At 45.6% G+C, this 144,179-nt stretch overlaps 3 protein-coding genes and 1 pseudogene across 3 annotated transcripts in view; 2 read left to right on the plus strand and 2 right to left on the minus strand.

The window, feature by feature from the left end:
* Positions 1-7,299, minus strand: part of LOC141047144 (uncharacterized) — a 20,154-nt gene extending 12,855 nt beyond the window's left edge. The window contains exon 1 of the mRNA XM_073542103.1: positions 6,711-7,299. Coding sequence (XP_073398204.1) covers positions 6,711-7,299 — 589 coding nt within the window. The remainder of the gene's footprint in view (positions 1-6,710) is intronic.
* A 2,920-nt stretch (positions 7,300-10,219) lies between these two features.
* Positions 10,220-31,833, plus strand: LOC141047145 (uncharacterized). The gene is made up of 4 exons (XM_073542104.1): positions 10,220-10,439; positions 25,297-25,394; positions 25,593-25,683; positions 30,591-31,833. Exons 1-4 carry the CDS (start codon positions 10,220-10,222, stop codon positions 31,778-31,780), a joined length of 1,599 nt encoding a protein of 532 aa, XP_073398205.1. The 3' UTR covers positions 31,781-31,833.
* Positions 31,834-43,888: 12,055 nt separating this feature from the next.
* Positions 43,889-116,298, minus strand: LOC141047146 (uncharacterized; annotated as a pseudogene).
* A 13,506-nt stretch (positions 116,299-129,804) lies between these two features.
* LOC141047362 (oocyte zinc finger protein XlCOF29-like) lies at positions 129,805-131,435 on the plus strand. The gene is made up of 3 exons (XM_073542408.1): positions 129,805-130,753; positions 130,883-131,268; positions 131,352-131,435. Exons 1-2 carry the CDS (start codon positions 130,676-130,678, stop codon positions 131,105-131,107), a joined length of 303 nt encoding a protein of 100 aa, XP_073398509.1. The 5' UTR covers positions 129,805-130,675; the 3' UTR covers positions 131,108-131,268; positions 131,352-131,435.
* Positions 131,436-144,179: the final 12,744 nt, after the last annotated feature.

A 144,179-nucleotide genomic window follows, 5' to 3' on the forward strand; every position in this document is an offset into this window, starting at 1 on the left:
ATCGGCCGATCTTAAAAAAAAGTATCGGTATCGCCGATTCCGATACCGGAAGTCCCATTCAAGTCTATGGGACTTCCGGTATCGGAATAAGAAAAACCCTGTTTTTGCCTTGTACAGCCTCTCTGGGGTCTGTACGGGCCTTTCGGGGGGCTGTGCCGGCCTGCCAGGGGGTCTGTGCAGGCTCCGGTGGTCTGTGCCGGCCTGCCGGGGGGGCTGTGCAGGCTCCGGGGGGCTGTGCCGGCCTGCCGGTGGTCTGTGCAGGCTCCGGTGGGCTGTGCCGGCCTGCCGGGGGGCTGTGCCGGCCTGCCGGTGGTCTGTGCAGGCTCCGGTGGGCTGTGCCGGCCTGCCGGGGGGCTGTGCCGGCCTGCCGGTGGTCTGTGCAGGCTTCGGGGGTCTGTGCAGGCATCGTCCGATGGGACTACAAGTCCCATCGGGCGATGCCTGCTACCATGACAGTGATTGACACATTAGCCAATGATGGGACAGTAGTAGTCCCATCATCCGGCTAATGTGTTGAATGTAAAAAAAAAAAATTACATGCTACATACATGCTACATTCATACTACATACTACATACATGCTACATTCATACTACATATATACTACATGCAACATACATACTACATATATACTACATGCATGCAACATGCATACTACATATATACTACATGCAACATACATACTACATATATACTACATGCATGCAACATACATACTACATATATACTACATGCTACATACATACTACATATATGCTACATATATACTACATGCATGCTACATACATACTGCATGCTACATACATACTACATGCTACATACATACTACATATATACTACATGCATGCTACATACATACTGCATGCTACATACATACTACATGCTACATACATACCACATATATACTACATACATACTACATGCATGCTACATGCTACATACATACCACATACATACATACTACATACATACTACATGCATGCTACATACATACTACATGCTACATACATACTACATATATACTACATGCATGCTACATACATACTACATGCTACATACATACTACATATATACTACATGCATGCTACATACATACTACATACATACTACATGCATGCTACATACATACTACATGCTATATACATACCACATATATACTACATACATACTACATGCATGCTACATGCTACATACATACCACATACATACTACATACATACTACATACATACTACATGCATGCTACATGCTACATACATACTACATATATACTACATGCATGCTACATGCATACTACATGCTACATACATACTACATATATACTACATGCATGCTACATACATACTACATACATACTACATGCATGCTACATACATACTACATGCTACATACATACCACATACATACTACATATATACTACATGCATGCTACATACATACTGCATGCTACATGCATGCTACATACATACTACATACATTCTACATACTACATACATACTACATACATACTACATGCTACATACATACCACATATATACTACATACATACTACATACAATACATTAATACAATACATACATAGACATACAGTACATATAACATAGAGTAACATACTTACCAATACTTGTCACATTGTTCCCCGAAGCCATTGTCTTTTATGGAATAAATATTAACATAACAAACCACAAAAATACTCACCCATGATCCGAAGCAGTCCACGAGTGTGTCCCACGACGATCTTGGGTAGAGAACGGCAGCATCAGCTGATGCTGCCGTTCTCTACGGGCTGCAGGAATCCAATGACGGAAGGTAGGTATCCTTCCGCACTGTATTCCTCCGCCACTTAAAAAAAAAAAGTCCCTAGTCTCACTTTATGCCATTGCTGTGTGGGAATTTCCCACGCAGCAATGGCATAAAGTGAGACTAGGGACTTTTTTTTTTTAAGTGGCGGAGGAATACAGTGCGGAAGGATACCTACCTTCAGTCATTGGATTCCTGCAGCCCGTAGAGAACGGCAGCATCAGCTGATGCTGCCGTTCTCTACCCAAGATCGTCGTGGGACACACTCGTGGACTGCTTCGGATCGTGGGTGAGTATTTTTGTGGTTTGTTATGTTAATATTTATTCCGTAAAAGACAATGGCTTCGGGGAACAATGTGACAAGTATTGGTAAGTATGTTACTCTATGTTATATGTACTGTATGTCTATGTATGTATTGTATGAATGTATTGCATGTAGTATGTATGTAGTATATATGTGGTATGTATGTAGCATGTAGTATGTATGTAGTATGTATGTAGTATGTAGAATGTATGTAGTATGTATGTAGCATGCATGTAGCATGCAGTATGTATGTAGCATGCATGTAGTATATATGTAGTATGTATGTGGTATGTATGTAGCATGTAGTGTGTATGTAGCATGCATGTAGTATGTATGTAGTATGTATGTAGCATGCATGTAGTATATATGTAGTATGTATGTAGCATGTAGTATGTATGTAGCATGCATGTAGTATATATGTAGTATGTATGTAGCATGTAGTATGTATGTAGCATGCATGTAGTATGTATGTAGTATGTATGTGGTATGTATGTAGCATGTAGCATGCATGTAGTATGTATGTAGTATATATGTGGTATGTATGTAGCATGTAGTATGTATGTAGCATGCATGTAGTATGTATGTAGTATGTATGTAGCATGCATGTAGTATATATGTAGTATGTATGTAGCATGTAGTATGTATGTAGCATGCATGTAGTATATATGTAGTATGTATGTAGCATGCATGTAGTATATATGTAGTATGTATGTAGCATGTAGTATGTATGTAGCATGCATGTAGTATGTATGTAGCATGTATGTAGTATGTATGTAGTATATATGTAGTATGTATGTAGCATGTAGTATGTATGTAGCATGCATGTAGTATATATGTAGTATGTATGTAGCATGTAGTATGTATGTAGCATGCATGTAGTATGTATGTAGTATGTATGTGGTATGTATGTAGCATGTAGCATGCATGTAGTATGTATGTAGTATATATGTGGTATGTATGTAGCATGTAGTATGTATGTAGCATGCATGTAGTATGTATGTAGTATGTATGTAGCATGCATGTAGTATATATGTAGTATGTATGTAGCATGTAGTATGTATGTAGCATGCATGTAGTATATATGTAGTATGTATGTAGCATGCATGTAGTATATATGTAGTATGTATGTAGCATGTAGTATGTATGTAGCATGCATGTAGTATGTATGTAGTATGTATGTAGTATTTTTTTTTTTTTTTTTTAACATTTAACACATTAGCCGGATGATGGGACTACAACTGTCCCAGCATTGGCTAATGTGTCAATCACTGTCATGGTAGCAGGCATCGCCAGATGGGACTTATAGTCCCATCGGACGATGCTTGCACAGACCCCCGGACATCAGCACAGCCCCCCGGCAGGCCGGCACAGCCCCCCGGAAGGCCGGTACAGACCCCCACAGGGTGCACAGACCACCGGCAGGCCGGCACAGCCCCCCGGCAGGCCGGTACAGACCCCGGGCAGTCCACACAGCCCCCCGGCAGGCCGGCAGAGACCCCCGGAAGGCCCGAAATGACGGCGCATCATGATGCGCACACACCGCGCATCATGATGACGTCAGGCTGTCAATCAACTTTGAACTTCCGTTTCCGATGCCGACTTCCGATATTGAAAAAATATTGGAAGTCGGTATCGGAATTCCGATACAGCAAGTATCGGCCGATACCCGATACTTGCGGTATCGGAATGCTCAACACTAATCAGGACGTGTAGTTGGACGCGTTTCGGACAAAAAACCAGTCCTTATTCTAAGACAACACATAATACATCTGAACACATGCTTTTAAAGGGAAACAAAGGAAGTCAAGGAACAATCAAGACTAAACATAGCCAGCTGATTAATAGGAGGTAGTAAGTCACAATCACACTTACAAAACACTCAAAATCTCACGCCTAATATTCATACCCGTTGGAACTCTGCTTTGTAACAATAACATCCATTTTGCCTCTTGGCGTAATAATAAATCACTTAAATTTCCACCTACCCTCTTTGTCTGCACCTTCTCTATGGCATTAACCCTAAAGTTGCTGAGATCTCCTTTATGTATATGCAAAAAATGTCGAGAAGCAGCAGACAAACTGCGTGTGGTAGTGTGACCTACGTCATAAACGTGCTCGGAAATACGACGTCTCAAGGTGCGTGAAGTATTTCCCACATACTGAATATTACAATCCACGCATGTTATGACATAGATCACACCAGTAGAACCACAGTTCAAAAAAGATTTTATTTTAAATTCCTTTCCATTAACAGAAGATACTATTTTTTCTGTGTTGCACATAAACCTACATAGCGCACAGTTTTTCTGAGCACACTTAAAAGATCCACAAGTGGGTAACCAATTAGTTATACTTGCTGAACTGTCTGAAAAATATTTGTTAGCATGTCTATTGACACTAGTATGATCACTTGGAGATACCTTATTAGCAATAGTTTTATTCCTCCTTGAAACAAATCTGATCCCATCCTTCAGTATATTCTTCAATGTATCATCAACATACAAAATAGGGAGGAATTTTTTAATAATATGAACAATCCTGTAGTAGTCAGTACTAAAATTAGTTGAAAAAACAATAGGTGACCGACCCTCCACAGAATTTGGTGTTTTTCTGCTTTCCTTCTGCAAATAATCCTCTCTACTTTTTTCATCCGTTCTATGCTTAGCTTTCTGAATGTCTACCTTAGTATAACCCCTCTTTATAAAACGTTTACCAATGATCTGACATTGTTTATCGTATAGATTAGGCGTGGTACATGTTCTTTTTGCTCTTACAACCTCCCCTGTAGGTATATTGGCTATAACATGCCGTGGATGGCAGCTAGATGCGTGTAACAGTGAATTACCTGCCGTAGGTTTTCTAAAAATATCACAATCAATCTTTCTTTCCTCCAAATTAGCCGACAAAAAAATATCCAAAAACGAAATAATCCTGGCATCAAATTGATATGTGAAACGTATATTGCATGGATTATTATTAATATAGAACATGAAATTCTCAATATTAAATACATCACCATCCCACACAATTATAACATCATCAATGAATCTCAGAAAAAGAAAAATATCAGAAGAAAAAGGATTTTTTTCAGAAAAAATGTACTCCTCCTCCCACCAGGCCATAAAGATGTCAGCAAGAGACGGTGAAAACTTGGAACCCATGGAACAGCCTTGCACCTGTAAATAAAGATCATCCAAAAAAGAAAAAAAATTGTTTTTTAACAAAAAATAAGTCACTTCAATCAAATACATCTGTAAATCTTCCGAAAAATTACTGTATTTCTGTAAATAAGTAGTAAGAGCCAAAATGGCCAAATCGTGTGGGATGGAAGTGTACAAACTTTGTACATCACAAGTGAGCCAACAAAAGGAACTTCGCCATTCCACCTGAGAAAAAATACTGAGAACATGCTTGGAATCCCGCACATAGCTAGGTGAAATAGTGGCTAGAGGTTTTAATCTTGCATCCAACCATTCCGACAAGTTTTCATTAAGAGATCCGATGCCCGATATGATAGGACGGAACAAAGGTGGAAAAACCTCCTTATGAACTTTTGGAGGTGCATGTAACAAAGGAACTCTGGGATATAAAGGACAGAAAAATTCACATTGTTTTTGATTAATAATTCCCAAACTAAAACCCCTATGTAACAATTCCTGTAATTCCATTCTGATGTTATCTGTAGGGTTATAATTAATTCCCTTGTATACCTCACTATTAAAAAGCATAGTCCTCACCTCTCTTTCATACAGCCCAGTATCTAATATGGTCACAGATCCCCCCTTGTCAGAATTTCTTATCACGATATTGACATTGGCAGATAACAAATCAAGTGCCTGTTTCTCAGTACGAGAAATGTTAGAACGACCCTTCTGATTAGCATTATAGATTTTCATAAGTTCATCCTCAACAAGAAATTGAAAATCATCCATAACTTGTAATTTTGACTGCTCAGGATAATATCTAGGATTAGGGACTCTAGAGGAAAAATTAACATCAGTTAAATACATTAACTTAGAACCAGATTCAGACAAGTCCCTCAAATTCTTTAGAGTAACTTGCTCCTGGAAAGAAGTAGGCATAAATTCCTCAGGAACTTTATCAACATATTCATCATTAATATTGGAAATTTGTTCATGTTCCAAATCTTCTGCAAAAAAATGTCTCCTAAGAGTCAATCTTCTCATGAAATGATTACCATCAAGCATAGTGTTGAATAAGTCCATTTTCGCTGTAGGCACAAAATTAAGACCCCTTTCAAGGATATTAATTTGATCATTCGATAAAATCGATGCAGAAAGGTTCAGGACTGTAAAATCGTCAGTTGTATCTAAGCATGCTTGTTCCGCGCTGATCTCCTGAATTCTCTTATGATGTGAGTGTTTCCTCCCTGATCTCCTCTGACGTTTCTTTTTCCTGAACCGTTTTTTGGAAAACTACTGCTTTGTGAAATCCGCTGCCCCACATCCCGTGCATACGTGGAACTATTAGATGGTAAATTCTCAGTATCAGAAGTGTCAGTATTAACATCCGTATTATCCATATCCGTTGAGAAAAAGCTTACCCTATTATCTCTGCGTTTGAGAATAGAAGGGTGAATGTTATTACGTTTTCTTCTATAATCATGCCAGTCATAAATATGATTATTCTGGTTATCAGTTTTATCTCTTCTGAGTTTCTTTTCCTTTATCACTGTAATAGAGTCCTGCATTTTACTCAGATTGTCATTAATTTTATCTCTAGTCATTATAAAAGAAGAAGAATCTTTATATTTCACCAAATCACTTTCAATCATTTTAATAGATTCCTCCAAAGTTGACATCTTGGCTTCCTCTCTCTTCACAACCAAATTCATCAGCTTAGTAGAACAGTCACTAAGAATATTGTCCCATTCTTTTACAAATTCAGGGTCATATTCCGTAGTAGGGCGCTTCTTGATGCGCAAACCTCTTGGAATCATATTGCTGCTTATATAAGCCTGTAAGGTTTTGTGGTCCCACCACACCCTGAGTCGTGATGACATAAGTTTTTCAAGTTCCCACATAAGTGGTTTCAAATCCTTTCCATCCTCAGGTGTAAAGGCATGTATAGTAGAAAAAATGTTGGCAGCCTTGTCTAGTCGTTGCCGACTGTTCACATTGAAAAAATCATCACTAATAATACCATCAGAAATATTGGTAGCTATCTCCAAATTCATATTTATGAATAATAATGGATATGTCACAATCAAATTAAGGGGAGCACGAAAAATAGGGAATCCAAACAGTAAGGTAAAAAAAGAAAATTTTTTCAGCTCACCCCAAAGAAGACAGCTATAAGTCCGATCGGTGCACGGAATGTGGAAACAGGATCCCTCTGCAGCAAAGCGTAATATGGAAAAAAATTCCAGCATCCAGATCAGCAATTAGATTAAAAATTTTTTTATTCCTTTATTCCAAAATTTAAAAAAATCATAAGATTCTCCATCATGATAAGAGACGCATCAGGACGTGTAGTTGGACGCGTTTCGGACAAAAAACCAGTCCTTATTCTAAGACAACACATAATACATCTGAACACATGCTTATAAAGGGAAACAAAGGAAGTCAAGGAACAATCAAGACTAAACATAGCCAGCTGATTAATAGGAGGTAGTAAGTCACCATCACACTTACAAAACACTCAAAATCTCACGCCTAATATTCATACCCGTTGGAACTCTGCTTTGTAACAATAACATCCATTTTGCCTCTCGGCGTAATAATAAATCATTTAAATTTCCACCTACCCTTTTTGTCTGCACCTTCTCTATGGCATTAACCCTAAAGTTGCTGAGATCTCCTTTATGTATATGCAAAAAATGTCGAGAAGCAGCAGACAAACTGCGTGTGGTAGTGTGACCTACGTCATAAACGTGCTCGGAAATACGACGTCTCAAGGTGCGTGAAGTATTTCCCACATACTGAATATTACAATCCACGCATGTTATGACATAGATCACACCAGTAGAACCACAGTTCAAAAAAGATTTAATTTTAAATTCCTTTCCATTAACAGAAGATACTACTTTTTCTGTGTTCCACATAAACCTACATAGCCCACAGTTTTTCTGAGCACACTTAAAAGATCCACAAGTGGGTAACCAATTAGTTATACTTGCTGAACTGTCTGAAAAATATTTGTTAGCATGTCTATTGACACTAGTATGATCACTTGGAGATACCTTATTAGCAATAGTTTTATTCCTCCTTGAAACAAATCTGATCCCATCCTTCAGTATATTCTTCAATGTATCATCAACATACAAAATAGGGAGGAATTTTGTAATAATATGAACAATCCTGTAGTAGTCAGTACTAAAATTAGTTGAAAAACAATAGGTGACCGACCCTCCACAGGATTTGGTGTTTTTCTGCTTTCCTTCTGCAAATAATCCTCTCTACTTTTTTCATCCGTTCTATGCTTAGCTTTCTGAATGTCTACCTTAGTATAACCCCTCTTTATAAAACGTTTACCAATGATCTCACATTGTTTATCGTATAGATTAGGCGTGGTACATGTTCTTTTTGCTCTTACAACCTCCCCTGTAGGTATATTGGCTATAACATGCCATGGATGGCAGCTAGATGCGTGTAACAGTGAATTACCTGCCGTAGGTTTTCTAAAAATATCACAATCAATCTTTCTTTCATCCAAATTTGCCGACAAAAGAATATCCAAAAACGAAATTGTCTTGGCATCAAATTGATGTGTGAAACGTATATTGCATGGATTATTATTAATATAGAACATGAAATTCTCAATATTAAATACATCACCATCCCACACAATTATAACATCATCAATGAATCTCAGAAAAAGAAAAATATCAGAAGAAAAAGGATTTTTTTCAGAAAAAATATACTCCTCCTCCCACCAGGCCATAAAAATATTAGCAAGAGACGGTGAAAACTTGGAACCCATGGAACAACCTTGCACCTGTAAATAAAGATCATCCAAAAAAGAAAAAAAATTGTTTTTTAACAAAAAATAGGTCACTTCAATCAAATACATCTGTAAATCTTCTGAAAAATCACTGTATTTCTGTAAATAAGTAGTAAGAGCCAAAATGGCCAAATCGTGTGGGATGGAAGTGTACAAACTTTGTACATCACAAGTGAGCCAACAAAAGGAACTTCGCCATTCCACCTGAGAAAAAATACTGAGAACATGTTTGGAATCCTGCACATAGCTAGGTGAAATAGTGGCTAGAGGTTTTAATCTTGCGTCCAACCATTCCGACAAGTTTTCATTAAGAGATCCGATGCCCGATATGATAGGACGGAACAAAGGTGGAAAAACCTCCTTATGAACTTTTGGAAGTGCATGTAACAAAGGAACTCTGGGATATAAAGGACAGAAAAATTCACATTGTTTTTGATTAATAATTCCCAAACTAAAACCCCTATGTAACAATTCCTGTAATTCCATTCTGATGTTATCTGTAGGGTTATAATTAATTCCCTTGTATACTTCACTATTAAAAAGCATAGTCCTCACCTCTCTTTCATACAGCCCAGTATCTAATATGGTCACAGATCCCCCCTTGTCAGAATTTCTTACCACGATATTGACATTGGCAGATAACAAATCAAGTGCCTGTTTCTCAGTACGAGAAATGTTAGAACGACCCTTCTGATTAGCATTATAGATTTTCATAAGTTCATCCTCAACAAGAAATTGAAAATCATCCATAACTCGTAATTTTGACTGCTCAGGATAATATCTAGGATCAGGGACTCTAGAGGAAAAATTAACATCAGTTAAATACATTAACTTAGAACCAGATTCAGACAAGTCCCTCAAATTCTTTAGGGTAACTTGCTCCTGGAAAGAAGTAGGCATAAATTCCTCAGGAACTTTATCAACATATTCATCATTGATATTGGAAATTTTTTCATGTTCCACATCTTCTGCAAAAAAATGTCTCCTAAGAGTCAATCTTCTCATAAAGTGATTAACATCAAGCATAGTGTTGAATAAGTCCATTTTCACTGTAGGCACAAAATTAAGACCCCTTTCAAGGATATTAATTTGATCATTCGATAAAATCGATGCAGAAAGGTTCAGGACTGTAAAATCGTCAGTTGTATCTAAGCATGCTTGTTCCGCACAAAACCTTACAAGCTTATATGAACAGCAATATGATTCCAAGAGGTTTGCGCATCAAGAAGCGCCCTACTACGGAATATGACCCTGAATTTGTAAAAGAATGGGACAATATTCTTAGTGACTGTTCTATTAAGCTGATGAATTTGATTGTGAAGAGAGAGGAAGCCAAGATGTTAACTTTGGAGGAATCTATTAAAATGATTGAAAGTGATTTGGTGAAATATAAAGATTCTTCTTCTTTTATAATGACTAGAGATAAAATTAATGACAATCTGAGTAAAATGGAGGACTCTATTACAGTGATAAAGGAAAAGATAAAACTGATTACCAGAATAATCATACAGTCATATGTTAAAGTTTGGGCACCCCTATTAATGTTAACCTTTTTTCTTTATAACAATTTTGGTTTTTGCAACAGCTATTTCAGTTTCATATATCGAATAACTGATGGACTCAGTAATATTTCTGGATTCAAATGAGGTTTATTGTACTAACAGAAAATGTGCAATCTGCATTTATACAAAATTTGACCGGTGCAAAAGTATTGGCACCCTTATCATTTTCTTGATTTGAACACTCCTACCTACTTTTTACTGACTTCCTGATGTACTAAATTGGTTTTGTAACCTCATTGAGCTTTGAACTTCATAGCCAGGTGTATCAAATCATGAGAAAAGGTATTTAAGGTGGCCACTTGCAAGTAGTTCTCCTATTTGATTCTCCTATGAAGAGTGGCATCATGGGCTCCTCAAAACAACTCTCAAATGATCTGAAAACAAAGATTATTCAACATAGCTTTTCAGGGGAAGGATACAAAAAGTTGTCTCAGAGATTTAACCTGTCAGTTTCCACTGTGAGGAACATAGTAAGGAAATGGAAGAACACAGGTACAGTTCTTGTTAAGCCCAGAAGTGGCAGGCCAAAAATATCAGAAAGGCAGAGAAGAAGAATGGTGAGAACAGTCAAGGACAATCCACAGACCACCTCCAAAGACCTGCAGCCTCATCTTGCTGCAGATGGTGTCACTGTGCATCGGTCAACAATACAGCGCACTTTGCACAAGGAGAAGCTGTATGGGAGAGTGTTGCGAAAGAAGCCGTTTCTGCAAGCACGCCACAAGCAGAGTCGCCTGAGGTATGCAAATGCACATTTGGACAAGCCAGTTACATTTTGGAAGAAGGTCCTGTGGACTGATAAAACAAAGATTGAGTTGTTTGGTCATACAAAAAGGCGTTATGCATGGAGGCTAAAAAACACAGCATTCCAAGAAAAACACTTGCTGCCCACAGTAAAATTTGGTGGAGGTTCCATCATGCTTTGGGGCTGTGTGGCCAATGCAGGCACCGGGAATCTTGTTAAAGTTGAGGGTCGCATGGATTCAACTCAGTATCAGCAGATTCTTGACAATAATGTGCAAGAATCAGTGACGAAGTTGAAGTTACGCAGGGGATGGATATTTCAGCAAGACAATGATCCAAAACACCGCTCCAAATCTACTCAGGCATTCATGCAGAGGAACAATTACAATGTTCTCGAATGGCCATCCCAGTCCCCAGACCTGAATATCATTGAACATCTGTGGGATGATTTGAAGCGGGCTGTCCATGCTCGGTGACCATCAAACTTAACTGAACTGGAATTGTTTTGTAAACAGGAATGGCCACAAATACCTTCATCCAGGATCCAGGAACTCATTAATAGCTACAGGAAGCGACTAGAGGCTGTTATTTTTGCAAAAGGAGGATCTACGAAATATTAATGTCACTTTTATGTTGAGGTGCCCATACTTTTGCACCGGTCAAATTTTGTTTAAATGCAGATTGCACATTTTCTGTTAGTACAATAAACCTCATTTGAATCCAGAAATATAACTGAGTCCATCAGTTATTAGATATACGAAACTGAAATAGCTGTTGCAAAAACCAAAATTGTTATAAAGAAAAAAGGTTAACATTAATAGGGGTGCCCAAACTTTAACATATGACTGTATTTATGACTGGCATGATTATAGAAGAAAACGTAATAACATTCACCCTTCTATTCTCAAACGCAGAGATAATAGGGTAAGCTTTTCCTCAACGGATATGGATAATACGGATGTTAATACTGACACTTCTGATACTGAGAATTTACCATCTAATAGTTCCACGTATGCACGGGATGTGGGGCAGCGGATTCCACAAAGCAGTAGTTTTCCAAAAAACGGTTCAGGAAAAAGAAAAAACGTCAAAGGAGATCAGGGAGGAAACACTCCCATCATAAGAGAATTCAGGAGATCAGCGCGGAACAAGCATGCTTAGATACAACTGATAATTTTACAGTCCTGAACCTTTCTGCATCGATTTTATCGAATGATCAAATTAATATCCTTGAAAGGGGTCTTAATTTTGTGCCTACAGCGAAAATGGACTTATTCAACACTATGCTTGATGTTAATCACTTTATGAGAAGATTGACTCTTAGGAGACATTTTTTTGCGGAGGATGTGGAACATGAAAAAATTTCTAATATTAATGATGAATATGTTGATAAAGTTCCTGAGGAATTTATGCCTACTTCTTTCCAGGAGCAAGTTACCCTAAAGAATTTGAGGGACTTGTCTGAATCTGGTTCGAAGTTAATGTATTTAACTGATGTTAATTTTTCCTCTAGAGTCCCTAATCCTAGATATTATCCTGAGCAGTCAAAATTACAAGTTATGGATGATTTTCAATTTCTTGTTGAGGATGAACTTATGAAAATCTATAATGCTAATCAGAATGGTCGTTCTAACATTTCTCGTACTGAGAAACAGGCACTTGATTTGTTATCTGCCAATGTCAATATCGTGGTAAGAAATTCTGACAAGGGGGGATCTGTGACCATATTAGATACTGGGCTGTATGAAAGAGAGGTGAGGACTATGCTTTTTAATAGTGAAGTATACAAGGCAATTAATTATAACCCTACAGATAACATCAGAATGGAATTACAGGAATTGTTACATAGGGGTTTTAGTTTGGGAATTATTAATCAAAAACAATGTGAATTTTTCTGTCCTTTATATCCCAGAGTTCCTTTGTTACATGCACTTCCAAAAGTTCATAAGGAGGTTTTTCCACCTTTGTTCCGTCCTATCATATCGGGCATCGGATCTCTTAATGAAAACTTGTCGGAATGGTTGGACGCAAGATTAAAACCTCTAGCCACTATTTCACCTAGCTATGTGCGGGATTCCAAGCATGTTCTTAGTATTTTTTCTCAGGTGGAATGGTGAAGTTCCTTTTGTTGGCTCACTTGTGATGTACAAAGTTTGTACACTTCCATCCCACACGATTTGGCCATTTTGGCTCTTACTACTTATTTACAGAAATACAGTAATTTTTCGGAAGATTTACAGATGTATTTGATTGAAGTGACTTATTTTTTGTTAAAAAACAATTTTTTTTCTTTTTTGGATGATCTTTATTTACAGGTGCAAGGCTGTTCCATGCGTTCCAAGTTTTCACCGTCTCTTGCTAATATTTTTATGGCCTGGTGGGAGGAGGAGTACATTTTTTCTGAAAAAAATCCTTTTTCTTCTGATACTTTTCTTTTTCTGAGATTCATTGATGATGTTATAATTGTGTGGGATGGTGATGTATTTAATATTGAGAATTTCATGTTCTATATTAATAATAATCCATGCAATATACGTTTCACACATCAATTTGATGCCAAGACAATTTCGTTTTTGGATATTCTTTTGTCGGCAAATTTGGAAGAAAGAAAGATTGATTGTGATATTTTTAGAAAACCTACGGCAGGTAATTCACTGTTACACGCATCTAGCTGCCATCCACATCATGCTATAGCCAATATACCTACAGGGGAGGTTGTAAGAGCAAAAAGAACATGTACCACGCCTAATCTATACGATAAACAATGTGAGATCATTGGTAAACGTTTTATAAAGAGGGGTTATACTAAGGTAGACATTCAGAAAGCTAAGCATAGAACGGATGAAAAAAGTAGAGAGGATTATTTGCAGAAGGAAAGCAGAAAAACACCAAATCCTGTGGAGGGTCGGTCACCTATTGTTTTTTCAACTAATTTTAGTACTGACTACTACAGGATTGTTCATATTATTAAAAAATTCCTCCCTATTTTGTATGTTGATGATACATTGAAGAATATACTGAAGGATGGGATCAGATTTGTTTCAAGGAGGAATAAAACTACTGCTAATAAGGTATCTCCAAGTGATCATACTAGTGTCAATAGACATGCTAACAAATATTATTCAGACAGTTCAGCAAGTATAACTAATTGGTTACCCACTTGTGGATCTTTTAAATGTGCTCAGAAAAACTGTGGGCTATGTAGGTTTATGTGGAACACAGAAAAAATAGTATCTTCTGTTAATGGAAAGGAATTTAAAATAAAATCTTTTTTGAACTGTGGTTCTACTGGTGTGATCTATGTCATAACATGCGTGGATTGTAATATTCAGTATGTGGGAAATACTTCACGCACCTTGAGACGTCGTATTTCCGAGCACGTTTATGACGTAGGTCACACTACCACGCGCAGTTTGTCTGCTGCTTCTCGACATTTTTTGCATATACATAAAGGAGATCTCAGCAACTTTAGGGTTAATGCCATAGAGAAGGTGCAGACAAAAAGGGTAGGTGGAAATTTAAGTGATTTATTATTACGCCAAGAGGCAAAATGGATGTTATTGTTACAAAGCAGAGTTCCAACGGGTATGAATATTAGGAGTGAGATTTTGAGTGTTTTGTAAGTGTGATTGTGACTTACTACCTCCTATTAATCAGCTGGCTATGTTTAGTCTTGATTGTTCCTTGACTTCCTTTGTTTCCCTTTAAAAGCATGTGTTCAGATGTATTATGTGTTGTCTTAGAATAAGGACTGGTTTTTTGTCCGAAACGCGTCCAACTACACGTCCTGATTAGTGTTGAGCATTCCGATACCGCAAGTATCGGGTATCGGCCAATACTTGCTGTATCGGAATTCCGATACCGAGTTCCGATATTTTTTCAATATCGGAAGTCGGCATCGGAAACGGAAGTTCAAAGTTGATTGACAGCCTGACGTCATAATGATGCGCGGTGTGTGCGCATCATGATGCGCCGTCATTTCGGGCCTTCCGGGGGTCTCTGCCGGCCTGCCGGGGGGCTGTGTGGACTGCCCGGGGTCTGTACCGGCCTGCCGGGGGCTGTGCCGGCCTGCCGGTGGTCTGTGCACCCTGTGGGGGTCTGTACCGGCCTGCCGGGGGGCTGTGCCGGCCTGCCGGGGGGCTGTGCTGATGTCCGGGGGTCTGTGCAAGCATCGTCCGATGGGACTATAAGTCCCATCTGGCGATGCCTGCTACCATGACAGTGATTGACACATTAGCCAATGCTGGGACAGTTGTAGTCCCATCATCCGGCTAATGTGTTAAATGTTAAAAAAAAAAAAAAAAAATACTACATACATACTACATACATACTACATGCATGCTACATACATACTACATGCTACATACATACTACATATATACTACATGCATGCTACATACATACTACATATATACTACATGCATGCTACATACATACTACATGCTACATACATACTACATATATACTACATGCATGCTACATACATACTACATACATACTACATGCATGCTACATACATACTACATGCTACATACATACCACATATATACTACATACATACTACATGCATGCTACATGCTACATACATACCACATACATACTACATACATACTACATGCATGCTACATACATACTACATGCTACATACATACTACATATATACTACATGCATGCTACATACATACTACATGCTACATACATACTACATATATACTACATACATACTACATACATGCTACATACATACTACATGCATGCTACATACATACTACATGCTACATACATACTACATATATACTACATGCATGCTACATACATACTACATATATACTACATGCATGCTACATACATACTACATGCTACATACATACTACATATATACTACATGCATGCTACATACATACTACATACATACTACATGCATGCTACATACATACTACATGCTACATACATACCACATATATACTACATACATACTACATGCATGCTACATGCTACATACATACCACATACATACTACATACATACTACATGCATGCTACATACATACTACATGCTACATACATACTACATATATACTACATGCATGCTACATACATACTACATGCTACATACATACTACATATATACTACATGCATGCTACATACATACTACATACATACTACATGCATGCTACATACACACTACATGCTACATACATACCACATACATACTACATATATACTACATGCATGCTACATACATACTGCATGCTACATGCATGCTACATACATACTACATACATTCTACATACTACATACATACTACATACATACTACATGCTACATACATACCACATATATACTACATACATACTACATACAATACATTCATACAATACATACATAGACATACAGTACATATAACATAGAGTAACATACTTACCAATACTTGTCACATTGTTCCCCGAAGCCATTGTCTTTTACGGAATAAATATTAACATAACAAACCACAAAAATACTCACCCACGATCCGAAGCAGTCCACGAGTGTGTCCCACGACGATCTTGGGTAGAGAACGGCAGCATCAGCTGATGCTGCCGTTCTCTACGGGCTGCAGGAATCCAATGACTGAAGGTAGGTATCCTTCCGCACTGTATTCCTCCGCCACTTAAAAAAAAAAAGTCCCTAGTCTCACTTTATGCCATTGCTGCGTGGGAAATTCCCACACAGCAATGGCATAAAGTGAGACTAGGGACTTTTTTTTTTTAAGTGGCGGAGGAATACAGTGCGGAAGGATACCTACCTTCCGTCATTGGATTCCTGCAGCCCGTAGAGAACGGCAGCATCAGCTGATGCTGCCGTTCTCTACCCAAGATCGTCGTGGGACACACTCGTGGACTGCTTCGGATCGTGGGTGAGTATTTTTGTGGTTTGTTATGTTAATATTTATTCCGTAAAAGACAATGGCTTCGGGGAACAATGTGACAAGTATTGGTAAGTATGTTACTCTATGTTATATGTACTGTATGTCTATGTATGTATTGTATGAATGTATTGTATGTAGTATGTATGTAGTATATATGTGGTATGTATGTAGCATGTAGTATGTATGTAGTATGTATGTAGTATGTAGAATGTATGTAGTATGTATGTAGCATGCATGTAGCATGCAGTATGTATGTAGCATGCATGTAGTATATATGTAGTATGTATGTGGTATGTATGTAGCATGTAGTATGTATGTAGCATGCATGTAGTATGTATGTAGTATGTATGTAGCATGCATGTAGTATATATGTAGTATGTATGTAGCATGTAGTATGTATGTAGCATGCATGTAGTATATATGTAGTATGTATGTAGCATGTAGCATGCATGTAGTATGTATGTAGTATGTATGTAGTATGTATGTGGTATGTATGTAGCATGTAGCATGCATGTAGTATGTATGTAGTATATATGTGGTATGTATATAGCATGTAGTATGTATGTAGCATGCATGTAGTATGTATGTAGTATGTATGTAGCATGCATGTAGTATATATGTAGTATGTATGTAGCATGTAGTATGTATGTAGCATGCATGTAGTATATATGTAGTATGTATGTAGCATGTAGTATGTATGTAGCATGCATGTAGTATGTATGTAGTATGTATGTATGTGGTATGTATGTAGCATGTAGCATGCATGTAGTATGTATGTAGTATATATGTGGTATGTATGTAGCATGTAGTATGTATGTAGCATGCAGTATGTATGTAGCATGCATGTAGTATATATGTAGTATGTATGTAGCATATATGTAGTATGTATGTAGCATGTAGTATGTATGTAGCATGCAGTATGTATGTAGCATGCATGTAGTATATATGTAGCATATATGTAGTATGTATGTAGCATGTAGTATATATGTAGTATGTATGTTGCATGCATGTAGTATATATGTAGTATGTATGTTGCATGTAGTATATATGTAGTATGCATGTTGCATGCATGTAGTATATATGTAGTATGTATGTTGCATGTAGTATATATGTAGTATGAATGTAGCATGTATGTAGTATGTAGTATGAATGTAGCATGTATGTAGCATGTAATTTTTTTTTTTTACATTCAACACATTAGCCGGATGATGGGACTACTACTGTCCCATCATTGGCTAATGTGTCAATCACTGTCATGGTAGCAGGCATCGCCCGATGGGACTTGTAGTCCCATCGGACGATGCCTGCACAGACCCCCGAAGCCTGCACAGACCACCGGCAGGCCGGCACAGCCCCCCGGCAGGCCGGCACAGCCCACCGGAGCCTGCACAGACCACCGGCAGGCCGGCACAGCCCCCTGGCAGGCCGGCACAGCCCACCGGAGCCTGCACAGACCACCGGCAGGCCGGCACAGCCCCCCGGAGCCTGCACAGCCCCCCCGGCAGGCCGGCACAGACCACCGGAGCCTGCACAGACCCCCTGGCAGGCCGGCACAGCCCCCCGAAAGGCCCGTACAGACCCCAGAGAGGCTGTACAAGGCAAAAACAGGGTTTTTCTTATTCCGATACCGGAAGTCCCATAGACTTGAATGGGACTTCCGGTATCGGAATCGGCGATACCGATACTTTTTTTTAAGATCGGCCGATCCATTCCGATCCGATACTTTGAAGTATCGGACGGTATCGCTCAACTCTAGTCCTGATGCGTCTCTTATCATGATGGAGAATCTTATGATTTTTTTTAAATTTTGGAATAAAGGAATAAAAATTTTTTTAATCTAATTACTGATCTGGATAGTGCACACAGAGGGGTCTGTGACTGAAGCTGGGGGTATTTGGGTGTATACAGTGTACACAGGGGTCTGCGACTGAAGCTGGGGGTATATGGGTGCATACAGCATACACTGAGGGGTCTGCGACCGAAGCTGGGGGTATATGGGTGTGTACAGTTTACAGAGAGGGGTCTGGTTTCTGAAGCTGGGGGTATGCGGGTGTATACAGCATACACAAAGGGGGGTCTCTGACTGAAGCTGTGGGTATACGGGTGTAAATGTGGCGCCCCCAAGAGTATGGCCGCCACAGTGGCTTTGCCTTCCTCCAGGGAGGGTAATGCCAGGCTTGGAAGCAGTGAAGGGTCTCTCTCACAGTTAACCTATACATGCAACACAGTTCCACTCCAGGCCAGCAGGGGGGACTCTGAACTGGAATTGAAGGGAGGATTGCTCTCTGAGGGCCAAGAGGAAGGAGTGGTCAGTTAGTGTGAGGAGGGTGAATATCAAGCAGAGAGGAAAGGCTCATCTCCAGTGAGAGCGCATGAACTGGAGCCAGGTCTCCAGGGTTGTACGGATACTAATGGTCCTGCAACAGACACCAGAGGAGTAGGAGGCTGTAAATGCCCTACCCCCATCTAAGACTCGGAGGCACAACAGCACGGAGTGAGCCAAGAGAGGAATAGCGGCTACAGCTGTCTGCCATATGAGGAGTACTAGCAGAAGAGAATTAGGAGGAACTTCAGTGTAACTCAGTACTAGGAGTACTTCACTCAAATAAGCGCTAGGAAGGAGACTGCACAGCCCATCTGCTGAGAGAGAATCCCTGATTTGCTTCCAGGCTAGCCTGCTCCTGCACCATCTGTAATCAGGACCCTGGACTGCATTTATCAAGTAAAGGTACAGAAATTGCACCCTGCTGTGTCTTTGTCTGCTTCCTACCCTTCCGGCACTGCTACATCCCCGTGCCAACGATATCTACACTGCCCTGGGACTACAGCTTCACCTGTGGGGAGCTTTTACATCTTTGCTGCACCATACCATCAGTCCCAGTGGATCTGCATGCAGCGTCAGCTTAACATCTCACTTGCCGAACACCACAGGTGGCATCACGAACTATTCATTTAAACAACTACATTCCACCATTCAATCTCCCCCATTACTTGGGCACCCAGGGCCACGGACCGGGTCACCGCTGCTGTGACATATCCCGCTGACACCGGCCCGGTACCGAGTACCCCACAGCCCTGGGAGGGCGGCCCATATACAGCATACACAGAGGGGTCTGTAATTGAAGATGAGGTATACAGAGTACACAGATGGGTTCGCACAAATTCGGTTCTGCTCCATACACTCTGTACACATGGCTACGCTCTGTAACCTTGGACGCACGTGGATCTGCTCCGTACATCTCGTACACACATGGCTCCGCTCCGTACACCTACGGCTCTGCTCTGCACAGTTCATAAACACGGCTCCGCTCTGTACACCTCGTAGACACACGACTCTGTTCTGCACACCTCGTACACACTCGGCTCTGCTCCTTACACACACGGCTCCATTCCGTTCACCTCGTACACACACGGCTGCGCTCCGTTCACCTCGCACACACACGGCTCCGCTCCATACACCTCGTACACATACGGCTCCGCTCAGTACACCTCGTACACACACGGCTCTGCCGTGTACACCTCGTACACACACGGCTGCGCTCCGTACACCTCGTACACACACGGCTCCGCTCCATACACCTCGTACACACATGGCTCCGCTCCGTACACCTCGTACACATGCGGCTCCGCTCCGTACACCTCGTACACACACGGCTCTGCTCCGTACACCTCGTACACCTATGGCTCCGCTCCGTACACCTCGTACACATGCGGCTTCGCTCCGTACACCTCGTACACACATGGCTCCGCTCCGTACACGTCGTACACCCATGGCTCTGCTCTGTACACCTCGTACACACACAGCTCCGCTCCGTACACCTCGTACACACACAGCTCCGCTCCGTACACCTCGTACACACATGGCTCCGCTCCGTACACCTCGTACACATGCGGCTCCGCTCCGCACACCTCGTACACACGGCTCCGCTCCGTACACCTCGTACACACACAGCTGCGCTCCGTACACCTCGTACACACACGGCTCCACTCCGTACACCTCATACACACACGGCTCGGCTCCGTACACCTCGTACACATGCGGCTCCGCTCAGTACACCTCGTACACACACGGCTCTGCTCTGTACACCTCGTACACACATGGCTCCGCTCCGTACACCTTGTACACACACAGCTGCGCTCCATACACCTCGTACACACACGGCTCCGCTCCGTACACCTCATACACACATGGCTTGGCTCCGTACACGCGTACACATGCGGCTCCGCTCAGTACACCTCGTACACACACGGGTCTGCTCTGTACACCTCGTACACACACGGCTGCGCTCCGTACACCTCGTACACACACGGCTCCGCTCCATACACCTCATACACACATGGCTCCACTCCGTAAACCTCGTACACATGCGGCTCCGCTCCGTACACCTCGTACACACACAGCTGCGCTCCGTACACCTCGTACACACACGGCTGCGCTCCGTACACCTCGTACACACACGGCTCCGCTCCGTACACCTCGTACACACATGGCTCCACTTCGTACACCTCGTACACACATGGCTCCACTCCGTACACCTCGTACACACGCGCTCCGCTCCGTACACCTCGTACACACATGGCTCCACTCCGTACACCTCATACACACATCTCCGCTCCTACACCTCGTACACACAGGGCTCCGCTCCGTACACCTCGTACACACGCGGCTCTGCTCCGTACACCTCGTACACACGCGACTCTGCTCCGTACACCTCGTACACACATGGCTCCGCTCCGTACACCTCGTACACACACGGCTCCGCTCCGTACACCTCGTACACACACGGCTCCGGTCCTTACACCTCGTACACACACGGCTCCGCTCCGTACACCTCGTACACACACGGCTCCGCTCCATACACCTCGTACACACACGGCTCCGCTCCGTACACCTCGTACACACACGGCTCCGCTCCTTACACCTCGTACACACGCGGCTCTGCTCCGTACACCTCGTACACACACGGCTCCGCTCCGTACACCTTGTACACACGCGACTCTGCTCCGTACACCTCGTACACACATGGCTCCGCTCCGTACACCTCGTACACACACGGCTCCGCTCCGTACACCTCGTACACACACGGCTCCGGTCCTTACACCTCGTACACACACGGCTCCGCTCCGTACACCTCGTACACACACGGCTCCGCTCCATACACCTCGTACACACACGGCTCCGCTCCGTACACCTCGTACACACACGGCTCCGCTCCTTACACCTCGTACACACGCGGCTCTGCTCCGTACACCTCGTACACACACGGCTCCGCTCCGTACACCTTGTACACACACGGCTCCGCTCCGTACACCTCGTACACACGCGGCTCCGCTCCGTACACCTCGTACACACGCGGCTCCGCTCCGTACACCTCGTACACACACGGCTCCGCTCCGTACACCTCGTACACACACGGCTCCGCTCCTTACACCTCGTACACACGCGGCTCCGCTCCGTACACCTCGTACACACACGGCTCCGCTCCGTACACCTTGTACACACACGGCTCTGCTACATCCACCCTGTAAACCCCTCCTGACCCCACACATAAACTTCCCCTCATCCAGCACCATGACAACCAGCATAGCAGAGTCCTGCACACACTGAGGCCCCTGATCATGTGACCCCTGACTCCTCCCCTCCTGTGACCTCATCACAGGTCCTGTGCACAGAGCAGCCATATATGTGGCGGACACTCCTGGACCTTCTGCTTTCTGGGCCGGTTCCTCCTGTGAGTCCTATTAACCCTTTCGCTCCCTGTCTTCTCCGTTCTGACAGGACAATCTCTGAATTCGGACAGTGTGACGGGAATTTCAGCAATGTGGAAGGAAGAAATGACAATTTTACTGTTTTCCTCACAGAAATGTGACTTTCCCCCAATGTATCATTGTCCTACAGGTGACAGGAGCGCTGAGGCCGCACAGTGCGCCGTGTCTCCTGAGTGCCGATACCCCACAGGCTCGGGAGGGAAGGGGCGCCATTGTGGCTGGGATAGACGGCGGACGCCGTGTGAAGTGTGAAGAGCTCTGACACCAGAACAGCAGAGACCCCACAAGTGGCCCCATGTTACCCCCTCCACCTCTGGGGGCTCCTCTAGGGGGCAGGGAGGATTATTAACCCTCAGGGGGTCACAGAATTGTGTAACATTGAGCGGAGGAATGAAATGTTCCCACTAAAATGTCGCTCCGTCCCCAAGTCTGTAATTATCACACGGGAGAAGAGGAGAAAACAGAAACCACTTGTTCCACAATTTCCCCTGAGCGCCGATACCCCATAAGGGGCCGGACACAGGAGGGAAGGAGCGCCGTCTGACAGGGCAGAGTCTGCTCTTATGGTGTTAGGGGGTCACATTATCAGAGCCCCCAATAAGAGGCGCCATGTTACACCCCCCACCTCTCAATTACTCATCTTTCTCCCAGAATTTTGCACCATTGGGCGATGAGGAAAAAATAATTACATTTTACCACAAAAAAATAGTTTTTCTTCCCAGAGCAGCCATAGAAGCTGTCAGTGCTGAGAGACTGGATTGTTGCAGCTGCCTGAAGAAGGAGCCGCTGTGCTCTGCAAGCTGCAAACATACTATTATCTGGTTATAAAGGCGTCACTCCTAGAATAGTTATATCATCATTGGGCAGAAAAGTCTTCACATCCATCTTGTAATATAGGAAAGTCTAAGGCCAGAAATAATCCCCATAAATCACTGTACATGGAGACTTTGGGGTCAGATCATTTCTGTCCGTTGTGTTTGTGGAAACAAAAAATCTTTTCTAAAAGCCTCAAACTTCTGTGTGTGACTCAGAGCTGAGATCTAACGGGAGAGAAGATTCCAGTGCAGGGAAGACGGGAAACCTTCATATAGACGGCCGGTGGGGATGGAGGCAGTGACCGACTCTGGCCAAATCTGTCTCTAGAGCCGCAGTAGAAGATGAAGATGTCGTCCTCATCATGAAGGAGTTATTTCTCATGTCGCGTGTAATGAATATCTCCTGCAGTATTGCTAATGCCGATTCCAGTGCCGGTAATGAGACGAGAATTAGCGTTATGGAAGATGAGTCTATGAGGAACGTGTTCAGCTGCCGACTCCGAGGAGGAAACTGCTTGTTGTCTGTGGCCTAAATATATAGGTTTTATTAGTAGATGTCAGGGAAGAAAACTAAACCCTGTAAGATAATAAATCTCCTCATATGTTTCCCTTATTATCTCCAGTAATTGTATTATTACACAGGATTCTTATGGTGTTACATCGGATCATCTTCTTCTCATTCAGGTCTCTACAATATCGGATCCTCTCAGTGAAGATCTTCTATAGAAGAGAATTTTCCTGATTTACCCATCAAGGATGGATATGGACAGAGACAAGATGGCGGAGAGGATATTACACCTCACCCTAGAGATCCTCTTCCGTCTCACTGGAGAGGTGAGAGATTCTGATGATGTCACATCACATCATTCTTATCTATGGGAATAACAGATGGACAGAACTGGAGAGGTGAGGACTCTGGAAATGTCTGTAGTGAGATTTATTAATGTGTCTCTCCACAACCAGGATTACACAGTGGTGAAGAAGACCTCTAGTGATCGCTGTCAGGACCCTGTGTCTGAGGGATGGGGAAGACCCCTGAGACCAATCACGGGGCCTCCACCTCACCCCCTGATCCATGAGGACATCAATGACCAGAAGATCCTAGAACTCATCTACAAGATGATTGAGCTGCTGACTGGAGAGGTGACACTGCTGGGAATGCTGGGACATTATACAGTAACACTATGAAGGGATCGGGGGGATGACGGTATCTTTGTATGTGTCAGGTTCCTATAAGGTGTCAGGATGTCGCTGTCTATTTCTCCATGGAGGAGTGGGAGTATTTAGAAGGACACAGAGATCTGTACAAGAACGTCATAATGGAGGTTCCCCAGCCCCTCACATCACCAGGTAATAGACAAGACTAAATGCACACGGCCTATAATTATCTGTATGTAGAGAATGAATTCAGTCCCTGTATGTGTTTCCTCCAGATCTATCCAGTAAGAGGACAACACCAGAGAGATGTCCCCGTCCTCTTCTTCCACAGGACTGTAACCAAGAAGATCCCAGTGCTCCTCAGGATCATCAGGTAGATGGAGAGAAGGTGTCAGGAGATCTCCCCTATGATGTGTAGACGGCTGTGAAGGTCTTGTGCTCAGTCTTGTTTTATCCACCAGTATTATATGTTTTATACTTGTGTAATGAGAACGGTGGAGATGGCAGGATTAGAGCTGATCATAGATGGGACTTCTCCATCTGTCGGTGACTTTTACAATATTTGTTTCAGGGTGAAGATCTGACCCATATTAATACTACAGAGACATATGTGAGGTGTGATGAGTGGTGTAAAGAGGAGATTCCCACATATGACTACCCAGGTGAGTAGTGACCACTGAATGCAGAGAAGTCACAGATTCCTCTCAGTCACCGGCTGTGGCTGCTTTGTCGGTGGTGTAGTCCGGCCGTATTACCATGATCACCATTTTGCCTCTAGACCACAACATTCTCCTCCACCCAAAACTGTTCAAATGACTTTGGGCATTGAAAGCCCTTTTCTATAGAACTTACAATTACATTGTTTTTGATCCTAAGAAATTCAGATTACTGCACAATCTCTCCTGAAATGGGGAGCAATATTATTTTCTCTAATCTTCTGCTCAGGATCCATAGTAGCTCCAATGGTCCACCATAAATGAGGGCAACTCTGGTTTACTGTTGTGTAATCTGTATTTGTAGTTTTCAGTTAATGAAATTCTCGTGCTCTGGGGTGGGGCTGTGGGTGGGGCTGTGGGCGGGGCTTTATGTGGTGCTATGATTACATTTTCATCTGTATTGGCTTATGACAGGTCGCTGACCCCTCACTGACCTGCCCCCATTATTACATAATGCATATAATAGCATTGATATTATTGGTGATAATGCCTATAATATTGTGGCTATTGTGAGGCTTAGAAAAAAATTACATCCAGTAAAATGTCACCGGCGATGGCGGCGCCTGCGCAGTAGCCTCTATATCAAATATATCAAATTTTTTTGTTAGGAAGTTATAAGGGTTAAAAGTTGACCAGCGATTTCTCATTTTTACAACAAAATTTACAAAACCATTTTTTAGGGACCACCTCACATTTTAAGTGAGGTTGGGGGTCAATATGACAGAAAATACACAAACGTGACACCATTCTAAAAACTGCACCCCTCAAGGTGCTCAAAACCACATTCAATAAGTTTATTAACCCTTCAGGTGCTTCACAGGAATGAATGGAATGTGGAAGGAAAAGTAAACATTTACTTTTCAAATAACAAAAATTTTCCTTTACACCTAATTTTTTTTGTTACTTTCGCCAGGGTAACAGGAGAAAATGGACTATACATTTTGTTTTGCAATTTCTGATGAGCGTGCCGATACCATATATGGGGGAAATCTACTGTTTGGGTGCACGGCAGGGCTTAGAAGGGAAGGAGCGCCATTTGACTTTTTGAGTGTAAAATATGCTGGAATAATTAGTGGTTGCCATGTCGCGTTTCAAGAGCCCCTGATGTGCCTAAACAGTGACAACCCCCAACAAGGGACCCCATTTCGAAAACTATACCCCCCAAGGAAATGTGTGGTGGGCACTTTGAACCCCCAAGTGCTTCGTAGAAGTTAATTACCTAGAGCCATGAAAATAAATAAATCATATTTTTTCAACAAAAAATGATCTTTTCGCCCTCCATTTTTTTTCAAAGGGTAACAGGAGAAATTGGACCCCAAAGTTGTAGTGCAATTTGTCGTGAGTGTGCTGACACCGCATTTGTGGGGGTAAACCACTGTTTGGACACATGGCAGAGCTCCGAAGAGAAAGAGCGCCGTATTGGAGAGCAGATTTTGCTGGAAATGTTTGTGGGTGACATGTCACATTGTCAGAGCCCCTGAGGTGCCAGAACAGCATAAGCCCCCAAAAGTGACTGCATTTTACCAAATACTTCCCTGAATGAATTTTTCTCGTGGTGCAGTGAGCATACTGACACCACAGCTATTATTATTATTATTATTATTATTTATTTATATAGCACCATTGATTCCATGGTGCTGTACATGAGAAGGAGTTACATACAAATTACAGATATCACTTACAGTAAACAAACTAACAATGACAGACTGATACAGAGTGGAGAGAGGACCCTGCCCTTTCGGGCTTACATGCTACAGGATTGTGGGGAAGGAGACAGTAGGTTCGCGGGTTGCAGCAGTTCCGGTGTTGGTTGAGGTGATATCACCGGTAGTGGTGAGAGAGAAGGAGGTAGCGGGGTCATTGCAGGCTGTAGGCTTTCTTGAAGAGGTGGGTTTTCAGGTTCCGTCTGAAGGATCCAAATGTGGTTGATAGTCGGACTTGTTGGGGGTGAAGAATTCCAGAGAATAGGGGCTATTTGGGAGAAGTCTTGGAGGCAGTTGGGTGAGGAGCGAATAAGTGTGGAGGAGAGAAGGAGGTCTTGGGAGGACCGGAGATTACGTGAGGGAAGGTATCGGGAGATTAGTTCAGAGACATATGGAGGAGACAGGTTATAGATGGCCTTGTAGGTCAGAATTAGTATTTTGAACTGGATACGCAGAGGGAATGGGAGCCAGTGAAGAGATTTGCAGAGGGGAGAAGCGGAGGAGTAGCGAGGAGAGAGATGAATTAGTCGGGCTGCAGAGTTAAGGATGGACTGGAGAGGTGCGAGGGTGTTAGCAGGGAGACCACAGAAAAGGATGTTGCAGGAGTCGAGGCGGGAGATGATGAGGGCATGCACAAGCATTTTAGTAGATTGAGGGTTGAGGAAAGGACGGATTCTGGAGATATTTTTTAGCTGGAGGCGACAGGAGGTAGAAAGAGCTTGGATGTGCGGTTTGAAGGACAGGGCAGAGTCAAAGGTTACTCCAAGGCAGCGGACTTCTGGTACTGGGGAAAGTGTGATGTCATTAATTGTTATAGCTAGGTCGGGTAAAGAAGATCTGTGAGATGGAGGAAAGATGATGAGTTCAGATTTGTCTACATTGAGTTTGAGGAAGCGAGAGGAGAAGAAGGAGGATATGGCTGATAGACACTCTGGGATTCTGGACAGCAGAGAGGTGACGTCTGGGCAAGAGAGGTAGATCTGAGTGTCATCAGCATAAAGGTGGTAGTGGAATCCGTGGGACTTTATGAGTTGCCCCAGACCAAGTGTATAGATTGAGAAGAGTAGGGGTCCTAAAACAGAGCCTTGGGGGACTCCAACAGAGAGAGGGTGGGATGAGGAGGTGGTGTGGGAGTGGGAGACGCTGAATGTGCGGTTGGAAAGGTATGAGGAGATCCAGGATAGGGCAAGGCCTTTGATGCCGAAGGAGGAGAGGATCTGTAGTAGGAGGCAGTGGTCAACTGTGTCAAATGCAGTGGACAGGTCTAGAAGCAGGAGAATAGAGTATTGTCCATTTGATTTGGCTGTAAGTAGGTCGTTAGTAATTTTGGTCAGGGCTGTCTCAGTGGAGTGATGGGGGCAGAAACCAGATTGCAGATTGTCAAAGAGCAAGTTAGATGAGAGGTGGGAGGAAAGTTCAGCGTGGACATGCTGTTCCAGGAGTTTGGAAGCGAATGGGAGCAACGATATTGGGCGATAGCTGGACATAGCGGTTGGGTCGAGGGTTGGCTTTTTAAGGATAGGCGTGATTGTGGCATGCTTGAAAGCAGAAGGGAAGGTACCGGACGTTAGTGATAGGTTGAAGAGGTGGGTTAGGGATGGGATAAGTGTGGTGATGAGGTTGGGGAGGAGGTGGGATGGGATGGGGTCAAGTGCACAGGTTGTGATGTGCGATTTGGAGAAGAGGTGATTAAGTTCCCCTTCAGTGATGTTGGAGAGTGAGGTTATGGGGTTTGGGCATTGGTCTGGTATACAAAGGGGGTTGTGGTGGTTGAGTGATGAATACTTGCCTTGTTTGGTCAATCTTGTTTTTGAAGTGTGTGGCAAAGTCCTCAGCAGAGATGAGGGAGGTTGGAGGGGACAGTGGTGGGCGGAGTTAAAAGTTTTGAATAACTGTTTTGGGTTGTAAGATAGGGAAGATACGAGGGTTGTGAAGTAGGCCTGTTTAGCAGAGGTGAGGGCAGATTTGAAATCGAGTGTTGCCTGTTTGAATGTGGTGAAGTCATCTTGCGAATGACCGAATGCTCATTTTTTTAACAAGCCCCATGGCGAATGTAAGTCCTTAAAATGTTTTAATTTCTAAGACATTAGTTGGTTCCATAAATTTGACCTAGCATAATAGGATCGTGGATTCTGGCTGATGAATTGGGACGCATATAAATTTGTAGGACAATATGCTCTAGCAAGCTATCTGTCAGAAACAAATTAAAAAAATAATTGTTCCAAAATGTTCCACCTCCACATTTATACCAGGAATGGCTTTAAAGTTAGGGATGAATGGAGTAGCCGAATCCAAAGCCTCCCATCTGGGAAATGCTACATCAAGAGGCAAAGCCCCTTGGACATTGGTGTGCGCCAATTCACGAGCACTAGGGACAGCGCTAGTACTGGGCATTGTTCCCTGAGTTGGAGACATTTCTCCAGAAGCGCTATTTGTCCTTCTTGTTGTACTGGTCCTTGTGTGTGAGGATGGACCAGAATCACTGCTCATTTCTGAGCTATCACTGTCGCTGGTACTAAAGCCCTCGAAATCCACATCGCCATCTGACACTGCACTTTCTTAGCTGTCAGAACATAAAAAGTGCATAAGCCTCCTCTGCACTATAGTACTGACGGGCCATTTTATTTGTTTTTATTTTTTTTTTCTGGAAATAGAAAACTCTGACATGACTGATGTGACCAAATTATTTGGGAGACAATTGAGAAAAGCCTAATTCTTTACCCTACCCCTAACTTTAGAATAAACCCTAACTTTAGCCTAACAGTAACCCTTACTTTAGCCCCAACACTAACCCTAACTATAGCATTAACTGCAACCTGCTTTATCTGTTTTTCCATTGACAGATGATGGACCTGAGTGGGGACTTGTTTTATGTGAGATGAGAATGGGTATTATTTTCGCCTACATAACATTGATTGGTTTCTTTTTATTCGATATTTGGGAGGCAGAATGAACAAACAGTTGAACACTGCACACTACTGGCTCATCCAACAAGGTTTTCTATTAGACTGTGAACTGTCATTGTCTTGGTAAATAATTAAAGCTTTTTACATAGCTTGCCATTTTTATGGACAGTTTAAGTAGAAATGTTCAAAAATATAAAACTCAAAGATATTTTATTAAAAAAATTGTTTTTTTTTATCTTAGCAGATGACTATAACAGGAGATCAGAGGGACAGCTGACATCTTCAATTTTTAAATCTGATAATCTTGAGATCCTACAAGATACAACTGAAGTGATTGCTGTTACTCCAGATATATCATCATCCATTCACAGCAAAGATCTGTCATCTGGTCCTATGAAACAGGTCCCATCTTCTGATTCATTACTGACTACTAAGGGAAATCAAAGTCACAAAAGAGGCATTAAAAAACAAACTGCTCCTAAAGCAAAGAAGTCATTTTCATGTTTAGAATGTGGGAAATGTTTTAACAAGAAATCTCTTTTTGTTACTCACCAGAGAATTCACACAGGGGAGAAGCCTTTTTACTGTTCAGAATGTGGGAAATGTTTTAACAGTAAATCAGAATGTGTTAAGCACCAGAGAATCCACATAGGAGAGAAGCCTTTTTCATGTTCTGAATGTGGGAAATATTTTAATGAGAAATCACATTTTGTTACTCACTATAGAACTCACACAGGGGAGAAGCCTTTTTCCTGTTCAGAATGTGGGAAATGTTTTAGCCGGAAAGCAATTCTTGTTAGACATCAGAGCATTCACACAGGGGAGAAGCCTTTTTCCTGTTCAGAATGTGGAAAATGTTTTAACCGGAAATCAGATTTGTTTAATCACCATAGAACTCACACGGGGGAGAAGCCTTTTTCCTGTTCAGAATGTGGGAAATGTTTTAAGAAGAAAGAGCATCTTATTACTCACCAGAGAACTCACACAGGTGAGAAGCCTTTTTCCTGTTCAGAATGCGGGAACTGTTTTAATAATAAATCAGATTGTGTTAAGCACCAGAGACTCCACACAGGAGATAAGCCTTTTTCCTGTTCAGAATGTGAGAAATGTTTTAACCGGAAATCACAATTGGTTAATCACCTGAGAACTCACACAGGGGAGAAGTATTTTTCCTGTTCAGAATGTGGGAAATGTTTTAACTGGAAATCACAATTGGTTAATCACCAAAGAACTCACACAGGAGAGAAACCTTTTTTATGTTCAGAATGTGGGAAAACTTTTAACCAGAAATGTCATCTTGTTACTCACCATAGAACTCACACAGGGGAGAAACCGTATTCATGTTCAGAATGTGGGAAATGTTTTAACCAGAAAGTGCTTCTTGTAAGACATCAGAGCAGTCACACAGAGGAGAAGCCTTTTTCATTTTCTTAATGTAGGAAATATTTTATTTGGAAATCAACTGTTAATAAACATCAGAGACGTCACATAGGGGAGAAGCCTTTTTTATGTTCATAATGTTGAATCTTCTTAAATGGGTTGTCTCTTGTCATTCCTCATGTTTGCTGACAAAAGGATAAAACTAAACTTTATTAATTCCAAATGTAAAACTATACCCATAATTCGCCCCCTGAAGATTAGTTAATAGGTGACTAATAGAAAAAACATGTACCCCACAGTTCAGTATATCGGGTGAGGTGATGTATACACTCACTCTCCAAGCCTCTCATTTCTATGGGTTTCATTGTCCTCACCAAAGGCGACTCATCAGGAGACTATTTAATATTGACCTATATTCAAGTGAGACTAGACAAAAAACTAAAATCATGTATCAGGTTATCTGAAACAGTCAGAAAACTAGCCCCATATTGGCAGATCCCAGACCTCAAACTATATACTGTGTAAGTTTATAAGCCACTCCAGTGTCAGGAATAGATAGTATGTGATAATACAGTATAATTTTTGTGTTTTTCTCCTATAGGGACTGCCCTAGTTTGGTAATGTAACTGCTGTTAATTAGTATTGCAGACAAATTGTCCTAGACTAAACCCAGTTTTCAGACGGCCCAATATGTACCACTCAGGGAACACTTACCTGCTCCAAAGATCATTAGCAGCTTCTAACTAATGGCCATGCTGCGGTCTGTCAGGGAATGAGTGCAATATCGGTATAAAGACTAGGGATATGTGCAATCATAATGTCTGGGAGATCTGTGCCGTTATTTAGTATGAATATGGAAATTATCTCTGAAAGGTAAGTGTTCCCTGAGCGGTATATACGGTATTTTCACATACTATCTATTCCTGACACTGGAGTGGCTTATAAACTTACAAAGTATATAGTTTGAGGTCTGGGGTCTGCCAATATGTGGCTAGTTTTCTGACTGCTTCGGATAACATGATACATGATTTTAGGATTTTCTTCGTCTTGTCTCTCTTGGATATAGTTTAATATTAAATAATCTCCTGATGAATGAATCCAATGAATATTCATTTCTCATAAGTAGCGGCACACATGACCGCCGGCAGCAGCAGGAGGCCGGTGGCTGACTCTGCGTGCTACTGAAGAGCAATGAATACTCACTGCGATCTCCGATGAACAGTCCCGGCGAGTACTCCGGCAGCTGTGCTCTGCTTGTGAGCAGCGTATGACGTCCCTGCCATGTGTTGCTTACAAGCATAAAGCAGTTGCTGACACTGGAGCAGGACGCTGTGAGGGAGCGCCGGGTAGGTAAGTGTAATTTTTTTTAATGTTTTCTGATGGTGCCATGCATACCAGGATGGGGGTGGAGGCCCTGCATACCAGGATAAGATGGGGGCCCTGCATACCAGGATGGGGGTCGAGGCCCTGCATACCAGGACAAGATGGGGGCCCTGCATACCAGGATGAGATGGGGGCCCTGCATACCAGGATAGTGATGAGGGGGGGTTGTGTATCGGATGGGGGCGAAGGGACCATATATACCAGGATAGGGGATATTAAGTACAGAATTGACCACATTTTTTGCTTTAATTTGTTTTTCTAATTTCCTGCTCTAAAACCTAGATGTGTCTTATAGTCCAAAAAATACGGTATATAAATATCTTTTTTTTCTCAGTGAACTCATTCCTCATGTTTGGCCTCTTTAAAATAAAAACACTCATACTCCGCTGGCGTGCCGGCTCCACTTCAGCAGTGTTGAGACTCACTGTCCCGGGGCTTATGTGAGATTCTCACATCACACGAGCCCTGCACCCAATCAGCGGCAGCTTCACTGTTCCTTCCTTCGGACATATTGAACATCAACATGAAGCCAGGGCTGCGGCTGCTCTCTGACGGCCTCATGATGCTTGATTTGTCCGAAGGTGGGGACAGTGACGTCAGCGCTGATTGGGCACAGGGCTCACATGACGTAAAAACCTCAAAAGAGCCAAGAACGCAAGTGCCAACACCACTGAAACGGAGCCAGCATGGGAGGTTTGTGTAAGTGTTTTTATTGTAACAGGACCAAACATGAGAAATGAGAAGGGGTTGTCCAACTAGTTGTCAACCTTTTTATCAAAAATCCCACACAGGGAAAAGTCATTATATAGGTATTATTATAGCTAGAGTGAATTTAGACTTTTCAGACCATTTTACATCTTTCATATAATCTATTACTGATGATGGATCTTTTATAACCTGGGCTTCTGGGAATGAATGGCTGTAGATAAAAATCTACCCATCGGCTTAAATTCTCATTCAAGGAAGACATGCTTGATATAATGGGACGCAGAGGTGTAGGAAATTCTAATTTATGGGTTTTTGGAAGCCCATGAAATATTGGTGTTTTTCCTCTATGGTTAGATTATTTCTTTTGAGTGATACATTCTGTTTATTTTTTTGAGAAAGTTCTATCAAATCTCTTTCAATTAAAGACTGAAAAGTTGAAATACATTCTACCTTGGAATCTTTTGGGTAAAAAAAGAAAAAAAAAGCAATCACCAGCTTATCCCAAAGAGAAGACCTGGTGATTAAGAAATCCCATAAAGCCGGCTGCATTGTCCTTATGGATAAGAAGCTTTATGGAAAATGGGTTTATGATTTCCTGGATTCAATTTGATCCTACAGAATCGTGCAGAAAAACCCTGGGTAAACTGGTTGAAGATGGAGAGAAAATGAGGGTGTTCTCTAACCAAATAAGTTGCAGTATTATACCTGATAATCCGATAACACCAATATTCCATGGGCTTCCATAAATTAGATTTCCTACACCCTGCGTCCCATTATATCGAACATTTCTTCCTTGAATGAGAATTTAAGCCGATGGGTAGATTTCTATCTACAGCCATTCATTCCCAGAAGCCCAGGTTATAAAAGATCCGTCATCAGTAATCGATTATATGAAAGATGTAAAATGGTCTGAAAAGTCTAAATGGCCGCCGTGTGATGTGGTGAACCTGTTCTCATCTATTCCACAGAATTTAGCACTGCTGTGTTCCATCACCTACAAAAATACAGCGGATACACGGATGAAACAAAGGAAGTTATTCTCCGCAGCACTGAATATCTGTTACAGCATAACTTTATGTTCAATGAGGAATATTACTTCCAAATCAAAGGTTGCCCAATGGGCTCGTGCTTCGCTCCATCTTTAACGGTACTTTTTGTATCGTGGTGGGAAGAAAACATTATTTTTACAGACAAAAATCCATTCAAAAATGACCTTGAACTATATGTGAGATATCTGGATGATGTTCTATTAATATGGGTCGGGCAAGTGGAGAAAATCCCACATTTTGTATCCTATATCCATGCCAATGATGTAAATGTAAAATTTACATATACCGAACCACAGGGTAAAATCAGTCTCTTGGATTTGTTTCTTATGGGAGATGTAAAACAACAAAAAGTCAGATATCGGCACTACAGAAAATCAGTGGGAACACCACCCTTAGAGCGGACAGCTGCCACCCTGCACACACTGCGAATTCATCCCTTATGGGGACTAAATAGAATCTATAGAAACCGCTCTGACATCACACTATGCCATGAGCAAGCAGAGACAGCGACATCGAGACTGATGGGGACACAGGAAGAAACAAACTGATACAGCAATAAAAAAAGGTCTTGTAAGAAACACTCGAGATGACGGAATAAATAGTAATAACAAAGTAATAACAAAATGAAAAATAAAACCATTTTTAGTTCTCCATATAGTGGCCAATTTCAGGAAATAATAACATTGTACATAGATATGTCCCTATATTATTCCAAGGTCAGGACTTATATAAAATCCTGGAAAATGGATTAGTATGTGTGCCGAGAGAAGGGCGATCAGTAGGTGCTACTCTTTCCCCAAGTCTATACAGGCCTCCAAAAAGTGATAAAGAACCTTGGCTAAGCTGCAGAGGTTTATTAAATGTGCATGTCCCAAATGCGCCGTGTGTCAGTATACCCTGCAAACGCCAAAGATTGATGCCGCCAATGAGATCAGAAGATTCATCAATTGTAGCACAAACCATGCCGTGTATTGTATATTCTGCAAAGAACGTAAAATGAAATCCATGGGCCGCACAATACGTAAATTACAGAAAAGGACACAGAACATGCTACTAACATCAGAGATAAGAAGGCCTCCTACTCAGGAGCAGGAAACACTGTGCAGAGAGACAGAAGGGGGAACAACCAATGTTTCACTCTATGGGATAGAAAGAGTGGAGAATCCTATCAGAGGCGGTGAGTGGAAGAAAAACTCCGAAGAGAACGATTTTGGATCATCAAACGTGACACAAAATGCCCCAATGGTAAGAATGATAGAAATGACACTATATTAAATTCCGGTGGTTTGATTATGGAGTGTGTTTTTTTTCCTTGGGATCTAGCTTGCTGATTATGCAAATTATTCTCAAAATGTGATTGATTGCTAACATGTGTGTTCATTGATCAGCGGTTGGTTACTATTTGTTTTTAGACCATGTATCATAAGGAATCTGTATCTCAGTGAATAAGGGCTTTTGCCAGAAACGCATTGAGATGTATCCCCAACCTGTATGAGCTTTTAAAATATGTGAAATAAATTTGAGGATTTTATCTATTTTTAGGACTTGCCAAAATTTCTTTCCTATGATAAGCCGCATAGTTCTGTACCTCACCATTGAGAACCCCTCAAAGAATGACCAAGGGTTATAGGTATCAGGCGCAAGTACTAAACTTGGGAGGGAAAATGGTGACAAAAAAGGTAAATTTTGGCTAAGAAGCATAGATACCAGTGGGGGCACACAGGGGGCACCTGATAAATTCAAAATCGAGAACAAGACAGCAGTTGTGTTTAAACCCACCATCCCCGTAAATAAGAATGCAAAGTGGATAATAGAATCAACAGTGGTTTATAAAATACACTGGGGATGCCATAAAGGCAATAATTGACCCATTAAGTTTGCAATAGCTATTTTTTTATGCGCTTTGATCATATTTGCCTTAATTCTATGCTGAACTGGTCATTTCCTCCTCGCTAGTTTCACTTTCCATAGATCAGTGTTCAGCATGTGTCTGGGGGAGGAGCAGCTGGGTGGTCCTGCTCTCTGCACTGAGGCTGCTAGAGGGGGAGGATTTGTTACTGTGTGAGGAGGGATAGGCTTGTTCATGTGGTCGGGGAGGGCCTGTTGCTATGGAGGGCATGTTTTTAGTAGTAGGAGGAAACAACCAGTTCTCATTTCAATGCCAGAACACACACCCCCGGACGTTTTTCATAGAAGCAAGAGATCATATCTTGGAAACGCTGCAAACTAGCCACAGAAGGTAAATTACTTATTGTCAGCATTCTGCAGCCCAGATATGCACTGAGATTATGTGAAAAGCCCGGACAACCCCTTTAAGGAAATGATGATGACGACCATGGAAACCACAGTAATAACCATCCATGCCGACTTTGAAGATCGCCTATATGAAAGATACTCCTATGAACCCATGAGAAGAATGTTGTATCCACATCCCCCAGAAAATGTCTGTCTGAAAGTATATTTGTGAGGGAGAGTCCAGGATCTGACTTCCTCCTGTGCAAAGTCCGTTAGGAGGGGGTCCATCTACTAGAGATGGGTCGTCTTGTGTACACGGTGAAGATTAGTTAGGTTCCAGCATTTTTGAGACAGGTAGGCTGGGAGGACAGATCGATAGGCTCGACGGGATTAGGGTTTTGATTTCGCATAACTCCAAAGGGGGGGGACTGTTAAGGGGAGAATATATGGCATATGAATATATACAAGAATCAAAATTATACCACTATATGGACGTTTTGCTGAATACTGAAATCATGTAGCTTTAAGATATTTCTGATTCTCTAAGACTCATTTCTGTATTGTATAATCCACCTAGTTTCATCAAAACTAGGTAAGGCTAGAAGCAATAATCAGTTGCGTAATGATTATATAGTAAATAGAACATGTGAGGTCAACAGTAATTTGTGATAATCATTAGTTTGAGAAAACCCATAAAGTAATGCACTGAAACTGCCCAATTTTTGCTATAAAATATTGTACACTTCTGGAAATAAATCAGAAATCATTTGAGAGACAATTGCTTGCAATTTTCCTGATTTCTCTGGCCGCAAATCCTCACATTCAATTTGGAAGCAGACAATTAAGATGAGAACACCCGCATTCTGTGTGCCATAACAGAGAAAGCAAAAAGACAGTCCAAGAACTCATGTTTGACAGCTTACAATAAAAAAAGTAGAGCCTTCCCTATTAACGAACAGCAGCAAGGACTCATTAAAAGGGAATGGGAAAAACCAGAAAAGAAGTCCCAGATAGTCAATTCCCTGAAAAGGAGGTACCCCCTTTGATGTAGAGGCATCCTCATCCTGGGATAGGGCTCCAAAGATTGACATAGCGATCTCAAAAGTCACCAGGAAGTCCTCCCTGCCCTTTGAGGATTTAGGTTCCCTAAAAGAACCTTTGGGCAGAAAGACAGATTGTTGTCTTAAAACAGCCCAGGAGGCCTCGGCTGGGGCACTAAAGCTGGCCATCATGACCACTTGTGTGGCTAGATCCCTAAAAATATGGATTGATAACCTGGAGGATCAGCTAGAGCAAAGAGTCCCCAGGGAGACTATCCTAGAGGCAATACTGGCCATAAGAGCAGCGGCAGTATTTCTAGCTGAGGCTTCAGCGGATTCAGCAAGGCTAGCAGCAAAATCAGATTTGGCTAATGTGGGACACCGTGCAGTTTGGCTTAAATGCTGGCTAGGGCAGCGGTGTATCTAGGGGGGGGCAGCCGGGGCATTTGCCCCGGGCGAAGCCAGCAGGGGGGCGCAGTCGGGCCGCCTAATGCAGCGGTCCAGTGTCCTCCCTGGCGGCTGCGTTCTGCCACCCCCCGGCCTGGGAGTCGGCGGTTCTGTGTCAGCTTTCAAGCTGACAGCCGGCGCAGAGGAGTGCATTCCGGCTCCCAGGGAACAATTGTACTGGCGTCTATACAGACGCCAGTACAATTGAAGCTCTGACCGCTGTGTCAGAGCGACGTCAGCAGCGTGATCAGATCATGTGATCACGCTGCTGATGGCACTCCCCGAAGCCCAGAGAGAACCCTGGTGGTAAGTGTGCTCCACTGTGGAGCTGAAGAACCACCGAAGATGGGAGATGAGGGGGAGTTAATGAGTGGAGATGGGGGGGATTTGTAGAGGGGATGGGGGTTAATGTGTGGGGATTTGTAGAGGGCATGGGGTTTAATGTGTGGGGATGGGGGTTAATGTGTGGGGGCGTTAATGAGTGAATAAGGGTTAATGTGTGGGGGGTTAATGAATGGGGATGAGGTTAATGTGTGGGGGCGTTAATGAGTGGGGATAGGGGTTAATTAGTGAGGGTGTTAATGAGTGGGGATGGGGGTTAATGAGTGGGGATAAGGGTTAATGTGTGGGGGGTTTAATGAATGGAGATGGGGGTTAATGTGTGTGGGGGTTAATGAGTGGTGATGGGGGTTAATGAGTGGGGATGGGGTTAATGTGTGGGGGTATTTGGAGTGGGGATGGTGGTTATTTAATGTGTGGGGGAATTTGGAGTGGTGATGGGGTTAATGAGTGGGGATTGGGTTAATGTGTTAATGTGTGGGGGGATTTGGAGTGTGGATGGGGGATTTAATGTGTGTGGGGGGATTTGCAGTGTGGATGGGGGGTTATTTAATGTGTGTGGGGGGATTTGGAGTGGGGATGGGGGGTACTTAATGTGTGTGGGGGATTGGGGATGGGGGGATTTGGAGTGGGGATGGGGGTATTTAATGTGTGGGGAGATTTGAGGACACAAAATGAAGAGTATGTATGAGGAAACAGTATGGGGGATTGGTGCTGACACAGTATGTTGGGTGCAGACAGTATGGGGAGCTAACGGGTTAATGTAAGTGGACACAGTATGGGGAGTGAGGGTGATGGGATGTGTGTAGACACAGTATGGGGAGTCGGGGGTATGTGTGAGCAGACAGTATAGAGAGTGAGAGGGTAAATATATGAGGAGACAGTATGGTGAACAGAGGGGATGTTAGAGGAGATAGTATGAGGAAGGAGGGGAATAGTGTGAGGTGACAGTATATTGCAGACATTTGTATTTAGGGGCATTATAATGATACTTCTATCTTTAAGGGGATCGTGTGGAGATTTGCTGCAGAAGACCGGAGAAGATGGAAGTCTGCAGAGACGAGATGTGGATGAGAAAACTTATCATGGGGTCTGGACAAGAAGAAAAGGAGAACGACTTCAGAGACGACGTCATCTATAAGGTACCTGGATGTAAATATTATTTGTGATACTGACTAATTCTCATGTTTTTATTTGTTAGGAACATTAAAGAGGTTGTCCAGGTTTGTGCTGAGTCTGCAGTCATTCTATGTGACTGCAGACTTCTGAATTCTCACAGTGCTCACTGCAGGCTGTTAGGATTCTCTTGTGCCGGAAATTTAGATACATACGGTCACATGCTGACTAGACATGTGTGGCCTCACTCAATGAAAATGAACAGAGCGAGGCCGGGCACGTCTAGTCGGAGTGTGGCCAGAAGTATACAAATCACGTACTTGTGCTGACATGAGTGTACATCGACAAGGGAGAATCCTAAAAGTGTGCAGTGAATTCTTTGTGAGAATTCAGAAGCTGCAATGTCAGGACTCAGCTCTGCAGGTTCCAGTACTCATCACATGGACACTTCACTCGTGTGCAATTTTCATACTTATGGTCCTGTGACAACAAGCTTCTCTTCCTGCTTCTCTCAGTTTTTTACTGAACGTTGAGAGGATTAGGGAGAGCAGCTCGTGGGTACATGGCTAAGTGTGCAAGCCGCATATGTACTTGGGCGGGGGGGCGCCGAACCGAATTCTTGCCCCGGGTGCCAGAAAGCCTAGATACGCCGTTGGGCCGGGGGACACACAGGCAAAGGTGTAACTGCTCTCTGCCGTGTGAGGGAAATTTCTTGTGTGGATCGGCATTGGATGACGTATTAGAAAAAGCCGACAACAAAAGAAAAAATTTCCCAAAACAGCCATTTCAGGCCTTTTCGGTGCTCCTTTCAGAAGGACCGGAAGTCCAGAAGACAGCAATATAAGGATTGAGACAAACAACGCTGACAAGCGATCCAGAGGTGAGAGATGCTTCTACTTCGGCAAGCCCTCCAAAGACACCAAAAATCCCTCCCAGTGATGGGCTTTCTCAGGTGCACTTCCTCCCAGCCTGGGAGAGGATCTCATCCAGCACCTAAATCCGGCAAATTGTGGGATCAGGTCTGCAGTTAAGGTTCCACCACTGGCTGCCACGAGGATATATGCAGCCCTCTCAAGAAAAACAGTCTGGAAGGGGAAGTAATCTCACTCCTAGACAAACATGTCCTGGAAGAGATTTCGGTAGAGGAAAGAAAGGAAGGATTTTACTCCCCCTATTTCTAAAATAAAAAAACAAAAAACAGACAATTACTGGAGGACAATTGTAAATCTGAAAGATCTCAACATCTAGACACGCCTAGACACATTATGGCTCCAGGATCCCTGGGCCCAGGAGGAAATCTGTCCTCAAACGATTAGGAACTTCTAACAATCAAAAGGCACTAAAGGTGTTGTTACCACACTTAAAGAAGATGCTATGTGAGAGTCCTATCGGACAACCAAACAGTGGTTGCATATGTAAACCACCAGGGAAAAACTCGTTCTCAGTCCTTGATGCAAATAACAAAGAGGATCATGACCCTGGCAGAACACCAGTTCCTCTTATTATCAGCCCTACATATCCGAGGTGTAGACAACCTGAATGCAGGCTTTCTGAGCAGGAATCACTTGAGACAGGGAGAATGGTCCCTAAAAGAGTCCGTTTTTCACCAGATAGTTCACATGTGGGGAAAACCCAGTGTATATTTCTTCGCCTCAAAAGCCAACAGGAAGGTTCAGAAATTCTGTTCCGAGTCCAGCAGACAGGCCGATGGCAGTAAACGCCGTCAGGATAGAGTGGACATCAGGTCTTTTGTATGCCTTCCCTCCAATCCTCAAATATGCCTTATACCAGCGGTTCTGAGGAAGATCAGGGAGGACATAGCAAGAGTGATTGGGATAGCCCCCTTTTGACCGAAAAGACCATGGTTCTACTGGCTGAGAGTGATGTCAGTGATGGACCCACGGGTCCTCCCAGAGGACCAGGACCTTCTAACACAGGGTCCCTTTAATCACCCTCAGAAGTCCGGGCTGCATTTGACAGCCTGGAATTTGAAAGGTCACTACTAGAGAAAAATGGGATTCTCATCAGGATTAATATCCACCTTACTCAGTAGCAGAAAACCAGTGACTACAAAAATTTATGAGGATATGGAAATAATTCTTATCTGTCTCAGGTCCAATATGGGAAGGGGAAGTCCTGATAGTGGCAATACTGGATTTTCTGCAGAAAGGTTTAGAGTTGAGGTTAGCTGTCAGTACCCTCAAAGTACACGTCTCAGCCCTGGCAGCCTTATTCAACTGTGACCTGGCAAATAGGTGGGTGGCCAGGTTTATCCGGGCCTGTACTAGAGCTGACTCTGTCCCTTCCCCTACTCCTTCTCCTTGGGATCTAAAATTAGTCCGATCATCTCTGACAGAGAGTCCGTTTGAACCACTAAACACAACATCAGATAAAATTTTAACATTAAAGACAGCCTTATTAGTGGCGCTCACATCGGCCCGTAGGATTAGGGATTTACACGCATTGTCAGCAGACCCTCCCTACACTCAGTTCATGGATGATAGAGTTGTGTTAAGAATACACCCAGCATACCTTCCCAAGGTGGTATCAAAATACCATAGGGCTCAGGAGACAGTCTTACCATCCTTTTGTCCTAACCCTAACAACCAGAAGGAGGAGAGGCTTCATTGCCTAGATGTGAGGAGATGTCTCCTGCAGTATTTAGAGCTAGCAAGTCCTTGGAGAAAGCAGAGGACCTTATTTGTCTCATTCCAGGGGTCAAGAAAAGGCCTTAAAGCCTCTAGACAGACTATAGTTAGATGGGTGAAAGAAACCGTTATGCTAGCATATAGTAGTACAGGCAGGGCTGTTCCAGAAGGTCTAAAAGCCCACTCCACGAGGGCCAAGCGACGTCCTGGGTGGAGAGAGCAGACGCTTCCATCGACCAAATTTGTAAGGCGGCCACTTGGTCCTCTCCGTCTACCTTTTGAAAACATTATAAGTTAGACCTATCTGCTACCTCTAATCTCCCATTCGGGAGAAGAGTGTTATAAGCAGTGATCCCTCCCTAAGAGAATACAAATCTCTGTAACTCTCCCGTGGTGCCGTCATGTATGATGGAAAAACACGGTTATTACATACCTGGTAATGTGTTTTTTCAAGAGACGTGATGGCACCCTTATATTCCCTCCCTAATGATCACATCATTAGCTGGGTGCAGTATTAGCATTATACACTCCCTTGGGTGTTGGAAATTTAGTAGTGTAAAGGATGTATTATTTATATGTACACTAACCTGCGGAGTTCCTCTCGTGCTCTGTAAAACAACTGAGGCGGAGAGAGGAGCCGCCCCTTTTATCTTGAAGGTTTCCTGTCCTTGAAGGACGGATCCCCTCTCTCGTGGTGCCGTCATGTCTCATGAAAAACCACATTACCAGGTATGTAATACCCATATTTTCACATACTATCTATTCCTGACACTGGAGTGGCTTATAAACTTACACAGTATATAGTTTGAGGTCTGGGATCTGCCAATATGTGGCTAGTTTTCTGACTGTTTCAGATAACATAATACATGATTTTAGTTTTTTTTGTCTAGTCTCGCTTGAATATAGGTCAATATTAAAGTCTCCTGATGACGCCTTTGGTGAGGACGATGAAACTAATAGAAATGAGAGGCTTGGAGAGTGAGTGTGTATACGTCACCTCACCCTATATACTGAATTGTGGAGTACATGTTTTTTCGATTAGTCACCTATTGACTAACCTTCAGGGAGTGAATTATTGGTATAGTTTTACATTTGGAATTAATAAAGTTTAGTTTTATCCTTTTGTCAGCAAACATGAGGAAGGACAAGAGACAACCCATTTAAGAGGATTCAATTTTGGTTAAAACTATTCCAACACTATGAACATAAAAAAGTCTTCTCCCCTATGTGACATCTCTGATGTTTATTAACAGTTGATTTCCAAGTTAAATATTTTCCACATTAAGAAAATGAAAAAGGCTTCTCCTCTGTGTGACTGCTCTGATGTCTAACAAGAAGCACTTTCTGGTTAAAACATTCCCCACATTCTGAACATGAAAAAGGCTTCTCCCCTGTGTGAGTTCTTTGGTGAGTAACAAGATTCCATTTATTGTTAAAACATTTCCCACATTCTGAACAGGAAAAAGGTTTCTCCCCTGTGTGAGTTCTATGGTGAGTAAAAAGATGCCATTTATGGTTAAAACATTTTCCACATTCTGAACATGAAAAAGGTTTCTCCCCTGTGTGAGTTCTATGGTGAGTAACAAGATGCCATTTATGGTTAAAACATCTCCCACATTCTGAACATGAAAAAGGTTTCTCCCCTGTGTGAGTTCTTTGGTGCCTAACCAATTCTGATTTATTGATAAAACATTTCCCACATTCTGAACATGAAAAAGGTTTCTCCCTTGTGTGAGTTCTTTGGTGCCTAACCAATTCTGATTTCCAGTTAAAACATTTCCCACATTCTGAGCATGAAAAAGGCTTCGCCCCTGTGTGAGTTCTATGGTGATTAACCAATTCTGATTTCCAGTTAAAACATTTCCCATATTCAGAACATGAAAAAGGCTTCTCCCCTGTGTGCGTTCTCTGGTGTGCAACAAAATGAGATTTCTTGTTAAAACATTTGCCACATTCTGAACAAGAAAAAGGCTTCTCCCCTGTGTGAGTTTTTTGGTGCCTAACCAATTCTGATTTCCAGTTAAAACATTTCCCACATTCTGAGCATGAAAGAGGCTTCACCCCTGTGTGAGTTCTATGGTGATTAAACAATTCTGATTTCCAGTTAAAACATTTCCCACATTCAGAACATGAAAAAGGCTTCTCCCCTGTGTGCGTCCTCTGGTGTGCAACAAAATGAGATTTCTTGTTAAAACATTTCCCACATTCTGAACATGAAAATGACTTTTTTGCCTTAGGAGGAGTTTGTTTTTTATTGCCTTTCTTGTGACTTTGATTTTCCTTAGTAGTAAGTGGTGAATCAGAAGATGGGACCTGTTTCATAGGATCAGATGACAGATCTTTGCTGTAAATGGATGATGATATATCTGGAGTAATAGCAATCACTTCAGTTGTATCTTGTAGGATCTCAAGACTATCAGATTTAAAAATTGTAGATGTCAGCTGTCCCTCTGATCTCCTGGTACAGTCATCTGCTAAGATAAAAAAAAAATGTTTAATGAAACATCCTTGAGTTTTATATTTTTGAACATTTCTACTTAGCTTGCCATTTTTATGGACAGTTTATGTAAAAAACTTTAATTATTTACCAAGACAATGACAGTTCACAGTCTAATAGAAAACCTTGTTGGATGAGCCAGTAGTGTGCGGTGTTCAACTGTTGGTTCATTCTGCCTCCCAAATATCCAATAAAACGAAACCAATCAATGTTATGTAGGCGAAAATAATACCAATTCTCATCTCACAAAAAACAAGTCCCCACTCAGGTCCATCATTTGTCAATAGAAAAACAGATAAGGCAGGTTACAGTTAATGCTATAGTTAGGGTTAGTGTTGGGGCTAAAGATAGGGTTACTGTTAGACTAAAGTTAGGGTTAATTCTAAAGTTAGGGTTATGCTAAAGAATTAGGCTTTTCTCAATTGTCTCCCCAATAATTTGGTCACGTCAGTCAGTTTTCTATTTCCGGAAAAAAAAAATGAATAAAATGCCCCGTCAGTATTATAGTGCAGAGGAGGCTTATGCACTTTTATGTTCTGACAGTGAAAAAAGTGCAGTGTCAGACGGCGATGTGGATTTCGAGGGCTTTAGTAGCAGCGACAGTCATAGCTTAGAAATGAGCAGTGATTCTGGTCCATCCTCACACACAAGGACCAGTACAACAAGAAGGACAAATAGCGCTTCTGGAGAAATGTCTCCAACTCAGGGAACAATGCCCAGTACTAGCGCTGTCCCTAGTGCTCGTGAATTGGCGCACACCAATGTCCAAGGGGCTTTGCTTCTTGATGTAGCATTTCCCAGATGGGAGGCTTCAGATTCGGCTACTCCATTCATCCCTAATTTTAATGCCATTCCTGGTATAAATGTGAAGGTGGAAAATTTTGGACCAATTATTTTTTTTTAATTTGCTTATGACAGATAGCTTGCTAGAGCATATTATCCTATAAATTTATAGGTGTCCCAATTCATCAGCCAGAATCCACGATTCTATTATGCTAGGTCAAATTTATGGACACCAACTAATGTCCAAGAAATGAAAACATTTTTAGGGCTTACATTCGCTATGGGGCATGTTAAAAAAATGAACATTCAGTCCTATTTGTCCAACCACCGTGTTTAAGCCACCCCTATGTTTTCTGCCATTCTTCCTAGGACCCATTATGAAATGCTCATGAGATTTTGGCATTTTAACGACAATAGTCAATGCCTGCCCAGAAATGTCCCAGAACATGACAGACTATTCAAAATCAGACCCATCATCGAAGACTTGACAGAAAAGGAAAAGGAAGACTGCATCTCAAGCAATTTACTCCTTCTAAAATGGCAAGGTTCGGAATAAAGCTCTATAAAATGGCTTCCTATTGCCCAGAGGCTCCAATTCAAAACCCTAACCATGACATATAAAGCCATTCACAACATGTCTCCTCCATACATCTGTGACATGGTCTCTAGGTACCTACCTGCACGCAACCTTCGATCATCTCAAGACCTCCTTCTCTACTCCCCCTTATCTCTTCTTCCCACACCCGCATACAAGACTTCTCCCGTGCTTCCCCCATACTCTGGAACTCTCTGCTGCAACACATCAGACTCTCACCATCAACGGAAACCTTCAAGAAGAACCTGAAGACCCACCTGTTCTGACAAGCCTACAGCCTGCAATGATCCTCGGTCTACTGAACCACCGCACGACCTGCTCTACCCTCTCCTACTGTATCCTCACCCATCCCTGTAGACTGTGAGCCCTCGTGGGCAGGGTCCCCTCTCCTTATGTACTTGTGTGTCCCTTGTCTTACACATGTTTATTCTACTTGCCTATATTTCCCCTTTTCACATGTAAAGCGCCATGGAATAAATGGCGCTATATAAATGCATAATAATAATAATAATATAAAATGTGCGAGAGTTCAACCGGATACACATCAGCTTTTCACATTTATGAGGGGAAAGATAGCCAACTAAACCTGCCAGGATGCCCTACTTATCAGGGGACATCTGGAAAAAATCATTTGGGAGCTGATAACTCCATTTTTACAAAAATGCTACAATCTGTATGCTGACAACTACTACACCAGCATACCTCTATTTAAAAGTCTGGTTGAACATAACATAGGGGCTTGTGGGATCATTTTCAAAAACCGTCAGGGGTTTCCACAATCATTGGTCAGCAAAAAGTTCTGAAAGGGGCAGTCAGGGGCTTTACACAATGGAGAGCTGCTTGCCATTAAGTATAAGGATAAAAAAAAAGATTTTTATCCTGAGCTCGATCCACACAGATGCCACAAGGGCCACTGCAGACCAACAGGGATCCACTACTCCAAAACCTGTGTCTGTCATTGACTACAACAAATATATGAGGGTGTGGACCTTGCAGATCAGGTTCTACAGCCATACCAGGTATCAAGAAAATCATATATCTGGTATAAAAAGTTAGTCATGTATTGGTTTCAGGTGGCCACATATAATTCTTTTGTGTTATACAAAAAAGCCAGAAATGCAGATACTTTCCTTGATTATCAGGAAAAGGTCACTGAAAATCTTGTTTTTGAAAATTTTGTCCCCGCCAATCCTTTAGAATTTGAAGATGTCAGAAGACTCACTGAGCGACATTTTATTGCACTCATCCCAGTAACTGAAACAAAGAACTGTGGTGCCCCTGAGGCTCAGTCGCCACAGAGGTACTGCACCTTCTAAGGTGTAGTGCCCCACCATCCAGGTAAGGTGGGAACTCCCTGCCACACTCCAACACCTGCATCCCACACACAGGATAGTTCAGCAGGGACACATTGCAGCTTTAGGCTCGGGATGTAGCAGAGCACCTTTCGTGGAACCCTGCTTCGTAACACGAGATGTGCTGGGAGGTGGGTGGAGTTAGTATTAATAGAAGGGGAAAGATAGAATTACAGTTAGTTCAGTCTGGGGGGAGTCCCAGAGGAGAGGAGAGGAAGGAAGCCACTCAGTGAGGAGTGGGGGGTCCCTGGAAGAAGGGATGGAGGAAGGAGTGCTGCAGCTGCCTCAGTGACCTGAGCCAGCTGGCACGGGAAAGGAAGGAGAAGGAAAGAGACGTAGAACTGTAACCTGCATTTCCATAAGAGAGAAAGACAAGCACGTAACAAAGAGGAGAGAGAACAGAGAGGAGGAGTGGGTTGGATAGGAACCCTGCCTATAGGTTCTCAGCGCAAGGCCGGGGCCCGGTCCCCGAGGTTGTATGGACACTTATAGTTCTGCAGCAGACACCGGTGGAGTAGTTGGCTGTAAATTCACTACTCTCATCCAAAACTTGGGACACAACAGCAAACTGATAGAGAGCCGGAATTCAGGAGAAGGGAGTCCCCGAAGCAGACTACAGCTGTCTGTCAAACAAGTAAAGACTAGGAACACCTAGAGAGAGGCATTCCAGGGTAACTAAGTACTGGAGTGCTTCGCACCACAAGGCACATTGGCGGAGTCGTTCAGAGAGACACATGTTGGCGGGGTGCTGGCGAGGAGAGTCCTATTTTGCCAGGAGGTTGGCTGGGCCTCTGCCCCGGAGGACACGGTACTGAAGCAGGCACCAGTGTGCACTACGAACTGTGAGTAAAGCTTTGAAACTGCAAGCTCTGGTGTCCTTCATTCATTTCCGCATCAGCATCGCTACATCTGGGTATCAACATCTACACCACTCTGTGCCTCTACTCATCCATTGCACCTACACTGCCCTGGGACTACAGCTCCACCTGTGGGGAGCTACACCATCTTTGCTGTACCACACCATCAGTCCCAGTGGATCTGCAAGCAGCGTTGGCTTACCATCTTACTTGCCAAACACCACGGGTGGCATCACGAACTTCCTATATAAACTACAACATCTCAGCCATTGATATTGGGTGCCCAGGGCCACGGACCGGGTCACCGCTACCGCAGCACGTCCCCCTGATACGGGCCCGGCACCGAGTACCCCATGGCCCTGGGTGAAGCGAGGGTGACCCAATTTTGGGGTCACGAACAGGATGACGAGACCCGACACCATCGGGTTCTGTGTGCCTGAAATTTATTGGACTTTGACTTTTTGAAAATGTGTAGAAGACCTGATTTAATGGACTGTAAAATGGACATTAGAAATGGCTGCCGGCGCGGAGAAGGGCGTGAAGAGATAGGAGGTCCTACGAAGAGTATTGGGTCTGCCCAGCCTGAATTACTATGTGACAGATACATGGCCTACCCCCCGAGGGGTTCGTATACTGGCTTGGTATGGAGGCGCTGGAAGAAGACGCCGCCCCCGGAAGGAGGGGCAGAAGAAGCCAGTGGCGGGAAAGGGGCCGAGGCAGGAAGATAAACGCCAGAACGACATCTTGGAGAGCAAGCAAAGGAGGCCTGCAGAACGCGGGGAAGTGCATATCCCCGGCACCATGGTTGACGGCTCCAACCCTGACTCTGGAACGGAATGCCAACAATTAGAGGCGGAGATAGCCAAACTGACCTCCCGTCTGCAGCTGAGACAGAAGGCCCTGGAGGAGCTGAGACGGCAGAGCGCCCCGGCCGGGCCTACACCAGCGGTACCCGTCTCCACGGTACCTGCTACCGCTGCACTGGACTGTCCTCCAGCGTTAGTATTCACCTCCACGCTGTCTGTGCAGCTGAGTGCCGCTGGCCCAAAGAGATTATCGGAGGACCCGGGAGTTGAGACCGTGCTCCCGCCCGGACCTGTCGCGGCCGCGCAGGTCCCCACTGCAACCCCCGCGGACCCGGCGCCGCCATCTACTCCACCACCGCCAGTACCCGGTCCCACTATTCCGGAAGATATCCCCGCAACACCCCACCGCTTCGGGCCTGTAACGGAACTGGAGCACCGCCAGGAGGTCACAGGTATGACTGCATATGGGAAGGCCCTGGGGTGCGCGCCAGTAGCGGCGGCGGAACAGGTTGTGTTGGACCTGGTCTGGGACCGGGATGCTAGTCCCAAGGGGGAAACACCTGAACCCCTTATGGTGGTACCGCGGGCCCCAGTGGGTGAGAGCAGGTCTCGGAGGGAGGAAGAGGATACTGAGACCTGTTGTCGGGCTACCTTCCGGCAATTGGCAGCTGAGTACCGGGAGAGGGAGCAGAGGAAGATGGCTGTGCTGGGCCCTGATAGAGATCGGAAGGAGAGAGCCCGTGCTGGTCACTTCGACCCCCGGGATGCAGCCGGATGGGGGCAGGTCCTGAACGTGAACCAGGAGAAGGTTCGGATTTATTGCAGACCCCAAAAGGATCAGCGACTTGTTCTTTAGCCGGCGGGACGTGGAGCCCCATCTGAGGAGGGGGCACCCTGATAGGAACCTGCAACCCGGAGAGTATGTGACATTCACCCGGCATGAAGGACTCAGGGGGTGGTATGCCCTGAACGTACGGCATATCCCAGCAGTTTATTGAGAGGTACCTGCCAAAACGACCTGTCACTGCCCCTCCACCCACGGCTACCATCCAGACGGTTCCTGTACCGATCCCTGAGAAACCAGTTTCCCCAGTTCCCACATCTACCCGGCAGCCTAAGTTAAAATTTACTAACTTGACACCTTGGGAGGAAGACTACCTAAGAGTTGCCAATGAGTACTTCGAATCCGAAGGCAGTTCCAGAACCCCAGGAGGGGACCACCATTAGAAGATTTTTCATTATTTTCCAAATCTCGTTGCCCAGGAGGGTTTGTTGCACCAGTTGTGCCTTTTGCTAGTTTTCATTATGTTGCCTAGTTTTGATTGGCAGCGCAATTTTTGAAATGGAACTAAGGAGATCATAGACGCTGATTGATCCGAAACGTTATTGTAAATAGTTTGCACCTTTTTAGGTGCCCTTTCTTGGTTTTACATACAGAGACACTTTGCGAAGATGATGTTTTGGCATGGACACTTTTCGAAGAATGAAGTCTACCTCAAAGGACACTGCAAGAGATCCTGGCTGGGAGCGGTGTCCAGCACTTACACGAATATTTACAACTAGCTGAAGAGCCCGGCGCTGCCCTGGCATAGTAACTAACTGTGGTTAGTTATAACAAATTATAATTATTCTCCATCCCATAGTCCCGTGCTCATATACCCATCATACATCCTCCATCCCATAGTCCCATGCCCATATACCCATCACACATCCTCCATCCCATAGTCCCATGCCCATATACCCATCATACATATTCGCCATCCCATAGTCGAGTGCCCATATACCCATCATACATATCATCCATCCCATAGTCCCGTGCCCATTTACCCGTCATACATATCCTCCATCCCATAGTCCAGTGCCCATATGCCCATCACACATCCTCCATCCCATAGTCCCGTGCCGATATACCCATCATACATATCCGCCATCCCATAGTCCCGTGCCCATATACCCATCATACATATCCTCCATCCCATAGTCCAGTGCCCATATACCCATCATACATATCCTCCATCCCATAGTCCAGTGCCCATATACCCATCACACATCCTCCATCCCATAGTCAACCATTATGACATCATAATGAGCGGCGGGGCTTGCAACCTATGATGACATCAGCGTCGCCATGGCAACCATTGTGACATCATAATGAGGGGCGGGGCTTGATACGCACACACTGTTTCCCCAGTATGTAGATAGGGGCATTATGACATCATAATGAGGGGCGGGGCTTGACGCGCACACACTTTTTCCCCAGTATGTAGATAGGGGCAAACCATATACCCATCATACATATTCTCCATCCCATAGTCCCATGCCCATATACCCATCATACATATTCTCCATCCCATAGTCCCATGCCCATATACCCATCACACATCCTCCATCCCATAGTCCCATGCCCATATACCCATCACACATCCTCCATCCCATAGTCCCGTGCCCATATACCCATCATACATATTTGCCATCCCATAGTCGAGTGCCCATATACCCATCATACATATCCTCCATCCCATAGTCCCATGCCCATATACCCATCATACATATTTGCCATCCCATAGTCCCGTGCCCATATACCCATCATACATATTCGCCATCCCATAGTCCCGTGCCCATATACCCATTATACATATTTGCCATCCCATAGTCGAGTGCCCATATACCCATCACACATCCTTCATCTCATAGTCCCATGCCCATGCCATGAAGCGAGTGCGACCCAGAACCCCCAGAGAAGATGTCATGTATGTTCCTAGAGAGGAATGAGGCATGATCCCTGCTATTATTACCCACAATGCCCATCACTGCCAGCCTTATGCCTCCATGACTGCTTTACAATCTTCCACACAGAACCACGTTTTTGAACTGTTTTGATATTCAAGCATTTGGTTTATTTAGTGACAGACACATTTGAGTAGAGCTGACTTAACAATTTCCGGGGGTAGGTGGGGGGAGGTCTACAGAGACACAAGCTGGGCACAATATATTGGGCACTACAATGACATTTTTTATAATTTTTGCTCCAAAACTTCCACTACAAGTTTCTGGAAATCATCCATATAGTGAAAATGGTCACTATATCCCTAGATGAATTCCCAGAGGGGTGTCATTTCCAAAATGGGGTCACTTCAGGGGGGATTCTGTTGTTCTGGCACTTAGCGGCTCTCCAAAGTGTCATAACAGCAGAATCCCCCCTGAAGTGACCACATTTTGGAAATGACACCCCTCTGGTTTAGTGGTAAAAATGTAATTATTTTTTCTTCACTGCCAATGTTATAATTTTCTATGGAACAGCTGTGGTGTCAGTATGCTCACTGCACTAGAAGAATTCATTCAGGGAAGTATTTGGTAATATGCGGTCACTTTTGGGGCTTATGCTGTTCTGGCTCCTCAGGGGCTCTGACAATGTGACACGTCACCCACAAACAATTCCAGCAGAATCTGCTCTCCAATATGACGCTCCTTCCCTTCCGAGCTCTGTCATGCCCCCAAACAGTGGTTTATCCCCACATATGGGGTGTCAGCATACTCAGGACAAATTGCACAGCAACTTTTGGGGTCCAATTTCTCCTGTTGCCCCTTGGGAAAAAATTGAGGGTGAAAAGATAATTTTTTGTGGAAAAAATATGATTTTTTATTTTCACGGCTCTAAGTAATTAACTTCAGTGAAGCACCTGGGGGTTCAAAGTGCTCACCACACACCAAGATAAGTTCATTCTGGGGTCTAGTTTCCAAAATGGTGTCACTTGTTATGGGTCTCCACTGTTTAGACACCTCAGGGGCTCTGACAATGTGACATGTCACCCACAAACAAGGCCAGCAAAATCTGCTCTCCAATATGGCGCTCCTTCCCTTAGAAGCTCTGCCATGCACCCAGGCAGTGGTATTCTCCCACATATGGGGTATCGGCGTGCTCAGGAGAAATTGCACAACAAATTGTATGGAGAAATTTCTCCTGTTACCCTTATGAAAATGCAAAATTTGGAGCTAAAAAGATTTGTGAAAAATGTTTTTTTTTATTTAATTTCCACGGCTCTACGTTATAAACTTCTGTGAAGCACCTGTGGGTTCAAGGTGCTCAATACACATCTGGATAAGTTCCCTAAGGGGTCTAGTTTCCAAAATGGTGTCACTTGTTGGGAGTTTCCACTCTCTTTAGGCATGGCAGAGCTTGGAAGGGAAGGAGTGCCATTTGAGTTTTTCAATGCAGAATTGGCTGGAATTAAGATCGGATGCCATGTCGCATTTTGAGAGCCCCTGATGTGCCTAAACAATGGAAACCCCCCACAATTGACCCCATTTTGGAGACTAGACCCCTTAAGGAACTTATCTACATGTGTGGTGAGCACCTTGAACCCCCAAGTGCTTCACAGAAGTTTATAACATAGAGCCGCGAAAATAAGAAATCATATATTTTTCACAAAAATGATCTTTTCACCCCCAAATTTTTATTTTCACAAGGGTAACAGGACAAATTAGACCCCCAAAGTTGTTTTACAATTTGTCCTGAGTAGGCTGATGCCCCATATGTGGGGGTAAACCACTGTTTGGGCGCACGACAGAGCTTGGAAGGGAAGGAGCGCCGTTTCACTTTTTCAATCCAGAATTGGCTGGAACTGCGATCGGAAGCCATGTCGTGTTTGGAGAGCCCCTTATGTGCCTAAACAGTGGAAACTCCCCACAAGTGACACCATTATGGAAACTAGACCCCCCAAGGAACTTATCTAGATGTGTGGTGAGCACTTTGAACCCCCAAGTGCTTCACAGAAGTTTATAATGCAGAGCCGTGAAAATAAAAAATAATTTTTTTCCACAAAAATAAATTAGCCCTATTTTCCCAAGGGTAACAGGAGAAATTAGACCCCCAAAGTTGTTGTCCAATTTGACCAGAAAAAGATGGCGGCGCCCACCGGAGGACCAGGAGGGCCCGAGGACCACCGGGAGGTACGGGGTGATCGGGGACCCTAATTCTCTCTCATCGGATGTGTGATCACATCAGAGGAGAGAGAAATTAAATGGCACATCAGATTTTTTTTTTTGTGGTCGCCTTTATACTGTTAATAACGGTGATCGCAACCCCAGGGTTGGTAATAACTTACCCGAGTCATGTTCTCTGGGGTCTCGGCTACCCCCGGTAATGCAGCTCTGGGGGGCGCTATACACTTTTTGTCCACAGCGCTGTGGTTTAAGTACCCTTAACTGCCACCATTAAAAGGCGTATTGGCGGTCGCTAAGGGGTTATTCTGTATTTGTAGTTTTCAGTTAATGAGATTCTCGTGCTCTGGGGCGGGGCTGTGGGTGGGGCTGTGGGTGGGGCTGTGGGTGGGGCTTTATGTGGTGCTCTGATTCCATATTCCTCTGTATTGGCTTATGACAGGTCGCTGATCCCTCACTGACCTGCCCCCATTATTACATAATACATATAATAGCATTGATATTATTGTTGATAATGCCTATAATATTGTGGCTATTGTGAGGCTTAGAAAAAAAATTACATCCAGCAAAATGTCACCGGCGATGACGACGCCTGCACAGTAGTATCTATAAGTAAGAGATAGAGGCTACTGGACAGGGGCCGCTGGTGACATTGTGCTGGATGTAATTTTTTTCTAAGCTTCACAATAGCCACAATATTATAGGCATTATCACCAATAATATCAATGCTATTATATGCATTATGTAATAATGGGGGCAGGTCAGTGAGGGGTCAGCGACCTGTCATAAGCCAATATAGATGAACATGTAATCAGCGCACCACATAAAGCCCCGCCCACAGGCCGCCACAGCACCGCCCCAGAGCACGGCATTAAGGACACTGCTCTCTCCTGGTTCTCTTCCTATCTCTCTGACCGCTCCTTCAGTGTTTTGTTCTCTGCCTCCACATCATCTCCTCTTCCTCTTGCTGTCGGGGTACCTCAGGGCTCAGTCCTTGCCCCCCTTCTCTTCTCTCTCTATACGGCCCTAATTGGACAGACCATCAGCAGATTTGGCTTTCAGTACCATCTTTATGCTGATGACGCACAACTTTATACGTCTTCCCCCGACCTTACCCCCACTGTACTACAGAACGCCAATGACTGTCTGTCCGCAGTCTCCAATATCATGTCCGCTCTCTATCTGAAACTCAACCTCTCCAAAACTGAACTTCTTCTGCTCCCGCCGTCTACTAACCTCCCTAAATCTGACATTTCCCTCTCTGTGGGTGGTACCACAATAACTCCCCAGCAGCAGGCACGCTGTCTGGGTGTTATGTTTGACACCAATCTCTCCTTCACATCCCATATACAATCTCTTGTCCGCTCTTGCCGCTTACACCTAAAGAACATCTCTAGAATCCGCCCTTTTCTCACCATGGAAACAAAAACCCTCACTGTAGCACTGATCCACTCCCGCCTGGATTACTGCAACTCTCTATTAATTGGCCTCCCCGTCACTCGACTATCCACTCTCCAGTCCATACTTAATGCAGCAGCCAGGGTCGTCCATCTGGCTAATCGGTACTCGGACGTGTCCGCTCTTAACCAGTCCTTACATTGGCTGCCCATTCATTATAGGATCCAATTCAAAGTACTTGTTCTCACCCACAAAGCTCTCCATGGGGCGGCACCCCCCTACATCTCCTCCCTCATTTCTGTCTATCGGCCTAGCCGATCGCTGCGCTCTGCAAACGACTTTCTACTAACCTCTGCACTAATCCGTACCTCCCATTCCCGACTCCAAGACTTCTCCCGTGCTGCTCCTACCCTCTGGAATGCTCTACCCCAAGAAATCAGGACTAACCACAATTTGCATAGTTTTAGGCGCTCCCTCAAAATACATTTGTTCAGAGCGGCTTATCACATTCACTAATCAAAGTCATTCTCTGTGTAAGTGTGCGTGTGTAGCCCATTCACTATCTCCATCCATCCTTCACTCCCGCAAGATGGCTGGACTATCATTGTAAATACACCATTGTAAATACACACCTGTACTCTGTATCTCCCCCACCTCATTGTAGATTGTAAGCTCTCACCAGCAGGGGCGGATTATTTTGCTTTAATTATTGTATTGTTAACATTACTTATGACTTGTGTTTTGAAACTGTTAAACTGTAAAGCGCTGCGGAAAATGTTGACGCTATATAAATAAAGATTATTATTATTATTAGACTGACACTGGCTACTCAGAAGATTGTGTGACACCCATTTCCCATCTCTTTGTCTTGAGAATAAACTTCAGTTGTGTGCAAGCCTTTGCTGAGAAAGGAGTAGACATCTAACTCTGTGTTCAGTGTGACTCATTATGCAACCAACAAGAGAAAGAAGTGTGTATTAGGCCTGTTTCACACTTCCGTTTTTGTGTCCGCCAAACGGATCCGTTTCCGTTTTTTTGACGGAAACTGATGCAAACGGATCCGTTTTTTTAAAAACGGATCCGTTTTTTTGACGGATCCGCGGTAACCGTAATGGAAGTCTATGGGACAAAAAAACGGATCCTGCAAAAAATGGCGGATCCGTTTTTTTACGGAAAACAACGGATTTTGACGGATTTGAAAAAACGGAAGTGTGAAACAGGCCTAATGGACGCGATCAACCCCAGAGTCAGAACCACAATATAACACAAAAATATATAAACAAATGAATACATTTTATTAACACAAAAAATTCCACACAAAGAGTGACACTGATAAGAATAAAAACAATTAAAAATTTGCTGATTTTGCACATAATGCCTTGTCATGATACATATTATATTTGACATCTTTTTCTATTGAATTATTGTCTTGTGCATTATTTTTGCATCTTTGCTGCATAGAGTACTGTATATTTATTCCTATACAAACCCTTTGCCTTAGCATCGTGGAGGAGTGGAGCATTAGGTTCTTATTTTAGAACCTTTTTGGGAGTGTTACACACGGCCAGTTTGTCCTGGCCATTTTTAATTGTTTTTATTTTTATCAATGTCACTCTGTGTGGAATTTTTTGTGTTAATAAAATTTATTCATTTGTTTATATATTTTTGTGTTATATTGTGGTTCTGACCCTGGGGTTGATCGCGTCCATTATACACACTTCTTTCTCTTGTTGGTTGCAATTCTAATTATGTGTGTGGTCAGCAGTCCCCCTTAATTATTGGCAGTGCCCTCAGGTTTTTTGCTTTTTCTTTCTTGTTTGATTTTTCCGGTGTGACTAGTTAAGCACGCACTCGGTCTATATTGGGTGAGGTACATGCAATCATATAGATCTCGCTTTAAGGGATCACCCTAACACTAATACCAGGAGGTAGGTGGACCCTCCAGGTTGCAAGTTCTATAGAAAAGGGCTTTCAATGCCCAAAGTTGTTGAACAATTTTGGGTTGAGGAGAATGTTGTGGTCTAGAAGCAAAATGGTGATCATGGTAATACAGCCGGACTACACCACCGATAAAGCAGCCACAGCCGGTGACTGAGAGGAATCTGTGACTTCTCACTACTCAGTGGTTACTACTCACCTGGGTAGTCATATGTGGGAATCTCCTCTTTACACCACTCATCACCCCTCACATAAGTCTTCGTAGTATTAATATGGGTCAGATCTTCACCCTGAAACAAATATTGTAAAAGTCACAGACAGGTGGAGAAGTCCCATCTATGATCAGCTCTAATCCTGCCATCTCCACCGTTCTCATTACACAAGTATAAAATATATAATACTGGTGGATAAAATAAGACTGAGCACAAGACCTTTACAGCCGTCTACACATCATAGGGGAGATCTCCTGACACCTTCTCTCCATGTACCTGATGATCCTGAGGAACATTGGGATCTTCTTGGTTATAGTCCTGTGGAAGAAGAGGATGGGGACATCTCTCTGGTGTTGTCCTCTTACTGGATAGATCTGGAGGAAACACATACAGGGACTGAATTCATTCTCTACATACAGATAATTATAGGCCGTGTGTATTTAGTCCTGTCTATTACCTGGTGATGTGAGGGGCTTGGGAACCTCCATTATGACATCCTTGTATAGATCTCTGTGTCCTTCTAAATACTCCCACTCCTCCATGGAGAAATAGACAGCGACATCCTGACACCTTATAGGTACCTGACACATACAATGATACCGTCATCCCCTGATCTCTTCATAGTGTTACTGTATAATGTCCCAGCATTCCCAGCAGTGTCCTTGTACAGATCTCTGTGTCCTTCTAAATACTCCCACTCCTCCATGGAGAAATAGACAGCAACATCCTGACACCTTATAGGAACCTGACACATACAATACCGTCATCCCCCTATCCCTTCATAGTGTTACTGTACAGTCATGGCCAAAAGTTTTGAGAATGACACAAATATTAATTTTTACAAAGTCTACTGCTTCATTTTTTCTAATGGCAATTTGCATATACTCCAGAATGTTATAAAGAGTGATCAGCTTAACAGCAATTACTTGCAAAGTCAATATTTGCCTAGAAAATGAACTTTATCCCCCAAAACACATTTCAACATCATTGCAGCCCTGCCTTAAAAGGACCAGCTAACATCGTTTCAGTGATTGCTCCATTAACACAGGTGTGGGTGTTGATGAGGACAGGGCTGGAGATCAATCTGTCATGATTAAGTAAGAATGACACCACTGGACACTTTAAAAGGAGGCTGGTGCTTGGCATCATTGTTTCTCTTCTGTTAACCATGGTTATCTCTAAAGAAACACGTGCAGTCATCATTGCACTGCACAAAAATGGCCTAACAGGGAAGAGTATCGCAGCTAGAAAGATTGCACCTCAGTCAACAATCTATCTGTCACGCTCGCGCCTTGGCTGAATGGCGCGAGCTGGGGGTTGTGGCCCCACTGTGCCACAGACCAGACTACCCTGGAAGGAGCGTGACTGCGACAGCTACCCTGGTCTTCACTGGAGCCTCTGATGGTGAGGTCAGGCTTGTGCGGCAGATAGCTGTCGGGTGCCACTCCAGGGTGGTGTCTGGCTGTGGCTGCTGATCCCACTTGGAGACAAGTCACTTGGACAGATGTGACTGACAGGCAGACTGAGACACAGGGCAAGAAGGTACGACAGATACAGGGCAAGCAGGCGTGGCTTGGAGACACTGGGCAAACAGGCATGGCTTGAGACACAGGACAGGCGGGCACGGCTTGAGACACAGGACAGGCGGGCACGGCTTGAGACACAAGACAGGCGGGCACGGCTTGAGACACAAGACAGGCGGGCACGGCTTGAGAAGGAACAGGTAGGGACCTGTTCACACAGCAGGTATGGATGCAGGCAGGCAGGAGTGGAATATGAAGGAACGGGTTTGGACCTGTTCACACAGGAGGTGCAGGTATGGATGCAGGCAGGCGTGGAATATGAAGGAACAGGTTTGGACCTGTTCACACAGGAGGTGCAGGTATGGATGCAGGCAGGCAAGAGTGAAATAAGAAGGAACAGGTTTGGACCTGTTCACACAGGAGGTGCAGGTGAAGGCAGGAGTGGAGAGAGAAGCTGCAGAAAGAGGTTCTGCAGCGGCAGCAGGAGTAGAGCAAAGCTGAACCACAAGGTCTGTGGAGAGAAGCTGCATCAAGAGGTTCCGCAGCAGGAATGGAGCAAAGCAGAACCACAAGGTCTGTGGAGAGAAGCTGCAGCAAGAGGTTCTGCAGCGGCAGCAGGACTGGAGCAAAGCAGAACCACAAGGTCTGTGGAGAGAAGCTGCAGCAAGGGGTTCTGCAGCAGCAGGACTGGAGCAAAGCAGAACCACAAGGTCTGTGGAGAGAAGCTGCAGCAAGGGGTTCTGCAGCAGCAGGAATGGAGCAAAGCTGAACCACAAGGTCTGTGGAGAGAAGCTGCAGCAAGAGGTTCTGCAGTGGCAGCAGGAATGGAGCAAAGCTGAACCACAAGGTCTGTGGAGAGAAGCTGCAGCAAGAGGTTCTGCAGTGGCAGCAGGAGCCGTGCAGACAGAGCGGCTAGAGTGCAGATGCACAGATAAAGCTGCCAGAGTGCAGATGCACAGACTGGGAGGACACAAGGAAAAACACAGCAAGGAAGGGAGCCACGGACAAGGAGAAAGGGAGACTGATAGACAAAGGTAAGACTGAGTTCAGACAGAGACACAAAGACACAAGGACCAAGACTCAAGGGCCAGGATATTCTGCCTCCTGGCAGGCGGACAGAGAAATGCTAGGCAAGGTACAAAGACACAAGAGTACGCAGTAAGAGCCTTCAGAGAAGGCAAGACAGGGCCTGGCTGGCTCAGCAGCAAGGCGCTAACTGAGTTTAGACATTGCACAGGCAATGTTTCAGTGGGAGTGGTGAAACTAAATAGTCAAGGGCTCCAGGTGATTGGTCAGGGACAGATTACCCAGGTGCACCCTGACTGCATAAGAACCAGAGAGTTCAGGCGCCGCCCCCCTATACACACAGTCAGTAAACATGGAGAGCAAGTAGGAAAACACGAGGCATAGCACATGGAGCACAGGGCTGGCAACAGACAGTATTCACAGCATGGCTTGAAGCAGAAAGTAAGTTGGTGTGCGGGGGATGGGAGGCCATGTAGTGATGCCAGCAGGGTTGTTACACTATCGCATCATCAAGAACTTCAAGGAGAGAGGTTCCTTTGTTGCCAAAAAGGCTCCAGGGCGCCCAAGAAAGACCAGCAAGCGCCAGGACCGTCTCTTAAAAGTGTTTCAGCTGCGGGATCGGGCTACCAGCAGTGCAGAGCTTGCTCAGGAATGGCAGCAGGCAGGTGTGAGTGCATCTGCACGCACTGTGAGGCGGAGACTCTTGGAGCAAGGCCTGGTCTCAAGGAGGGCAGCAAAGAAGCCACTTCCCTCCAGAAAAAAACATCATGGACAGACTGATATTCTGCAAGAGGTACAGGGAGTGGACTGCTGAGGACTGGGGTAAAGTCATTTTCTCTGATGAATCCCCTTTTCGATTGTTTGGGACATCTGGAAAACGGCTTATTCGGAGAAGACCAGGTGAGCGCTACCACCAGTCTTGTCTCATGCCAACTGTCAAGCATCCTGAAACCATTCATGTGTGGGGTTGCTTCTCAGCCAAGGGAATGGGCTCTCTCTCAGTCTTGCCTAAAAACACAGCCATGAATAAAGAATGGTACCAGAATGTCCTCCGAGAGCAACTTCTCCCAACCGTCCAAGAGCAGTTTGGCGATGAACAATGCCTTTTTCAACATGATGGAGCACCTTGCCATAAAGCAAAGGTGATAACTAAATGGTTCAGGGAACAAAACATAGAGATTTTGGGACCATGGCCTGGAAACTCCCCAGATCTTAATCCCATTGAGAACTTGTGGTCAATCATCAAGAGACGGGTGGACAAACAAAAACCTTCAAATTCAGACAAAATAAAAGCATTGATTTTGCAAGAATGGACTGCTATCAGGCAGGATTTGATCCAGAAGTTGATTGAGAGCATGCCAGGGAGAATTGCTGAGGTCCTGAAGAAGGGTCAACACTGCAAATATTGACTTGCTGCATTAACTCATTCTAACTGTCAATATAACCTTTTGTTACTCATAATATGATTGCAATTATATTTCTGTATGTGATAAAAACATCTGACAAACACACATAAAAACCAGAGGGCAGTAGATTATGTGAAAAAATAATATTTGTGTCATTCTCAAAACTTTTGGCCATGACTGTATAATGTCCGAGCATTCCCAGCAGTGTCACCTCTCCAGTCAGCAGCTCAATCATCTTGTAGATAAGTTCTAGGATCTTCTGGTCATTGATGTCCTCATGGATCAGGGGGTGAGGTGGAGGCCCCGTGATTGGGCTCAGGGGTCTTCCCCATCCCTCAGACACAGGGTCCTGACAGCGATCACTAGAGGTCTTCTTCACCACTGTGTAATCCTGGTTATGGAGAGACACATTAATAAATCTCACTCCAGACATTTCCAGAGTCCTCACCTCTCCAGTTCTGTCCATCTGTTATTCCCACAGATAAGAATGATGTAATGTGACGTCATCAGAATCTCTCACCTCTCCAGTGAGACGGAAGAGGATCTCTAGGGTGAGGTGTAACATCCTCTCCGCCATCTTGTCTCTGTCCATATCCATCCTTGATGGGTAAATCAGGAAAATTCTCTTCTGTAGAAGATCTTCACTGAGAGGATCCGATATTGTAGAGACCTGAATGAGAAGAAGATGATCCGATGTAACATCATAAGAATCCTGTGTAATAATACAATTACTGGAGATAATAAGGGAAACATATGAGGAGATTTATTATCTTACAGGGTTTAGTTTTCTTCCCTGACATCTACTAATAAAACCTATATATTTAGGCCACAGACAACAAGCAGTTTCCTCCTCGGAGTCGGCAGCTGAACACGTTCCTCATAGACTCATCTTCCATAACGCTAATTCTCGTCTCATTACCGACACTGGAATCGGCATTAGCAATACTGCAGGAGATATTCTTAACACGCGACATGAGAAATAACTCCTTCATGATGAGGACGACATCTTCATCTTCTACTGCGGCTCTAGAGACAGATTTGGCCAGAGTCGGTCACTGCCTCCATCCCCACCGGCCGTCTATATGAAGGTTTCCCGTCTTCCCCGCACTGGAATCTTCTCTCACGTTAGATCTCAGCTCTGAGTCACACACAGAAGTTTGAGGCTTTTAGAAAAGATTTTTTGTTTCCACAAACACAACGGACAGAAATGATCTGATCCCAAAGTCTCCATGTACAGTGATTTATGGGGTTTATTTCTGGCCTTAGGCTTTCCTATATTACAAGAAAAACTCCAGAAAAAGCCGATATTAAAATGTTTCTAAAGAAAAATTGGCTCCAACAATTCTTGTAAGAAGAAAAAAATAACAAAAAATCAGAAGACACAATTTATAATTTTTAACATGTTAAACATTTATTAAAAAGAAATGAATCTTTTTGGGCCCCAGAACATAGATGTACACCGCAGGGACGACACAGATGAGGCATCAACAAAAACCCTGACAGTTTAACCCCTTGCTGCTGTGAAAAGCAAACATGGCATCTAAGAAGGTGTGACAGAGTTTGGCTGAATGCCCCCCGCCCCCAAGTACTCGATAGTATGGGGCGGCCTAGTTACTCCGATACTTACATGCCTAATAATGGGGTCTGGGCTGCAATGTATGAAGGTCTATTAGGCCGGGCCAGAGGCAGCGTCCAATAAGTTACCTTATAACCCCCCCATACACAGTAGACTAATTTTCCATGAAAGCACTGATTTCGGGGGGTTTGGCCGACCATATAATGTATTTGGGGGCCTCCCGACAGATGATGTCAGAGCAGAGAAGGATCTGGCATCCTGAATTTCAGAGGATAATCCGTCTGTTCTTCCTGTAGATAATCCTCCTCTAGAGGAGTCTGGAGGCGACTCTCTCATACAGACCACAGGAAAGCTGGAATATTTGTGTGTATGGGGGAGTCGGGACAGACATGTGACAGAGTCTGGAGACGCCGTGGAGAGCGATCTGCTGCCTGCAACATCCTTCAGCATGACCGGTTTGGCAGTGGTCAGTAATGGTGTGGGGTGGCATTTCTTTGGAGGCCACACGATGTTGGGCTGTGAGCACAACCCCCATGGAGACACAATTGTGCCTTTACCTGGAGATAAATTCCCAGTGGGGGCAATTTCCAAAATGCAATAACTTAAGTGGGGAATTCAGCTCTTTTCACACTTAAGGGATCTGTATATGGAGTCTACAAACTACAGTGGGGAAAATAAGGATTTGTTACGCTGACAATTTTGGGGTAAAGTCACATTTTTGTGAGGAAAAAAAGTAAAACTGTCATTTTTTCCTTCCACATTGCTTAAATTCCTGTCACACTATCCGAATTCAGATATTGTCCTGTCAGAAAGGAGAATACAGGGAGCGAAAGGGTTAAAAGGACTCACAGGAGGAACCGGCCCAGAAAGCAGAAGGTACAGGAGTGTCCGCCACATATATGGCTGCTCAGTGCACAGGACCTGTGATGAGGTCACAGGAGGGGAGGAGTCAGGGGTCACATGATCAGGGGCCTCAGTGTGTGCAGGACTCAGTGTGCTGGAGCGCTCCCGATAATCAGCTGCGTGTGTCGCGCTGTGTGATAGTCACAGCACCTGCATGGAGGGCGACACATGCAGCTGATTATCGGGAGCGCTCCAGGGATCCGGGGTCCCGATGCAGCTATTCGGTAAGCGATATTAGCCAATAACAACTTCTCCGACGATATTCGCTCATCTCTAGTAATAACAGCTCAAAGAAATTCACCAAACTTTTCATTAAGTTTGATAGTAAGACCCTATTAAATATTGAGCACCAGCGGGACGAAGCATTGACAGCGGCATGTAAAAGTGTGGGCGCCCCGGGTCAAAATGACTGTTATTGTGATCAGTAGTAAGATGAAGATGAAATGATCTCTAAAAGGCCGAACCTCTAAGATGACACATGGCCTTTGTATTTTAGGCAAAAATAATAATAATAATATAGATATATATATATATAGACTGGTTTACAATTTCATAATTTCAAAAAGGAAAAAGGGGCGATGCAAAACTTTGAGCACCTTTAGAGATTTGTGTACTGAGATAATTTTGACCAAGATTTCACACCTTAATTAGCTTGTTAGGGTTATGGTGAGATCACATGGTGACCAGGAGCTACAGTCTGAGGAAAGGGCTAAAAAGCCTTCTCTAGACCCCTGTACAGCTGTATAATGAGGCCCAGGCTTTAGAGTGAAGGGACAGGAGTGAGGGCCTGTTCCCAGGAGGGACAGTCTGAGGAAAAGGCTAAAAAGCCTTCACTAGACCCCTGTACAGCTGTATAATGAGGCCCAGACTTTATAGTGAAGTGACAGGAGTGAGGGACTGTTCCCAGGATCTACAGTCTGAGGAAAGGGCTAAAAAGCCTTCACTACACCCCTGTACAGCTGTATAATGAGGCCCAGGCTTTATAGTGAAGGGACAGGAGTGAGGGCCTGTTCCCAGGAGCTACAGTCTGAGGAAAGGGCTAAAAAGCCTTCACTAGACCCCTGTACAGCTGTATAATGAGGCCCAGGCTTTATAGTGAAGGGACAGGAGTGAGGGCCTGTGCTCAGGAGCTACAGTCTGAGGAAAGGGCTAAAAAGCCTTCTCTAGACCCCTGTACAGCTGTATAATGAGGCCCAGGCTTTATAGTGAAGGGACAGGAGTGAGGGCCTGTGCCCAGGAGCTACAGACTGAGGAAAGGGTTAAAAAGCCTTCACTAGACCCCTGTACAGCTGTATAATGAGGCCAAGGCTTTATAGTGAAAGGACAGGAGTGAGGGCCTGTGCCCAGGAGCTACAGTCTGAGGAAAGGGCTAAAAAGCCTTCACTAGACCACTGTACAGCTGTATAATGTGGCCCAGGCTTTATAGTGAAGGGACAGGAGTGAGGGCCTGTTCCCAGGAGCTACAGTCTGAGGCAAGGGCTAAAAAGCCTTCACTAGACCACTGTACAGCTGTATAATGAGGCCCAGGCTTTATAGTGAAGGGACAGGAGTGATGGCCTGTTCCCAGGAGCTACAGTCTGAGGAAAGCGCTAAAAAGCCTTCACTAGACCCCTGTACAGCTGTATAATGAGGCCTAGGCTTTATAGTGAAGGGACAGGAGTGAGGGCCTGTTCCCAGGAGCTACAGTCTGAGGAAAGGGCTAAAAAGCCTTCACTAGACCCCTGTACAGCTGTATAGTGAGGTCCAGGCTTTATCGTGAAGGGACAGGAGTGAGGGTCTGATCCCAGGAGCTACAGTCTGAGGAAAGGGATAAAAGCCTTCACTAGACCCCTGTACAGCTGTATAATGAGGCCCAGGCTTTATAGTGAAGGGACAGGAGTGAGGGCCTGATCCCAGGAGCTACAGTCTGAGGAAAGGGCTAAAAAGCCTTCACTACACCCCTGTACAGCTGTATAATGAGGCCCAGGCTTTATAGTGAAGGGACAGGAGTGAGGGTCTGTGCCCAGGAGCTACAGTCTGAGGAAAGGGCTAAAAAGCCTTCACTAGACCCCTGTACAGCTGTATAATGAGGCCCAGGCTTTATAGTGAAGGGACAGGTGTGAGGGCCTGATCCCAGGAGCTACAGTCTGAGGAAAAAGCTAAAAAGCCTTCACTAGACCCCTGTACAGCTGTATAATGAGGCCCAGGCTTTATAGTGAAGGGACAGGAGTGAGGGCCTGTTACTAGGAGCTACAGTCTGAGGAAAGGGTTAAAAAGCCTTCACTAGACCCCTGTACAGCTGTATAATGAGGCCCAGGCTTTATAGTGAAGGGACAGGAGTGAGGGCCTGTGATCAGGAGCTACAGTCTGAGGAAAGGGATAAAAGCCTTCACTAGACCCCTGTACAGCTGTATAATGAGGCCCAGGCTTTATAGTGAAGGGACAGGAGTGAGGGCCTGTGCCCAGGAGCTACAGTCTGAGGAAAGGGCTAAAAAGCCTTCACTACACCCCTGTACGGCTGTATAATGAGGCCCAGGCTTTATAGTGAAGGGACAGGAGTGAGGGCCTGTGCCCAGGAGCTACAGTCTGAGGAAAGGGCTAAAAAGCCTTCACTAGACCCCTGTACAGCTGTATAATGAGGCCCAGGCTTTATAGTGAAGGGACAGGAGTGAGGGCCTGATCCCAGGAGCTACAGTCTGAGGAAAGGGCTAAAAAGCCTTCACTAGACCCCTGTACAGCTGTATAATGAGGCCCAGGCTTTATAGTGAAGGGACAGGAGTGAGGGCCTGTGCCCAGGAGCTACAGTCTGAGGAAAGGGCTAAAAAGCCTTCACTAGACCATTGTTCAGCTGTATAATGAGGCCCAGGCTTTATAGTGAAGGGACAGGAGTGAGGGCCTGTTCCCAGGAGCTACAGTCTGAGGAAAGGGCTAAAAGCCTTCACTAGACCCCTGTACAGCTGTATAATGAGGCCCAGGCTTTATAGTGAAGGGACAGGAGTGAGGGCCTGTGCTCAGGCGCTACAGTCTGAGGAAAGGGTCAAAAAGCCTTCTCTAGATCCCTGTACAGCTGTATAATGAGGCCCAGGCTTTATAGTGAGGGACAGGAGTGAGGGCCTGTGCCCAGGAGCTACAGACTGAGGAAAGGGTTAAAAAGCCTTCACTAGACCCCTGTACAGCTGTATAATGAGGCCCAGGCTTTATAGTGAAGGGACAGGAGTGAGGGCCTGTTCCCAGGAGCTACAGACTGAGGAAAGGGCTAAAAAGCCTTCACTAGACCCCTGTACAGCTGTATAATGAGGCCTAGGCTTTATAGTGAAGGGACAGGAGTGAGGGCCTGTTCCCAGGAGCTACAGTCTGAGGAAAGGGCTAAAAAGTCTTCACTAGACCCCTGCACAGCTGTATAATGAGGCTCAGGCTTTATAGTGAAGGGACAGGAGTGAGGACCTGTTCCCAGGAGCTACAGTCTGAGCAAAGGGATAAAAAGCCTTCACTAGACCCCTGTACAGCTGTATAATGAGGCCCAGGCTTTATAGTGAAGGGACAGGAGTGAGGGCCTGTGCACAGGAGATACAGTCTGAGGAAAGGGCTAAAAAGCCTTCACTAGACCCCTGTACAGCTGTATAATGAGGCCCAGGCTTTATAGTGAAGGGACAGGAGTGAGGGCCTGTTCCCAGGAGCTACAGTCTGAGGAAAGTGCTAAAAATCCTTCACTAGACCCCTGTACAGCTATATAATGAGGACCAGGCTTTATAGTGAAGGGACAGGAGTGAGGGCCTGTTCCCAGGAGCTGCAGTCTGAGGAAAGTGCTAAAAAGCCTTCACTAGACCCCTGTACAGCTGTATAATGAAGCCCAGGCTTTATAGTGAAGGGACAGGAGTGAGGGCCTGTGCCCAAGAGCTACAGACTGAGGAAAGGGTTAAAAAGCCTTCACTAGACCCCTGTACAGCTGTATAATGAGGCCCAGGCTTTATAGTGAAGGGACAGGAGTGAGGGCCTGTTCCTAGGAGCTACAGTCTGAGGAAAGGGTTAAAAAGCCTTCACTAGACCCCTGTACAGCTGTATAATGAGGCCCAGGCTTTATAGTGAAGGGACAGGAGTGAGGGCCTGTGCCTAGGAGATACAGTCTGAGGAAAGGGCTAAAAAGCCTTCACTAGACCCCTGTACAGCTGTATAATGAGGCCCAGGCTTTATAGTGAAGGGACAGGAGTGAGGGCCTGTTCCCAGGAGCTACAGTCTGAGGAAAGTGCTAAAAAGCCTTCACTAGACCCCTGTACAGCTATATAATGAGGCCCAGGCTTTACAGTGAAGGGACAGGAGTGAGGGCCTGTTCCCAGGAGCTACAGTCTGAGGAAAGTGCTAAAAAGCCTTCACTAGACCCCTGTACAGCTGCATAAAGAGGCCCAGGCTTTATAGTGAAGGGACAGGAGTGAGGGCCTGTGCTCAGGAGCTACAGTCTGAGGAAAGGGCTAAAAAGCCTTCTCTAGACCCCTGTACAGCTGTATAATGAGGCCCAGGCATTATAGTGAAGGGACAGGAGTGAAGGCCTTTGCCCAGGAGCTACAGACTGAGGAAAGGGTTAAAAAGCCTTCACTAGACCCCTGTACAGCTGGATAATGAGGCCCAGGATTTATAGTGAAGGGACGGGAGTGAGGGCCTGTTCCCAGGAGCTAGTCTGAGGAAACGGTTAAAAAGCCTTCACTAGACCCCTGTACAGCTGTATAATGAGGCCCAGGCTTTGTAGTGAAGGGACAGGAGTGGGGGCCTGTTCCCAGGAGCTACAGTCTGAGGAAAGGGTTAAAAAGCCTTCACTAGACCCCTGTACAGCTGTATAATGAGGCCCAGGCTTTATAGTGGAGGGACAGGAGTGAGGGCCTGTACCCAGGAGCGACAGTCTGAGGAAAGGGCTAAAAAGCCTTCACTAGACCCCTGTACAGCTGTATAATGAGGCCCAGGCTTTATAGTGAAGGGACAGGAATGAGGGCCTGTTCCTAGGAGCTACAGTCTGAGGAAAGGGTTAAAAAGCCTTCACTAGACCCCTGTACAGCTGTATAATGAGGCCCAGGCTTTATAGTGAAGGGACAAGAGTGAGGGCCTGTGCCCAGGAGCTACAGTCTGAGGAAAGGGCTAAAAAGCCTTCACTAGACCCCTGTACAGCTGTATAATGAGGCCCAGGCTTTATAGTGAAGGGACAGGAGTGAGGGCCTGTTCCCAGGAGCTACAGTCTGAGGAAAGGGCTAAAAGCCTTCACTAGACCCCTGTACAGCTGTATAATGAGGCCCAGGCTTTAAAGTGAAGGGACAGGAGTGAGGGCCTGTGCTCAGGAGCTACAGTCTGAGGAAAGGGTCAAAAAGCCTTCTCTAGACCCCTGTACAGCTGTATAATGAGGCCCAGGCTTTATAGTGAAGGGACAGGAGTGAGGGTCTGTTCCCAGGTTCTACAGTCTGAGGAAAGGGCTAAAAAGCCTTCACTAGACCCCTGTACAGCTGTATAATGAGGACCAGGCTTTATAGTGAAGGGACAGGAGTGAGGGCCTGTTCCCAGGAGCTACAGTCTGAGGAAAGGGCTAAAAAGCCTTCACTAGACCCCTGTACAGCTGTATAATGAGGCCCAGGCTTTATAGTGAAGGGACAGGTGTGAGCGCCTGATCCTAGGAGCTACAGTCTGAGGAAAGGGCTAAAAAGCCTTCACTAGACCCCTGTACAGCTGTATAATGAGGCCCAGGCTTTATAGTGAAGGGACAGGAGTGAGGGCCTGTTCCTAGGAGCTACAGTCTGAGGAAAGGGTTAAAAAGCCTTCACTAGACCCCTGTACAGCTGTATAATGAGGCCCAGGCTTTATAGTGAAGGGACAGGAGTGAGGGCCTGTGACCAGGAGCTACAGTCTGAGGAAAGGGATAAAAGCCTTCACTAGACCCCTGTACAGCTGTATAATGAGGCCCAGGCTTTATAGTGAAGGGACAGGAGTGAGGGCCTGTGCCCAGGAGCTACAGTCTGAGGAAAGGGCTAAAAAGCCTTCACTACACCCCTGTACAGCTGTATAATGAGGCCCAGGCTTTATAGTGAAGGGACAGGAGGGCCTGTGCCCAGGAGCTACAGTCTGAGGAAAGGGCTAAAAAGCCTTCACTAAACCCCTGTACAGCTGTATAAAGAGGCCCAGGCTTTATAGTGAAGGGACAGGAGTGAGGGCCTGTGCTCAGGAGCTACAGTCTGAGGAAAGGGCTAAAAAGCCTTCTCTAGACCCCTGTTGTTAAATATTAATAATCCGTTAATTTCTTATAAGACCCAGTTCTGTAGAATGCTTTAGCTTACATGACATAGGCTATTTTTAAGCTTGGCTCATGGTAGAAAGACAGCTCCATATATGTAGAGACCACGTGCTTTAGGAGACGTATATAATTCATGGCTAACTGTAGAGGTCGCTCTCTTCTTCCCTCACCATCATGAGAGACAGACGCAAGATGACATGACATAACAGCTGGTATATTACTTGACGGCGATGTGAGAAGCCGAACTGAGACACAGCAGCCATTTGCTATTCAGGATCTCGGAGAGAAGAAGAATACATGTTGCTTTTGCCATGTGGGATCTCAGAACATGATCTAATGGACAATTTCTCTTTCACTTATTTTTATTCACCTGTTTTTCTGTAATAACCTTTCTTTGATGGAAGTAAGCAAATAAACCACTATATTTTTATCTGGTAACTAGTCCTGAGTATTTTACAGGATATGCATTATTTTACATTGGAGAGCCAGCCAGATCTGAATTTTTGTACTTTTTTGCGGATTTCCCTCAACTTGCACACACGGGGGATTGGACTTTGCTAACGTCAAATCATATGTGCAAGTTATCGGGAATTCCACTACTTACAAGAATCACATAGAACCTAGAAGTAAGAAGTACCAGATAGATTGAGAAGTACTACAAGTGCCAAAAGTACCAGACGTAAGCCAGACGTGTAAAGACAGGAACCCAGCGTTGTCCATCAAAGGGAACAAGCTGAGACATTTCAAGGTAAGATAAAATGGATGTCATTAATTGTCTTGCTAAGCAGAGTAAATTGAAATTTAAGTCTGTAGACAATTCTAATTCAGAAGTTTTATGGTTAAGTTTATATGCCGAGTGTGAACTCGAGAATCAGAGGTTAGATTCTAAGTTTTTCAATAGAGAAAGAGAGAGATTAAAAAATATTCTACAGATGGTAGATATATTTCATAGATCTGTGTCAGAGAAATCCAAAAATGATTGTTGTGATGTTCTCGAGATTGGCTGTAAAGTTAGGGAGATTGACTGTAATCAAGTGTCTGTAGCAGCCATTGAAGGTGACCTTGCAGACGTGGAACAAGATGGAGAAGTAGGAGGAGACTTCAGAACTGACGTAAAGGACGTACAAGGGAAAGACGTACCACTAAAAATAGAAGACTCACAGGCCCAAATCCGAAGTAGCGTGAGGAAGAATTTGATAAAAATATGCCAAATAATTCCTGCTTATGACAACAAAATAGATGTTTATAGAAACTCTGAGATCTTTGAAAGTTGTACTGATAACTTTGATTTATCTAATGAGGAGAAGAATCAGTTGTTCAAAATGTGGATCCCTGTAAATTTTGCTAGGAGATTGTCTTTAAAGTTATCTGGTGAGACACATGAGAATTTAACTGATAAGGACAGATTAAAAATTCTCATTTTTTGTTCATCAAATGAAAATCATCCAGATATTGATATTCTTCAAAAATTAAGGATTGGTCGGAAGGAATGTATTTTTACGTTCATGTCCATATATGAACGTTTGTACAAAATGCTGAGTGAGAATGTCAAAACACCGTCCCTCATAAGGAGTTTTGTAAGCAAATTTTGGTTTCTAAATCCTGCATCTCGTGTTATTGCGTCACAAAAAGATTCTTTGTTTGAATGTGCGCAATTTCTTGATTTTGCCAGGAAACACGAGAATCGTGAAAGGAAAGTAAATTGTGCTAATTTTGGAAAGACAGGCAGAGTAAAATCTTATCAGAAGCCTGTATTAGCAAAACCTTCTAAAATGAGATTTCCCCAAAATCAAATCTACGAAGAAAGAAAAAGAAAATCACATGTTTGTTATAAACCATATGGAATGATGCAAAAGAACACCGAAAAGACACAAATTGAATTAAGAAAAATGATGAGTTCTGATTTTCTTTCTGTAACAAAGATGGCCGAATTTAACAGACAGAAACAGGTGGTGAGTGACATCATGGCCTGTAAACTGAATACTCTGCTCCAAGAATCTATCAGCTTTAAAATGGCAAGAACCTTTCAGGATATTTTTTGCAGAGAAATAAGTATGGGTGTAGGAATTGGTTAGAAAAAGTAATATATATTGTGTAACAGTGTTATACAATTAGTGAGTTATATGTAATTATTTTATAGAGTATAATCCTGTAGTTTTATGGTTTGTGGATATATACATAGTCATACAGTATATATATAGAGTGTTTGTAGAAGTAGAAATAGTAGAACTGTATTTTTTTAATGAAAATTAAAATCTACATCAGTAATAATATTTAGAATTATATGATATTAACCTTATTTTTTATGTTTCCTTAGAATTTTCATTTCAAAGCAGGACTTAATCAAGGAAAATTCTCTTCCAAGGATTTATGCCTTTATTTACACAGGATGTTGCAATATTGCATGATTTTATATATCTAACCCTTAAAAGGAAATAACCAATTGCTTTTTAAAATGTTCTGGGTGTGTGCTTTTTTACTGCATGGTTTGAATGACAACCACAGCAGGGGAATTTGAACCTTGTTCTAATAATACAAGTATACCAGTATACTATGTCCCTGTTCCTTAGGAAAAGAATTTTAAAGGGGGTCTCAACTTTTGCAAAGCAATGGAATTTTTTTTCCAGGCCTAAATGTCAAGTATAGCTATACATATATATTTATGTCATGTGTATTTGGGGAATATTCAAAGAAATATTAAGAGACTAAATTGAAATAGTTTACAATGCATTGATAATTAGGATAATTTGGGTTAAAATACGTGTATTCATCACACCTTCGTATGTGAGGTATTTGGTTTAAACTTAATATGTGACACTGTCTGAGTGACAGTGACTGAGTGTATGAGCAGCTGCTGAGCGAGTAATGTGATACGTTTGTGAGACCTCAGGATCCTGAATGCATGAGAGAAAAAAAAAAAAAAAAAACCCCAAAGCTTTTATCTTTAGGAAATTATTAGAATATTAAGATACATAATGAAATATTATCTATACAAACATATATTTCTATATTTCTATAGTAATTATTATTTCTTGATTTAGTTAATTGTGGATAAGTGCAATCGCACAACAAAATAGAAAATAGTTTAGGAAGAAAATCTATTCTTTCCTTATCAGCTTTAGCTCTTTTAAACAGGCACCAGCACAGAGCCTGGTATTCACCAGCTGCATCTGGGAATAGTGGACCTTCCTTCTCTGTCCAAGTGTGTTAATCTTAAACTACATTTAAATTAATTTTTCCAAAGGATAATTTTATGATATTCAAATTAATTTTGATGGTTACACATCTTCAGACAAATAATGGTATAAGCAAGTATAAATTCACATAATTTATACATTAATTATTTTTAATTTTGGTTTTGATAAATGAATTATTTCATGAAACAATATTTTTTGGTATTAAGGGGGAAATATGTTTTTTATCCTGACTACATAATCACATTTGATTAATACCTCTTCTTCACACATTTTAATAGGAAAAAAAAAATATTAATAAGGTACAATGGTATAAGTATTGGGTATAATAACAAGTATTATAAAGAGTCATTTCTTTACACTAAGAGGAATTACATGCAAAGTTGCATGATTTGAATATTTTGATAACACAAGTTTATGACCATTATGAAATAATCCAGATCATGGAAATATTAAGGGTATATGTTACTGAAGACATAACTACTCTGCATCAACATAAAGGCCTTATTCTTATTCTTATTTTTCATTCTTATTTTTCATTATTTTTAATTCTTTCACCAATATTTAGTAAAGTAATATCTACTGAGAATATTGCTTCATTAAATATAGCAATTATATGGTTCTATTACTAAGGAAAATGTTTCACTTCTGAGTTATATGCAACAATTCTTTTATTCATTCATTCGCTCACTCATATATTCTTATTTTGGTTCATGGCTATACATTCCTACATATTATTAGTATAATAAATATATTCCTTATTAATAAAGATGAAAACACTGGTTACATAAAACACAGTGACACCTATGGGTTGAAAAAGGTAATTACACCTATGACATAAAAATGTTATATCACATGAAAAAAAAATGGATAATAATGTATTATCACTTATTATTGGTTTATTATTTCAAATATTGAAATCCATATACAGTACAAATTCTGATAATAATTATATGGATATTACTGATTGCTATGGTACGCTGTGATATTATGGGATAGGGAAATTACCAGATTTGGTATAGAATAGGGAATGAAGACTTCAAGCAAGATACTGAAATTATGTTAATAAAGACTTTTCACATTTCTAAACTTCATTGATTTTTATCAGTTGCAAGAAGAAGAATGCCGCGATCCAGAAGTCCCAGAAGGTAACAAAGCTATGACTTCTCAGTAAGACTGTGTTAATTACAAATGCAGTATCCACCACTGACAGTCACAAGTGCAGTATCCACCACCGACAGTCACAATTAAAGTGTCTAACCTGACAACCAGAGGACGATGATCCTATGATGTTGAGATGAACGGTGTTATCACGTTCTTATCAAGTTCCAGAGGTTTTCAATCACCTGAAAAGCTTCGATGAAAGCTGGTGAACAATGAAGGTAATTATCAGGAAGCTACAACCCTGACATATGTCCTGTGCATTAGGACAAGGACTGGTTATGGTGCTATGTTTAGCAAGGAAGAGTCATTTTAACCCTTGCTTTGCTGACCAAAGACGTCACACCTGTTCAAAGACCAGTACCGATGGAGGATTCCAGAATATCCAAGGCGAGCCAATGTAAGCCCAGGTTTTTAAAGATAACACTGCACAGATATTAAAGCTGCATAGACTTTGTTTTCGTATTAACATTTGAAATTATGGACTTTGATTTGATACACAACACATCTATATGCTATAAGAAAACTGTATTTTTAAAAGAACCAAGAAGAAGACAGAAGACATCAAAATGAAGACCAGATGACACCAGATGATGATGACTGGACCTGAGATGCTTCAATTTAGACTTAGGGAAGTATAATTATACATATTTTATATGAATATTGTTCACGGCTTACCATAACATGAATTCACATCAATTATGTCATTGAGTACTTATAACGGTAATCTAATATTATTATTATTATTATTGATATTAAATTATTTTGTCAAAGAAGAAGAAAAGAAGAAAAAAGATCGTTATATTTGAGGGTTCCAATTAATGTCTGTCTCCCTCAAAAGGGGGAATTGTTAAATATTAATAATCCGTTAATTTCTCATAAGACCCAGTTCTGTAGAATGCTTTAGCTTACATGACATAGGCTATTTTTAAGCTTGGCTCATGGTAGAAAGACAGCTCCATATATGTAGAGACCACGTGCTTTAGGAGACGTATATAATTCATGGCTAACTGTAGAGGTCGCTCTCTTCTTCCCTCACCATCATGAGAGACAGACGCAAGATGACATGACATAACAGCTGGTATATTACTTGACGGCGATGTGAGAAGCCGAACTGAGACACAGCAGCCATTTGCTATTCAGGATCTCGGAGAGAAGAAGAATACATGTTGCTTTTGCCATGTGGGATCTCAGAACATGATCTAATGGACAATTTCTCTTTCACCTATTTTTATTCACCTGTTTTTCTGTAATAACCTTTCTTTGATGGAAGTAAGCAAATAAACCACTATATTTTTATCTGGTAACTAGTCCTGAGTATTTTACAGGATATGCGTTATTTTACACCTGTACAGCTGTATAATGAGGCCCAGGCATTATAGTGAAGGGACAGGAGTGAAGGCCTGTTCCCAGGAGCTACAGTCTGAGGAAAGGGTTAAAAAGCCTTCACTAGACCCCTGTACAGCTGTATAATGAGGCCCAGGCTTTATAGTGGAGGGACAGGAGTGAGGGCCTGTACCCAGGAGCGACAGTCTGAGGAAAGGGCTAAAAAGCCTTCACTAGACCCCTGTACAGCTGTATAATGAGGCCCAGGCTTTATAGTGAAGGGACAGGAATGAGGGCCTGTTCCTAGGAGCTACAGTCTGAGGAAAGGGTTAAAAAGCCTTCACTAGACCCCTGTACAGCTGTATAATGAGGCCCAGGCTTTATAGTGAAGGGACAAGAGTGAGGGCCTGTGCCCAGGAGCTACAGTCTGAGGAAAGGGCTAAAAAGCCTTCACTAGACCCCTGTACAGCTGTAAAATGAGGCCCAGGCTTTATAGTGAAGGGACAGGAGTGAGGGCCTGTTCCCAGGAGCTACAGTCTGAGGAAAGGGCTAAAAGCCTTCACTAGACCCCTGTACAGCTGTATAATGAGGCCCAGGCTTTAAAGTGAAGGGACAGGAGTGAGGGCCTGTGCTCAGGAGCTACAGTCTGAGGAAAGGGTCAAAAAGCCTTCTCTAGACCCCTGTACAGCTGTATAATGAGGCCCAGGCTTTATAGTGAAGGGACAGGAGTGAGGGTCTGTTCCCAGGAGCTACAGTCTGAGGAAAGGGCTAAAAAGCCTTCACTAGACCCCTGTACAGCTGTATAATGAGGACCAGGCTTTATAGTGAAGGGACAGGAGTGAGGGCCTGTTCCCAGGAGCTACAGTCTGAGGAAAGGGCTAAAAAGCCTTCACTAGACCCCTGTACAGCTGTATAATGAGGCCCAGGCTTTATAGTGAGGGGACAGGAGTGAGGGCCTGTTCCCAGGAGCTACAGTCTGAGGAAAGGGCTAAAAAGCCTTCACTAGACCCCTGTACAGCTGTATAATGAGTCTCAGGCTTTATAGTGAAGGGACAGGAGTGAGGGTCTATTCCCAGGAGCTACAGACTGAGGAAAGGGCCTTCACTAGACCCCTGTACAGCTGTATAATGAGGCCCAGGCTTTATAGTGAAGGGACAGGAGTGAGGGCCTGTTCCCAGGAGCTACAGTCTGAGGAAAAGGTTAAAAAGCCTTCACTAGACCCCTGTACAGCTGTATAATGAGGCCCAGACTTTATAGTGAAGGGACAGGAGTGAGGGCCTGTTCCCAGGAGCTATAGTCTGAGGAAAGGGCTAAAAAGCCTTCACTACACCCCTGTACAGCTGTATAGTGAGGCCCAGGCTTTATAGTGAAGGGACAGGAGTGAGGGCCTGTTCCAGGAGCTACAGTCTGAGGAAAGGGCTAAAAAGCCTTCACTAGACCCCTGTACAGCTGTATAATGAGGCCCAGGCTTTATAGTGAAGGGACAGGAGTGAGGGCATGTGCCCAGGAGCCACAGTCTGAGGAAAGGGCTAAAAAGCCTTCACTACACCCCTGTACAGCTGTATAATGAGGCCCAGGTTTATAGTGAGGGGACAGGAGTGAGGGCCTGTTCCCAGGAGCTACAGACTGAGGAAATGGATAAAAAGCCTTCACTAGACCCCTGTACAGCTGAATAATGAGGCCCAGGCTTTATAGTGAAGGGACAGGAGTGAGGGCCTGTTCCCAGGAGCTAAAGTCTGAGGAAAGGGCTAAAAAGCCGTCTCTAGACCCCTGTACAGCTGTATAATGAGGCCCAGGCTTTATAGTGAAGGGACAGGAGTGAGGGCCTGTGCCCAGGAGCTACAGACTGAGGAAAGGGTTAAAAAGCCTTCACTAGACCCCTGTACAGCTGTATAATGAGGCCCAGGCTTTATAGTAAAGGGACAGGAGTGAGGGCCTGTTCCGAGGAGCTATAGTCTGAGGAAAGGGCTAAAAAGCCTTCACTAGACCCCTGTACAGCTGTATAATGAGGCCCAGGCTTTATAGTGTAGGAACAGGAGTGAGGGCCTGTGCCCAGGAGCTACAGACTGAGGAAAGGGCTAAAAAGCCTTCACTAGACCACTGTACAGATGTATAATGTGGCCCAGGCTTTATAGTGAAGGGACAGGAGTGAGGGCCTGTTCCCAGGAGCTACATTCTGAGGAAAGGGCTAAAAAGCCTTCACTAGACCCCTGTACAGCTGTGTAATGAGGCCCAGGCTTTATAGTGAAGGGACAGGAGTGAGGGCCTGTTCCCAGGAGCTACAGTCTGAGGAAAGCACTAAAAAGCCTTCACTAGACCCCTGTACAGCTGTATAATGAGGCCTAGGCTTTATAGTGAAGGGACAGGAGTGAGGGCCTGTTCCCAGGAGCTACAGTCTGAGGAAAGGGCTAAAAAGCCTTCACTAGACCCCTGTACAGCTGTAAAGTGAGGTCCAGGCTTTATTGTGAAGGGACAGGAGTGAGGGTCTGATCCCAGGAGCTACAGTCTGAGGAAAGGGATAAAAGCCTTCACTAGACCCCTGTACAGCTGTATAATGAGGCCCAGGCTTTATAGTGAAGGGACGGGAGTGAGGGCCTGTGCCCAGGAGCTACAGTCTGAGGAAACGGCTAAAAAGCCTTCACTACACCCCTGTACAGCTGTATAATGAGGCCCAGGCTTTATAGTGAAGGGACAGGAGTGAGGGCCTGTGCCCAGGAGCTACAGTCTGAGGAAAGGGCTAAAAAGTCTTCACTAGACCCCTGTACAGCTGTATAATGAGGCCCAGGTTTATAGTGAAGGGACAGGAGTGAGGGCCTGATCCCAGGAGCTACAGTCTGAGGAAAGGGCTAAAAAGCCTTCACTATACACCTGTACAGCTGTATAGTGAGGCCCAGGCTTTATAGTGAAGCGACAGGAGTGAGGGCTTGTGCCCAGGAGCTACAGTCTGAGGAAAGTGCTAAAAAGCCTTCACTAGACCCCTGTACAGCTGTATAATGAGGCCCAGGCTTTATACTGAAGGGACAGGAGTGAGGGCCTGATCCCAGGAGCTACAGTCTGAGGAAAGGGCTAAAAAGCCTTCACTAGACCCCTGTACAGCTGTATAATGAGGCCCAGGCTTTATAGTGAAGGGACAGGAGAGAGGGCCTGTTCCTAGGAGCTACAGTCTGAGGAAAGGGTTAAAAAGCCTTCACTAGACCCCTGTACAGCTGTATAATGAGGCCCAGGCTTTATAGTGAAGGGACAGGAGTGAGGGCCTGTGCCCAGGAGCTACAGTCTGAGGAAAGGGATAAAAGCCTTCTCTAGACCCCTGTACAGCTGTATAATGAGGCCCAGGCTTTATAGTGAAGGGACAGGAGTGAGGGCCTGTGCCCAGGAGCTACAGTCTGAGGAAAGGGCTAAAAAGCCTTCACTAAACCCCTGTACAGCTGTATAATGAGGCCCAGGCTTTATCGTGAAGGGACAGGAGTGAGGGCCTGTGCCCAGGAGCTACAGTCTGAGGAAAGGGCTAAAAAGCCTTCACTAGACCCCTGTACAGCTGTATCATGAGGCCCAGGCTTTATAGTGAAGGGACAGGAGTGAGGGCCTGATCCCAGGAGCTACAGTCTGAGGAAAGGGCTAAAAAGCCTTCACTAGACCCCTGTTCAGCTGTATAATGAGGCCCAGGCTTTATAGTGAAGGGACAGGAGTGAGGGCCTGTTCCCAGGAGCTACAGTCGGAGGAAAGGGCTAAAAGCCTTCACTAGACCCCTGTACAGCTGTATAATGAGGCCCAGGCTTTATAGTGAAGGGACAGGAGTGAGGGCCTGTGCTCAGGCGCTACAGTCTGAGGAAAGGGTCAAAAAGCCTTCTCTAGATCCCTGTACAGCTGTATAATGAGGACCAGGCTTTATAGTGAGGGACAGGAGTGATGGCCTGTGCCCAGGAGCTACAGACTGAGGAAAGGGTTAAAAAGCCTTCACTAGACCCCTGTACAGCTGTATAATGAGGCCCAGGCTTTATAGTGAAGGGACAGGAGTGAGGGCCTGTTCCCAGGAGCTACAGACTGAGGAAAGGGCTAAAAAGCCTTCACTAGACCCCTGTACAGCTGTATAATGAGGCCTAGGCTTTATAGTGAAGGGACAGGAGTGAGGGCCTGTTCCCAGGAGCTACAGTCTGAGGAAAGGGCTAAAAAGTCTTCACTAGACCCCTGCACAGCTGTATAATGAGGCTCAGGCTTTATAGTGAAGGGACAGGAGTGAGGACCTGTTCCCAGGAGCTACAGTCTGAGGAAAGGGATAAAAAGCCTTCACTAGACCCCTGTACAGCTGTATAATGAGGCCCAGGCTTTATAGTGAAGGGACAGGAGTGAGGGCCTGTGCACAGGAGATACAGTCTGAGGAAAGGGCTAAAAAGCCTTCACTAGACCCCTGTACAGCTGTATAATGAGGCCCAGGCTTTATAGTGAAGGGACAGGAGTGAGGGCCTGTTCCCAGGAGCTACAGTCTGAGGAAAGTGCTAAAAATCCTTCACTAGACCCCTGTACAGCTATATAATGAGGCCCAGGCTTTATAGTGAAGGGACAGGAGTGAGGGCCTGTTCCCAGGAGCTGCAGTCTGAGGAAAGTGCTAAAAAGCCTTCACTAGACCCCTGTACAGCTGTATAATGAAGCCCAGGCTTTATAGTGAAGGGACAGGAGTGAGGGCCTGTGCCCAAGAGCTACAGACTGAGGAAAGGGTTAAAAAGCCTTCACTAGACCCCTGTACAGCTGTATAATGAGGCCCAGGCTTTATAGTGAAGGGACAGGAGTGAGGGCCTGTTCCTAGGAGCTACAGTCTGAGGAAAGGGTTAAAAAGCCTTCACTAGACCCCTGTACAGCTGTATAATGAGGCCCAGGCTTTATAGTGAAGGGACAGGAGTGAGGGCCTGTGCCTAGGAGCTACAGTCTGAGGAAAGTGCTAAAAAGCCTTCACTAGACCCCTGTACAGCTGTATAATGAGGCCCAGGCTTTATAGTGAAGGGACAGGAGTGAGGGCCTGTTCCCAGGAGCTACAGTCTGAGGAAAGTGCTAAAAAGCCTTCACTAGACCCCTGTATAGCTATATAATGAGGCCCAGGCTTTACAGTGAAGGGACAGGAGTGAGGGCCTGTTCCAAGGAGCTACGGTCTGAGGAAAGTGCTAAAAAGCCTTCACTAGACCCCTGTACAGCTGTATAAAGAGGCCCAGGCTTTATAGTGAAGGGACAGGAGTGAGGGCCTGTGCTCAGGAGCTACAGTCTGAGGAAAGGGCTAAAAAGCCTTCTCTAGACCCCTGTACAGCTGTATAATGAGGCCCAGGCATTATAGTGAAGGGACAGGAGTGAAGGCCTGTTCCCAGGAGCTACAGTCTGAGGAAAGGGTTAAAAAGCCTTCACTAGACCCCTGTACAGCTGTATAATGAGGCCCAGGCTTTATAGTGGAGGGACAGGAGTGAGGGCCTGTACCCAGGAGCGACAGTCTGAGGAAAGGGCTAAAAAGCCTTCACTAGACCCCTGTACAGCTGTATAATGAGGCCCAGGCTTTATAGTGAAGGGACAGGAATGAGGGCCTGTTCCTAGGAGCTACAGTCTGAGGAAAGGGTTAAAAAGCCTTCACTAGACCCCTGTACAGCTGTATAATGAGGCCCAGGCTTTATAGTGAAGGGACAAGAGTGAGGGCCTGTGCCCAGGAGCTACAGTCTGAGGAAAGGGCTAAAAAGCCTTCACTAGACCCCTGTACAGCTGTAAAATGAGGCCCAGGCTTTATAGTGAAGGGACAGGAGTGAGGGCCTGTTCCCAGGAGCTACAGTCTGAGGAAAGGGCTAAAAGCCTTCACTAGACCCCTGTACAGCTGTATAATGAGGCCCAGGCTTTAAAGTGAAGGGACAGGAGTGAGGGCCTGTGCTCAGGAGCTACAGTCTGAGGAAAGGGTCAAAAAGCCTTCTCTAGACCCCTGTACAGCTGTATAATGAGGCCCAGGCTTTATAGTGAAGGGACAGGAGTGAGGGTCTGTTCCCAGGAGCTACAGTCTGAGGAAAGGGCTAAAAAGCCTTCACTAGACCCCTGTACAGCTGTATAATGAGGACCAGGCTTTATAGTGAAGGGACAGGAGTGAGGGCCTGTTCCCAGGAGCTACAGTCTGAGGAAAGGGCTAAAAAGCCTTCACTAGACCCCTGTACAGCTGTATAATGAGGCCCAGGCTTTATAGTGAGGGGACAGGAGTGAGGGCCTGTTCCCAGGAGCTACAGTCTGAGGAAAGGGCTAAAAAGCCTTCACTAGACCCCTGTACAGCTGTATAATGAGTCTCAGGCTTTATAGTGAAGGGACAGGAGTGAGGGTCTATTCCCAGGAGCTACAGACTGAGGAAAGGGCCTTCACTAGACCCCTGTACAGCTGTATAATGAGGCCCAGGCTTTATAGTGAAGGGACAGGAGTGAGGGCCTGTTCCCAGGAGCTACAGTCTGAGGAAAAGGTTAAAAAGCCTTCACTAGACCCCTGTACAGCTGTATAATGAGGCCCAGACTTTATAGTGAAGGGACAGGAGTGAGGGCCTGTTCCCAGGAGCTATAGTCTGAGGAAAGGGCTAAAAAGCCTTCACTACACCCCTGTACAGCTGTATAGTGAGGCCCAGGCTTTATAGTGAAGGGACAGGAGTGAGGGCCTGTTCCCAGGAGCTACAGTCTGAGGAAAGGGCTAAAAAGCCTTCACTAGACCCCTGTACAGCTGTATAATGAGGCCCAGGCTTTATAGTGAAGGGACAGGAGTGAGGGCATGTGCCCAGGAGCCACAGTCTGAGGAAAGGGCTAAAAAGCCTTCACTACACCCCTGTACAGCTGTATAATGAGGCCCAGGCTTTATAGTGAGGGGACAGGAGTGAGGGCCTGTTCCCAGGAGCTACAGACTGAGGAAAGGGATAAAAAGCCTTCACTAGACCCCTGTACAGCTGTATAATGAGGCCCAGGCTTTATAGTGAAGGGACAGGAGTGAGGGCCTGTTCCCAGGAGCTAAAGTCTGAGGAAAGGGCTAAAAAGCCGTCTCTAGACCCCTGTACAGCTGTATAATGAGGCCCAGGCTTTATAGTGAAGGGACAGGAGTGAGGGCCTGTGCCCAGGAGCTACAGACTGAGGAAAGGGTTAAAAAGCCTTCACTAGACCCCTGTACAGCTGTATAATGAGGCCCAGGCTTTATAGTAAAGGGACAGGAGTGAGGGCCTGTTCCGAGGAGCTATAGTCTGAGGAAAGGGCTAAAAAGCCTTCACTAGACCCCTGTACAGCTGTATAATGAGGCCCAGGCTTTATAGTGTAGGGACAGGAGTGAGGGCCTGTGCCCAGGAGCTACAGACTGAGGAAAGGGCTAAAAAGCCTTCACTAGACCACTGTACAGATGTATAATGTGGCCCAGGCTTTATAGTGAAGGGACAGGAGTGAGGACCTGTTCCCAGGAGCTACATTCTGAGGAAAGGGCTAAAAAGCCTTCACTAGACCCCTGTACAGCTGTATAATGAGGCCCAGGCTTTATAGTGAAGGGACAGGAGTGAGGGCCTGTTCCCAGGAGCTACAGTCTGAGGAAAGCACTAAAAAGCCTTCACTAGACCCCTGTACAGCTGTATAATGAGGCCTAGGCTTTATAGTGAATGGACAGGAGTGAGGGCCTGTTCCCAGGAGCTACAGTCTGAGGAAAGGGCTAAAAAGCCTTCACTAGACCCCTGTACAGCTGTAAAGTGAGGTCCAGGCTTTATTGTGAAGGGACAGGAGTGAGGGTCTGATCCCAGGAGCTACAGTCTGAGGAAAGGGATAAAAGCCTTCACTAGACCCCTGTACAGCTGTATAATGAGGCCCAGGCTTTATAGTGAAGGGACGGGAGTGAGGGCCTGTGCCCAGGAGCTACAGTCTGAGGAAACGGCTAAAAAGCCTTAACTACACCCCTGTACAGCTGTATAATGAGGCCCAGGCTTTATAGTGAAGGGACAGGAGTGAGGGCCTGTGCCCAGGAGCTACAGTCTGAGGAAAGGGCTAAAAAGTCTTCACTAGACCCCTGTACAGCTGTATAATGAGGCCCAGGTTTATAGTGAAGGGACAGGAGTGAGGGCCTGATCCCAGGAGCTACAGTCTGAGGAAAGGGCTAAAAAGCCTTCACTATACACCTGTACAGCTGTATAGTGAGGCCCAGGCTTTATAGTGAAGGGACAGGAGTGAGGGCTTGTGCCCAGGAGCTACAGTCTGAGGAAAGTGCTAAAAAGCCTTCACTAGACCCCTGTACAGCTGTATAATGAGGCCCAGGCTTTATACTGAAGGGACAGGAGTGAGGGCCTGATCCCAGGAGCTACAGTCTGAGGAAAGGGCTAAAAAGCCTTCACTAGACCCCTGTACAGCTGGATAATGAGGCCCAGGCTTTATAGTGAAGGGACAGGAGTGAGGGCCTGTGCCCAGGAGCTACAGTCTGAGGAAAGGGATAAAAGCCTTCTCTAGACCCCTGTACAGCTGTATAATGAGGCCCAGGCTTTATAGTGAAGGGACAGGAGTGAGGGCCTGTGCCCAGGAGCTACAGTCTGAGGAAAGGGCTAAAAAGCCTTCACTAAACCCCTGTACAGCTGTATAATGAGGCCCAGGCTTTATCGTGAAGGGACAGGAGTGAGGGCCTGTGCCCAGGAGCTACAGTCTGAGGAAAAGGCTAAAAAGCCTTCACTAGACCCCTGTACAGCTGTATCATGAGGCCCAGGCTTTATAGTGAAGGGACAGGAGTGAGGGCCTGATCCCAGGAGCTACAGTCTGAGGAAAGGGCTAAAAAGCCTTCACTAGACCCCTGTACAGCTGTATAATGAGGCCCAGGCTTTATAGTGAAGGGACAGGAGTGAGGGCCTGTTCCTAGGAGTTACAGTCTAAGGAAAGGGTTAAAAAGCCTTCACTAGACCTCTGTACAGCTGTATAATGAGGCCCAGGCTTTATAGTGAAGGGACAGGAGTGAGGGCCTGTTCCCAGGAGCTACAGTCTGAGGAAAGGGCTAAAAGCCTTTACTAGACCCCTGTACAGCTGTATAATGAGGCCCAGGCTTTATAGTGAAGGGACAGGAGTGAGGGCCTGTGCTCAGGAGCTACAGTCTGAGGAAAGGGTTAAAAAGCCTTCACTAGACCTCTGTACAGCTGCATAATGAGGCCCAGGCTTTATAGTGAAGGGACAGGAGTGAGGGCCTGTTCTCAGGAGCTACAGTCTGAGGAAAGGGCTAAAAAGCCTTCAATAGACCCCTGTACAGCTGTATAATGAGGCCCAGGCTTTATAGTGAAGGGACAGGAGTGAGGGCCTGTTCCCAGGAGCTACAGTCTGAAGAAAGTGCTAAAAAGCCTTCACTAGACCCCTGTACAGCTATATAATGAGGCCCAAGCTTTATAGTGAAGGGACAGGAGTGAGGGCCTGTTCCCAGGAGCTACAGTCAGAGGAAAGTGCTAAAAAGCCTTCACTAGACCCCTGCACAGCTGTATAATGAGGCCCAGGCTTTATAGTGAAGGGACAGGAGTGAGGGCCTGTGCCCAGGAGCTACAGACTGAGGAAAGGGTTAAAAAGCCTTCACTAGACCCCTGTACAGCTGTATAATGAGGCCCAGGCTTTATAGTGAAGGGACGGGAGTGAGGGCCTGTTCCCAGGAGCTACAGTCTGAGGAATGGGTTAAAAAGCCTTCACTAGACCCCTGTACAGCTGTATAATGAGGCCCAGGCTTTATAGTGAAGGGACAGGAGTGAGGGCCTGTGCCCAGGAGCTACAGTCTGAGGAGAGGGCTAAAAAGCCTTCACTAGACCCCTGTACAGCTGTATAATGAGGCCCAGGCTTTATAGTGAAGGGACAGGAGTGAGGGCTTGTTCCCAGGAGCTACAGTCTGAGGAAAGTGCTAAAAAGCCTTCACTAGACCCCTGTACAGCTATATAATGAGGCCCAGGCTTTACAGTGAAGGGACAGGAGTGAGGGCATGTTCTCAGGAGCTACAGTCTGAGGAAAGTGCTAAAAAGCCTTCACTAGACCCCTGTACAGCTGTATAATGAGTCCCAGGCTTTATAGTGAAGGGACAGGAGTGAGGGCCTGTGCTCAGGAGCGACAGTCTGAGGAAAGGGCTAAAAAGCCTTCTCTAGACCCCTGTACAGCTGTATAATGAGGCCCAGGCTTTATAGTGGAGGGACAGGAGTGAGGGCCTGTACCCAGGAGCGACAGTCTGAGGAAAGGGCTAAAAAGCCTTCACTAGACCCCTGTACAGCTGTATAATGAGGCCCAGGCTTTATAGTGAAGGGACAGGAATGAGGGCCTGTTCCTAGGAGCTACAGTCTGAGGAAAGGGTTAAAAAGCCTTCACTAGACCCCTGTACAGCTGTATAATGAGGCCCAGGCTTTATAGTGAAGGGACAAGAGTGAGGGCCTGTGCCCAGGAGCTACAGTCTGAGGAAAGGGCTAAAAAGCCTTCACTAGACCCCTGTACAGCTGTAAAATGAGGCCCAGGCTTTATAGTGAAGGGACAGGAGTGAGGGCCTGTTCCCAGGAGCTACAGTCTGAGGAAAGGGCTAAAAGCCTTCACTAGACCCCTGTACAGCTGTATAATGAGGCCCAGGCTTTAAAGTGAAGGGACAGGAGTGAGGGCCTGTGCTCAGGAGCTACAGTCTGAGGAAAGGGTCAAAAAGCCTTCTCTAGACCCCTGTACAGCTGTATAATGAGGCCCAGGCTTTATAGTGAAGGGACAGGAGTGAGGGTCTGTTCCCAGGAGCTACAGTCTGAGGAAAGGGCTAAAAAGCCTTCACTAGACCCCTGTACAGCTGTATAATGAGGACCAGGCTTTATAGTGAAGGGACAGGAGTGAGGGCCTGTTCCCAGGAGCTACAGTCTGAGGAAAGGGCTAAAAAGCCTTCACTAGACCCCTGTACAGCTGTATAATGAGGCCCAGGCTTTATAGTGAGGGGACAGGAGTGAGGGCCTGTTCCCAGGAGCTACAGTCTGAGGAAAGGGCTAAAAAGCCTTCACTAGACCCCTGTACAGCTGTATAATGAGTCTCAGGCTTTATAGTGAAGGGACAGGAGTGAGGGTCTATTCCCAGGAGCTACAGACTGAGGAAAGGGCCTTCACTAGACCCCTGTACAGCTGTATAATGAGGCCCAGGCTTTATAGTGAAGGGACAGGAGTGAGGGCCTGTTCCCAGGAGCTACAGTCTGAGGAAAAGGTTAAAAAGCCTTCACTAGACCCCTGTACAGCTGTATAATGAGGCCCAGACTTTATAGTGAAGGGACAGGAGTGAGGGCCTGTTCCCAGGAGCTATAGTCTGAGGAAAGGGCTAAAAAGCCTTCACTACACCCCTGTACAGCTGTATAGTGAGGCCCAGGCTTTATAGTGAAGGGACAGGAGTGAGGGCCTGTTCCAGGAGCTACAGTCTGAGGAAAGGGCTAAAAAGCCTTCACTAGACCCCTGTACAGCTGTATAATGAGGCCCAGGCTTTATAGTGAAGGGACAGGAGTGAGGGCATGTGCCCAGGAGCCACAGTCTGAGGAAAGGGCTAAAAAGCCTTCACTACACCCCTGTACAGCTGTATAATGAGGCCCAGGTTTATAGTGAGGGGACAGGAGTGAGGGCCTGTTCCCAGGAGCTACAGACTGAGGAAATGGATAAAAAGCCTTCACTAGACCCCTGTACAGCTGAATAATGAGGCCCAGGCTTTATAGTGAAGGGACAGGAGTGAGGGCCTGTTCCCAGGAGCTAAAGTCTGAGGAAAGGGCTAAAAAGCCGTCTCTAGACCCCTGTACAGCTGTATAATGAGGCCCAGGCTTTATAGTGAAGGGACAGGAGTGAGGGCCTGTGCCCAGGAGCTACAGACTGAGGAAAGGGTTAAAAAGCCTTCACTAGACCCCTGTACAGCTGTATAATGAGGCCCAGGCTTTATAGTAAAGGGACAGGAGTGAGGGCCTGTTCCGAGGAGCTATAGTCTGAGGAAAGGGCTAAAAAGCCTTCACTAGACCCCTGTACAGCTGTATAATGAGGCCCAGGCTTTATAGTGTAGGAACAGGAGTGAGGGCCTGTGCCCAGGAGCTACAGACTGAGGAAAGGGCTAAAAAGCCTTCACTAGACCACTGTACAGATGTATAATGTGGCCCAGGCTTTATAGTGAAGGGACAGGAGTGAGGGCCTGTTCCCAGGAGCTACATTCTGAGGAAAGGGCTAAAAAGCCTTCACTAGACCCCTGTACAGCTGTGTAATGAGGCCCAGGCTTTATAGTGAAGGGACAGGAGTGAGGGCCTGTTCCCAGGAGCTACAGTCTGAGGAAAGCACTAAAAAGCCTTCACTAGACCCCTGTACAGCTGTATAATGAGGCCTAGGCTTTATAGTGAAGGGACAGGAGTGAGGGCCTGTTCCCAGGAGCTACAGTCTGAGGAAAGGGCTAAAAAGCCTTCACTAGACCCCTGTACAGCTGTAAAGTGAGGTCCAGGCTTTATTGTGAAGGGACAGGAGTGAGGGTCTGATCCCAGGAGCTACAGTCTGAGGAAAGGGATAAAAGCCTTCACTAGACCCCTGTACAGCTGTATAATGAGGCCCAGGCTTTATAGTGAAGGGACGGGAGTGAGGGCCTGTGCCCAGGAGCTACAGTCTGAGGAAACGGCTAAAAAGCCTTCACTACACCCCTGTACAGCTGTATAATGAGGCCCAGGCTTTATAGTGAAGGGACAGGAGTGAGGGCCTGTGCCCAGGAGCTACAGTCTGAGGAAAGGGCTAAAAAGTCTTCACTAGACCCCTGTACAGCTGTATAATGAGGCCCAGGTTTATAGTGAAGGGACAGGAGTGAGGGCCTGATCCCAGGAGCTACAGTCTGAGGAAAGGGCTAAAAAGCCTTCACTATACACCTGTACAGCTGTATAGTGAGGCCCAGGCTTTATAGTGAAGCGACAGGAGTGAGGGCTTGTGCCCAGGAGCTACAGTCTGAGGAAAGTGCTAAAAAGCCTTCACTAGACCCCTGTACAGCTGTATAATGAGGCCCAGGCTTTATACTGAAGGGACAGGAGTGAGGGCCTGATCCCAGGAGCTACAGTCTGAGGAAAGGGCTAAAAAGCCTTCACTAGACCCCTGTACAGCTGTATAATGAGGCCCAGGCTTTATAGTGAAGGGACAGGAGAGAGGGCCTGTTCCTAGGAGCTACAGTCTGAGGAAAGGGTTAAAAAGCCTTCACTAGACCCCTGTACAGCTGTATAATGAGGCCCAGGCTTTATAGTGAAGGGACAGGAGTGAGGGCCTGTGCCCAGGAGCTACAGTCTGAGGAAAGGGATAAAAGCCTTCTCTAGACCCCTGTACAGCTGTATAATGAGGCCCAGGCTTTATAGTGAAGGGACAGGAGTGAGGGCCTGTGCCCAGGAGCTACAGTCTGAGGAAAGGGCTAAAAAGCCTTCACTAAACCCCTGTACAGCTGTATAATGAGGCCCAGGCTTTATCGTGAAGGGACAGGAGTGAGGGCCTGTGCCCAGGAGCTACAGTCTGAGGAAAGGGCTAAAAAGCCTTCACTAGACCCCTGTACAGCTGTATCATGAGGCCCAGGCTTTATAGTGAAGGGACAGGAGTGAGGGCCTGATCCCAGGAGCTACAGTCTGAGGAAAGGGCTAAAAAGCCTTCACTAGACCCCTGTTCAGCTGTATAATGAGGCCCAGGCTTTATAGTGAAGGGACAGGAGTGAGGGCCTGTTCCCAGGAGCTACAGTCGGAGGAAAGGGCTAAAAGCCTTCACTAGACCCCTGTACAGCTGTATAATGAGGCCCAGGCTTTATAGTGAAGGGACAGGAGTGAGGGCCTGTGCTCAGGCGCTACAGTCTGAGGAAAGGGTCAAAAAGCCTTCTCTAGATCCCTGTACAGCTGTATAATGAGGCCCAGGCTTTATAGTGAGGGACAGGAGTGATGGCCTGTGCCCAGGAGCTACAGACTGAGGAAAGGGTTAAAAAGCCTTCACTAGACCCCTGTACAGCTGTATAATGAGGCCCAGGCTTTATAGTGAAGGGACAGGAGTGAGGGCCTGTTCCCAGGAGCTACAGACTGAGGAAAGGGCTAAAAAGCCTTCACTAGACCCCTGTACAGCTGTATAATGAGGCCTAGGCTTTATAGTGAAGGGACAGGAGTGAGGGCCTGTTCCCAGGAGCTACAGTCTGAGGAAAGGGCTAAAAAGTCTTCACTAGACCCCTGCACAGCTGTATAATGAGGCTCAGGCTTTATAGTGAAGGGACAGGAGTGAGGACCTGTTCCCAGGAGCTACAGTCTGAGGAAAGGGATAAAAAGCCTTCACTAGACCCCTGTACAGCTGTATAATGAGGCCCAGGCTTTATAGTGAAGGGACAGGAGTGAGGGCCTGTGCACAGGAGATACAGTCTGAGGAAAGGGCTAAAAAGCCTTCACTAGACCCCTGTACAGCTGTATAATGAGGCCCAGGCTTTATAGTGAAGGGACAGGAGTGAGGGCCTGTTCCCAGGAGCTACAGTCTGAGGAAAGTGCTAAAAATCCTTCACTAGACCCCTGTACAGCTATATAATGAGGCCCAGGCTTTATAGTGAAGGGACAGGAGTGAGGGCCTGTTCCCAGGAGCTGCAGTCTGAGGAAAGTGCTAAAAAGCCTTCACTAGACCCCTGTACAGCTGTATAATGAAGCCCAGGCTTTATAGTGAAGGGACAGGAGTGAGGGCCTGTGCCCAAGAGCTACAGACTGAGGAAAGGGTTAAAAAGCCTTCACTAGACCCCTGTACAGCTGTATAATGAGGCCCAGGCTTTATAGTGAAGGGACAGGAGTGAGGGCCTGTTCCTAGGAGCTACAGTCTGAGGAAAGGGTTAAAAAGCCTTCACTAGACCCCTGTACAGCTGTATAATGAGGCCCAGGCTTTATAGTGAAGGGACAGGAGTGAGGGCCTGTGCCTAGGAGCTACAGTCTGAGGAAAGTGCTAAAAAGCCTTCACTAGACCCCTGTACAGCTGTATAATGAGGCCCAGGCTTTATAGTGAAGGGACAGGAGTGAGGGCCTGTTCCCAGGAGCTACAGTCTGAGGAAAGTGCTAAAAAGCCTTCACTAGACCCCTGTATAGCTATATAATGAGGCCCAGGCTTTACAGTGAAGGGACAGGAGTGAGGGCCTGTTCCAAGGAGCTACGGTCTGAGGAAAGTGCTAAAAAGCCTTCACTAGACCCCTGTACAGCTGTATAAAGAGGCCCAGGCTTTATAGTGAAGGGACAGGAGTGAGGGCCTGTGCTCAGGAGCTACAGTCTGAGGAAAGGGCTAAAAAGCCTTCTCTAGACCCCTGTACAGCTGTATAATGAGGCCCAGGCATTATAGTGAAGGGACAGGAGTGAAGGCCTGTTCCCAGGAGCTACAGTCTGAGGAAAGGGTTAAAAAGCCTTCACTAGACCCCTGTACAGCTGTATAATGAGGCCCAGGCTTTATAGTGGAGGGACAGGAGTGAGGGCCTGTACCCAGGAGCGACAGTCTGAGGAAAGGGCTAAAAAGCCTTCACTAGACCCCTGTACAGCTGTATAATGAGGCCCAGGCTTTATAGTGAAGGGACAGGAATGAGGGCCTGTTCCTAGGAGCTACAGTCTGAGGAAAGGGTTAAAAAGCCTTCACTAGACCCCTGTACAGCTGTATAATGAGGCCCAGGCTTTATAGTGAAGGGACAAGAGTGAGGGCCTGTGCCCAGGAGCTACAGTCTGAGGAAAGGGCTAAAAAGCCTTCACTAGACCCCTGTACAGCTGTAAAATGAGGCCCAGGCTTTATAGTGAAGGGACAGGAGTGAGGGCCTGTTCCCAGGAGCTACAGTCTGAGGAAAGGGCTAAAAGCCTTCACTAGACCCCTGTACAGCTGTATAATGAGGCCCAGGCTTTAAAGTGAAGGGACAGGAGTGAGGGCCTGTGCTCAGGAGCTACAGTCTGAGGAAAGGGTAAAAAAGCCTTCTCTAGACCCCTGTACAGCTGTATAATGAGGCCCAGGCTTTATAGTGAAGGGACAGGAGTGAGGGTCTGTTCCCAGGAGCTACAGTCTGAGGAAAGGGCTAAAAAGCCTTCACTAGACCCCTGTACAGCTGTATAATGAGGACCAGGCTTTATAGTGAAGGGACAGGAGTGAGGGCCTGTTCCCAGGAGCTACAGTCTGAGGAAAGGGCTAAAAAGCCTTCACTAGACCCCTGTACAGCTGTATAATGAGGCCCAGGCTTTATAGTGAGGGGACAGGAGTGAGGGCCTGTTCCCAGGAGCTACAGTCTGAGGAAAGGGCTAAAAAGCCTTCACTAGACCCCTGTACAGCTGTATAATGAGTCTCAGGCTTTATAGTGAAGGGACAGGAGTGAGGGTCTATTCCCAGGAGCTACAGACTGAGGAAAGGGCCTTCACTAGACCCCTGTACAGCTGTATAATGAGGCCCAGGCTTTATAGTGAAGGGACAGGAGTGAGGGCCTGTTCCCAGGAGCTACAGTCTGAGGAAAAGGTTAAAAAGCCTTCACTAGACCCCTGTACAGCTGTATAATGAGGCCCAGACTTTATAGTGAAGGGACAGGAGTGAGGGCCTGTTCCCAGGAGCTATAGTCTGAGGAAAGGGCTAAAAAGCCTTCACTACACCCCTGTACAGCTGTATAGTGAGGCCCAGGCTTTATAGTGAAGGGACAGGAGTGAGGGCCTGTTCCCAGGAGCTACAGTCTGAGGAAAGGGCTAAAAAGCCTTCACTAGACCCCTGTACAGCTGTATAATGAGGCCCAGGCTTTATAGTGAAGGGACAGGAGTGAGGGCATGTGCCCAGGAGCCACAGTCTGAGGAAAGGGCTAAAAAGCCTTCACTACACCCCTGTACAGCTGTATAATGAGGCCCAGGCTTTATAGTGAGGGGACAGGAGTGAGGGCCTGTTCCCAGGAGCTACAGACTGAGGAAAGGGATAAAAAGCCTTCACTAGACCCCTGTACAGCTGTATAATGAGGCCCAGGCTTTATAGTGAAGGGACAGGAGTGAGGGCCTGTTCCCAGGAGCTAAAGTCTGAGGAAAGGGCTAAAAAGCCGTCTCTAGACCCCTGTACAGCTGTATAATGAGGCCCAGGCTTTATAGTGAAGGGACAGGAGTGAGGGCCTGTGCCCAGGAGCTACAGACTGAGGAAAGGGTTAAAAAGCCTTCACTAGACCCCTGTACAGCTGTATAATGAGGCCCAGGCTTTATAGTAAAGGGACAGGAGTGAGGGCCTGTTCCGAGGAGCTATAGTCTGAGGAAAGGGCTAAAAAGCCTTCACTAGACCCCTGTACAGCTGTATAATGAGGCCCAGGCTTTATAGTGTAGGGACAGGAGTGAGGGCCTGTGCCCAGGAGCTACAGACTGAGGAAAGGGCTAAAAAGCCTTCACTAGACCACTGTACAGATGTATAATGTGGCCCAGGCTTTATAGTGAAGGGACAGGAGTGAGGACCTGTTCCCAGGAGCTACATTCTGAGGAAAGGGCTAAAAAGCCTTCACTAGACCCCTGTACAGCTGTATAATGAGGCCCAGGCTTTATAGTGAAGGGACAGGAGTGAGGGCCTGTTCCCAGGAGCTACAGTCTGAGGAAAGCACTAAAAAGCCTTCACTAGACCCCTGTACAGCTGTATAATGAGGCCTAGGCTTTATAGTGAATGGACAGGAGTGAGGGCCTGTTCCCAGGAGCTACAGTCTGAGGAAAGGGCTAAAAAGCCTTCACTAGACCCCTGTACAGCTGTAAAGTGAGGTCCAGGCTTTATTGTGAAGGGACAGGAGTGAGGGTCTGATCCCAGGAGCTACAGTCTGAGGAAAGGGATAAAAGCCTTCACTAGACCCCTGTACAGCTGTATAATGAGGCCCAGGCTTTATAGTGAAGGGACGGGAGTGAGGGCCTGTGCCCAGGAGCTACAGTCTGAGGAAACGGCTAAAAAGCCTTAACTACACCCCTGTACAGCTGTATAATGAGGCCCAGGCTTTATAGTGAAGGGACAGGAGTGAGGGCCTGTGCCCAGGAGCTACAGTCTGAGGAAAGGGCTAAAAAGTCTTCACTAGACCCCTGTACAGCTGTATAATGAGGCCCAGGTTTATAGTGAAGGGACAGGAGTGAGGGCCTGATCCCAGGAGCTACAGTCTGAGGAAAGGGCTAAAAAGCCTTCACTATACACCTGTACAGCTGTATAGTGAGGCCCAGGCTTTATAGTGAAGGGACAGGAGTGAGGGCTTGTGCCCAGGAGCTACAGTCTGAGGAAAGTGCTAAAAAGCCTTCACTAGACCCCTGTACAGCTGTATAATGAGGCCCAGGCTTTATACTGAAGGGACAGGAGTGAGGGCCTGATCCCAGGAGCTACAGTCTGAGGAAAGGGCTAAAAAGCCTTCACTAGACCCCTGTACAGCTGGATAATGAGGCCCAGGCTTTATAGTGAAGGGACAGGAGTGAGGGCCTGTGCCCAGGAGCTACAGTCTGAGGAAAGGGATAAAAGCCTTCTCTAGACCCCTGTACAGCTGTATAATGAGGCCCAGGCTTTATAGTGAAGGGACAGGAGTGAGGGCCTGTGCCCAGGAGCTACAGTCTGAGGAAAGGGCTAAAAAGCCTTCACTAAACCCCTGTACAGCTGTATAATGAGGCCCAGGCTTTATCGTGAAGGGACAGGAGTGAGGGCCTGTGCCCAGGAGCTACAGTCTGAGGAAAAGGCTAAAAAGCCTTCACTAGACCCCTGTACAGCTGTATCATGAGGCCCAGGCTTTATAGTGAAGGGACAGGAGTGAGGGCCTGATCCCAGGAGCTACAGTCTGAGGAAAGGGCTAAAAAGCCTTCACTAGACCCCTGTACAGCTGTATAATGAGGCCCAGGCTTTATAGTGAAGGGACAGGAGTGAGGGCCTGTTCCTAGGAGTTACAGTCTAAGGAAAGGGTTAAAAAGCCTTCACTAGACCTCTGTACAGCTGTATAATGAGGCCCAGGCTTTATAGTGAAGGGACAGGAGTGAGGGCCTGTTCCCAGGAGCTACAGTCTGAGGAAAGGGCTAAAAGCCTTTACTAGACCCCTGTACAGCTGTATAATGAGGCCCAGGCTTTATAGTGAAGGGACAGGAGTGAGGGCCTGTGCTCAGGAGCTACAGTCTGAGGAAAGGGTTAAAAAGCCTTCACTAGACCTCTGTACAGCTGCATAATGAGGCCCAGGCTTTATAGTGAAGGGACAGGAGTGAGGGCCTGTTCTCAGGAGCTACAGTCTGAGGAAAGGGCTAAAAAGCCTTCAATAGACCCCTGTACAGCTGTATAATGAGGCCCAGGCTTTATAGTGAAGGGACAGGAGTGAGGGCCTGTTCCCAGGAGCTACAGTCTGAAGAAAGTGCTAAAAAGCCTTCACTAGACCCCTGTACAGCTATATAATGAGGCCCAAGCTTTATAGTGAAGGGACAGGAGTGAGGGCCTGTTCCCAGGAGCTACAGTCAGAGGAAAGTGCTAAAAAGCCTTCACTAGACCCCTGCACAGCTGTATAATGAGGCCCAGGCTTTATAGTGAAGGGACAGGAGTGAGGGCCTGTGCCCAGGAGCTACAGACTGAGGAAAGGGTTAAAAAGCCTTCACTAGACCCCTGTACAGCTGTATAATGAGGCCCAGGCTTTATAGTGAAGGGACGGGAGTGAGGGCCTGTTCCCAGGAGCTACAGTCTGAGGAATGGGTTAAAAAGCCTTCACTAGACCCCTGTACAGCTGTATAATGAGGCCCAGGCTTTATAGTGAAGGGACAGGAGTGAGGGCCTGTGCCCAGGAGCTACAGTCTGAGGAGAGGGCTAAAAAGCCTTCACTAGACCCCTGTACAGCTGTATAATGAGGCCCAGGCTTTATAGTGAAGGGACAGGAGTGAGGGCTTGTTCCCAGGAGCTACAGTCTGAGGAAAGTGCTAAAAAGCCTTCACTAGACCCCTGTACAGCTATATAATGAGGCCCAGGCTTTACAGTGAAGGGACAGGAGTGAGGGCATGTTCTCAGGAGCTACAGTCTGAGGAAAGTGCTAAAAAGCCTTCACTAGACCCCTGTACAGCTGTATAATGAGTCCCAGGCTTTATAGTGAAGGGACAGGAGTGAGGGCCTGTGCTCAGGAGCGACAGTCTGAGGAAAGGGCTAAAAAGCCTTCTCTAGACCCCTGTACAGCTGTATAATGAGGCCCAGGCTTTATAGTGAAGGGACAGGAGTGAGGGCCTGTTCCCAGGAGCTACAGTCTGAGGAAAGGGTTAAAAAGCCTTCACTAGACCCCTGTACAGCTGTATAATGAGGCCCAGGCTTTATAGTGGAGGGACAGGAGTGAGGGCCTGTTCCCAGGAGCTACAGTCTGAGGAAAGGGCTAAAAAGCCTTCACTAGACCCCTGTCCAGCTGTATAATGAGGCCCAGTCTTTATAGTGAAGGGACAGGAGTGAGGGCCTGTTCCTAGGAGCTACAGTCTGAGGAAAGGGTTAAAAAGCCTTCACTAGACCCCTGTACAGCTGTATAATGAGGCCCAGGCTTTATAGTGAAGGGACAGGAGTGAGGGCCTGTGCCCAGGAGCTACAGTCTGAGGAAAGGGTTAAAAAGCCTTCACTAGACCCCTGTATAGCTGTATAATGAGGCCCAGGCTTTATAGTGAAGGGACAGGAGTGAGGGCCTGCTCCCAGGAGCTACAGTCTGAGGAAAGGGCTAAAAGCCTTCACTAGACCCCTGTACAGCTGTATAATGAGGGCCAGGCTTTATAGTGAAGGGACAGGAGTGAGGGCTTGTGCTCAGGAGCTACAGTCTGAGGAAAGGGTTAAAAAGCCTTCACTAGACCCCTGTACAGCTGTATAATGAGGCCCAGGCTTTATAGTGAAGAGACAGGAGTGAGGGCCTGTTCCCAGGAGCTACAGACTGAGGAAAGGGTTAAAAAGCCTTCTCTAGACCCCTGTACAGCTGTATAATGAGGCCCAGGCTTTATAGTGAAGGGACAGGAGTGAGGGCCTGTGCCCAGGAGCTACAGACTGAGGAAAGGGTTAAAAAGCCTTCACTAGACCCCTGTACAGCTGTATAATGAGGCCCAGGCTTTATAGTGAAGAGACAGGAGTGAGGGCCTGTTCCCAGGAGCTACAGACCGAGGAAAGGGCTAAAAAGCCTTCACTAGACCCCTGTACAGCTGTATAATGAGGTCTAGGCTTTATAGTGAAGGGACAGGAGTCAGGGCCTGTTCCCAGGAGCTACAGTCTGAGGAAAGGGCTAAAAAGCCTTCACTAGACCCCTGTACAGCTGTATAATGAGGCCCAGGCTTTATAGTGAAGGGACAGGAGTGAGGGCCTGTTCCCAGGAGCTACAGTCTGAGGAAAGGGCTAAAAAGCCTTCTCTAGACCCCTGTACAGATGTATAATGAGGCCCAGGCTTTATAGTGAAGGGACATGAGTGAGGGCCTGTGCCCAGGAGCTACAGACTGAGGAAAGGGTTAAAAAGCCTTCACTAGACCCCTGTGCAGCTGTATAATGAGGCCCAGCCTTTATAGTGAAGGGACGGGAGTGAGGGCCTGTTCCCAGAAGCTATAGTCTGAGGAAAGGGTTAAAAAGCCTTCACTAGACCCCTGTACAGCTGTATAATGAGGCCTAGGCTTTATAGTGAAGGGACAGGAGTGAGGGCCTGTTCCTAGGAGCTACAGTCTGAGGAAAGGGTTAAAAAGCCTTCACTAGACCCCTGTACAGCTGTATAATGAGGCCCAGGCTTTATAGTGAAGGGACAGGAGTGAGGGCCTGTGCCCAGGAGCTACAGACTGAGGAAAGGGTTAAAAAGCCTTCACTAGACCCCTGTGCAGCTGTATAATGATGCCCAGGCTTTATAGTGAAGGGACGGGAGTGAGGGCCTGTTCCCAGAAGCTATAGTCTGAGGAAAGGGTTAAAAAGCCTTCACTAGACCCCTGTACAGCTGTATAATGAGGCCTAGGCTTTATAGTGAAGGGACAGGAGTGAGGGCCTGTTCCTAGGAGCTACAGTCTGAGGAAAGGGTTAAAAAGCCTTCACTAGACCCCTGTACAGCTGTATAATGAGGCCAGGGCTTTATAGTGAAGGGACAGGAGTGAGGGCCTGTGCCCAGGAGCTACAGTCCTAGGAAAGTGCTAAAAAGCCTTCACTAGACCCCTGTACAGCTGTATAATGAGGCCCAGGCTTTATAGTGAAGGGACAGGAGTGAGGGCCTGTTCCCAGGAGCTACAGACTGAGGAAAGGGCTAAAAAGCCTTCACTAGACCCCTGTACAGCTGTATAATGAGGCCCAGGCTTTATAGTGAAGGGACAGAAGTGAGGGCCTGTTCCCAGGAGCTACAGTCTGAGGAAAGGGCTAAAAAGCCTTCTCTAGACCCCTGTACAGCTGAATAATGAGGCCCAGGCTTTATAGTGAAGGGACAGGAGTGAGGGCTTGTGCCCATGAGCTACAGACTGAGGAAAGGGTTAAAAAGCCTTCACTAGACGCCTGTACAGCTGTATAATGAGGCCCAGGCTTTATAGTGAAGGGACGGGAGTGAGGGCCTGTTCCCAGGAGCTACAGTCTGAGGAAAGGGTTAAAAAGCCTTCACTAGACCCCTGTACAGCTGTATAATGAGGCCCAGGCTTTATAGTGAAGGGACAGGAGTGAGGGCCTGTTCCCAGGATTTACAGTCTGAGGAAAGGGTTAAAAAGCCTTCACTAGACCCCTGTACAGCTGTATAATGAGGCCCAGGCTTTATAGTGGAGGGACAGGAGTGAGGGCCTGTTCCCAGGAGCTACAGTCTGAGGAAAGGGCTAAAAAGCCTTCACTAGACCCCTGTACAGCTATAAAATGAGGCCCAGGCTTTATAGTGAAGGGACAGGAGTGAGGGCCTGTGCCCAGAAGCTACAGTCTGAGGAAAGGGCTAAAAAGCCTTCACTAGACCCCTGTACAGCTGTATAATGAGGCCCAGGCTTTATAGTGAAGGGACAGGAGTGAGGGCCTGTTCCCAGGAGCTACAGTCTGAGGAAAGGGCTAAAAGCCTTCACTAGACCCCTGTACAGCCGTATAATGAAGCCCAGGCTTTAAAGTGAAGGGACAGGAGTGAGGGCCTGTGCTCAGGAGCTACAGTCTGAGGAAAGGGTCAAAAAGCCTTCTCTAGACCCCTGTACAGCTGTATAATGAGGCCCAGGCTTTATAGTGAAGGGACAGGAGTAAGGGCCTGTGCCCAGGAGCTACAGACTGAGGAAAGGGTTAAAAAGCCTTCACTGGACCCCTGTACAGCTGTATAATGAGGCCCAGGCTTTATAGTGAAGGGACAGGAGTGAGGGCCTGTTCCCAGGAGCTACAGACTGAGGAAAGGGCTAAAAAGCCTTCACTAGACCCCTGTACAGCTGTATAATGAGGCGTAGGCTTTATAGTGAAGGGACAGGAGTGAGGGCCTGTTCCCAGGACCTACAGTCTGAGGAAAGGGCTAAAAAGCTTTCACTAGACCCCTGTACAGCTGTATAATGAGGCCCAGGCTTTATAGTGAAGGTACAGGAGTGAGGGCCTGTTCCCAGGAGCTACAGACTGAGGAAAGGGATAAAAAGCCTTCACTAGACCCCTGTACAGCTGTATAATGAGGCCCAGGCTTTATAGTGAAGGGACAGGAGTGAGGGTCTGTGCCCAGGAGCTACAGTCTGAGGAAAGGGCCAAAAAGCCTTCACTAGACCCCTGTACAGCTGTATAATGAGGCCCAGGCTTTATAGTGAAGGGACAGGAGTGAGGGCCTGTTCCCAGGAGCTACAGTCTGAGGAAAGTGCTAAAAAGCCTTCACTAGACGCCTGTACAGCTATATAATGAGGCCCAGGCTTTATAGTGAAGGGACAGGAGTGAGGGCCTGTTCCCAGGAGCTACAGTCTGAGGAAAGGGCTAAAAAGCCTTCACTAGACCCCTGTACAGCTGTATAATGAGGCCCAGGCTTTATAGTGAAGGGACAGGAGTGAGGGCCTGTGCTCAGGAGCTACAGTCTGAGGAAAGGGCTAAAAAGCCTTCTCTAGACCCCTGTACAGCTGTATAATGAGGCCCAGGCTTTATAGTGAAGGGACAGGAGTGAGGGTCTGTGCCCAGGAGCTACAGTCTGAGGAAAGGGCGAAAAAGCCTTCACTAGACCCCTGTACAGCTGTATAATGAGGCCCAGGCTTTATAGTGAAGGGACAGCAGTGAGGGCCTGTTCCTAGGAGCTACAGTCTGAGGAAAGGGTTAAAAAGCCTTCACTAGACCCCTGTACAGCTGTATAATGAGGCCCAGGCTTTATAGTGAAGGGACAGGAGTGAGGGCCTGTGCCCAGGAGCTACAGACTGAGGAAAGGGTTAAAAAGCCTTCACTAGACCCCTGTACAGCTGTATAATGAGGCCCAGGCTTTATAGTGAAGGGACAGGAGTGAGGGCCTGTTCTCAGGAGCTACAGACTGAGGAAAGGGCTAAAAAGCCTTCACTAGACCCCTGTACAGCTGTATAATGAGGCCTAGGCTTTATAGTGAAGGGACAGGAGTCAGGGCCTGTTCCCAGGAGCTACAGACTGAGGAAGGGGCTAAAAAGCCTTCACTAGACCCCTGTACAGCTGTATAATGAGGCCCAGGCTTTAACATGAAGGGACAGGAGTGAGGGCCTGTGCCCAGGAGCTACAGACTGAGGAAAGGGTTAAAAAGCCTTCACTAGACCCCTGTACAGCTGTATAATGAGGCCCAGGCTTTATAGTAAAGGGACAGGAGTGAGGGCCTGTTCCGAGGAGCTATAGTCTGAGGAAAGGGCTAAAAAGCCTTCACTAGACCCCTGTACAGCTGTATAATGAGGCCCAGGCTTTATAGTGTAGGGACAGGAGTGAGGGCCTGTGCCCAGGAGCTACAGACTGAGGAAAGGGCTAAAAAGCCTTCACTAGACCACTGTACAGATGTATAATGTGGCCCAGGCTTTATAGTGAAGGGACAGGAGTGAGGGCCTGTTCCCAGGAGCTACATTCTGAGGAAAGGGCTAAAAAGCCTTCACTAGACCCCTGTACAGCTGTATAATGAGGCCCAGGCTTTATAGTGAAGGGACAGGAGTGAGGGCCTGTTCCCAGGAGCTACAGTCTGAGGAAAGCACTAAAAAGCCTTCACTAGACCCCTGTACAGCTGTATAATGAGGCCTAGGCTTTATAGTGAATGGACAGGAGTGAGGGCCTGTTCCCAGGAGCTACAGTCTGAGGAAAGGGCTAAAAAGCCTTCACTAGACCCCTGTACAGCTGTAAAGTGAGGTCCAGGCTTTATTGTGAAGGGACAGGAGTGAGGGTCTGATCCCAGGAGCTACAGTCTGAGGAAAGGGATAAAAGCCTTCACTAGACCCCTGTACAGCTGTATAATGAGGCCCAGGCTTTATAGTGAAGGGACGGGAGTGAGGGCCTGTGCCCAGGAGCTACAGTCTGAGGAAACGGCTAAAAAGCCTTAACTACACCCCTGTACAGCTGTATAATGAGGCCCAGGCTTTATAGTGAAGGGACAGGAGTGAGGGCCTGTGCCCAGGAGCTACAGTCTGAGGAAAGGGCTAAAAAGTCTTCACTAGACCCCTGTACAGCTGTATAATGAGGCCCAGGTTTATAGTGAAGGGACAGGAGTGAGGGCCTGATCCCAGGAGCTACAGTCTGAGGAAAGGGCTAAAAAGCCTTCACTATACACCTGTACAGCTGTATAGTGAGGCCCAGGCTTTATAGTGAAGGGACAGGAGTGAGGGCTTGTGCCCAGGAGCTACAGTCTGAGGAAAGTGCTAAAAAGCCTTCACTAGACCCCTGTACAGCTGTATAATGAGGCCCAGGCTTTATACTGAAGGGACAGGAGTGAGGGCCTGATCCCAGGAGCTACAGTCTGAGGAAAGGGCTAAAAAGCCTTCACTAGACCCCTGTACAGCTGGATAATGAGGCCCAGGCTTTATAGTGAAGGGACAGGAGTGAGGGCCTGTGCCCAGGAGCTACAGTCTGAGGAAAGGGATAAAAGCCTTCTCTAGACCCCTGTACAGCTGTATAATGAGGCCCAGGCTTTATAGTGAAGGGACAGGAGTGAGGGCCTGTGCCCAGGAGCTACAGTCTGAGGAAAGGGCTAAAAAGCCTTCACTAAACCCCTGTACAGCTGTATAATGAGGCCCAGGCTTTATCGTGAAGGGACAGGAGTGAGGGCCTGTGCCCAGGAGCTACAGTCTGAGGAAAAGGCTAAAAAGCCTTCACTAGACCCCTGTACAGCTGTATCATGAGGCCCAGGCTTTATAGTGAAGGGACAGGAGTGAGGGCCTGATCCCAGGAGCTACAGTCTGAGGAAAGGGCTAAAAAGCCTTCACTAGACCCCTGTACAGCTGTATAATGAGGCCCAGGCTTTATAGTGAAGGGACAGGAGTGAGGGCCTGTTCCTAGGAGTTACAGTCTAAGGAAAGGGTTAAAAAGCCTTCACTAGACCTCTGTACAGCTGTATAATGAGGCCCAGGCTTTATAGTGAAGGGACAGGAGTGAGGGCCTGTTCCCAGGAGCTACAGTCTGAGGAAAGGGCTAAAAGCCTTTACTAGACCCCTGTACAGCTGTATAATGAGGCCCAGGCTTTATAGTGAAGGGACAGGAGTGAGGGCCTGTGCTCAGGAGCTACAGTCTGAGGAAAGGGTTAAAAAGCCTTCACTAGACCTCTGTACAGCTGCATAATGAGGCCCAGGCTTTATAGTGAAGGGACAGGAGTGAGGGCCTGTTCTCAGGAGCTACAGTCTGAGGAAAGGGCTAAAAAGCCTTCAATAGACCCCTGTACAGCTGTATAATGAGGCCCAGGCTTTATAGTGAAGGGACAGGAGTGAGGGCCTGTTCCCAGGAGCTACAGTCTGAAGAAAGTGCTAAAAAGCCTTCACTAGACCCCTGTACAGCTATATAATGAGGCCCAAGCTTTATAGTGAAGGGACAGGAGTGAGGGCCTGTTCCCAGGAGCTACAGTCAGAGGAAAGTGCTAAAAAGCCTTCACTAGACCCCTGCACAGCTGTATAATGAGGCCCAGGCTTTATAGTGAAGGGACAGGAGTGAGGGCCTGTGCCCAGGAGCTACAGACTGAGGAAAGGGTTAAAAAGCCTTCACTAGACCCCTGTACAGCTGTATAATGAGGCCCAGGCTTTATAGTGAAGGGACGGGAGTGAGGGCCTGTTCCCAGGAGCTACAGTCTGAGCAATGGGTTAAAAAGCCTTCACTAGACCCCTGTACAGCTGTATAATGAGGCCCAGGCTTTATAGTGAAGGGACAGGAGTGAGGGCCTGTGCCCAGGAGCTACAGTCTGAGGAGAGGGCTAAAAAGCCTTCACTAGACCCCTGTACAGCTGTATAATGAGGCCCAGGCTTTATAGTGAAGGGACAGGAGTGAGGGCTTGTTCCCAGGAGCTACAGTCTGAGGAAAGTGCTAAAAAGCCTTCACTAGACCCCTGTACAGCTATATAATGAGGCCCAGGCTTTACAGTGAAGGGACAGGAGTGAGGGCATGTTCTCAGGAGCTACAGTCTGAGGAAAGTGCTAAAAAGCCTTCACTAGACCCCTGTACAGCTGTATAATGAGTCCCAGGCTTTATAGTGAAGGGACAGGAGTGAGGGCCTGTGCTCAGGAGCGACAGTCTGAGGAAAGGGCTAAAAAGCCTTCTCTAGACCCCTGTACAGCTGTATAATGAGGCCCAGGCTTTATAGTGAAGGGACAGGAGTGAGGGCCTGTTCCCAGGAGCTACAGTCTGAGGAAAGGGTTAAAAAGCCTTCACTAGACCCCTGTACAGCTGTATAATGAGGCCCAGGCTTTATAGTGGAGGGACAGGAGTGAGGGCCTGTTCCCAGGAGCTACAGTCTGAGGAAAGGGCTAAAAAGCCTTCACTAGACCCCTGTCCAGCTGTATAATGAGGCCCAGTCTTTATAGTGAAGGGACAGGAGTGAGGGCCTGTTCCTAGGAGCTACAGTCTGAGGAAAGGGTTAAAAAGCCTTCACTAGACCCCTGTACAGCTGTATAATGAGGCCCAGGCTTTATAGTGAAGGGACAGGAGTGAGGGCCTGTGCCCAGGAGCTACAGTCTGAGGAAAGGGTTAAAAAGCCTTCACTAGACCCCTGTATAGCTGTATAATGAGGCCCAGGCTTTATAGTGAAGGGACAGGAGTGAGGGCCTGCTCCCAGGAGCTACAGTCTGAGGAAAGGGCTAAAAGCCTTCACTAGACCCCTGTACAGCTGTATAATGAGGCCCAGGCTTTATAGTGAAGGGACAGGAGTGAGGGCTTGTGCTCAGGAGCTACAGTCTGAGGAAAGGGTTAAAAAGCCTTCACTAGACCCCTGTACAGCTGTATAATGAGGCCCAGGCTTTATAGTGAAGAGACAGGAGTGAGGGCCTGTTCCCAGGAGCTACAGACTGAGGAAAGGGTTAAAAAGCCTTCTCTAGACCCCTGTACAGCTGTATAATGAGGCCCAGGCTTTATAGTGAAGGGACAGGAGTGAGGGCCTGTGCCCAGGAGCTACAGACTGAGGAAAGGGTTAAAAAGCCTTCACTAGACCCCTGTACAGCTGTATAATGAGGCCCAGGCTTTATAGTGAAGAGACAGGAGTGAGGGCCTGTTCCCAGGAGCTACAGACCGAGGAAAGGGCTAAAAAGCCTTCACTAGACCCCTGTACAGCTGTATAATGAGGTCTAGGCTTTATAGTGAAGGGACAGGAGTCAGGGCCTGTTCCCAGGAGCTACAGTCTGAGGAAAGGGCTAAAAAGCCTTCACTAGACCCCTGTACAGCTGTATAATGAGGCCCAGGCTTTATAGTGAAGGGACAGGAGTGAGGGCCTGTTCCCAGGAGCTACAGTCTGAGGAAAGGGCTAAAAAGCCTTCTCTAGACCCCTGTACAGATGTATAATGAGGCCCAGGCTTTATAGTGAAGGGACATGAGTGAGGGCCTGTGCCCAGGAGCTACAGACTGAGGAAAGGGTTAAAAAGCCTTCACTAGACCCCTGTGCAGCTGTATAATGAGGCCCAGCCTTTATAGTGAAGGGACGGGAGTGAGGGCCTGTTCCCAGAAGCTATAGTCTGAGGAAAGGGTTAAAAAGCCTTCACTAGACCCCTGTACAGCTGTATAATGAGGCCTAGGCTTTATAGTGAAGGGACAGGAGTGAGGGCCTGTTCCTAGGAGCTACAGTCTGAGGAAAGGGTTAAAAAGCCTTCACTAGACCCCTGTACAGCTGTATAATGAGGCCCAGGCTTTATAGTGAAGGGACAGGAGTGAGGGCCTGTGCCCAGGAGCTACAGACTGAGGAAAGGGTTAAAAAGCCTTCACTAGACCCCTGTGCAGCTGTATAATGAGGCCCAGGCTTTATAGTGAAGGGACGGGAGTGAGGGCCTGTTCCCAGAAGCTATAGTCTGAGGAAAGGGTTAAAAAGCCTTCACTAGACCCCTGTACAGCTGTATAATGAGGCCTAGGCTTTATAGTGAAGGGACAGGAGTGAGGGCCTGTTCCTAGGAGCTACAGTCTGAGGAAAGGGTTAAAAAGCCTTCACTAGACCCCTGTACAGCTGTATAATGAGGCCAGGGCTTTATAGTGAAGGGACAGGAGTGAGGGCCTGTGCCCAGGAGCTACAGTCCTAGGAAAGTGCTAAAAAGCCTTCACTAGACCCCTGTACAGCTGTATAATGAGGCCCAGGCTTTATAGTGAAGGGACAGGAGTGAGGGCCTGTTCCCAGGAGCTACAGACTGAGGAAAGGGCTAAAAAGCCTTCACTAGACCCCTGTACAGCTGTATAATGAGGCCCAGGCTTTATAGTGAAGGGACAGAAGTGAGGGCCTGTTCCCAGGAGCTACAGTCTGAGGAAAGGGCTAAAAAGCCTTCTCTAGACCCCTGTACAGCTGAATAATGAGGCCCAGGCTTTATAGTGAAGGGACAGGAGTGAGGGCTTGTGCCCATGAGCTACAGACTGAGGAAAGGGTTAAAAAGCCTTCACTAGACGCCTGCACAGCTGTATAATGAGGCCCAGGCTTTATAGTGAAGGGACGGGAGTGAGGGCCTGTTCCCAGGAGCTACAGTCTGAGGAAAGGGTTAAAAAGCCTTCACTAGACCCCTGTACAGCTGTATAATGAGGCCCAGGCTTTATAGTGAAGGGACAGGAGTGAGGGCCTGTTCCCAGGATTTACAGTCTGAGGAAAGGGTTAAAAAGCCTTCACTAGACCCCTGTACAGCTGTATAATGAGGCCCAGGCTTTATAGTGGAGGGACAGGAGTGAGGGCCTGTTCCCAGGAGCTACAGTCTGAGGAAAGGGCTAAAAAGCCTTCACTAGACCCCTGTACAGCTATAAAATGAGGCCCAGGCTTTATAGTGAAGGGACAGGAGTGAGGGCCTGTGCCCAGAAGCTACAGTCTGAGGAAAGGGCTAAAAAGCCTTCACTAGACCCCTGTACAGCTGTATAATGAGGCCCAGGCTTTATAGTGAAGGGACAGGAGTGAGGGCCTGTTCCCAGGAGCTACAGTCTGAGGAAAGGGCTAAAAGCCTTCACTAGACCCCTGTACAGCCGTATAATGAGGCCCAGGCTTTAAAGTGAAGGGACAGGAGTGAGGGCCTGTGCTCAGGAGCTACAGTCTGAGGAAAGGGTCAAAAAGCCTTCTCTAGACCCCTGTACAGCTGTATAATGAGGCCCAGGCTTTATAGTGAAGGGACAGGAGTAAGGGCCTGTGCCCAGGAGCTACAGACTGAGGAAAGGGTTAAAAAGCCTTCACTGGACCCCTGTACAGCTGTATAATGAGGCCCAGGCTTTATAGTGAAGGGACAGGAGTGAGGGCCTGTTCCCAGGAGCTACAGACTGAGGAAAGGGCTAAAAAGCCTTCACTAGACCCCTGTACAGCTGTATAATGAGGCGTAGGCTTTATAGTGAAGGGACAGGAGTGAGGGCCTGTTCCCAGGACCTACAGTCTGAGGAAAGGGCTAAAAAGCTTTCACTAGACCCCTGTACAGCTGTATAATGAGGCCCAGGCTTTATAGTGAAGGTACAGGAGTGAGGGCCTGTTCCCAGGAGCTACAGACTGAGGAAAGGGATAAAAAGCCTTCACTAGACCCCTGTACAGCTGTATAATGAGGCCCAGGCTTTATAGTGAAGGGACAGGAGTGAGGGTCTGTGCCCAGGAGCTACAGTCTGAGGAAAGGGCCAAAAAGCCTTCACTAGACCCCTGTACAGCTGTATAATGAGGCCCAGGCTTTATAGTGAAGGGACAGGAGTGAGGGCCTGTTCCCAGGAGCTACAGTCTGAGGAAAGTGCTAAAAAGCCTTCACTAGACGCCTGTACAGCTATATAATGAGGCCCAGGCTTTATAGTGAAGGGACAGGAGTGAGGGCCTGTTCCCAGGAGCTACAGTCTGAGGAAAGGGCTAAAAAGCCTTCACTAGACCCCTGTACAGCTGTATAATGAGGCCCAGGCTTTATAGTGAAGGGACAGGAGTGAGGGCCTGTGCTCAGGAGCTACAGTCTGAGGAAAGGGCTAAAAAGCCTTCTCTAGACCCCTGTACAGCTGTATAATGAGGCCCAGGCTTTATAGTGAAGGGACAGGAGTGAGGGTCTGTGCCCAGGAGCTACAGTCTGAGGAAAGGGCGAAAAAGCCTTCACTAGACCCCTGTACAGCTGTATAATGAGGCCCAGGCTTTATAGTGAAGGGACAGCAGTGAGGGCCTGTTCCTAGGAGCTACAGTCTGAGGAAAGGGTTAAAAAGCCTTCACTAGACCCCTGTACAGCTGTATAATGAGGCCCAGGCTTTATAGTGAAGGGACAGGAGTGAGGGCCTGTGCCCAGGAGCTACAGACTGAGGAAAGGGTTAAAAAGCCTTCACTAGACCCCTGTACAGCTGTATAATGAGGCCCAGGCTTTATAGTGAAGGGACAGGAGTGAGGGCCTGTTCTCAGGAGCTACAGACTGAGGAAAGGGCTAAAAAGCCTTCACTAGACCCCTGTACAGCTGTATAATGAGGCCTAGGCTTTATAGTGAAGGGACAGGAGTCAGGGCCTGTTCCCAGGAGCTACAGACTGAGGAAGGGGCTAAAAAGCCTTCACTAGACCCCTGTACAGCTGTATAATGAGGCCCAGGCTTTAACATGAAGGGACAGGAGTGAGGGCCTGTGCCCAGGAGCTACAGACTGAGGAAAGGGTTAAAAAGCCTTCACTAGACCCCTGTACAGTTGTATAATGAGGCCCAGGCTTTATAGTGAAGGGACGGGAGTGAGGGCCTGTTCCCAGGAGCTACAGTCTGAGGAAAGGGTTAAAAAGCCTTCACTAGACCCCTGTACAGCTGTATAAAGAGGCCCAGGCTTTATAGTGAAGGGACAGGAGTGAGGGCCTGTTCCCAGGAGCTACAGTCTGAGGAAAGGGTTAAAAAGCCTTCACTAGACCCCTGTACAGCTGTATAATGAGGCCCAGGCTTTATAGTGGAGGGACAGGAGTGAGGGCCTGTTCCCAGGAGCTACAGTCTGAGGAAAGGGCTAAAAAAGCCTTCACTAGACCCCTGTACAGCTGTATAATGAGGCCCAGGCTTTATAGTGAAGGGACAGGAGTGAGGGCCTGTTCCCAGGAGCTACAGTCTGAGGAAAGGGCTAAAAAGCCTTCTCTAGACCCCTGTACAGCTGTATAATGAGGCCCAGGCTTTATAGTGAAGGGACAGGAGTGAGGGCTTGTGCCCAGGAGCTACAGACTGAGGAAAGGGTTAAAAAGCCTTCACTAGACCCCTGTACAGCTGTATAATGAGGCCCAGGCTTTATAGTGAAGGGACGGGACTGAGGGCCTGTTCCCAGGAGCTACAGTCTGAGGAAAGGGTTAAAAAGCCTTCACTAGACCCCTGCACAGCTGTATAATGAGGCCCAGGCTTTATAGTGAAGGGACAGGAGTGAGGGCCTGTTCCCAGGAGCTACAGTCTGAGGAAAGGGTTAAAAAGCCTTCACTAAACTCCTGTACAGCTGTATAATGAGTCCCAGGCTTTATAGTGGAGGGAAAGGAGTGAGGGCCTGTTCCCAGGAGCTACAGTCTGAGGAAAGGGCTAAAAAGCCTTCACTAGACCACTGTACAGCTGTATAATGATGCCAAGGCTTTATAGTGAAGGGACAGGAGTGAGGGCCTGTTCCTAGGAGCTACAGTCTGAGGAAACGGTTAAAAAGCCTTCACTAGACCTCTGTACAGCTGTATAATGAGGCCCAGGCTTTATAGTGAAGGGACAGGAGTGAGGGCCTGTGCCCAGGAGCTACAGTCTGATGAAAGGGCTAAAAAGCCTTCTCTAGACCCCTGTACAGCTGTATAATGAGGCCCAGGCTTTATAGTGAAGGGACAGGAGTGAGGGCCTGTGCCCAGGAGCTACAGTCTGAGGAAAGTGCTAAAAAGCCTTCACTAGACCCCTGTATAGCTATATAATGAGGCCCAGGCTTTATAGTGAAGGGACAGGAGTGAGGGCCTGTTCCCAGGAGCTACAGTCTGAGGAAAGTGCCAAAAAGCCTTCACTAGACCCCTGTACAGCTGTATAATGAGGCCCAGGCTTTATAGTGAAGGGACAGGAGTGAGGGCCTGTGCCCAGGAGCTACAGTCTGAGGAAAGGGCTAAAAAGCCTTCACTAGACCCCTGTACAGCTGTATAATGAGGCCCAGGCTTTATAGTGAAGGGATAGGAGTGAGGGCCTGTTCCCAGGAGCTACAGTCTTAGGAAAGGGTTAAATATCCTTCACTAGACCCCTGTACAGCTGTATAATGAGGCCCAGGCTTTATAGTGAAGGGACAGGAGTGAGGGCCTGTTCCTAGGAGCTACAGTCTGAGGAAAGGGCTAAAAAGCCTTCACTAGACCCCTGTACAGCTATATAATGAGGCCCAGGCTTTATAGTGAAGGGACAGGAGTGAGGGCCTGTTCCCAGGAGCTACAGTCTGAGGAAAGTGCTAAAAAGCCTTCACTAGACCCCTGTACAGCTGTATAATGAGGCCCAGGCTTTATAGTGAAGGGACAGGAGTGAGGGCCTGTGCTCAGGAGCTACAGTCTGAGGAAAGTGTCAAAAAGCCTTCTCTATACCCCTGTACAGCTGTATAATGAGGCCCAGGCTTTATAGTGAAGGGACAGGAGTGAGGGCCTGTGCCCAGGAGCTACAGACTGAGGAAAGGGTTAAAAAGCCTTCACTAGACCCCTGTACAGCTGTATAATGAGGCCCAGGCTTTATAGTGAAGGGACAGGAGTGAGGGCCTGTTCCTAGGAGCTACAGTCTGAGGAAAGGGTTAAAAAGCCTTCACTAGACCCCTGTACAGCTGTATAATGAGGCCTAGGCTTTATAGTGAAGGGACAGGAGTGAGGGCCTGTTCCCAGGAGCTACAGTCTGAGGAAAGGGCTAAAAAGCTTTCACTAGACCCCTGTACAGCTGTATAATGAGGCCCAGGCTTTATAGTGAAGGGACAAGAGTGAGGGCCTGTTCCCAGGAGCTACTGTCTGAGGAAAGGGCTAAAAAGCCTTCACTAGACCCCTGTACAGCTGTATAATGAGGCCCAGGCTTTATAGTGAAGGGACAAGAGTGAAGACTGGAAAGCATGTATTTGGAAGTCGCCTTGCTACACTTGTAAGGAGAGCTTTAAACTAGAACAACATGGGAAGGGAAGCAAAAGACCAGAAAAAGCCATACACCTGACAAATGCTATTGAGAACTCTGCTATTAGAAGTGGAAAGGAAGAACAAAGACGAAAGAATCTAATTAATAAAAATATTGGAGAAAGAGAAACCAATCACAAACTAAAATGTTTCTATACTAATGCACAAAGCATGGGCAACAAACAAGGAGAATTGGAACTACTAACACAGGAACAGAAATATGATGTAATTGGAATCACTGAAACTTGGTGGGACAATACACATGATTGGAATACAAGACTAGAAGGATACAACTTATTTGCAAGAAACAGACTTGATAAACGAGGAGGGGGTGTCGCATTGTATGTTCGAAACGCGTATATCTGCACAGAGATTGAAGCTTCAGAGACTGGGAGTTCTGTGGAAACTGTTTGGGTAAGAATACAAGGACAGAACAATGGAAAGGACACCATTGTAGGCATTTACTACAGGCCGCCTGTGCAAGCCGAAGATATAGATGAACTCTTTATGCATCAGATGGCCAAGTTCTCCAAAAAATATGACATAGTTGTCATGGGAGATTTCAACTATCCAGACATTTGTTGGGAATCTCTCTCAGGCAAAACTAACAGGTCAAGGAAATTCTTATCCTCTCTTGCTGACAACTTTATCTTCCAAAAGGTAAGGGAGAAAACAAGGGGAACTGCTACCTTGGATCTAATCCTTATAAACAGGGAGGAAATGGTTGAGGAGGTAAAAGTGGCTGGGACCCTAGGAGGTAGCGACCATGCTATTTTAGAATTTTGGATTACTAGAGGTGGAAGACCTGTGAAGACTCAGACGTCAAGGTTAGATTTCAGAAAGGCAGATTTTAAGGGATTCAGAAAGAGAATTGGAGGGATCCAATGGCTGGATATCCTTAAAGACAAAAATGTCCAGGAAGGATGGGAAATCTTGAAAAATGAAATTCTCAAAGCACAGTTGTTAACAATTCCGAAAAGAGGGAAGAATAGGAAGCATTTAAGGAAACCAGGATGGATGAACACAGAACTTAAGCACATGCTAAAAAGGAAGAAAAAAATGTTTATAAAATGGAAAGAGGGAGGCATATCTAAAGAAGAATATAATGCTGTCTGCAGAACCTGCAGGGCACAAATCAGATTAGCTAAAGCTGAAAATGAACTGAGGCTTGCAAGAGATGTCAAAAGCAATAATAAAGGATTTTGGGGATATGTCAAAAGTAAAAGAAAAGTCAAAGATGCTATAGGATTTTTACAGGATGAAAATGATGAAATGGTAAGACAGGATGTTGAGAAGGCTGAACTTTTAAATTCCTATTTTGCATCTGTTTTCTCTCAGAAAGGAAATGCAACATCAACTGTTATTCACTGTCCTATTAAGGGAATAGAAGAATCCAGGATATCTATAAACAGAAAGATAGTGAGGAAACACTTAGCTAACCTAAATGAATTCAAGTCTCCAGGTCCAGATGAATTACACCCCAGAGTACTGAAGGAGATAGCAGAAGAAATTTTTGAACCCCTCTCCATAATCTTTGAAAATTCTTGGAGAACAGGAGAAGTGCCAGAAGACTGGAGAAGAGCAAATGTTGTTCCTATCTTCAAAAAGGGGAAGAAGGTGGACCCAGGCAACTATAGGCCGGTGAGTCTGACTTCTATACCAGGAAAGATCTTTGAACAAATTATTAAACAACATGTATGTCAATACCTGGATAAGAATGAAGTGATTAAACAGAGTCAGCATGGGTTTCTAACTAATAAGTCATGTCAGACTAACTTAATTTCCTTCTATGACGGTATCACTGATTGGGTGGATCAAGGAAATGCTGTAGATATAGTATATCTTGACTTCAGCAAAGCATTTGACAAAGTCTCTCATACAATCCTTATTGAAAAAATGACTAAGTATGGAATGGACAAGGCAACTGTTAGGTGGATTCATAACTGGCTTTGTGATCGGACCCAAAGAGTGGTCGTAAATGGCTGCACATCCAGTTGGAAGAATGTCTCAAGTGGGGTACCACAGGGCTCTGTCCTGGGCCCTGTATTGTTCAACATCTTTATCAACGATTTAGATGAAGGAATTGAGGGTAAACTGATTAAATTTGCTGATGACACAAAGCTAGGAGGGATAGCTAATACTAGAGAAGAGAGAGAGAGGATTCAAAAAGATTTAAATAAACTGGAGAAGTGGGCAGCAACTAACAGAATGGTTTTTAACAGGGAGAAATGCAAAGTACTACATCTGGGCAATAAAAATGAAAAAAGCATATATAGAATGGGAGGAATAGGGCTAAGTGACAGCACATGTGAAAAAGACTTGGGTATACTAATAGATCACAGACTGAATATGAGTCAACAGTGTGATGCAGCAGCAAAAAAGGCAAATGCAATTCTAGGATGTATTAACAGAAGCATACAGTCTAGATCACGTGAAGTCATTATTTCCCTCTACTCCTCTTTGGTCAGACCTCATCAGGAATATTGTGTCCAGTTTTGGGCACCACATTTTAAAAAAGACATCAACAAACTGGAGCAAGTTCAGAAAAGAGCGACCAGAATGGTGACCGGTCTGCAAACCCTGTCTTATGAGGAAAGGTTGCAGGATTTGGGAATGTTTAGTTTGCAAAAGAGAAGACTGAGAGGAGACTTAATAGCTGTCTACAAATATCTAAAGGGCTGTCACATTGTAGAAGGATCAACTTTATTCTCATTTGCACAAGGAAAGACTAGAAGCAATGGGATGAAACTGAATGGGAAGAGACACAGATTAGATATTAGAAAAAACTTTTTGACAGTTAGAGTGATCAATGAGTGGAACAGGCTGCCACGAGAAGTGGTGAGTTCTCCTTCAATGGAAGTCTTCAAACAGAGGCTGGACAGACATCTGACTGGGATGATTTAGCGAATCCTGCTTTGAGCAGGGGGTTGGACCAGATGGCCCAGGAGGTCCCTTCCAACTCTACGATTCTATGATTCTATGACAAGAGTGAGGGCCTGTTCCCAGGAGCTACAGTCTGAGGAAAGGGCTAAAAAGCGTTCACTAGACCCCTGTACAGCTGTATAATGAGGCCCAGGCTTTATAGTGAAGGGACAGGAGTGAGGGCCTGTGCCCAGGAGCTACAGTCTGAGGAAAGGGCTAAAAAGCCTTCACTAGACCCCTGTACAGCTGTATAATGAGGCCCAGGCTTTATAGTGAAGGGACAGGAGTGAGGGCCTGTTCCCAGGAGCTACAGTCTGAGGAAAGTGCTAAAAAGCCTTCACTAGACCCCTGTACAGCTATATAATGAGGCCCAGGCTTTATAGTGAAGGGACAGGAGTGAGAGCCTGTGCCCAGGAGTTACAGTCTGAGGAAAGGGCTAAAAAGCCTTCACTAGACCCCTGTACAGCTGTATAATGAGGCCCAGGCTTTATAGTGAAGGGACAGGAGTGAGGGCCTGTGCTCAGGAGCTACAGTCTGAGGAAAGGGCTAAAAAGCCTTCTCTAGACCCCTGTACAGCTGTATAATGAGGCTCAGGCTTTATAGTGAAGGGACAGGAGTGAGAGCCTGTGCCCAGGAGCTACAGACTGAGGAAAGGGTTAAAAAGCCTTCACTAGACCCCTGTACAGCTGTATAATGAGGCCCAGGCTTTATAGTGAAGGGACGGGAGTGAGGGCCTGTTCCCAGGAGCTACAGTCTGAGTAAAGGTTTAAAAAGCCTTCACTAGACCCCTGTACAGCTGTATAATGAGGCCCAGGCTTTATAGTGAAGGGACAGGAGTGAGGGCCTGTTCCCAGGAGCTACAGTCTGAGGAAAGGGTTAAAAAGCCTTCACTAGACCCCTGTACAGCTGTATAATGAGGCCCAGGCTTTATAGTGAAGGGACAGGAGTGAGGGCCTGTGCCCAGGAGCTACAGTCTGAGGAAAGGGCTAAAAGCCTTCACTAGACCCCTGTACAGCTGTATAATGAGGCCCAGGCTTTATAGTGAAGGGACAGGAGTGAGGGCCTGTGCTCAGGAGCTACAGTCTGAGGAAAGGGTCAAAAAGCCTTCCCTAGACCCCTGTACAGCTTTATAATGAGGCCCAGGCTTTATAGTGAAGGGACAGGAGTGAGGGCCTGTGCCCAGGAGCTACAGTCTGAGGAAAGGGCTAAAAAGCCTTCACTAGTCCCCTGTACAGCTGTATAATGAGGCCCAGGTTTTATAGTGAAGGGACAGGAGGGAGAAAAGTGGGGAAAGGAGCCAGAAGAGCTGGACTGCCCATCACTAACCTGCAGAGCCGCACTCCACATATATGGCTGCTCTGTGCACAGGACCTGTGATGAGGTCACAGGAGGGGAGGAGTCAGGGGTCACATGATCTCCAGAGTGAAGACGCTCCATGGAGCCTTCTCCTCAGTCAGTGACATTCCCGCCATTATTCGCCCCTCACTACTGGCACAATTACCCCGCGCCGCCTCCTCTACACAGTGTTATGTGTGGAATGTAACGTGTGATTTCTCTGGAGGGAAATAGACCCCACACATGAGGGAATTCTCACCAGTTACCGGCCGTCTACTATATGGCGGCATATGATTGTGCTATCGACTCCACACCAGGAGCTAAAATGCCCAAATCTCGGTTATTTCCCCCCTTCCAGAGTCCGGCTGAGGCCGGGGTCACACTTGGGAGAAACTCGCCCGAGTCTCGCTCCTCAGTGCCCTTGTGGATTATCCTCTGTAGGGGAAACGACACCGGCTGTCAGGGACAGGGGGCCACAACATAAATCCAATATTCATTGTAAGAAAACCCAACCTGATGCCGCCATTCGGGGTAACCAATGCTCCGGCAGTCTGTGACAATGTCAGTAATTATACTTTTCCTCACTGATTGGTAGATTTGTGGTAATTTTCCTGGATGATATAGTGAGTTACTCGCGTCCTCTGGAGGAGCATGCTGAGCATGTCAGACAGGTTCTCCAGGTTCTACGTGACAACTATGTATTTGGTAACCTGGAGAAATGACAATTTGTGGTCCAGCAGGTCCAGTTCTCAGGACATTTGGCTTCTGCATTGGGGTCTCAGATGGACCCCGTTACGGTCCCAGCAGTCCCTTCATTGGTTTTAGCCAAGTAACCTGAAAGTGTTACAGAGATTTCTTGTAGTCGAGATACTGAGGAACAAACAAGCGAAAAATAGGGTCTTACCTGATAACCAGATATAATGAGAGTAGGGGAATATTACACTCACCTGATGGAGTGGCGCCTTTACACCATGCTCAATGCATAAATCAGCTGCTGCAGGACCCGGGGCCAAAGACCGAGCAGGAGAGCTGATCCGGGTATAATGTGTCTGTACCGCGCTGCTGATGAAGATGATCAGAGATGGAGATTTTCATTAAAAACATTTATTCAAATAGGTTTTCAAAGTCAACGCGTTTCACAGTCACGCAGGACGTCTTCCTCAGGAAGAAACCTGAGAGCGGATAAACATGTCAAGCCTGGAACGTTTTATATGCAGTCTTTATAATATTAATAATAATAATCTTTTTATTTATATAGCGCCAACATATTCCGCAGCGCTTTACAGTTTGCACACATTATCATCGCTGTCCCCGATGGGGCTCACAATCTAAATTCCCTATCAGTATGTCTTTAGAATGAAAAAAAGCCAACAAAGCACAAGATGTCAAAGTTCATGAGAAAGTCCGTCACACACAGATAAATTATAGATCATGAAAACAGAACACACTTACATACAATAATTATATTATAAAGTGCCTATGAATGAAGTGAGGTCACCTAAAAGAATGAATAAGAATATACTGTATCTTTCGGACTATAAGCCGCACCGGACCATAAGACGCACCCCAAATATTCAGAAGGAAAATAGGGAAAAAGTTAATGTGTCAAATGGGGGTCTGTCCCACAGTCTGAATTCAGTAAACCCGGGGGGGGGTCGGCAGCGCTGGTGGAGCCGGGTCACAGGAGGTGTTCGGTGATCCAGCGATGATCTGACTTATCCCAGGCTGGTGCAGCAGGAGCCTCTGTAACATCTGTAATCTCACTGAGGCCATTTGGAGTAAGGGGGTTTAGTTTATAGATCCAGAAGATTTCTTCCCGATGTAGTTGTCCAATGCGATTCTGACCCTGTGGGGGAATCTCCTCTGTGGGGAATATTCTCAGTTGTGTAGAATCTTTCTTGTGTTTGATGGTGCAGTGACGTGAAAGCCCATGTTGGAGAAAACCCTATGGAGTATTGGAGTGGTGTGAGTTCAGCCTTTTGAGGAGGGGTTGGGTCGTCCTTCCCACATATAATTTCTGGTATGAGCATATAATCACGTGTGTAACATAACTGGTGGAACATGACATGGGAGTTTTGATCCGGAAAATTTCACCAGTAGAAATAAGGGTGAATTCAGAGAGACCATGGCAGATCGAGTCACAACAGAGGCAAGTTTTCAGATTGCATGTAATGAGTTTGTTCGGGAGACAGGCGACTTTTAGCAAATCTTCCTTCTTCTCTTTTATGTTTCTTGGTGCTAGGACATTGTTCAATGATGGAGGTCTTCAAAATGTCAAAAAGGGATTGCTGGGTAATGTTTTTCCCACTCCAGCTGTCTGACAGGCTCATGATGCTCCTGCAGAGGACGTGAGTAACTCAATATATCATCCAGGTAAACTACCGCAAATCTACCCATCGGGGAGAAAAAAAATGACATTTTCAAAGACTGCCGGAGCATTGTTTAATCTGAATGGCATCACCAAATTTTCAGTATGCCCCTCCGGTGTATTGAATGCGGCCTTCCATTCATCACCATTGCGTATACGTATAAGAGTAATCATAAGGAATTGAAAGAATTGTCACCCAGATCCTTCTTGCAATTTTATTCCATGGTGAAACGAGACATCAAACCATATTAGAGTGCGGCGTGCAGGTAGCAGGTAGCTATACAGATGAGAGAGCCTGACGGACTGCGGCCGTTTCGCACTTGCTTAGCGCTTCTATCGGTCCATGCTTGTCAGGGGGTTACACCACTTCCTTATAACAAGGGTTAGGGAATGGTTAACTGAGAAGTGCAAAACATTTACAGTGAGTACAGTGAGATGATTGATATAAAAAATTAAAAGAAATATAACATATATCATAGCCACACAGACATATTCAATGTATCATTGAGGCCAAGGGGAACTTGTGCATCACAATCCACCATCCATGCTGCTTCTCTTGTTAGTAGTAATCTATTCTGGTCACCGCCTTGTACAGGATAATCAGCGGGCTCAGTTCCTGCAGATCTCAGCACATTGGGGTCCGCATTATGGACCTCTCTTATATCATTAATGTCACAGATCCTTTTCCTGTGTGACTGAATGGAAATGTTCTCTGAGCCTGATGTGCCGCGGTCTAATAGTCTGGGCAATATAAGAATCGTCCTGGGCAGTATATGACATAAAGCACTTGCTTTGTGCGGCCTCTGTTAGTATGTTCCAGGTGCGCATTATTAGAATGGAGGGACATATTGGTGGCTGTAGGTTTTTATAGGTGCTGGTTATTATTCTACCATCCACTATTTTATTATTCACATCTGAGAAATCTAAGTTATTCTCTCCAAATTGTGAATAAATCTCGTATTAACCTTATTCTCCTCGTTCAAATATTTAATGAAATCATTAACCCCTTTCTGTCCCAGCCCACACCTGAAACACATCATCCACGTACCGGTGGTCTGCACGGAGGTGTCAGGTGGGGTTTACACTATAAATATATTTATTTTCAAAGTCTGGCAAGAACAAATTAGTGAAACTGCAGCATCTGGCGCCCCCATCGCTGTCCCCGTCATCTGGGTGGACCAGCTGCCCCCAAAAGAGAAGGCCTTATGGGACAATATAACATTCAGGCTTTCCGGGATGAATCCAATATACAGTCATATGTTAAAGTTTGGGCACCCCTATTAATGTTAACCTTTTTTCTTTATAACAATTTTGGGTTTTGCAACAGCTATTTCAGTTTCATATATCTAATAACTGATGGACTCAGTTATATTTCTGGATTCAAATGAGGTTTATTGTACTAACAGAAAATGTGCAATCTGCATTTAAACAAAATTTGACCGGTGCAAAAGTATGGGCACCCTTATCATTTTCTTGATTTGAACTCTCCTAACTACTTTTTACTGACTTCCTGAAGCACTAAATTGGTTTTGTAACCTCATTGAGCTTCGAACTTCATAGCCAGGTGTATCAAATCATGAGAAAAGGTATTTAAGGTGGCCACTTGCAAGTAGTTCTCCTCTTTGATTCTCCTATGAAGAGTGGCATCATGGGCTCCTCAAAACAACTCTCAAATGATCTGAAAACAAAGATTATTCAACATAGCTTTTCAGGGGAAGGATAAAAAAAGTTGTCTCAGAGATTTAACCAGTCAGTTTCCACTGTGAGGAACATAGTAAGGAAATGGAAGAACACAGGTACAGTTCTTGTTAAGCCCAGAAGTGGCAGGCCAAGAAAAATATCAGAAAGGCAGAGAAGAAGAATGGTGAGAACAGTCACGGACAATCCACAGACCACCTCCAAAGACCTGCAGCATCATCTTGCTGCAGATGGTGTCACTGTGCATCGGTCAACAATACAGCGCACTTTGCACAAGGAGAAGCTGTATGGGAGAGTGATGCGAAAGAAGCCGTTTCTGCAAGCACGCCACAAACAGAGTCGCCTGAGGTATGCAAAAGCACATTTGGACAAGCCAGTTACATTTTGGAAGAAGGTCCTGTGGACTGATGAAACAAAGATTGAGTTGTTTTTTTCATACAAAAAGGCGTTATGCATGGAGGCTAAAAAACACAGCATTCCAAGGAAAACACTTGCTACCCACAGTAAAATTTGGTGGAGGTTCCATCATGCTTTGGGGCTGTGTGGCCAATGCTGGCACTGGGAATCTTGTTGAAGTTGAGGGTCGCATGGATTCAACTCAGTATCAGCAGATTCTTGACAATAATGTGCAAGAATCAGTGACGAAGTTGAAGTTATGCAGGGGATGGATATTTCAGGAAGACAATGATCCAAAACACCGCTCCAAATCTACTCAGGTATTCATGCAGAGGAACAATTACAATGTTCTGGAATGGCCATCCCAGTCCCCAGACCTGAATATCATTGAACATCTGTGGGATGATTTGAAGCGGGCTGTCCATGCTCGGCGACCATCAAACTTAACTGAACTGGAATTGTTTTGTAAGCAGGAATGATCACAAATACCTTCATCCAGGATCCAGGAACTCATTAATAGCTACAGGTGTGACATCGGCGGTCGTGCCCGCCGATGCCCCTTTAGCGGCGGTGCCCGCCGCAGCTTCCTCTCACCTGCGCCCCCCGGTTCGCGCGTTCCTCCGCGCTGCTTGCCGCTCTGCTGCGGGTAACCGCGACGGCCTCTTCCGTTGGCAGGGGGCGTCGCTAGGGGAGGGTCTGTAGGGCGCACTTCCGGTCTCCGCATATATCAGGCGTCCGCTCTATTCTGAGGGCGCCTGATGATTGTTTGCGACTTGCAGCACCCATCGGCCCTACCTTCTTCTGTGTACCCTGCCTATCCTTACTGTTCCTTTGTCTGCCCTGTTCCTGCTCCGTGTCTGTCTGCCTGTCTCCTTCCTGTGGTCCTCGCTGTACCTTTCCTGTAGGCTTCCAGCCATTTCCTTCTGCCCTCCACCTCGCTACTCCTGCTCTGTCTGCCAGTCCTCCGAGTCGTCCCTGCTGGCTCCGGCTGTCGCGGTTCCGCCCCCTGCGGTCCTGCCCCTAACGATCCCTGTACAGGGGTCGGTCTTCACCAGGTGTGCTCGGCCCAGGGGCTCCGGATCCGCGATCCAGAGGGTCCACTCTTGGACGTATTAGCCAGAGGCGTCACAACAGGAAGCGACTAGAGGCTGTTATTTTTGAAAAAGGAGGATCTACGAAATATTAATGTCACTTTTATGTTGAGGTGCCCATACTTTTGCACCGGTCAAATTTTGTTAAAATGCAGATTGCACATTTTCTGTTGGTACAATAAACCTCATTTGAATCCAGAAATATAACGGAGTCCATCAGTTATTAGATATATGAAACTGAAATAGCTGTTGCAAAAACCAAAATTGTTGTAAAGAAAAAAGGTTAACATTAATAGGGGTGCCCAAACTTTAACATATGACTGTAGTCATCTGTTTCAGCAGTTTTTTTCCATAGATTTTTTATTGCTTCCAGTCCTGTGATTTGTGGAATTCGTGCGTACAAGCTCCCGACGTCGATCAAAGCCAATCTATAACCCTCCTGCCAATCTATACCGGACACAATTCTCTATAATCTCCGGTGTCCTTGATGTGAGCAGGTGCTATTCTCAGTAATGGTCTCACACACCGGTCTATAAATGTAGATAAAGATTCTGTTACTGATCCGACCCCGCACACTATCGGGCGACCTGGTGGGGGCGCTGCGTCTTTGTGGACTTTAGGAATATAACACCAATGCGGCTTGTGTGGAAATTCAGGGAAGAGTTTCTCTGATATTTCTTAGACAATCGTCCCTTCTCTATGTGAAATCTCAGAGAAGATCTTAGTTGTTCCTTCTCGTTATTTGTGGGATCAGCGCTTGTTTTTCTCTGTGCTGCTCTCTGATCGCTGTCTTTCTGCTCCTTACTATATTGTCCATTGCTACTAACACTACATTATTGCCTTTATCGGCTTCTCTAATAACAGGATCTTGGCAGTTTTTATCTCCTTCAGTGCTCGCTGTTCTTTTTTGTTACATTATCTGTTGTTTTTGTACAGCACGGCCTGTGTGTCTTTTACCACTCTGTAAAAAACATAAAAACAATTAACCCGATCAGTAAACACCGGAAATAGAAAACATGTGAGAATGACAAAATTACGTATTTATGGATGGCACAATTCCACAAAAAATGCTGTAACGAGCGATCACAATTGTACTAATAAAGACGTTATCTCGTCCTGCAGAAAATAATCCATCATACAGCTCCACCGGAGGAAAATAACAATGTTACGGGGCTCGGGAAATGGAGGAACTGCTCCAAAAATGTTACAGGGAAAGTGATGATATAGGTCAAATTCCATGATATATCCCCTATATCATCACTTTCCCTGTAAGCAATCTGTTCATGGTTACTATGCCTATACGTCTCCCTCACTACCTGATGCTCCTAACGCGTCCTTTCCATCTCACTGCCGGATGTAGAAGGATCAACTTTATTCTCATTTGCACAAGGAAAGACTAGAAGCAATGGGATGAAACTGAATGGGAGGAGACACAGATTAGATATTAGAAAAAACTTTTTGACAGTGAGAGTGATCAGTGAGTGGAACAAGCTGCCATGAGAAGTGGTGCGTTCTCCTTCAATGGAAGTCTTCAAACAGAGGCTGGACAGACATCTGACTGGGATGATTTAGCGAATCCTGCTTTGAGCAGGGGGTTGGACCAGATGGCCCAGGAGGTCCCTTCCAACTCTACGATTCTATGATTCTATGTTCTTAGTGCGTCCTTTCCATCTCCTGCATGACTGCGTCGCCTGGCGAAGGCTAGGCGCCGGCCGTCCCACGTGATGCAGCAGCAGAGTGGTAGTGACGTGCGGGTTCACCAGCGGCACGGGGTTAATACCCGCCCCCCATACTGCCACTCACCGCTCTGTACTGAGGGCGGAAGTGACGTGTGTGTACTTAACTGGCAGGAGTGAGGGTCACCGCCCTCACTTCCTGCTTGTCAGCGTTGATGTCTGAGCATATCATTGGTGGAGGTGCCCTTTCCGCCTCTGGGGACTGGCTGGAACAATTGAACTGGGATTAAGTGTGACGTTCATGGGCGGATACATTGACACCCATTCGCTTCATTACATTCCTATTGGTAACTTCGCAAACAAGTAGGGTATTTAAATGGGAACCTAGGCATATTAAAGCCACGCCCCCTGAGGAATATTTACACATCGAAACGTGCGTCGGGGTTTGTCCTCCTGCTTTCACGCTTGGAAGTATGACGGGTAATTACATATTAGCGATGTATTTTGGTTGATTCATTTATCTCAATTGTTCTGCCTTATACACCTTTCACTAACTATGGATCTTTAGTCTCTTCACATGCCGCAGTGTCCGGTGCCCCTCCATATTATTTAGTGCTATTGGATTTGTCTATTTACAACATTGATTATAATTGGGGGAACCTCGGTACCTGGGGTTTAGCATTATGCTTGTTATACTTGGGACTATTTTGTCCACTAAGACTGCTGTGACTAGTGGCAGCACATATATATCTGCTTTATCCCGTATGTACTAAGCGTGATCGTAGGAAATTCATGCCACGTTCTAGGGTTTTGAGGTCACTTTTAATTATATAAGTACCCCTTTCCATACTGTCTGCTCACTCGTGTATTGTGTTCAGTGTCTTTTTGCATATACTGACATTTTATGTCACTTTTTATGATTAATAAAAATGTGATAATTTTTTGTTAACTAGCCTAGACTCTAGTCTCTCCGGTTTATCATGATGTCATCATAGGTTGCAAGCCCTGCCGCCGCTCATTATGATGTCATAATGGTTGACTATGAGATGGAGGATGTGTGATGGGTATATGGGCACTGGACTATGGGATGGAGGATATGTATGATAGGTATATGGGCACTGGACTATGGGATGGAGGATATGTATGACGGGTATATGGGCACGGGGCTATGTATGATGGGTATATGTGCAATGGACTATGGGATGGAGGATATGTATGACGGGTATATGGGCACGGGACTATGTATGATGGGTATATGGGCACTGGACAATGGGATGGAGGATATGTATGACGGGTATATGGGCACGGGACTATGGGATGGCAGATATGTATATGGGCACGGGACTATGGGATGGAGGATGTGTGATGGGTATATGGGCACTTGACTATGGGATGGAGGATATGTTTGACGGGTATATGGGCACGGGACTATGGGATGGCAGATATGTATATGGGCACGGGACTATGGGATGGAGGATGTGTGATGGGTATATGGGCACTTGACTATGGGATGGAGGATATGTTTGATGGGTATATGGGCATGGGACTATGGGATGGCGGATATTTATATGGGCACGGGACTATGGGATGGAGGATATATATGACTGGTATATGGGCACGGGACTATGAGATGGCGGATATGTAGGATGGGTATATGGGCATGGGACTATGGGATGGCGGATATATATATGGGCACGGGACTATGGGATGGAGGATGTGTGATGGGTATATGGGCAATGGACTATGGGATGGAGGATATATATGACTGGTATATGGGCACGGGACTATGAGATGGCGGATATGTAGGATGGGTATATGGGCATGGGACTATGAGATGAAGGATCTGTGATGGGTATATGGGCACTCGACTATGGGATGGCGAATATGTATGATGGGTATATGGGCATGGGACTATGGGATGGAGAATATGTATGATGGGTATATGGGCACTTGATTATGGGATGGAGGATATGTATGACGGGTATATGGGCACGGGACTATGGGATGGAAGATATGTATGATGGGTATATGGGCACTGGACTATGGGATGGAAGATATGTATGATGGGTATATGGGCATGGGACTATGGGATGGAAGATATGTATGATGGGTATATGGGTACTTGATTATGGGATGGAGGATATGTATGATGGGTATATGGGCACTTGATTATGGGATGGAGGATATGTTTGACGGGTATATGGGCACGGGACTATGGGATGGCGGATATGTATATGGGCACGGGACTATGGGATGGAGGCTGTGTGATGGGTATATGGGCACTGGACTATGGGATGGAGGATATGTATGACGGGTATATGGGCACGGGACTATGAGATGGTGGATATGTATGATGGGTATATGGGGTATATGGGCACGGGACTATGGGATGGAGAATATGTATGATGGGTATGTGGGCATGGGACTATGAGATGAAGGATGTGTGATGGGTATATGGGCACTGGACTATGGGATGGAGGATATGTATGACGGGTATATGGGCAAGGGACTATGAGATGGAGGATATGTATGATGGGTATATGGGGTATATGGGCACGGGACTATGGGATGGAGAATATGTATGATGGGTATATGGGCACGGGACTATGGGATGGAGGATGTGTGATGGGTATATGGGCATAGGACTATGGGATGGAGGATGTGTGATGGGTATATGGGCATGGGACTATGGGATGGAGGATATGTATGATGGGTATATGGGCACGGGACTATGGGATGGAGGATGTGTGATGGGTATATGGGCACGGGACTATGGGATGGAGGATGTGTGATGGGTATATGGGCATGGGACTATGAGATGAAGGATGTGTGATGGGTATATGGGCACTCGACTATGGAATGGCGAATATGTATGATGGGTATATGGGCATGGGACTATGGGATGGAGAATATGTATGATGGGTATATGGGCACAGGACTATGGGATGAAGAATATGTATGATGGGTATATGAGCACTCGACTATGTGATGGAGGATATGTATGACGGGTATATGGGCACGGGACTATGGGATGGAGGATGTGTGATGGGTATATGGGCACGGGCCTATGGGATCGTGGATATGTATGATGGGTATATGGGCACGGGACTATGGGATGGAGGATGTGTGATGGGTATATGAGCACTCGAGTATGTGATGGAGGATATGTATGACGGGTATATGGGCACGGGACTATGGGATGGAGGATGTGTGATGGGTATATGGGCACGGGCCTATGGGATCGTGGATATGTATGACGGGTATATGGGCACGGGACTATGGGATGGAGGATAATTATAATTTGCTATAACTAACCACAGTTAGTTACTATGCCCGGGCAGCACCGGGGTCTTCAGCTAGTATATATATATATATATATATACATGTACATACAGTATATAGTATGTGTATGTATATTATACTTGTATACTGCATGTGTGCACGATATTGTGTATATATATAAGCTGTATGTGTATGTGAGCATACTGTATATACTGTATATAAACTGAATGTTTCTGTGTGTATATACTTTATATACACAGTATATGTGTACTGTATATACAGCATATAGTGTATGTTTCTATATTTATAAAGTATATATAATGTGTGTACATGTATAGTGTGTATCTGTGTATATGTGCTGCATATATAGTTCTGTAATTGTAGTGTCGCCATAATAGGAATCAGCAGTTTACCGTATTTTACGGATTATAAAACGCTATGGATTATAAGACGCACCCCAAATTTTGAGAAGAAGAAAAGGAAAATAACTTATTTTAATAAATTACTTACCGGGGGTAGTGACTGCGGTGATGCGGGGTCCCAGGGTTGCTGCTAGAGGAGGCAGGAGTGGAGCGTTGCTGCAGGCTGGGATGAGGGGTCGTTCGGATGTGTGGCGCTCCGCTGTGGGTGTACGGTGCTGCGGGGGCTCTGCCGACATTTTGTGAAAGGCCAGAACCCCCGCAGTTTATATATTTTTACTCATTTATATAGCGCTATTAATTCCACAGCACTTTACAGACATTAGTGGCGTTGTCCCCAATGAGGCTCACAATCTACATTCCCTATCTTTAGAGACGGACATGAGACACGTCTTTCCAGATCACAACATGTCTATTTATCTTGTGGAGACGCGATAAATCTCACCCTACAATGTATTGTATGCAGTGAATCCGCACGGTTCAGTGATCACATGTGGAGTCACCTGCGTTCAATAGCCGGCAGCGGACGTGTGCTGCGTCCAAAGCGCTGCCAATTCCTGATCGTGTGCACCGGCCTAAGAAAATCAGTCAATTACAGAAAAAAAACAAATTCCTTTGACCTCTGCTGGTGTCAGTGCCGTCTGTGGCCCCAACGGGGATTTATGTGAATCCTATTTTAGAGGGATTCAGGCAGAGCCCCCGGACGCACTGCAGAAGCGCAGTGTGAACAGGGCTTAATATCCTATTGTGTGGAATAATGCCGTCTACTATACTATTCCGCACTGTCCCAGTGCAGCGGCCAGACACGGACACCGGCCAGACACGGACACCGGCCAGACACGGACACCGGCCAGACACGGACACCGGCCAGACACGGACACCGGCCAGACACAGACAGGATCCAGACACGGACACCGGCCTGAAGACACATTTTTTTTATAAATCTGTTGCTGTCGTCTTTCAGAGTTTCTGCAGTGTTTTTTCCCCTGTTCAAATGAATGGGACACAAAAAATGTAAGTGAAAAGGCTGCAAGAAAGCAGAATATTTCCTGCCAACACTGTAGATCAATCCACAGCAAAAATGGTGAATGTGAACAGACACTACAGGGGATTTCTGAGACTGTAAAAATAATTAGCATGAAATGATAAATCCCCCGTTGCTCAAGCACCGATGCTCCGGGGGTCTCTGCCAGTCTTATCATTGAGCTGCAGTGTTCTTGTGGCTTCGGGGGTCTGCCAGTCTCAGCACTGGTCTGCAATGGTCTTGTGGCTCTGGGGGTCTCTGCCAGTCTCAGCACTGGGCTGCAGTGGTCTTGTGGCTCCGGAGGTCTCCACCAGTCTTAGCACTGGGCTGCAGGGGTCTTGTGGCTCCGGGGGTCTCCACCAGTCTTAGCACTGGGCTGCAGTGGTCTTGTGGCTCCGGGGTTCTCCACCAGTCTCAGCACTGGGCTGCAGGGGTCTTGTGGCTCCGGGGGTCTCCACCAGTCTCAGCACTGGGCTGCAGGGGTCTTGTGGCTCTGGGGGGTCTCTGCCAGTCTCAGCACTGGGCTGCAGGTGTCTGGTGGTTCCGGGGGTCTCCATCAGCCTCAGTACTGGTCTGCAGGGGTCTTGTCGCTTCACCTTATATTATAGCTGCAAAGTGACTAATAACCATCAGGGCCCCCGAACCATCGGCCACGGAGCCAGAGGGGATTTAGCAGAGTAGTTTGGGGGACATGTAGGACTTGTTATTAATCTCTTTTTATTCTGCTGTTTGTGAAGTAGGATGTAGAAAAAGACGGCAATTCTGCTAATGTTTTCTATTATGTGACTGTACGGCCCCTTCACACGACCTGTCATGTTTTTCACAGATGCCACGTGTCCCCTATTTGACCTACGGTGCTGCTCTCATGTCCGTATTTTCACAGCATTACAGATGACAAAGGGCCAATACAAGTCTATGGGTCCATGTAAACGAGCTGTCCGTGTGCCGTCCGTGTGCTGTCCGTGTGCTGTACATGAGCCATCCGTGCTTAACACGGAAAGTGTAGGAGAAGCTTTGTAATTCCATTTCCATTATCCATACGGATGACCAAGATCAGAGTCTCATTATCCTGAGTAGAGAAGCTCCAGGGACAAAGACCCCGTCTGGTCCTAACACGCTGGGGGCCCGGAGTATCCAGCCACCGGGGCCCGGATTCTCTCATTTGTGGCCCCAGCGTTTCCTGTAGAATAAATCCCTTTCTCACACAGTCCTGTAGTAATGACTTTGTTCTCACGTTTTGTAGGAGGGTTCGTCTGACTCCATCTTATGTTATCAGTATAAGTGCGAGAGACCGACGACCACAGTTTCACCGTGTATGTCCGGCGTCAGTTCTACAGTGTGAGAGATGCGGGGTCTGTGACTGAAGCTGGGGGTATACGGGTGTATATATAGCGTACACAGGGGTGTGTGACTGAAGATGGTGGTATACAGAGTACACACACAGCTCCGCTCCGTACACCTCGTACACACACAGCTCCGCTCCGTACACCTCGTACACACGGCTCCGCTCCGTACACCTCGTACACACACGGCTCCGCTCCGTACACCTCGTACACACGGCTCCGCTCCGTACACCTCGTACACACACGGCTCCGCTCCGTACACCTCGTACACACGGCTCCGCTCCGTACACCTCGTACACACACGGCTCCGCTCCGTACACCTCGTACACACATGGCTCCGCTCCGTACACCTCGTACACACACGGCTCCGCTCCATACACCTTGTACACACACGGCTCTGCTACGTACACCTTGTACACACGGCTCCGCTCCGTACACCTCGTACACACATGGCTCCTCTCCGTAAACCTCGCACACACACAACTCCGCTCCGTACACCTCGCGCACAAGCGGTTCCGCTCCAAACACCTCATACACACATGGCTCCGCTCCGTACACCTCGTACACACACGGCTCCACTCCATACACCTTGTACACACACGGCTCCTCTCCGTAAACCTCGCACACACATCTCCGCTCCGTACACCTCGCACACATGCGGTTCCGCTCCGTACACCTCGTACACACATGGCTCCGCTCCATACACCTCGTACACACACGGCTCCGCTCCGCACACCTCGTACACACACGGCTCCACTCCATACACCTTGTACACACACGGCTCCGCTCCGTACACCTCGTACACACACGGCTCCGCTCCGTACACCTCATACACACACGGCTCCGCTCCGTACACCTCGTACACACACGGCTCCGCTCCGTACACCTCGTACACACAGGGCTCCGCTCCATACACCTCGTACACACACGGCTCCGCTCCGTACACCTCATACACACGGCTCCGCTCCGTACACCTCGTACACACACGGCTCCGCTCCGTACACCTTATACACACACGGCTCCACTCCGTACACATCGTACACACGCGGCTCCGCTCTGTACACCTTGTACACACACGGCTCCGCTCCGTACACCTTGTACACACACGGCTCCGCTCCGTACACCTCGTACACACATGGCTCCGCTACATCCACCCTGTAAACCCCTCCTGACCCCACACATAAACTTCCCCTCATCCAGCACCATGACAACCAGCACAGCAGAGTCCTGCACACACTGATCATGTGACCCCTGACTCCGCCCCTCCTGTGACCTCATCACAGGTCCTGTGCGCACAGAGCAGCTGTAGAAATCTCTGGCCTCGGGGTCTCACCAGACTTCACTCTTTTCTTGCAGGGGCCGCAGTGGATTTCATCCTGGATCCATAGAGCTGAATAGAGGAGCGATGTTCCTTCACTCTGATGGGAATTGATGGTGACGTTTGTCCAACGTCCACGTTACCGAGTAAATCCCCCCAGGACTGCAGCCGGTAAAGACCCCGATATCCACAGATGTCCCCTCTAATTGGGGGAAAGGGACAGAAAAGCCTCTTATCCCGAGGGGAAACCCTGTACATGGAGACATCGGCCTCAGATCTCTCCTGTCCTGTTCTTCCAGAAAAGCCTCAAACTTCTGTGTGTGACTCAGAGCTGAGATCTAACGTGAGAGAAGATTCCAGTGCGGGGAAGACGGGAAACCTTCATATAGACGGCCGGTGGGGATGGAGGCAGTGACCGACTCTGGCCAAATCTGTCTCTAGAGCTGCAGTAGAAGATGAAGATGTCGTCCTCATCATGAAGGAGTTATTTCTCATGTCGCGTGTAATGAATCTCTCCTGCAGTATTGCTAATGCCGATTCCAGTGTCGGTAATGAGACGAGAATTAGCGTTATGGAAGATGAGTCTATGAGGAACGTGTTCAGCTGCCGACTCCGAGGAGGAAACTGCTTGTTGTCTGTGGCCTAAATATATAGGTTTTATTAGTAGATGTCAGGGAAGAAAACTAAACCCTGTAAGATAATAAATCTCCTCATATGTTTCCCTTATTATCTCCAGTAATTGTATTATTACACAGGATTCTTATGATGTTACATCGGATCATCTTCTTCTCATTCAGGTCTCTACAATATCGGATCCTCTCAGTGAAGATCTTCTACAGAAGTGAATTCTGATTTACCCATCAAGGATGGATATGGACAGAGACAAGATGGCGGAGAGGATGTTACACCTCACCCTAGAGATCCTCTTCCGTCTCACTGGAGAGGTGAGAGATTCTGATGACGTCACATTACATCATTCTTATCTACGGGAATAACAGATGGACAGAACTGGAGAGGTGAGGACTCTGGAAATGTCTGCAGTGAGATTTATTAATGTGTCTCTCCATAACCAGGATTACACAGTGGTGAAGAAGACCTCTAGTGATCGCTGTCAGGACCCTGTGTCCGAGGGATGGGGAAGACCCCTGAGCCCAATCACGGGGCCCCCACCTCACCCCCTGATCCATGAGGACATCAATGACCAGAAGATCCTAGAACTCATCTACAAGATGATTGAGCTGCTGACTGGAGAGGTGACACTGCTGGGAATGCTGGGACATTATACAGTAACACTATGAAGGGATCGGGGGATGACGGTATCATTGTATGTGTCAGGTTCCTATAAGGTGTCAGGATGTCGCTGTCTATTTCTCCATGGAGGAGTGGGAGTATTTAGAAGGACACAGAGATTTGTACAAGGACGTCATAATGGAGGTTCCCCAGCCCCTGACATCTCCAGGTAATAGACAGGACTAAATACACACGGCCTATAATTATCTGTATGTAGAGAATGAATTCAGTCCCTGTATGTGTTTCCTCCAGATCTATCCAGTAAGAGGACAACACCAGAGAGATGTCCCCATCCTCTTCTTCCACAGGACTGTAACCAAGAAGATCCCAGTGCTCCTCAGGATCATCAGGTAGATGGAGAGAAGGTGTCAGGAGATCTCCCCTATGATGTGCAGACGGCTGTGAAGGTCTTGTGCTCAGTCTTGTTTTATCCACCAGTATTATACGTTTTATACTTGTGTACTGAGAGCGGTGGAGATGGCAGGATTAGAGCTGATCATAGATGGGACTTCTCCATCTGTCGGTGACTTTTACAATATTTCTTTCAGGGTGAAGATCTGACCCATATTAATACTACAGAGACATATGTGAGGGGTGATGAGTGGTGTAAAGAGGAGATTCCCACATATGACTACCCAGGTGAGTAGTAACCACTGAATGCAGAGAAGTCACAGATTCCTCTCAGTCACCGGCTGTGGCTGCTTTATCGGTGGTGTAGTCCGGCCGTATTACCATGATCACCATTTTGCCTCTAGACCACAACATTCTCCTCCACCCAAAACTGTTCAAATGACTTTGATACAGGGAAGATATATAGCTTTGTACCGTGTTAGCCAGTAGATAGAAGAATATTTAGAATTGAAAATCCTCAGTGGTTGATACCTTTTAATGGCTAACTGAAAAGGTGGTAGAACATTGCAAGTCATCCGACTAGTATGCAGTACCTGCTGGAATTTTAATATGCATTGGCACAATAAAATGGATTTTTAATTTTCCATTTCTTGCGCTGGAATTTCTCTTTTTTTTTTTCCAGTTGGACATTTAGTACAAATATCTAAGTACACCCCATTAGATGTGATGCAGCTGAGAGTACCTGGGATCTTGTAGTCCTGATGTGAGGTGGGGATCTTTATCTTGTCCGTGTTCATTATAAATGGACAGGTTTTACATTTTTTTCTGGTTGCAAGGAAAGGTTCCTGCAGCTGTTGGGGAGGACAGGGGGCTTCTGACAATGACGCTTCTTAGATTAGGGGGCTGCCTAAAACACAGCAGTGGGGGGTCTGGAAACATGGATTGTAATCGAGCATCGTTTTGTAGTAAAGGGTGTAATTTCCGTGCTGCTCCCCTTAGCACCTCCAGATTTGGGTTGTAGGTGACCACTAGAGGCTCCCGGTTATTCTCTTCTTTAGCTTTGTAATGTGGCAGGTGATTCCTTGATATTCTGGTGGCTCTTGTAATTTGGTTTTCTATTGTTCTTGGATGGTAGCCCTGACTCAAAAAGGTCTTTCTGAGGCGACCAAGGTGTTTGTCTCTATCCATGGGGTTGGAACATACGTTATATGTTATATATTGTTAACATATGATATTCCGATCACGCTCAGTAATGCAATACAATGAGTGCGTGGAAAACACCGGACTGCACTCCGATGACATAATGGAGAAGAGTTTGATCTCCATCTTTTCCTCAGTGTTTTCTGAATCTCTCATCCTAGACAATCGGACCACACTGTGCTGACACTTGGGTCAGATCCTGATCCAAGTGTCAGCTGTACAGTATAATTGGCCGATTCTCTCAGATCAGAGAATATATATGGCCGTCTCCATTGGCCCTTAGAAATCCATACAATCACAAAATTGGCCCAAAAAGCATGAATCCATGCATAAATAATACACCACAGAATCATATTATTACTTTTGTGGTAACAACGTAACAAAAAATGTTGACCCCACACAATAGTGTATACTTGTTAAAAATTTATATTTTATTGCACAAATAGACACAAAAATATATACACAGGAAAAGTGCTGGAACATAAAATAAGGAGGGGGCCTACAAGTCCATGGAATCTCACATCCTAACACCAAAATTCACCAAAGAAAAAGTAAGGGGGTAAAAGAACAATACACCTGATATCCTACAGATCATCACCTTGCAATGGTAAAACATTTGCTGGCCACATCATTTGTATTATGACATTTCATTGCTGCATAAAAGCAGCTATATCCAATTATCCCAAAAATGAACCTCAATTGAGGTAAAATTAATGCCGGTGAATATAATAAAGGCTAGACAATTCTATACCTGTAAATGCGGGTGGAGATGCCAGGACGTCCCTCGGCCCCGACGCGCGTTTCGCACTGCTTCGGGAGGCGTGTCAGGGCAGGGGGAGATCCGATTTATATACCAGTACCACGTGTGCATAATCATTAAAAGTTGCGCAAACCTGCGTTCACTATGTCCACCATAATAGATCTCTACTGGCGCCTGTGCAGAAAACAATTGTAGTGTTGTGGGGGATCAATGGCGGTGCCTGCGCAACATAGGTCTATAGTCTATAGTCACTATACCAAATGATCAGCTGCACCTGCGTGCGATGAACACCAAAGGTCCTGCTCAAATCCCAATACTGAGGTGTTTATGACGCATGCGCTGCATCACGTGGGACGTAGAGTCCAATGGGAATAATACTTTGCGGTCACATGATAAGGCATCGCCAGGTCCTATGTGGAGATGTGCGCACCTAATTCATGAACAGACCGCTTTGCATTTTCCACCGTCCCCGTATACCACGCATGCGTGCTACCACAAATGGGTGGGCATGAAATAACACGACCACAATTCCATCATATCATATTAGTGAATACATAGCTATAATAAAGTGACGGTGCAATTAAAGTATCAATCAGTAAATCGATAAAAGAGCTATGTCTAAATATTCATATCTAGTGCAAACATGAACTCGATTATGATATTCCAATGCCCTGTCAATATCAAAAAAGTATAACGTTTATACGCTGTACTAGGATTAACCAATACATTTGTTATTAATATCACATGATAATATTCCTCAGCAATATCAGACTTTTGATTATAGTATTTAACTGACATGACAATATCAAAAACTATACATAATATTTGAATGCCGTACTAGAATGGTATTATTAATATCGCATAGCGGTATCACTCAGCAACATCACCACTCAAGTGCAAAGCACAAGAGATGATAATGTCACACAAGGCGTCACTGCTGCGGTGTCAACCAAAAACAGCATAACACAAGATCTCATGGTCATTTCATATCCATAATGGCATCCATCCATCTATTAGTGCAGGACAACGAAACCCCATCGTAAAAAATCCTCTTCATGATCCCATCTGAGGAAAGATGTACATCATTCTGCGATATGAACAGGAGTGGAGGCAGGAGTACTAAACATAAAAATAAATACAATTAAAAAGAGACACAAAAACTAATTGACACATTAAAACCCCCTACCCTCAAAGTAGCCACCCCTAAAGTTATCTGAGATAATCGCTAAAGCCAAAGCTTTCATCTAGACCCTGGGGTGTGAGGGTCCCCAGCCTATAAATCCATTGACATTCTTTTTTGGCCAGTATTTTAGACACATCCCCCCCCCTCTAGGGCCAAGGGTCACCTATTGTGAGTTCATTTTTCCCTTCACCGTTGAGGTCTGATGAACTCCCTCCTCTGGTGAAGGAAGGTAGTGAGGCTGATTACCAAACACCTGGGCAGCTAGATGATGACTGGATGGCTGGAATTGAGGACTGGATATAAGGCAGCCGACGCCCTCTGCCTTGCTGGTGATCCTGCTGGATTCTTGGAGACCAGTCTGATTCCTGCGTCTCAAAGCTAAGTTTTTCTGCTCTGCTTTGTACACTTCAGTTTTGTTTTTGTTTTGCCTTGTTTTTTGGGAGTTCTGCCATCCCCGGCCGGGGGTGAGCTGAATTCCATTTTTGTCTCTGATCTGTTGATCTTTTGCTCTGTCTTCAGAATATACCTGAGTGCTGATATAGTCTTTTGAAGCCTAGCGACTTCAGGGCCTGTTTTCCTATCAGTCGGTTGGCACATTTTGGATAGGGTTTTTGCGGATGGCAGACAGAGCTTTCCTATCCTGTCCTATTTAGTTAGCTTGGGCCCCATCATTTGCTCAACCTATCTTTCTATCTGTTAGTGTTTTCATCTTGCTTCACCGTCATTATATGTTGGGGGCTGCCTATTGCTTTGGGGTCTGCTCTGGGGCAGTTTAGATTTCCCTTTCTGTCTTTAGGCTATGTAGTTCTCCGGCTGTGATCGAGGGGTCTAGGGCACCGTAGGAACCCCCCACGGCTACTGCTAGTTGTTGTGGATAGGTTCAGGGGTCTGCAATCCGATAGCTGCCAACCTCTCTGGTTTTTCTGGACTTAGCTAGTATTTTGTTTTTTCCTCCTTCGGTGACTCATCATAACACATAACACCATATCAATCCCCTTCACCTTAAGCAGTCTAGAATTACATTGATGATACTTCCTGAAATGCCTAGGAAGGGTCTTTAGAGAGCTGATGTCAGTGGCTGTTTTAGCTGTCTCAATGTCTAAACAGTGCTCACGGTCACGAACTTTGAGCTCATGACTGGTCTGGTCATACCTATGTAAATTTTTCCACAGGGACACTGCATAATACACAACCCCCTTATATGAACAGGTGATATTGACCCTAATGTCAAATTTTCTAGACTGGTCAAAGTTAGAGAAACTAAAGCCCTTTTTCATATTAGCACAACCCTTGCAAAACCCGCAAGGGAAAAACCCCTTACGTTCTGAATTTTTCTTATTTTTTTCTTTTCTTTTGGGGTCATATGCACTGTGAACCAATATATCCCGCAGGTTGGGGGCCCTTCTTGCCACAAAAGATGGTGCATCTGGCAAGCATTGTTTAAGAATGGGATCAGTGAGAAGGATTTTCCAGTGTTTGTCAATAATCCCTCTCAATTCCGGCCACCTTATAATTGGTTATAATTGTTATAATTGGTAATAAACCTTACCTGCTTGCCCCCCTCATCACACGACACCAGGGGCTGATTTTTGTGAAGAAGTGATTCTCTTGGCGTATTTTTGGCTCTATTATATCCCCTTTGAATGGCCCGGTGGCCGTATCTTCAATCTTGGAACCGTTTTTTTAAGAATACTGGATTGTTCCTCAAACTGAGGATCTTCTGAACAAGTCCTCCTGATGCACAGAAACTAGCCAATTGGTATGCCTTGAATTGTTGATTTAGGATGAGCGGAGGACGCATGCAGTAAGGAATTAGTTGATGTTGGTTTACGAAAAACCGTGGTAGACAAACTTCCATCAGGGAGCACTGAAATGGATAAATCCAAGAAATCGATCTTTCGTCCAAATTTATAAGAGAGTCTGATATTTTGATCGTTATCATTAAGTGCATTCATAAATGTCTCAAGGTCCACAACTGGATATAACGAATCCAGTCGATATAACGAATCCAGTTGTGAACCCTATCAACATTAGGGATCTCCTCACCTTGGAAGATGGACCATTCCCAGGCCCCCATAAACAAATTAGCATAAGAGGGGGCGCACGAGGCCCCCATTGCTGTTCCTCTTTGCTGCAAAAATATCTTCCCATCGAAAGTGAAGGCATTATGAGTAAGGATAAACCTCAACAGTTTCAAGATAAAGGAGGACATATCTCCATTCAAGTTACTATGACTCAAATATTTCTCTACTGCCTTCAATCCGTCTGAATGACCGATAGAAGAATATAATGCTTCCACATCTGTGGTGAAAAGTACCATTTCCTCAGTAAGTTGAATGTTCTCCAAATGACCCAAAGCTGCATTAGTGTCTTTAATAAAAGAGGGCAGTTGTCTCACAAGAGGTTTCAAAAAGTGATCCACAATATCACACGCTATTTCACAAAGGCCATCATTAGCTGCAATAATCGGCCTCCCAGGTGGATTAAGGGGGTCCTTATGCACCTTTGGAATTAAATAAAAGGTCGCAAGCTTGGGACAACATTTTTCATAAATCCTTAGAAATCCATGTAGCCGCACACTCCGGTCTGTGTGCTGGTTGCAGTGCCGGGTGTTGTTTCTCGCATCACACACCCTAGTGTGACCCCGGCCTTAGAATGATTCTTGTACTCAGCGTTTGCAGGGTGCTGTAGCCTAGTGTTTGTATCTAGGGTATGTGCACACAGTTTTTTTTCCGGGGGCAGAGCTGTTTCAGGAAAGTGTCTCCGGTCTTTTACCTGAAGGCGCCATTTTTTTTGTGCCACCGGCACAATAGTTTCTATTATAGTTGCAGGTGACAGAATGTTCTACTTGTATTAATGGCCTCAGTTTCCAAGCACTGAAGCAGATAAAAGACGTAACAGACGGAGCGGGTACAGCAATGTGGTTTTCCATCGCCGTGCACCAAGTTCATGTTTAGCGGCAGGATTGTGGCGCTTCTTCAATCCGCCTGACAAAGATGTGTGCACATCCCCTTACCTTGGTTCTGCAGCCACAAAATACAGGCATCCCAGCATGAAAGCCATCTGTCCAGTCTCTGCCGCTTCTATAAGGAAGGCAAGGCAGCGATAAACTGGTTAATGAGTCACTGCACATGGGCCGGTGATGGGTGCGGCCCCCAGACGGGAACTTTAGTGATTTTCACGTTTGAAAAAACTAATTGAATTAAAATCTTCTTCTATACATTACAATGTTAATCCGCGCAGAGTGTGCACTGGGGCGATCTATGTGGGGCCTGTGATCGGCGCAGGTTCAGAGACTTGTGGAGGAGATTGTGTCTGTGATAAAGATAAAAAACGAAAATGTCTCTGATTTTTATTTGGGGAGACACAGTCTGCAAACACATGAGCCTGTGAGCAGCACCATAGACTATAATGGAAGAGAACTAATGAAAACCACAGAGAGAACATGGACGTGAGAAACGGCCGTCTGACTGAGACTTTCTGGTCATTACTGTGCTCCAGCATGTCCACGACCACCGACCAGCCATATACACGTCAGTCAGTGTCCTCTACGGCCTGTTCACACAGGAGGACGCACTTCTCTGTGCACACAGCGACTGGTAATATGTTCTGTGCACGTAGCATGTCCTGTTCTCAGGAGCGCATGTCCTGTTTACCCCGAGCAATGTGCCACCAAGAACCTTGAGTTTTAAGCCGTGACTAATAATCATTTTTCCTTCCATCAGGTGATTACTGACCTATTGAAATGAGCCGATAATCAGGAAGCCGCGCTCTTACAATCCCACATTTCATGATTATTGGCCCATCTAAAGTGGCCATAATTCAGTGGCTGTCAGCTCTGCAGGTCCGCGACACTAAACGTTGTGATTGTAGGCCGCGGACCTGTATTAGACTATCTAGAGAGCAAGATTACAGAGGGTACAAGACGTGGGCCTGTGGTCTTACAAATGCCAGGGCTGAATTTCACTCCCAGTCCGGCCCTGGTTACACGGAAAATAAAGACACAGCCAGAATAAAGCCTTTTATTAGAAATAAAACTAAACAGTTTTCCTTTTCTATTTAAAAATATCAAACACAGTTATACTCACCTAACGCCTATTTCCACCGAAGATCTCGCTCTGTAATAAAAATAAAATACAACAATATACCATACCTGTCTGTCGCTCTGTCCCACGCCACAATCCATGTCTGATGGATAATTAGTTTTCAACCTGGACGGTGCCAAGATGCAACCATGCAGGCAGAGAACCACTGGTGAATGAGCTGCTGCAAGCACAACATCATTGACCAGCAGTGACATCATCGAGGTTTCCAGCCAGGCTGAACTGCAGTGACCTCAGGACCGTGGGAAAAAGTTAGTGATGAGGTCACCACAGTTCAAGCTAAGTCACTTCACAGCAGATCACCATGAGAATTCTGTTTGTTATTTTTAGTAAAAAACAAAACCTGTGTTTTGTTTTATTTCTAATAAAAGACTTTATTCTGACTGTGTCTTTATTTACCATATAACTATAGGATTAGTAATGGAGAGGTGTCTTCTAGACACCTCTCCATTACTAAGCCGTGGGCTTGATGTCACCTGTCAATACAAGGGTGATATCAACCCCACAAATCTGAACCCCACTTGCCATCACTATAGGGCAAGTGGGAAGAGCTGGGCAAAGCGCCAGAATGGCGCATCTAATAGATGTGCCTTTTCTGGGCAGCTGCAGGCTGCTATTTTTAGCCTGGGGGGGTCAATATCCATGGCCCCTTACAAGTCTGAGAATACCAACCGCCAGTTTTCAGCTTTAGCGAGGCTGGTTGCCAAATAGGAAACAAATGGATCTTACAAATTATTTTCCAGCTTCGCACTATACCCTACATACGGTTCTACACTACTGTCTGGGCACATGGCAGTGTTCAGAAGGGAAGGAGCGCCATTTAGCTATTTGAATGCAGATCGAGCTGGAATAGTTTGCAGACACAATGTATTCGGAGCACTGTTCGTGGTCACCGGGCAGCACAAAAGATGTTCGCCATGAACATTCTTGGCACTATCTTCTCTGCTTTCCATATCCCAAGGATTGCCTTGCTTATCGCCCTTTAATATCCTCACATGGAATCTGGACTTACAAAGGGACCCCTAGGCTCGGACCATGGTGTTACTTGCCATTCTGTGGTGTTAGATGGCAAGAAGAATAGTCAGGTAGCTGGGTCAGAACCAGAAGGACAGAATACAGAATCTGAAGACGCAAGAGTAGTCAGTAAACGGGCCACGGTCACAGCAGGAAACAAATACACAAGCCGCAAGCTGAGCCCAGAGGACTGAACCAGAGGAGAACAGCGCTGTATCTGGCAGATTCCGGCCATGTGCTTTGCACTTTAGTAGGGTGTGGTACTTTCCAATAGGGAGCAGATTACTCCAGCTGGACAGCAGGAACAGATCCCAGATGAGATTGGACACATCATATGCAGAAGCCCTAACATAACTAAATGACAGAAAATCAGAATAGTCGAAATCCCCATAAAGTGATTCCATTTTATTAATTAATTCACTGAGGGTTATAATCCTTAGGAGGAGTGAATATTTTGACTCCACAGCCACTTTCCAGAAATTAACACGCAGTGGATGTTGGAGAGTGAAAATTACACATTTGTCATTTTATTACCCACCACATAGTGCCCAGATTGTGCTCCAGGAGACACACACCAGAAATTAAGCGGATTCTTCTCACTATAATATTGCTAAATACAGGGATCCTAAATGTTGTTTGCGCACACTGCAAGACTCCGAAGTGAGAGCGGATTTTGCTGGATTGGTTTATAGAAACTCTGTTGCTTTTCAGCCGCCTTTGAGCCACTAATAGTGCGGGAACCTCTGTTTTTCCATTGACAGATGATGGTCCTGAGTGGGGACTTGTTTTTTGTGAGATGAGAATTGGTATTATTTTCGCCTACATTACATTGATTGGTTTCTTGATATTTGGGAGGCAGAATGAACAAACAGTTGAACACCACACACTACTGGCTCATCCAACAAGGTTTTCTATTAGACTGTGAACTGTCATTGTCTTGGGTAATAATTAAAGTTTTTTACATAAACTGTCCATAAAAATGGCAAGCTAAGTATAAATGTTCAAAAATATAAAACTGAAGGATATTTTATTAAAAAAAATAATTGTTTATCTTGGCAGATGACTGTACCAGGAGATCAGAGGGACAGCTGACATCTTCAATTTTTAAATCTGATGATCTTGAGATCCTACAAGACACAACTGAAGTGATTGCTGTTACTCTAGATATATCATCTATTCACAGCAAAGATCTCTCATCTGATCCTATGAAACAGGTCCCATCTTCTGATTCATTACTGACTACTAAGGAATATCAAAGTCACAAAAGAGGCAATAAAAAACAAACTGCTCCTAAAGCAAAGAAGTCATTTTCATGTTCAGAATGTGGGAAATATTTTAACCAGAAAGTCCTTCTTGATCGCCATCAGCGCAGTCACACAGAGGAGAAGTCATTTTAATTTTCTTAATGTGGGAAAAATTTTACTTGGAAATCAACTGTTAATAAACATCAGAGACGTCACATAGGGGAGAAGCCTTTTTTATGTTCATAATGTTGGAATAGTTTTAACCAAAATTGAATCTTCTTAAATGGGTTGTCTCTTGTCATTCCTCATGTTTGCTGACAAAAGGATAAAACTAAACCTTATTAATTCCAAATGTAAAACTATACCCATAATTCACCCCCTGAAGGTTAGTCGGAAAGTGACTAATAGAAAAAACATGTACCCCACGTCTCAGTATATAGGGTGAGGTGACGTATACACACTCACTCTCCAAGCCTCTCATTTCTACGGGTTTCATCGTCCTCATCAAAGACGACTCATGAAGAGACTATTTAATATTGGCATATACTCAAGCGAGACTAAACGAAAAAAACCCTAAAATCATGTATCATGTTATCCGAAACAGTCAGAAAACTAGCCCCATATTGGCAGATCCCAGACCTCAAACTATATACTTCGGAAGTTTATAAGCCAATCCAGTGTCAGGAATAGATAGTATGAATTTGAATTTACAAAATGGCTGCAATGAAACAATTTAAAAATTTAAAGGGGTCTGAATACTTTCCATACCCGCTGTATCAGTAAAAATAACTCCTCTTTATTAGGTAAAGTATAAAAGAATTGCTCCATTTTCTGATACCCGTCACGTCTCCATTTTTCATGACCTCGGGTTGGATGGAAGCTTATTTTTTGTGTGCCGAGCTGACGTTATTAATGGAGACCATTTTGGTGCAGATACGATCTTTTGGTCGTCCTTTATTGCATTTTAATGCAATGTTGTGGCGGCCAAAAAAAAGTAATTCTGGCGTTTTTACGTTTTTTCTCGTTACGCCATTTAGCGATCGGGTTAATTCTTTTTTATATTGATAGATCGGGCGATTCTGAATGCGGCTATAACAAATATGTGTATGTTTGATTTTTAATTGTTTTATTTTGAAAGGGGCGAAAGGGGGGTGATTTGAACTTTTTCATTTTTTTAAATATTTTTTAAAACATTTTTTTTACTTTTGGCATTATGAAGACATACAGCATTGTATCTTAATTAACCAGACGACTATTTTTTAGCAAACGAAGAATAATAGAATTGTTCTGTCCTCTTTATGTGTAAGGCGTACATAAATCGACATAAAGCTAACTCCCTTCACGCAACGCATTGATTGGAGAAGTTTCCGTATTCAACTTTTATTGCAATGAAGCAGAGTGAAACTGTGAAACAACAATAGGAGCATTTAGTACATGGTACATACATAGTAAAGTAATACATGAACTGAAATCACAGATATGTACATAAGTAGTTCCTATTTAAACGGAAACGAGATCTAACTAATGCTGACTACAAAGGAGAAACACAAAAGCGCTGACGTATAGATAGTCCTAAGTCAAAACCTGAATCTCCTTACCGACAGTGCTTCTGTAAGCCGGGAGGCAGAGAGATGCTTCAGTACCACATGGAATGAAAAACTAAAATGGCTCCTGGAGAATAAGGTTATATGATGTCTCCCAGGGGTCAAAGGTAGAGACTACGGTGGCCGGATAGATCAAACAAGAGAAGTAGACTAGAATGAACTCCAAAGCTGTTTGTACAGACAGCCAGTAGGTGGCGCTGTTGCATTATAAATGACAAGCATAAGAAATCACAGAAGGACAATAAATAAACAATTATGAAGAAAGCTGTTAAAGGCTTCACAAGAATGTTATCTGTATGTTGGCTTTAAATTTAAGTCTTGATTTCTAGTTGGTCAAGAAAACAGACTTTTGTTTGTGTAAGCCAGTAATAGTGACTTTTATTGTGTGCTTATCCTTGATTACTAGTGATGATTGCTGATATGCTAATTATGCATTGTGTTATGGAGTCAGTTTGTTGACTTCTAAAGCAGAGAGGGAAAAACTATGCAAATAGTTTACATACGCGTAATAACCCGACACTGTCATTTCTGTCTGTGGTTCCACTATTACTCCCCAGCAACATGCCCGCTGTCTTGGGGTCATACTTGACTCCGAGCTTTCCTTTGCCCCCCACTTCCGATCACTGGCTCGCTCTTGTTATCTGCATCTCAAAAACATTTCTAAAATTCGACCTTTTCTTTTGATTCCGCAAAAACTCTTACTGTTTCTCTTATTCATTCTCGTCTCGACTATTGTAACTCTCTTCTAATCGGTCTCCCTCTTCCAAATTCTCTCCTCTCCAATCTGTCTTGAGTGCTGCAGCCAGGATCATATTCCTCACCAATCATTACACCGATGCCTCTACCTTGTGCCAGTCATTACAATGGCTACCCATCCACTCCAGAATTCAGTATAAACTTATTACCCTCACCCACAAAGCCCTCCATGGCTCAGCACCACCCTACATCTCCCTCGTTTCAGTCTACCACCCTACCCGTGCCCTCCATTCTGCTGATGACCTAAGGTTAGCATCCTCAATAATCAGAACCTCCCACTCCCGTCTCCAAGACTTTACACATGCTGCGCCAATTCTTTGGAATGCACTTCCCAGGTCAATACGATTAGTCCCTAATCCATACAATTTTAAGCGTGCCCTGAAAAAGCATTTATTCAGATTGGCCTACCGCCTCAACACATTAACCTAACTATGCCTGTGTGGCACAGTCAAAAGTTATACCATAACCAGGTTCCCCGTATCATGTTCCCACATGCTTTATGCATCTATCAGTCCTCTGTGTCTGTACTGTTACACACTTAACATTATGGCTGGTCCATACAATCAGGGCAACTGTTACCACCCACCTTTTGTGTCTACCTCTTTCCTCATAGATTGTAAGCTTGCGAGCAGGGCCCTCATTCCTCTTGGTATATGTTATGATCTATGTGATTATTGTTATGCTGTAATGTCTATCGTCTGTATAAGTCCCCTCTGAAATGTAAAGTGCTGCGGAATATGTCGGCGCTATAGAAATAAAATTTATTATTATTATTATAATCAAGTAATGCTATAATAATCTCATCTCAATTCTTAACCTTTATATAAATACTGAATGAGGGACACTTGTTAAGTCTAAAAATAGG

This window comes from Dendrobates tinctorius, unplaced genomic scaffold, assembly GCF_039654945.1.
Source record: "Dendrobates tinctorius isolate UK_male_01 unplaced genomic scaffold, ASM3965494v1 ptg000126l, whole genome shotgun sequence".
Taxonomy (NCBI): Eukaryota; Metazoa; Chordata; class Amphibia; order Anura; family Dendrobatidae; genus Dendrobates; species Dendrobates tinctorius.

Bases quoted from the DNA above. Each gene is read 5' to 3' on its own strand.
- LOC141047145 (XM_073542104.1), top strand. From the start codon at position 10,220: ATGCTTGTTCCGCACAAAACCTTACAAGCTTATATGAACAGCAATATG. The intron at 10,440-25,296 runs GTGATTTGGTGA...TGTTTCCTCCAG, and splicing joins ATCTATTAAAATGATTGAAA to ATCTATCCAGTAAGAGGACA. The intron at 25,395-25,592 runs GTAGATGGAGAG...TATTTGTTTCAG, and splicing joins GTGCTCCTCAGGATCATCAG to GGTGAAGATCTGACCCATAT.
- LOC141047362 (XM_073542408.1), top strand. From the start codon at position 130,676: ATGGATATGGACAGAGACAAGATGGCGGAGAGGATGTTACACCTCACC. The intron at 130,754-130,882 runs GTGAGAGATTCT...CTCCATAACCAG, and splicing joins TCTTCCGTCTCACTGGAGAG to GATTACACAGTGGTGAAGAA.